General features: G+C 44.0%; 1 protein-coding gene across 1 annotated transcript; it reads right to left on the bottom strand.

The window, feature by feature from the left end:
* Nucleotides 1–20,337: 20,337 nt before the first annotated feature.
* LOC124622771 (myrosinase 1-like) lies at nucleotides 20,338–121,754 on the bottom strand. Its single transcript, XM_047148562.1, has 11 exons — nucleotides 121,629–121,754; nucleotides 96,607–96,740; nucleotides 88,541–88,675; nucleotides 77,857–77,979; nucleotides 77,591–77,771; nucleotides 64,235–64,329; nucleotides 58,396–58,543; nucleotides 38,563–38,678; nucleotides 33,618–33,770; nucleotides 33,415–33,521; nucleotides 20,338–20,464 (listed from the first exon to the last, which is right to left on the bottom strand). The coding sequence occupies exons 2-11, from the start codon at nucleotides 96,712–96,714 to the stop codon at nucleotides 20,338–20,340; spliced, it is 1,293 nt and encodes a 430-aa protein (XP_047004518.1). The 5' UTR covers nucleotides 96,715–96,740; nucleotides 121,629–121,754.
* Nucleotides 121,755–133,714: the final 11,960 nt, after the last annotated feature.

Here is a 133,714-nt window from a genome sequence, read left to right as displayed (position 1 = left end):
AGAGCATGAGAAAAGTCTTGAGAAAAGCATTATATTTATCGTCTACTGTATCAGCGCTATAAACATCTTGCCACTCTTGTTCCTTGATAAGGTTTACAAAGGTCTCTACAGCAACTGGATCAGCTTTCCTAAACAGCTGATGACTATATTTAACACGTGTTGCAGCACAAAAACCTTTTAGAGTTGAAATTTGTGCATCATGATCTGAAAGGCCATTCACTTTTTTCCTAACAGAATGCTCTTCTAGTAACGAGGAATGAACAAAAATTTTGTCTATGGTTGTTCTACCGGTCCCTTGCACTCTCGTTGGAAAGAATACGGTTTGTATAAGATTATATGAATTAAAGAGGTCTACCAGCATCCTCTTCCTGCACAATCACTTATATAATTAATATTGAAGCCACCACATATATCTAACTTTTTGTATTTCCTATAAAGTGAACCAAGAACCTCCTCTAGCTTTAGCAAAAATGTTGTGAAATCGGAGTCTGGGGATCTATAAATAACAACAGTTAGAAGTTTAGCTCTGTTAAATTTAACCACATCTGCACAACATTCAAACACCTTCTCAGTGCAGCACTTTGAAACATCAATTGACTCAAATGGGATGCAGTTTTTCACATACATGGCTACTCCCCCACACCGCAAAGAGCTCCTCGAAAAGCTGCCAGCCAACCTGTCTCCTGGTAAAGGAAGCCTCTGAATTATCTCCTTATTTAAGAAGTGTTTAGATATACCAATAATTTCAGAGTCAACATCTATAAGCAGTTCACTAACTTTATCTCTAATACCTCGTATATTTTGATGAAATATACTAATTCCCTCATTACTCGGATACCTAAGCTTTGTCAAAAGTGGTTCCTTTGTTAGAGAGACTTCCCTTAAGCAGGAATACCTATCAGCTGACTTCAATCTAAAAAAGGTGCAGCTCTAACACCCACTACTGCAGGAATTTTCCCATGAGTGATCCCACCAACCCCACCTATGCTGTCACCTATAAGCTTTGCCAACCTCCCCTTCCCATACCTGTTGAGGTGCAGGCCATGTCTAGTGAAACCCGTCCTGCTGATAGACTCCACCGACACCACTGAAATGTGACCCATGCTTTCTGTCATCAGCGCACCCCAAGTCTCATGTTATTACGCCTGACGGCTGTATTAAGATGAGGCCGATCGTGACGCTGAAACAGTTCCACGAAATGCACATTCGTGTTACCAGTCTGAGTGGCTATCTTTTCCAGGTCACCATCTATGTTATACTCCCCATCCCTATCAATACTATTACCAGCCCCACCCACAATCACTACCTGATCCTCTTTAGTAAAATCCCTACATAACCCCCCTATGTTAACAGTCACCTGAGCCAATCCTGCATTAGGCTTCACAATGCTGGTGACCTGGTACTCTCTCCCCAGCACTTCCTACAACTGCTGGCCTACACTTCTGCCATGAGAACTACCTAACAGCAGAACCTTCTTCTTCCTCTTCGACTTTGCAGCTGTTCTAGCCACCGTAACTACTGAGGTCTGCTGCATACTTCCTACATCTACAGCTACTAGAGATTCCTCTCCACTAGACTCTGACAGTTGGTCATATCTATTGTAAACACGAATAGTAAAACTATCTGAAAATCTTCTTCTCCTAGCAGATCTCTTGCCAACAGCCAGCTCCCATTCCCCAACCCCCTTCTCCCTCCTCATCCTATCTAGCTCCTCCTGTGCGTTTTTCAACTGCACCTGAAGGGCACAAATCTTACGCTTCTGCTCCTCTATCAACTTACTCTTGCTACATAACGTGCAGTTCCAGGAGAGGATCTCACCAGAATGCCCACTGGCTTCCCCACTGCATTCCCCCCAGTGAAAATACTTCGAACAAGTCTCACACCGCAATCCACTACTCTCGAACCTACGGCAAAGCCCACACTTCTCACTCATGGTAAAATTTTACTTTTTCTAAGTTCCGCTACTACAGTAAGAAGATGTTAAAAACCTGACTACAATAATCACAAACTTACTCTACAAGGGAAGTAACTACTATTATTAACAGTATTAATAAACAACAAATGTGAATATAACAAAAGACTAATGCAGAAAGAGAATCAAACGTCTAATGACACAGTAACGAAGCTGAAAACAGTTACCAAAGGTTCTTCTGAAATTATTTCACCAGAAAACACCAAGCGCACCGGTTGAAGACTACTAAAGTTCCTAAATAAACCACTATACACAAAAAATTAATTAGTACTTAGCTTTCGATGCGCCGCTGCAGCTGCAACTGGTCAGCGCGGAATGTAAACACAGGCAAGAGGTTAAGTTGCTCGATACGAAACACTCACAAATGTCAGGTCACAACACAAGAAAGGCAGAGGTGAATGAATAAACCACTAATACGTCACTTTTATAGTAAATATTATCACAAAAACCGTTAAAATATGTATCTGAAACCTAAAAATATATAAAAACTTGGAGAGCGATCTCACACGCAGCCACTCGCTTATGACGTCACACCACACTTCGAGTGGTATAATTCTTTTTCCCAAATAAGATAACACGAGTTGTCCTATAGTTGTGTAATTAAAGCAGGATAAGGTGAATTGTATAGTTAGTTTTTGCGATTTTAAGTCGTCCTTATGCAACGCTATGCATATAGTTGTGTAATTAGGGCCGATATTTGTGATTAATTATGTAATTAGGATCCATATTTGGGTCAGTTTCCTGAGCAAAATAAATAAGGTACACTAACCTAACCTTCCTCTCCTGCAACTGGGAGTTTCCATGTGTTAAGGGGGTTGCACATAGGGTTTCCATCCAGTAGAATCAGGGTTCGAGTTGTTGATAAGTTGGGCTTTTTTCTAGCAGCGAGTGTTTGTGCATTGAATTATTTTCGGCTGATTAAGCGTTGTGAGCGTGTTTGCATGCATTATTTCGGTGATCTACGAGTAATTTACACGTCTGCATGGTATGTACTGGATTATTTCAGTAAGTTAGGAGTTGGGTTGTTGGAGGGAAGAGACCAGACAGCGAGGTCATCGGTCTCATGGGATTAGGGAAGGATGGGGAAGGAAGTCAGCGGTGCCCTTTCAAAGGAACCATCCCGGCATTTGCCTGAAGCGATTTAGGGAAGTCACGGAAAGCCTAAATCAAGATGGGGCCGAACGCGGGATTGAGCCATTGTACTCCCGATTGCGAGTCCAGCACTAACCACTGCGCGACTTCGTAATTTACAAGTTGTTTGCTTCTCTGCATATCAGCGTAATGTATTATTATTATTTGGGAATAGTTTCGAGGTCTGTAAACTGTATATTGTGACTCTAAGCACGTTAGGGTGAATGTTTTGCATCAGGTAATAAATAAGCTAGGTGAAATCCGTAGCTAAATAAATTGTTCAAAAAAGTAAATAAAGCAGACTCCCTCCTCTCTCCAGCAGCCCAGAACAGGCTGATTCCGTTTTTCCCACCAATTTTACTCCCTCCAGACCGCAGGCAGAGTGAGTGTCTTGTACCAGTGTAATAAATAAACTAGGTGACATACGTCCCTCGATGTATGTAGGAAATGTGGACGTGAGTGGTTGGATGACCTTGAAAAGTAGTTGAAACTAGGTAGTTGAAAGCGTAGCGAACCCCTTTTCTTACCCATGTAAAGCTTTGTGGGACTTCAGCTTAGGCGGTTCTGAGTGTTCTTAGAGAAAAGGGGATGTTTGTGTGTCCGGCAGACGCTGGCGGGTCTGAAAGTAGGTTAGGCGGGTGTCGTTCTTATTATCAACGCTCGACACACACATGCAGCCGGACGACAACGTGACATATCCGAAGCGCTCTACTAGCGGTGAAGTAGGTCAGTTCTTCGGACGGATGCTTTTTGCCTCTTGTGTAAAACATTTATTTGCAGGACTACATTCTTCCTCTTCAAATGTTGGAGCATTACTACTTGGTTCAATGAGTGTGTGTAATAGAGCTATCGATATCTCAGCCTCTTGTGACGGTAACTCGAAACTAATGATGTATAAAATAAATTTAAACAAATTATATTCGAATTGAGTGAGCAGCGTCTAGTGCAGTCAACACAAAACTAACTCGTCTCAGCTGCAGGAGTAAGCTCTCTCGCGTCCGTCGGCCGTCTTAATTTAATATATTATTATTGTTATTATTATTTTTTAATTGTTGCAGACTTACGTGGTGGGCCTTGATAAAAATGATATTTCATTCAATTTTGATTTACGATTAAATGCTTTTGTGAAGTTCTCCTTTTTAACAATATTAATCTTAAATTATTTGTTACGTTAATGAATGTCAGACTCTCTGAATCTTAAAACATGAGCTTATAAGCTGACCAATGTAATAAACTTTTCATATTAATTTCCTCGGCCAGTCAGCTCACTTTAAAGCAAAAGATCTTTATTTATTAATTACAATTGCGGCCCACACACGCGCGAGAGTATTTTTTCTTACCTCCGTTAACCATTGCCTCGTAGTCGGAGTCCTGGCTCTGGCTGTCGGCTATGGTACTGAAAATAAGAATCTTATAGCTACGTATTTCTGCAACGTCGGGCGGCTGTGGAGAAAAATTAATATTACGTATGTCACTAGCGGGCGAGTTTTTCGCTTCCGCTAATTTTTCATAAGTTAATATCGCCACGTAATGGCGTCGTTGGCTGCATCGGCCGCTGCGATTGTTGAACTGTAAATTACTTGAATGCAGGTTAATTCAAGGAAGGCGGACATGAAATCGGGATCACCTCTTACAAATTAACAGTGCCCAATAATATTAAATCACTATATTATCTGCTTAATTCGTACAAATATGCTTACATTTGCCAGCACTCGCAAGATGTCCGTCTACACACAACCAAGACAAGAGAAGAAGTGAAGACGAGTAAAAAATTAACAAAAGAGCGTATCTTGTCGTCTCTTTAGATCATTTTGTTATATTTCTTTGCCCTCGAAACTTACACAGAGTAATTATTATAATATAGAGAAAAAAGTATGTTCGCCTGAGCGGTTAGTGTCCACTTATTATTCAAATTTTAAATGTCTCTCCTTTATAAATGCCGTTTTCTAAGTCTTTTCATAATATAGCACTGGGGACGCTACAGCTCTTAGAGCAAAATTAACGTCCATTTTGTAAGACAATGGCGAACATACTTGATGGTGGTACCGCCTCTAATATTGTTTAAATAAAGACTTATGTCCAGAGCTGAATGAGTGCATGTAATACACCGACAACCGATATCTCAGCGTCTTGTTGCGGTAACACGACACTAATGCTGTAGGTAGGTAATAAATTTAAACAAATTTAAAGAAAATTTAAGCAATTTAAAGATTTTTGTAAAAAATATATTCGAATCGAATCAGCTGTCTCTAGTGGGGGCGACACCATACTAACTCGCCTCAGCTGCAGGTGTAAGCCCCTAGAGCAAAATTAATGTCTATTTTTTTCAAGAGGATGGCGAACACACTTGATGGTGGTACTGCCGGTAATTCTTTTTGACTTATGTCCAGTTCCTAGGATGAGGTGAGTTAGGGTAGTGGAGGTAGCCCACGTACCCTTTCTTTCCCGCCATTTTCTTAGGTTAGTAGATGTAGCCCAAGTGCCCTCTCTTTCCCTGCCAAAATTCAAACTTCCGGCTAGTTCATAGGAAGAGGTGACTTTGGTTAGTGGAGTTCGCTCAAGCGCCCTTTCTTAGGTTAGCAGAGTAAGCTCTTAGAGCAAAATTCGTGAATATTTTCCAAGAGAATGGCGAACACACTTGGTGGTGGTATTGCCTCTAATTGTTTAAATAAAGACTTATGTCCAAAGCTGAATGAGTGCATGTAATACAGTTATCGATATCTCAGCGTCTTGTGGCAGTAACACGACTTTAGTGCTGTAGGTAGATAATAAATTTAAACAAATTTAAGCAAATTTAAAGAAATTTATAAAAATTATATTCGAATTGAACGACAATACCATACTAACTTACCTCAGCTGCGGGAGTAAGCTCTTAGAGCAAAATTCGAAATTCGAAGTGGATGGTGAACACACTTGGTGGTGGTACTGCCTCTAATTGTTTAAATAAAGACATATGGCCAGTTCCCAGGAGGAGGTGACTTAGGTTAGTGGAGGTAACCCTTTCTTTACCGCCATTTTCTTAGGCTAGTAGAGGTAGCGCAGTTGAGCTATCTTCCCACCAAAATTCATACTTGCCACCGGGGGGAGGGGGGGGGGCGGCGGCGTGGCACTTTCTTAGTATAGCAGAGGTAGCGCAATTGAACTATCTTCCCCCCAAAAGCCGCCATCAGCTGACGTCAATCGTATCATCAGTTGACGTCACGTACTTGCGTCACTGCCGCCATCTTGGATAATGTTACTTGGGGTGACCTACTTTGAAGTGAGGGATGCCCTTGGGGTGACAGCCGCCATCTTGGATAATGGTACTTGGGGTGACGCTCTCCTTGCCCTACTACTCACGTACCGGTGCATCTGAAGGTGCTTTGCACATTCTAGACGCATATGGCAGTGGCAGTAGTGTAAATGAGGATTCTGATCCTTTTGACAGTAATGGTGGTGAGTCTTGGTGCCCATCAAGCAACAGTACTAGCTCAGAAGATGTTTCGGTAAGTATACAAAATTATTTTTTGCTGGTGATCATTGTTCAGTGGCTAGTGACTTTGTTTCCCGTAACATTGCTCTCATAGTTGATTGTCGCCTTTTGTGTTAATGAGACACCTTTGGAGCTTAATTTTAATGACCACTGATTGTAATAATAGTATAGTTTTCACGGCTATAAACTTGTAAGAATATTTTTATTATCAAGCCTCTTCAGCGGCATCTGTGGATTTGTGTGGCTTGTGACTATATCTCACGGAAGTTCTGTGACTATTTTTCTATTCATATTGCAGCTTGAAATAAGTAGAGCAAATGAAGTATCAGTCCAGAAACCAAGCTCTTCAAGAAGAAGAACGCGTACTATTGATCAGTGGAAAAAAAATTAAGGCCAAACGTCGACATAAAGCGGGTCAGCAGTATGTGTCTTCTAAAACCAACAAGACTGTTGACGCAGAATCTTTGAGAAGTCCCTGTAGTTGTTCAAATAAGTGCTATAGGAAACTAATCGGAGAAGAAAAAAATATTTTCCACTCGTTTTGGGACATAGGAAACTTTAACGCCCAGAATACTTACCCAATGTGTTCTATGAAAATGGTACCAAAAATGCGAAGATTCGTTTCACTTTTTTTAAACATGAATGGACCAAGTGTCACAAATTCACTTTACTTTGTTCGGCTTCACATTTCTTTCTTTCACTGCTATCCAAAAAAGGCTGCAAAGCAAATTTCATCTAGTGCTGTGACATTTTCATACAATGTGAAAGTAAATGGAACGGATGTCATGATATACAAGCAAGCTTTCCTCAGGGTTCATGCTTTACAGAACCACACAATAAGAGCGAGGAATTTCAACAACAAATGAAGCTGGGTCGCGCAATTCCAAAAGAAGATGCAAGAGGTTTTTATATTACATTTATTACAAGGTATCCATTATAACCAAAGAAAATAATGTTGAAGTATAATAATAACACGAAGTAATGTTCAACTCATGCGCTCTTTTCAAGACGAAGCCGTGCAAGGTGTCAGAACTTCCTCAATGCTATACCACAATATAACAGCCACTGTAGAGGGCAGCAGAATCCCAAAAAAGTATATTTTGGATGCGATCTCACAATTGCATCTTTATTTAGGGATAAATACTCCGAATACTGCAAGGAAAAGGGTGTCCCTACTGTCTCACAAAGCAAATTCAGGGCTTTTTTTTGTGTCAAAATTTAACATAGGCTTCAAACTGCCGAAAAGCGACACATGTTCAACATGTGGTGCCTTTCTAACAGCAACGAGTAACCCAGAACTATGTACAGAAGAATTACACAAAGGAAAAAGCAACATGAGTTGCATCTAAGAAAGGCTGATAGTGGGCAAAATATGATCGTGTCTTTAACTTCTCTGGCTAAAGAGAATGTGAAAGAGAAACACGTAATAGCAATAAACATGCAACAAACGTTTCCCACGCCAAGACTAACAGCTGGCCCAGCATTCTACAAGAGAAAAATATGGAAGTATAACTACGGTATCCACGATTGTGGGTCAAATAGTCAAATAAGAGATACATGTTTCTGTGGAGTGAGAAGGACGGAGGAAGGGGTTCAGATGAAGTTGGGAGCAGTTTATTAAAATACTTAGAGATAACTAACACTCAAGCCAAAAATCTCCACATAATCAGAGATAACTGTAAGGGCCAGGCAAAGAATTGGTCTTTTATTGCCCTGGAAAGGACTCTCGTTGCCACCAAACGATTTGAATCTGTGCAGCATTATTTTCCTGGGGTAGGTCATACTAGACTAACTTGCGATCATGATTTTGGTCGCATTGAAATTTATGCGAGAAACAGACGTCCAGTAATATACACGCCAGATGAATGGGCAGAAGTAGTCAAATCTGCTAGTCCAGAAAATTTTACTGTGACGAAATGCACAGCCAAGACTTGAGAAGCTTGGGCGATCTGAAGTCAACAATCTCGATACCAGCTCTATTCAGATCTGAAGATCCAATTCGTTTTATTGAAGCGACTCAATTTAAGTTTGAGTATAAAGATCTCTTCACGTTAAGTGTGAAAGCACTGCTACTCAGATATAGGAACTGTTGTGACTGTCAAGTCGCAAATTTTCACTAACACGACTTTTATTGATGTAAGTTCACAAGGTTGATGACTGAACATACAAACGAAAGGTAACAATAACGAAAAAAGTCTGCTAATAGATGCAAACAAAAGTTCACTTCTAATTTTCCACAAAGGTTCGTGGTAACACTCTCACACACTAGTAACAGTCCAATTCCGGGATAAAGACGTAGTCTTTAACGGTCGCAGTACACGAGGTCGGCATCCGGCGTGAACTGAACTTCAGGCCTGGTTCTAGCCCCTAAATAGCTGTCTCCAGCGAATCAGGTTTTGGCGTAGTGATACTTCCTGCAGGCTGTGGCTCGAGCTCCCTGCATGAAGTAGTGCTCGGAATGTCTGTTTCCATTACCTTGTATGTAAATAGCGAGTGTTTATCATGGTGTTATTTGGGTTTCCAGCCCTCATGCGCTACCTTGGCTCTGGTATAACACCTCTCCCCTCTTGGAAAAGCTGGTGTTGCACAGGTGACAGCGGGGGAGAGAGTACCAATGTGGCCCGATGCCGTAGGCTGATCTGCAGCTAAGTCCTCCTGAAGGAGGCGGTGGAACCCGGCCACTGGAGAGTAGGGTGCCGCTTTCTGCATGAGGGGGCTGGAACGCCGCACAGTGGCGGTTGCGAGGCGACGTCGGGCTGGGAAAGTGGCATGGGGACGTCCGTGTCGTCCAACCAAGGCAGCGCCGAAGAGGGGCCGGGAAGTGGGTTCAGGGGAAGGTCCTGGAACTGTCCCGGGTCCGGAGTACGCAGTGGCGCGGGACTAGCAACTGGCATCTGGTGGCTATCTCCAGAAAGATCATCTACCAACTGAGGAGAGGGCATCAGCATAGGCCCCAAGGAAGGGACCGGCGATGGGGGAGAGAGAGGAGCCAGCGTTTGGGGCTGCGGCTGCTCGAGGAAATGAGGACGCAGTCGGTTGTGGATGACGCAAAAACATTCTGTCGTCCAGGCATACGTCGAACAGTTGTCGACCACGGGGCCGGATAACGACCCCTGGATGCGATCTGGACCGGGGCTCGAAACTGCGAGCCCACACCTTGGAGCCGGATGAATATCAGGAAGCGGCTGGCAGGGCATGAGGCTTGACCTGCAGCAGGAGGAGGTGGTGTAGGATCTGATGCTGGCAACCATGGAGCAGTTCGGCTGGACTCTTGTCACCCACTGGCGTGGCCCTGTAGGTACAGTCCTCTGTTTACTTCATCATCTGAGTTTTAAAAGTGCGAACAAGGTGCTCCGCCTCTCCATTGGATTGGGGATGGAAAGGAGGGGTAAAGACATGGTGGATACCATTATCGTGACAGAATTTGGCGATCTCTTGACTGCGAAATTGCGGGCCATTGTCTGATACCAAGGTGACGGGAAGGCCTTCAATGGAAAATATTTTTGCCAGGGCGATGATGGTATTCTCTGTGGTGATAAAAGAGCATCGGGTAATAAAGGGAAGCGGGAGTAGGCATCCGTGACGAGTAACCAGTAAGCGCCGAGGAAGGGTCCCGCAAAATCCACATGGATGATTTTCCATGGGAGGGGCTGGCCATGATTGGAAGGACCGGCGCGGTGTGGGAAGGGCCTGGGTACACTGCTGACAACCCCAAACCATGTGCTCCACATCCGCTGTCATGCCTACCCAGAAGACATGGCGACTTGCGTGGATTTTCGTGGTCCCGGCGGAGGTTCGAGTCCTCCCTCAGGCATGGGTGTTTGTCCTTAGGATAATTTAGGTTAAGTAGTGTGTAAGCTTAGGGACCGATGACTTTAGCAGTTAAGTCTCATAAAATTTCACACACATTTGAACATTTTTTTTGAGGATTTCGTCTGGGCAATACTCCAGTGGCCTTGATATGTGGAGAATCTGGGACTAGAGGGAAGTTGGTAAGATGACTAGAGGAGTGGTGTCATTTTCCACACGGAGGAGCACCCCATTGACAGCCAGCAGTTGATGGCGGATGGAGAAGAAGAATTGGAGGTCAGCCTGGGCGTGACGTGGAGGAAGCGTTGGCCAGCGGCAGAGACCATAGCGGCACACCAGTTGGAGGAGCGGATCGATGGTCGTCGCTGTGGCCACCCTCTCAGCTGTGACTGGGAATGCAGCTAACGCATCATGTATGTAATCACTGATCTGAAAAATTAGGAGGTACGATGAATTGAATGCCGAATCCTGGCTGGAGGGGAGCCGCAGTGAGGCATCAGCATCGGCATACTGAGAGGTGGGCCGGAAATGGATGGTGTACTGAAAACTCGAAAGGAATAGGGCCCATCGCTGCAGGTGGTGGGAAGTGCTCCTGGGTAACTGGGCTGATGGAGAAAATAAGGCCACGAGGGGCTTACGGTCAGTGACTAAGCGAAAAGACCTACCATAAAGGTACAAGAGAGGTACAGGCAAACACGATGGCTAGGGCCTTCTTCTCAATTTGAGAATATTTGCATTGGGCCTCAGCAAGGGATTTAGATATGTACGCCACTGGGCATTCTGATCCATTGGTTAGATGGTGTGAAAGGACAGCTCCAACACCGTAGTCTGAGGCGTCTCTAGCCAAGAGGAGAGGAAGAGAGGGTTTATACGGCATGAGACACTCCGCAGAGTGCAACCTCCACTTTAAGGTTTGGAAAGCTGATTCACAAGCCGGGGACCAATGAAAAGGCACGTTCTTCCGGTATAGGTGATGGAGGAGCGCCGCAATGTGGGCAGCAGAGGGAATGAACTTTCGATAGTAAGCAATTTTACCCAGGAAAGACCGCAATTGGTGGACGTCGCACTGACAAGGAAGGGCCATTATAGCGGCGATGTGGGAGGAGGAAGGTCATATACCACCGTGGGAAATTATGTGACCCAGGTAGGAGATAGCAGGTTGAAGAAAGGAGCGTTTAGCAAGGTTGCATTTTAGGCCTGCAGTTCGCAGGTGCAGGAACAATTGTCGCAGATGACTGAGATGTTCATCTGTGGTATGGCCGGTGACCATGATGTCATTGAGGTAGTTTATGCAACCTGGCACATCCCGCCAGAGCTGCTCCAAGTAACGGTGAAAGATGGGCAGTGCACTAGCAATGCCATACATGAGGCAGTTCAACTGGAACAGCCCAAACGGGGTGTTGACGATGGCCAAGTAAGTAGAAGGCTCATCTAAAATTATTTGGGGGTAGGCCTCGGCAAGATCAATCTTCGAAAAAAATTGTCCCCCTGCGAGCTTGGAGAACAGGTCCTCGGTATGCGGGAGGCGACAGTCTTCAACCTGTAACTGAGGGTTAAGCGTAGCCTTGAAGTCACCACAAACTCGAAGACGCATATCTGGTCTCTTGAGGACGACCAAGGGCGTCGCCCACGAACTGTAACTTGCCAGAGTGATGACTCCGTCCATGGTGATATGGTTCATTTCTTGTTGAAGAGGCTGATGGAGGGCGTGGGGAACCTGCCGGGCCTGGAAGTACTTAGGGCAAGCCGACGGTTTAAGCTGGTGCGACGCATAGAAATCTTGAGCACAGCCGACTCCGGGCAGAAGAGGGCCTGGAATTCCGTGCACAAGGTATCGACTACTGGGAACAGAACCTAGGAAGTCTCCAGATGAACAATGTCGTCGATGGCGAAGCCAAAGGCCCGGAAGGCATCCAACCAGAAGAGATCCGCCGTGGTCTCAGTGTTGACGACGAGGAAGGGAAGCTGTGAACTGACCCAAGAGGGTGATCGCTTGCTAATTATAAGTAAGGAGGCGCCGAGGTGTGGGCTCAGGGGGGCACGCCAATCTTTGCATAAGAGGAATAGTTGATCAGTGAGATCACTGCCTGCGTATCCACCTGCAATTGCAGTGGCCGACCGTGGACCTGAACGTCGATCATCAGCTTGGAAGATTCCGAAGACTGCACCTGGTTGACATCCATGGGTATAGGCCCCCGACAGTCAATGGCCGTATGAGGAGGGGGCTGCCAAGATCGGCAGACCGAGCTGGCATGTCTGTTATGGGTACACACTGTACAATATGCACACCTGTCAGGGCAGTCTTCCCGTGAAAGGTTCTTAAAGCATCCCGGCAGGATGGCAGCTGGAGGGGCTGGTGGCACTGACTAGGGCGCGGGGGCCTCCGTGCACTGACAGTCTGCGCCAGACTCGTGGAGCCCTCCGAGGGCGCAAGTTCCTGGACAGGGCGGCTGCCCTGTCGACGCTGAACAGAACAGGATGGCCCACGCCGGTCATGGGACGGATGGCGGCAACGTCTTCGACCTCCACCAGTGATGCGACGGGCTCCAAGGCGTCGTGGTCGCGGAGGGCCGCCACTTCCGCCTAGGATTCCAAGCGCTTCTCGGCCGCCATAGAGACTTCGTACTTAAATGCTAGATCAATGATCTGGTCCAGAGTTGGATCGTCGAGACCGAGTGTGTCGCGCCGGAAAGCCGCTTCAGGGGTGGCCTGGATGAGGTGGTCGCGTACCATCTCGTCCGCGTAGGATTCTTTGGAGACTTGTGTGTTGAAGTGACATTTCCGGCTGAGACCTTGCAGTTCCGCTGCCCAATGGCGATAGGATTGGCCAGACTTCTTGCGACACTGGTAAAATTCGACACGGGCAGCCAACACGTGGAACCATCGTCGGTAGTAAGCTGCGAGAACCTCACAAATCTGGGAGAAAGTCAAAGAATCCGGAGGTCGAGGTTGGATTTTCGACAGGAGAATATAAACCTTGGACTGGTTCCAGGACAAAAAGTAGGAACGACGGGCAGCCTCCTGCACAACCTGGTGGATTTTAAAATGCTGGGGTGGGATGGGGGGGGGGGGGGGGCGAAACCGGGAGGTTTTGCAGGAGTTCCTTAAATAAATGTTCCTGTGTAGCATGTGAGTTCTTGCAAGACTGCTGAAAACCTTGTAGTAAGTCATGCACACTTTGGACCAGCTGCTGAAGGACAACTTCCGCCATGAGGACGACACATGCAGGCACCAATTCGTCGCCACTTGTGTTGTGACTGACAATTCGCAATTTTTCACAAACTTTTATTGATGTAAGCTCACAAGGTTGATGACAATAACGAAAAAAGTCTCCTAATAGATGCAAACAAAAGTTCACTTCTAATTTTCCACAAAGGTCCGCCGTAACTCTCTCACACACTAGAAACAGTCCAATTGCGAGACGAAGACGTAATCTTCAACGGTCGCAGTATACGAGGTCGGCATCTGGTCTGAACTGAACTTCAGGCCTGGTTCTAGCCCCTAAATAGCTGTCTCCAGCCAATCAGGTTTTGGCGTAGTGATACTTCCTGCAGGCCGTGGCTCAAGCTCCCCCTGCAGGAAGTAGTGCTCGGAATGTCTGTTTCCGTTACCTTGTATGTAAATAGCCGGTGTTTACCATGGTTCCTTGGGGTACGCCTTGGGCATAGACAATCTCGTCGTCTGTGGTGTTATATGAGTTGCCGACCCTCATGGGCTACCTTTGCTCCTGTATAACCGGAACCTTCACGTCAGTGGATCTACGTAGCAAGAGGAAAGGAAGACCTGCTGAATCAGATCTATTTCAGATGCCAATAAAATATTGAAAGCCACTTCAAATTAATCAGAAAAAGATTGATGACGTACTGCCTCTAATGGCTTACATACCTCCAGCATGTCAAAGCTTTTTCCGGTCATGTACTGGAAATAATGTGAACGATGATGAAGTAGAAGAACTTCCTTGTTTTCACATTTACAGCGTATAATAAAGTATAAGATTAACTTATTTATTATGTATGTGTGTTTGTGAAAGTGCAAAAATTGTTGAAAATTACTAATTGTTACATAATTTTCAAAATAAAACCTTTAAAACGTATTTTGTGTTGTAAATTATTTTCAGGGAGACACAGTCATAAGCCATTTTCGACCACATCGTAATTAAAATGATTCTCAAATTGTTACATAACAGAAAGAAGATCATGTATTTTACACAAGGCTTGTAATGTATGACAGTGTAATTAAAAGCAAGATGGAAGTGTCTATTTTGTCTTGAACATTTTTAACTTCCATGAAACTTTAAACTCGCTATATCTCAAAACTAGCTGTATGTGGCTTATGACTATATCTCTCCGACTCCTTCAGTTACGAAATTAACACATGCAAATTGCTTTAACTTCGAACTGTGTAAACCGTAGCGAAATATGTAAGTTTATTTAATACTATAATGGGTTACTTATTCTGAGTAATGAAAAATAACATACACACACACACACAAACACATACACACTCACACACACACACACACACACACACACACACACACACACACACACACACACATACACAAAGGCAGCGCATAGGGCCTTACGTCAGAATACTTTAAGCGCATCTACGATATGAGGGATACTAATTGCAAGTACACAAAGACATTAATTGGGTTTAATTATAATCTTTAGAAACTGATTTTACTAACCTTTTCGCTTAGGTATGACTCAAATGAAATGCCCCTCTGTTGTGCTGTCTGTATTAACAAACAGATGTACCACCTGTTTTATTAATGTATTTAATTGATAGGACAATATCTTAAACAGTCAGTCTGAATGCGGTTAACTACTTCTTGATGTCATAGCAGATAATTCGCTGGCAAGTTCTGGTTTCATTCACCTTTTTAAAACTGGTCCTTTCCTGCATCCTGTATCTATAATGATCAAAAGACGCGTTGCCTGCTTCTGATCTTTACAGTATAACCACTGGAACTGCTCCAAAAACTGAATCGCATCTGATGGATTGTGTTGTATTGTATGTTAACCGGGGACCTAGAAACGAAGGAGAGGTTCCGCGCCGCCGCAGCCGCAGTGGTCCGCAACCCCACGACGACTATCTCAGTCCACTTCACCCCTCCGCCACCCCACAACGAACCCACGATTGTTGTGCGGTTCGGCCCCCGGTGGACCCCCCAGGGAACGTCTCACACCAGACGGGTGTAACTCCGATGTTTGCGTGGTAATGATGGTGTACGCGTACGTGGAGAAATTGTTTGCGCAGCAATCGCCGACATAGTGTAACTGAGGCGGAATAAGGGGAACCAGCCCGCATTCGCCGAGGCAGATAGAAAACCGCCTAAAAACCATCCACAGACTGACCGGTTCACCTGACCTCGACACGAATCCACCGGGCGGATTCGTGCTGGGGACCAGGCTCTTCTTCCCGCCCCGAAAGCCGTGCGTTAGACCACACGGCCAACCGGGTGGGCATCTGATGAATAAGCTTCTCAGTTTTCTGTATGCCTCAAGAAGAAAACAAAAATTGTTGCAATGTTGTTGATTTACGATATTTGGTTTGTAGTGGATGTTTCTAAGTATTCATAGTAACTACACACTAGACTCTAAATCTAATTACACCATGGGGAGCAAACTCACTGGCTTATACTTTTGGTGTTATGGCCCAGGCATCTTTATTTATTTAGTCATTTTACCTGGCAATAATGCGACCATCCAGCCGTCTCGTGCACCTAGCCAGGCATTCTTCATATTTTACATTACATAGACTGTGGTAAGCACCTTGTAACGCATTTAGAAATTAAAAATTACAATAGTGCAGATACGAAAACACACACCGTTTATATTTATTAACGATACGTACTACAATAAATAGAAATTAAGAGAAGGTAGGTCTTAATTACAAGCGTTAGTACATTGGGCATGATAGGAAGGGGTTGAAGAGAGGGGGAAACAGGAACGTGAAACTCACAATTAAGAAATGTCAGCGAAAACAAAGTGGCGTGACCCATCGCAAAGCTAAAAGAGAAATAAATATAACTAAGAGGAACATAGGCTTTATTGTTTGACAGAGAGGCAACTGGCCACTTACGTTAATTTTTGAGGAATCCTAATGAGGGTGAGAGAAGGAAGTCCATTAACTTCTCCTTAAAAGAAACACGGCATTGAATTGTGTGCTGAATGCAGGGTAGCTCCATCCAGAGGATGAAAGCAGCAACAGCGGAGGAATGTGCGAATGTTTTTGTTTTATGAACGGGCACGGTAGGACTTGTGTTTCAGTTATGATGCGACACAGCTGTTCTATCTCTTGCGTGAGGTGCGGGGCTAGGGTGTTTTTGCTCTGAGGAACAGATGAAGTACACATAGCGAGTAGGAGCCACATAACTTGCCCGAAAGTCGGCGTATGAAGTACTGCCGTGTTCATACAGAGGAATGTTGGAGGTGTGACACAGATGAAGCATTCACATTTAGTTCCAACCGTCTAGCGTTTTCGTTACTGATGCCACGACGAATTACATCTGACAAGCACTTGTCGAAATCATAGGACGTAGAATCGCTACTGTATGGAGTGTTTGTGTGTGTGTGTTTGTAGAACTACGTGCAGCGTGAAAATATAACTACATGATGAAGTTTACATACTTACTTAACAGACACATCTGCTGTAACAAAAATCCCAATTTTAAAGAGAGGCTTCAAGGAGGTAAAATACAATCGGACATTATTTTATACACTGATCAGCCGTAATAGTATGACCACCAACCTACTGTCGATATAAACACGTCCAGGCGATAGCAGCGTCGTCTGGCGAGGAATGACTGCTAGTCAGACACACGCACTTTGCATGTAGTATCAGAGAGCGTGCTGTCCGTGTGTAGAATAGGGAAGGGGGGCGATCGCTCAGTTTGGCCGAGAGCAGTTTGGTGGCCTGGAGGTTCGGCACGAGCATTTCGGAAACTGCGAGACTTGTTGGGTGTTCGAGGAGTGCCTGTGGTTCAAATTCAAATGGCTCCGAGCACTTTGCGACTTAACTTCTGAGGTCATCAGTCGCCTAGAACTAATTAAACTTAATTAACCTAAGGATATCACACACATCCATGCCCGAGGCAGGATTCAAACCTGTCACCGTAGCGGTCGCTCGGCTCCAGACTGTAGCGCCAGAACCGCACGGCCACTCCGGCCTGTGGTGAGTGCCTTCAACACGTAACGAAATAAAAGTGAAACCACATCCAAACGCTGTGGAACTGGGCGTTCACCTCTCGGACGTCGTAGGCTAGGCTACGTAATTGGCCGAGAGGCCCCTTGCGGGGCAGGTCTTATTACATTCGACGCCACATGGGGCGACCTGCGCGCCGGATGGGGATGAAATGATGATGAAGACACCACAACACCCAGTCCCTGAGTGGAGAAAATCCCCGACCCAGCCGGGAATCGAACCCGGGCCCGTAGGCCGGAAATCCGTCACGCTCACCACTCAGCTATAGGGGCGGACTGGCAGACTGGTGAAATAGTACAGGTGGCAAACAGTGGCGGAACTAACATCAGACCTTAATGTCGGAAAGACTGTAGATGTGTGAACACACACGCCGGCCGGAGTGGCCGAGTGGTTCTAGGCGCTACAGTGTTGAGCCGCGCGACCGCTACGGTCGCAGGTTCGAATCCTGCCTCGGGCATGGATGTGCGTGATGTCCTTAGGTTAGTTAGGTTTAAGTAGTTCTAAGTTCTAGGGGACTGATGACCTTAGCAGTTAAGTCCCATAGTGCTCAGAGCCATTTGAACCATTTTTGTGCACTATTCTCAACATTCCTAACGATGGGCCTCCACAGCTGACGAACCATCCCTGTGTCAATGTTGACACAACGACATCGACAACTAGGGGGGACTGAAATGGGCGTGTGACCATCGGGACTGGATGTTGGCGCAGTGGCAGAGTGTTGTATGAAAGGGGGAATCATCAAGATATGACCATGCTGATGGGAGGGCGCGAATCCGTCGCCTTCTAGGGTACACCTCCTTGACACCTGTACTGCGGGAAAAAGACAAGACGGTGGCGGATCCATTATGTTCTGGGAAGCACTTATGTGGGCGTCCATGAGTCCAGTGGAGCTCGTGCAAGGCACCATCACGGCCAAGGTGTATCACGCACTGGCTGCAGACTGCGTGCACCCCTTCGTGCGATCATGTTTCCCCACGGCAGTGGCATTTTTCAACAAGCTAATGCGCCATGTCACAAGGCTAGGAGTGTGATGGAATGGTTCGAGAAATACAGTGACGAATTGCAACTGATGTGCTGACCCCCCAACTCACGAGATCTGAACTCGATCGAAAACATGCGGTATGTGACTGAATGTGGCGTCAGAGCTCATCGCCCCTCTCCCCAGAATTTGCGGGCGTTAGATGACTTACGTGTGCAGATGTGGTGCCAGCTCCCTCCAGCGAAATACCAAGGCCTCATTTCTTCTATGCTACGGCGTTTCGCCACTGCTATACGTGCCAAAAGTGGACATTCCGACTAATAGGTAGGTGGTCATAATGTTCAACCTGAGCAGTGTATTTTTTATAGGAACAATGAAGATATTTCTTGTGTAGCGTAATTTATGAAAACTACTCGTGTATGTTCTCTTTCTTTGCGTTTCTTGTCCAAATGGATTTTTCTCACCGTCAACTTCGTTGCATAACCAAAGAGTGGAGTGGGACGATCTGATTCAGGATCTGATTCACCTTCAACCTCTCCACGTGTGCATCACAGACGGTACTGTATATCTGCGTCAGATCAAAAACGTATATTTTTTGCAATTCATTAAACAGGTATAAGTTAATATGCAGCAAAAAGCTTCATAAAGAGAATCAAGGACACATTGATTTCATTTATGTAAGTTTACAATTTACAGATGTCTTTTTTCAGGCTAAATATAGTGCTTGCAAATGCATAATTTTGCTCTCTTTTATTTAAAAAGAGATATTCCAACAACGTAAATATTAGAAAAATCAAAAGCAAAATGAGTTGTATTCACAAGAACAGGCAAAATGTCAAAATCATTAAAGAATAAGTACTGTTACTCTTCAACATACTTCTCATCGTAATGAGACTTCCTGAAGAACTGTAAGTGAGATTCTCTCTCTAGAACGTACCACTGCTTGTTCAAGGTGTTGCTCAGGTAACTGAAGTAATAAAAGAAAAAAAGCACAGTGTGGTAGTAGCATAACGGCTTTGCCCCGGTAGTGTCACCAGTTCCCATCAGATCACCGAAGTGAAGCGCTGTTGGACTGGGCTAGCACTTGGATAGGTGACAATCCGGTCTGCCGAGCGCTGTTGGGGGGTGCACTCAGTCCTTTTTAAGCAAACTGAAGAGCTACTTGTTTGAGAAGTAGCGGCTCCGGGGAGCGGTGTGCTGACTTCATGCCCCTCCATATCTGCATCCAGTGACGCCTGGGGGCCTGATGATGACACGGCGGCCGATCGGTCCCGTTGGACCTCCGTGGCCTGTTCGGCCGGAGATTAGTTTGATTTTGTGTTTCAGGACTGCACTGTATTTCTGCTTCAGATCAAAAACATGTAATTGTTTTCCACTCATTAAATAGGTGTAAGTTAATAAGCAAAAAAACTTCATAAAGAAAATCATGGGCACATTAATTTCGTTTATCTAATTTTAGAATTTGCAGATGTCTTTAATCAAAACACACAGCAGGTACAGCCTAGAAGCAGATGTATTAAAAACAGCGCATAAAAAGATGTCATAAGAACAAATTACGAATTTATCGGTAGCTATTCATTGTGACACAGATATAAGAAATGCATTAACTGATTTGTGGAGTACGTCATAATAATAACATCAATAATGAATACCAAAAGCTGCGTGACGGGTAATAAACTAGGACGTGTTACACATTAAAAGAAAAGTTTAGTAATTAGTATTTTATTTTACTGAAGTACATGGAGTGACACTGTCTCAGCATCTCTAGCGAAAGAATTCTTCTGGAACTCGTCTGGTCCCATAGATTGTGGACATGAAATGTGCAGACTCCTTTGGTGTTCTCGTTCGATCTGGACTATCGAAATCCACTTGGTACAAGCCATATTTCATCCTGCAAATTATAAAATGTAGGTGCGTAAATTATACTTGAATATTGCTTCTACATAAGTGAACATTAAAAGTTTATGATTGTCAGTAATGGGATAGCAATGAAATAATGTCGTCGTACGAAATAGAAAGCAAATAATGACTAATGCAGACTGTAGCTATCAAAACACTCATTAAGCATTAATCTAAAAGATTTGATAAATTCACATATGTTTGTAAGCTGTATATGAGTATCCTGGATTTAACTTGTGGCAGTGTTATGAACTTTCAGTTTGCTCTGTCACATTACTTTGTAACAAACTTACACGAATCAGACACTTTTTTTTTTGTTTGGCGTCAATAACACTTTATCAGTCCGCAATTCGCGGTCTCGCGGTACCGTTCTTGCCTCTCGAGCACGGGGTGCCAGGTTCGATTCTCGGCGGGGTCAGGGATTTTCACCTGACCCGAGATGACTGGGCCTCGTGTCGTCTTCATCATCAATCATCCCCATTACGGTCGGAGGAAGGTAACGGCAAACCACCTCCATTAGGACCTTGCCTAGTACGGCTGTGCGGGTCTCCCGCATCGTTCCTCTATGCTCTGTCAAGAAGCATGGGACTTCATTTCCCTTACCAACACTATCAGATAGTATTATTTGAATCGTATGGAGCCTAGGAACTGTCACATTCTCCGTTATTGTAACTCAGAACCAAACGGTCTGATTAAAAACAACACTTATGGAATTGTGGAACTGCGAAGAATTTCGCAGTAGCGCCTTGTCTGGTCTTGTCGTGATTGCTAAGATGAATTGATCCTATTTCTTATTTAATGGAATTTTCAAACTGAATTTCGACCATATTTTTAACAGAGGAGTACCAGCAAAATGGTGCCCTGTGCGGTCACGACACGCCAAACCTCACTGTGCAAATAGCCAGGGATGCGGCAACGGCATCAGACACGAACACGATGCAAGAGACGACCGGATTACGCCTGAAATCTGAGGAAGTGTTTGGCTGAATACGGTAAAATGTCTGGCGACGTAAAGAACAGACTGTCCACGGTCAGCAGCGAATTAGAGCAGTACCACAGAGGTAGCAGCTTCTTACTCGACTCCGTTGTCAGCGATGTTAATGAGCGACTGGCTACTAGTGTAGTACAAAGGAACAGCAATAATTTTGTATCTCGCCCGGTAGGCGGCGCGTGGGTCTGCTCCTGAAGGGTGGGCCGAATGTAGGAAGCGAGTAGGAGCAGGAAAAGGTGAAGTACTGCGGTATTGCGTGTAAGTTAAAATTCTTTTACTGGTGTATGAACGTGTACAAATTATAATATTACTTTCCCTGAGATGAGGACGTACGTGCGAAGCGTACAGGTATCAACGCTAAGAGCTACTAGCAGTGAGACAAACTATCATTGAAGTAACTGAAGTAACAAAGTCTGTAACGACTAGCCCCCTATGAAGTAAAAGCTAAGTTGCTAGGTCGTCTGCTCGGAATCAAATGGGCAGAATCTGGAGCGGCGCTCTTAGAGCTGCACAGCGCCGGCTAGGGGGCGCTGTCGTCGGTGTCGTAGTGTCAGCCTAGCAGAGCGCACCTACGTTGTGACTTCATAGCTATCGATACCACAAACAAGAGACTAACTAAATGGAGTGACATATTTAGAAAGGAGAAGTAATATTTGCACAAAGTATACAGGGACAATGGAAGACTGAACGACAATCAGGAAACGGCGCAATATGATGAATCCGCAAGTACAGAAGAGGAGGTTGCATAAACGTTGAAAGAAACTGCTGGTATAAGAGATCCGCGGATTGATGGTTTCTAAAACCCAGGCGATCATTGTAGGCAAAACCACCCCTTCCTTCCGCCTCCTCGATTTCTATCTCACCATCTATGGCCGTCCTATCGCCCTCACTCCCACCCTTAAGTACCTTGGTGTCACCCTCGACCGTCGCCTCTCCTGGACTCCCCACCTCCAGACAATCCAAGCCAAGGCACGCTCCCGACTCAGTCTCCTTAAGCTCCTCTCCGGCCGTATGTGGGGTCTGGACCCCTCCACCATCCTCCACACCTATAAATCCCTCATCCGCCCTATCCTTTGTTATGCCCATCCGGCTTGGATCTCCGCCCCCCCTACCTTTTATAAATCCCTCCAAATCCTTGAACGCCATGCGCCTCGCCTATCGCATCCGTCTCCCCTCCCCTACGCGGATCCTGTACAATCTTCTCCCCTTCCCCCACCTCCTCCTTTTCCTTGAAAGGATACGGATCCCGTACACCTCCCATAAACTCGATCCTCCTCACCCGCTCGTCTCCCCGGTCCTCTCCCACCACCGCCCACTGCCGCGCCTGTATTCCCACGTCCCACCGGTCTCCATCTCTCCACCCTCCTTACCTTCTCCCAAGGTGGCTTCCGCCAGCTCCCCCTCCCTGATGATGTCCTCCTCCCCTCCATCTACCCCTCCTCCCAACTTTGATCCTCCCTCCCTCTTCCTGTATCTGTTCCTTTGGGCACCCTCCATCCCTCCCCCCCTTCTCCCCACTTCTCCCCCGGGCCTCCCCTCCCCTGTCCTTCTACTCCTCCTCCCCTCTCCTCAGCCATTGGCATCACTGTTCTCCCCTCTCCACCCTCTCCACCCGCCCTCACCCTTCTTCCCCTCTTGAAAGGTCCCCGGACTCGCACACGCTACGTGGACTTTCGCGCGCCGGAGATCATCGCTATCTGTGTCTCGTGTGTGTGACGTCGTTTAGTGTTTTCAGTGTCTGCCGTCATGCTTCTCCGTTCACTTGTGCCATCGGATTCATCAGTGTTATGTGCGCCGTGTCAACGTGTTTTCAGTGTCTTTCTCGTCGAGTGTGAACGGCTCCGTGTTTTTTGTGTGACTGTGACCACTATTTTTTGCCTCTAACTATGTTCATTTTCATTCTCCATTCTTGTACTGTGATTGTCAACTTTATGGCTGAAGAGCGGCGTAGCATGCCGCTGCCAGCCTACCTGATTGTTCAGGTGTTAAAATAACAATAAAGTAAAAAAAAAAGGTTTCTAACTCGAATAATCAAAAATGGAGGAAATGAAGCAATTTAGTTAGTAACGGTATAACACCAAAACATTTCACCCACATGCATTTGGTCTACAGAATGGAAAAAGCCATTTCCATTATAATCCTAACAAAAGAGAACCAAAACTGGGTGAAAATTACAGTACAGTAAGAACAGTAGCTCTGGTACCAAATGCTTGCAAAACATAAACATGAGAATTATCGACAAGACTAATTTATGTCCTTCATATACTACAGCAAAGAATTTGACTGTGTAAACCACTCAAAAATGTGGGACGCGCTATTCTTTATGGGAATACCACATCACATTATTCAACTAGTTAGAAATCTGTACTACATGAAGAAGTGAAAAGAAAGTGAAAAACTTGGCCTACGGCTAAATTTGAAAAAAAAAAGTTACTACAGATGGAAAAATCATTCTGCAAATCGATACATACGTATATATTTTTCGGATATACGATAGCGAAAAGTAGCTCCTGCAGTGAGGAAATAAGAGAAATTGTACATCTTGAAAAAGCTGCTGCAATTAAGTTGCAAAAGGAAAGGAAAGGAAACTGTTACAACTGGCCAATTAAAAATGGCTAAAACTTTAATCTTTCCAGTTGTTTTGTACGGGTGTGATTTCAGGACAATGAAATATTATGATTCGAAAGAAAATCGATTTCTTTAAATGTGGGTTTGGAGAAGGATTCTGAAAACTGCATGGACTGAAAATTGAAAAAAGAAAGACAAAAAAGAAATTCTTTGGAGGCCAGAATAGTGCAGATGAAATTAAGATGCTTTGGGCATATCATTATTGCAGGCCGGCCGGTGTGGCCGAGCGGTTGTAGGCTTTTCAGCCTGGAGCCGCGCGACCGCTACGGTCGCAGGTTCGAATCCTGCCTGGGGCATGGATGTGTCTGATGTCCTTAGGTTAGTTAGGTTTAAGTAGTTCTAATTTCTGACGACCTCAGATGTTAAGTCCCATAGTGCTCAGAGCCATTTTGAACAAACTGAGTTTTTTTTTTTTTTTGGAACTGTAATTCTGCAATATTGATGTGCACAACGTGAACGTATATGCGGTACAACTGGACCGTAACGTGATTTTCTTGAAAACAAAGTTACAGAGAACTACAGTTATGTTACACATTTTTACATAATGTTTATATACTTTGCATTTAGTACATGATGCATTACAACATGCATGTTACATGTATTCAGTTGAAAAAGACGTACCACGTCTTTTACAAACAGCTTTGACACTTATCGTACAGATGTTGTACAGTTCACAGTCCAATAGCCCACCATGAACGTCAATGGACTTTTGCGCTCTAGCAATAACTTGTTGTGTTGCTTGTTCAATTGCCTGTGGATGGTTGCTAATCAATTCAGCAGCGTCCACGATGCGACGAAGCAGTTCATCTCGTGTAAATACACCTTCACTTTGTACACCTCTGATTTCATCCAACCCCATAAACAGAAATCTAAAGGTTTAAGGTCAGGTGATCTTAGGGGCCAGTTAATAGCACCGCCACGGCCAATCCAGCGATTAGGGTAGGTACGGTTGAGATGGTCCCTCACAGGTAAGGTAACATGTGGAGGGGCACCGTCATGCTGGAAGTACATTCCAGTTCGCTTGGCTAAAGGAACGTCTTTCAATAGTTCCACAAATGAATTTTCCAAAACATGCAGGTACCTCTCTCCCGTCAATCGCTGATTGATAGTAAATTGACTTATCAAAAGATTACCGCTCATTCCGCACCAAACATTCATGGCAAAACGAACTTGGAAATTGCTACCCACTGAAGCGTATTTTCCCGTGACCATCGATAATTATTCCATATCGTGAAAACGACTTCGTCAGTGAATAGTAAGTGTGGAAGCAAATGACTATTGTCAGTTACCCAGTGATAGAACTGAAGTCGTTGGGCATTGTAGCCAACATGGAGATTTTGGACACGATGTATGTGAAAGGGATACAGGTTTTTCGCTTGTAATGTTTCCCATGCACGTGTCTGTGGGACATTCATACGTAGGGACATTCTTCGTATGCTTGTACTGGGACTTCGCTCAACACTTGCGATAATTTCTCCCCGTTCCTGCAAAGTTTGTTGACGTGCACGCTCGGGCGAAAAATGTCTACTTGTGAGAGAGCCTGTTGCACGCAAAGTGATAAACACTTTGGTTATCAACCTGCGATAAGGTAATCGTCGAGTCGGAAAGCGCCTGTGCTATTATTCTCTTGCAACGGTAACACTACCGTCGCAGAAGCCATAAACACACCATATCTGCGTATTCCTCATTACTGTAGACGTGTCGCATTGTTAGCAACGCTTGTACGAACACAGTTAAGACCATACACTACACAGCTAACGGAGCAGTTGGCGCTACACTACGCAATGCGGCTTACACGGCACAACTGCGCAAACAACGGGCAATTGTACTACGTACGTAACATGATCATAATACGTGGTAGGTTGCATAGCGTAAACATGGCATGCACCCGTGCATTGTTTGCAAGAAAATCGCGTTACGGTCCGTTCTAGGCGCTTCAGTCTGGAACCGCGCGACCGCAACGGTCGCAGGTTTGAATCCTGCCTCGGGCATGGATGTGTGTGATGTCCTTAGGTTAGTTAGGTTTAAGTAGTTCTAAGTTCTAGGGGACTGATGACCTCAGATGTTGAGTCCCATAGTGTTCAGAGCCATTTGAACCATTTGAACCACGTTACGGTCCAGCTGTATTGTGTATAAGTTCACGCTGTGCACATCAATTTTGTAGAATTAAAGTTCCTTTCAATACCCATACCTCCCTAAAGGAGCATTTGCGGACCTACGTTCATGTAGCAGTTTTTGTTCTGTATTACTTATACTATCACTGTTTAAAATATTGACCTTTCCTCCCAAAACACCCTGTATATTTTGTTTCTATCGTAAATTACGTGAGAAGTGAAGTAACAATTTTCTTACATGTTCCAGAGCTACTAAGGTTCGTTATGTTTATTCCTGACCTCAAAAGTTGATAGATACGTGTGTTTGATTGAAAAAGAGGTTAAAATACAATACATCAACTCTAACGATTCGTTGAATGATCGGACCCTGAGGTGTGACACTCAGATCGTTAGAGTGAAACAGTCTCCTTAAATCGCCAGTAGTGTGAACATTTAGCTTCAGGTTTTTTACCTGTATCTCCCATGACAATCAAATGCTCTTACTACGTGACTTGAGTGCGGACTAGGATGACAGTACCACTGCGCCGATTTTGGGTGATTTACAGTTTACTCCGATTAAAAATTTCTGATTAGGCACATTTATTTGCAGAAGCAGGAACTCTGCTTCTCTTACATCTTTACCATCTGAAGTACTCAACATGGTAAGGCTGAGATCAGAGCGGCCACATGCACCCACAACGTACCCAGTATTAGCTTCGCAAACAACCCACGGCAGCATGTCACCAGTGATTGGAACAGAATCCGAGAAGGTGCAGTGTGAACGTAGCAGCCAATGTTTCCTTCACATAAAACTTTGGGACTGACACTCCGTGACTGATGTATAAAACTATTCATCCCCATCTGTTGGAGTATCTTCAGACTCAAACTGGGAATTGTATATAAAGCTGTAGTGCATCCTGAAATCGTAAGCGCATTATGAGCCGTATACATGGCACTACTGTTTGTCACATGATGATGATTGTGTTACAATTTCTGACTGGTCACATAGTTCTTGATTAGAAGTAATCGGTCGTATTCTCCTGGCGCAAAGGTGGCGTGCATGTTTTATTCACTTCACCTCCAAAGTTTTTTCTCTTGTAATTATAATGGTGCTTAACAATTTCCTTAGGCTGTCTATACGATCAATTGCTTTTAATTGAGAACAGTATGACTAGCCAGAAATAATCAACCAAGTAGCATCACGTGACGGATACTGGTGTCACTTATACAGCTCGTAATACAGATAGATCCTTTAGAGCTTTCCATGTGGCTACGATTTATCTCCGAATATCTCTCCCGCCAATGGAGAAGAAACGTCAGTTAATAGTTTCATACACTGATGTCCCACTTCACATTACGAGACTGAATAACGTCTGGTGCCATTGCAGGCGCGCGACGGGATGAGGGAAGTATGTACGCGGCGCCGAGGCGGGTCACAACTGGGGAAACCCATTGATATCGCGTGGTCTGAATCAAGGGAAACACGTCTAGGACGCTATCGGGGTTAGCTCCGCGCCCACAGACCACCGGCTCGTAATTTACGGGAATTGCGCTGCCAGTGAGCAGACATCCGATGCTATACGCTTACTGAAACCTACCGAGGACTTCTAGAATCCATGTCACGCAGAATCGCTGTTGTATCGTGTTCCGATCCGTCATTCATCAGGTGGTCTAATTTCGTATTTATTTGCACTGAGCAAAGGACTTTCAATTAAAATGTCTCCCATGTACGAATATATACAGTAGGTAATAGATGTACGAGTGCAGGTTGTAGACACGTGATTGACACGTGGGTTGTGCCGTGAGCTGTGCTCGGATAGTCCAACGATAAGGCAACCGCTTGGGATAAGCGGCAAATACGGTTTCGAGTCTCGGTCCGGCACAGTTTCATTGTCCTTATTCCATTATATAGCTGAAGGGTTTTTCGTATTCGCAACTGCGAATACATTTCGTGCATGCAACTAATTGTTACAGGAGGCACGAATATAGATCTGATGCTACAAATCTCACTCTACCCACAATTTTTGAGGGCTGTCCCACTCTACATCTACATCTACATCTATACTCCGCGAGCCACCTTACGGTGTGTGGCGGAGGGTACTTATTGTACCACTATCTGATCCCCCCTTCCCTGTTCCATTCACGAATTGTGCGTGGGAAGAACGACTGCTTGTAAGTCTCCGTATTTGCTCTAATTTCTCGGATCTTTTCGTTGTGATCATTACGCGAGATATATGTGGGCGGTAGTAATATGTTGCCCATCTCTTCCCGGAATGTGCTCTCTCGTAATTTCGATAATAAACCTCTCCGTATTGCGTAACGCCTTTCTTGAAGTGTCCGCCACTGGAGCTTGTTCAGCATCTCCGTAACGCTCTCGCGCTGACTAAATGTCCCCATGACGAATCGCGCTGCTTTTCGCTGGATCATGTCTATCTCTTCTATTAATCCAACCTGGTAAGGGTCCCATACTGATGAGCAATACTCAAGAATCGGACGAACAAGTGTTTTGTAAGCTACTTCTTTCGTCGATGAGTCACATTTTCTTAGAATTCTTCCTATGAATCTCAACCTGGCGCCTGCTTTTCCCACTATTTGTTTTATGTGATCATTCCACTTCAGATCGCTCCGGATAGTAACTCCTAAGTATTTTACGGTCGTTACCGCTTCCAATGATTTACCACCTATGGCATAATCGTACTGGAATGGATTTCTGACCCTATGTATGCGCATTATATTACATTTATCTACGTTTAGGGAAAGCTGCCAGCTGTCGCACCATGCATTAATCCTCTGCAGGTCCTCCTGGAGTACGTACGAGTCTTCTGATGTTGCTACTTTCTTGTAGACAACCGTGTCATCTGCAAATAGCCTCACGGAGCTACCGATGTTGTCAACTAAGTCATTTATGTATATTGTAAACAATAAAGGTCCTATCACGCTTCCCTGCGGTACTCCCGAAATTACCTCTACATCTGCAGATTTTGAACCGTTAAGAATGACATGTTGTGTTCTTTCTTCTAGGAAATCCTGAATCCAATCACAAACCTGGTCCGATATTCCGTAAGCTCGTATTTTTTTCACTAAACGTAAGTGCGGAACCGTATCAAATGCCTTCCTGAAGTCCAGGAATACGGCATCAATCTGCTCGCCAGTGTCTACGGCACTGTGAATTTCTTGGGCAAATAGGGCGAGCTGAGTTTCACATGATCTCTGTTTGCGGAATCCATGTTGGTTATGATGAAGGAGATTTGTATTATCTAAGAACGTCATAATACGAGAACACAAAACATGTTCCATTATTCTACAACAGATTGACGTAAGCGAAATAGGCCTATAATTATTCGCATCTGATTTATGACCCTTCTTGAAAATGGGAACGACCTGCGCTTTCTTCCAGTCGCTAGGTACTTTACGTTCTTCCAGCGATCTACGATAAATTGCTGATAGAAAGGGGGCAAGTTCTTTAGCATAATCACTGTAGAATCTTAAGGGTATCTCGTCTGGTCCGGATGCTTTTCCGCTACTAAGTGATAGCAGTTGTTTTTCAATTCCGATATCGTTTATTTCAATATTTTCCATTTTGGCGTCCGTGCGACGGCTGAAGTCAGGGACCGTGTTACGATTTTCCGCAGTGAAACAGTTTCGGAACACTGAATTCAGTATTTCTGCCTTTCTTCGGTCGTCCTCTGTTTCGGTGCCATCGTGGTCAACGAGTGACTGAATAGGGGATTTAGATCCGCTTACCGATTTTACATATGACCAAAACTTTTTAGGGTTCTTGTTTAGATTGTTTGCCAATGTTTTATGTTCGAATTCGTTGAATGCTTCTCTCATTGCTCTCTTTACGCTCTTTTTCGCTTCGTTCAGCTTTTCCTTATCAGCTATGATTCGACTACTCTTAAACCTATGATGAAGCTTTCTTTGTTTCCGTAGTACCTTTCGTACATGATTGTTATACCACGGTGGATCTTTCCCCTCGCTTTGGACCTTAGTCGGTACGAACTTATCTAAGGCGTACTGGACGATGTTTCTGAATTTTTTCCATTTTTGTTCCACATCCTCTTCCTCAGAAATGAACGTTTGATGGTGGTCACTCAGATATTCTGCGATTTGTGCCCTATCACTCTTGTTAAGCAAATATATTTTCCTTCCTTTCTTGGCATTTCTTATTACACTTGTAGTCATTGATGCAACCACTGACTTATGATCACTGATACCCTCTTCTACATTCACGGAGTCGAAAAGTTCCGGTCTATTTGTTGCTATGAGGTCTAAAACGTTAGCTTCACGATTTGGTTCTCTAACTATCTGCTCGAAGTAATTCTCGGACGAGGCAGTCAGGATAATGTCACAAGAGTCTCTGTCCCTGGCTCCAGTTCTGATTGTGTGACTATCCCATTCTATACCTGGTAGATTGAAGTCTCCCCCTATTACAATAGTATGATCACGAAACTTCTTCACGACGTTCTGCAGGTTCTCTCTGAGGCGCTCAACTAAAATGGCTCTGAGCACTATGGGACTCAACTGCTGAGGTCATTAGTCCCCTAGAACTTAGAACTAGTTAAACCTAACTAACCTAAGGACATCACAAACATCCATGCCCGAGGCAGGATTCGAACCTGCGACCGTAGCGGTCTTGCGGTTCCAGACTGCAGCCCGCGCTCAACTACTACGGTTGCTGATGCAGGTGGTCTATAGAAGCATCCGACTATCATATCTGACCCACCTTTGATACTTAACTTAACCCAGATTATTTCACATTCGCATTCGCTAATAACTTCACTGGATATTATTGAATTCTTTACTGCTATAAATACTCCTCCACCATTGGCGTTTATCCTATCCTTGCGGTATATATTCCACTCTGTGTCTAGGATTTCGTTACTGTTCACTTCCGGTTTTAACCAACTTTCCGTTCCTAATACTATATGCGCACTATTTCCTTCAATAAGAGATACTAATTCAGGAACCTTGCCCTGGATACTCCTGCAGTTTACCAATATTACGTTAACTTTTCCTGTTTTTGGTCTCTGAGGACGGACGTTCTTTATCAACGATGATAATGTCCTCTCTGGTAAGCCGTCAGGTATTTTATCGTTTCGCCCAAGGGGGGGTCCTTCTAACCTAAAAAACCCCCGTGTGCACGCCACACGTACTCTGCTACCCTACTAGCTGCATCCGGTGTGTAGTGCACGCCTGACCTGTCTAGGGGGGCCCTACAGTTCTCCACCCAATAACGGAGGTCGATGAATTTGCAACCATTATAGTCGCAGAGTCGTCTGAGCCTCTGGTTTAGACCCTCCACACGGCTCCAAACCAGAGGATCGCGATCGACTCTGGGCACTATGCTGCAGATATTAAGCTCAGCTTGCACTCCGCGTGCGATGCTGGTTGTCTTCACTAAGTTCTAGCGATATAAGTTTTATTACTCTGGACGCTATGCATCATTGGTCACAAAGTCACACTTAATAGATATAATGGCAATGAAGAGGACAGACAAAGTCAGTAAGGTAATCTGGTACGACTCATTACAGCGTATACACTATATTTTACACAATTTTATAGCCATCCGGATGCATGTATTAACTTTAAAGGTCAGAAATACAAAGTCTGTAAACATTAGCTTTGGAATGTGTGAGATAATTGCAGCTTCACTTAAGATGTACTTTCCGATAGAAAAAGAACAATATAAACCAACACACTAGTAGGTAACATGGTGAATGTCACTCTGAGTCATTGCATCAGTGAACATAAAACTGATTCTTCTACAGGTATAAAGGCGAAAAAAGAGGTACAAATCGCAGAACGAAAGACAGTTGCACCATTCAAAATGCAATCAGTAAAAATGTTATACTGCCGAAGATAAAGAAATGTTTCGCCACATGAAGATGGGTAAAAGCGCACATCGTGTCAATACAAAAAGCGAATGGCTACTGCATGTCTTCAGGACTATCTTTACCAAATGATCGAGAGTACTGACAATAATGAATTGCACTATTTTTACCGCCATGATAACAGGATTTTTCACTTTGTGAGAACAAGTGAGAACGCTAATTCACACAGAGCAGTTAGATTAATGTGACCGCCTGTCGAGAGCCTGAATAACCACCTTTTTCAGTGTGGACGTGCAGAAAGACAGTGAGGTTCTAGAAGGTGCCGACAAGGATGCGTTGCCATATCGATCCTGGCACCGTGGCCACCTACGCTAGGTTTCTTAGTTGAGGATCCACGCTGCAGACAGTGCAATTGAGGTGCTCCCGTAGATTTTCGATTCGGTTTAAATTCGGGAAGACTGCTGGCCAAGGTAGTGCAGTGAACTCGTGCTGGTCCTCTTCGAGCCATCCGTGTACTCTGCGAATCGTGTGACACGATGCAGTGTCCTGCGGGTAGACGGCATCGTGTCACGGAAAAGGAAACTGCGTGTAGGGGTGGACACGGTCCCCAAGGATAGATTCATACTTGTGTTGATCCATTGTGCCCTCCAGAATGACGAGATCAGTCAAGAAATGCCACGAAATGATTCCCCAGACCGTAACACTTCTACCTTCGGCCTGGAGCCTTCCAATGATTGATGCAGGGCCGCACACGCCAACAGCCATGCGTCCGAAGCAGTATAAAACGTGATTCAGCGGACGTCCAGTTGCGACACTGGCATGCAAATTCCAGCCTTTGTCGCCTATGGATAGCAGTCAGCGTGGCTGCGTGAACCAGATACGTGCTGCTGAGGCCCATGTGCACCAATGTTCGCTGAACCGTCGTCATTGAGATACTGTTGGTAGTCGCTTATTCATTTGGGCGGCCAGTTGCTCAACAGTTGCACGTCTTTCACCCCTGTCATCTATTGATCCACGCTGCATAGCAGTTGCCTCGGCAGTAGTTCTGTACAACTCCATTTGCCATGTAAGATATACTTTAACCACGGTGGCACCCAAACAGTTTACAGCCTTAACCGTTTCGGAAATGCTTCCACTCGTGGCCCGAAGGCCGATGACCATGCCCTCTTGCACGTCAGGTGAATCGCTCCATTTCCATAACGGCGACATTGCACGCTTTTCCGCGCCACCCTTTCTCGCTTTATATAGTCTCCACCGCTAGTGCAGCCACCTACCATATGTGACTGGTTTTTGCGCGTCGACGTCGAATGGAGGTGGTCGTCAGATTAATGTGACTGCATTGTGTATTAATTTATCGCAACAATCATTAAGGTAAATCATAGCTGGGATAACTCACGAGTATCCCAGTTGCCACTCCAGATTATCCATGAGACTCCAGCACGTGTAGCCGACCACGGGAACGTTGTCTAGGTTCACAGCTTGCAAAAGGGCAGGAAGGAAAGCCTGGAAGAGACAACAATTTAGGTAGGCTATTAGCGGCTCTTCAAAATAAGTGATACAATAATTGGACGCAGATCTCGTTAGCACTCGTGTACTCACCGCAAAATACTCTACTCTGTCCGTGTCGTTCAGACCGACGCTACCGTCGTTGCCTAGGCCATTTTCCGACACGAAAATGGGGTATCCAGGGTATTCGGCAACCAACCAGTTCAGTATCTTTCTGAACCCTGCGGCTGACTGATCGAGTGGAATCTGAAGCAAGAGAAATACGTGTCTGAGTCATGCATATGAGATATATTGACAAATAAGTAGACTTTGTATATACATCCAGCGTCATTCATAGTATGCTTTTGTCAGCAATAATTACGAATATTTCTGCATCTCGTTGGGCGTATCTGTCAGAAAAGAACTGCGTAAGGAGAGCATACTGAACCACTCACCTATTGCGTGAGACAGTGTAAGGAACGTCACATGCACTAAATAACAATGACGTGCGTTGGGAACTCAGATGAGTTGGAGAAGACGCAGTGTTAATACCGATATTCGGCGACGTTATTTCTTTATTTTCCTTAATCACTGAGGAAATCATAGCGTCAAGTGAAAAACTAGGTAACCCAACAGGCATTTGTAGTATGGCTGTGAACCTGCCCGTGTACTTTAGGAGTACTTTTCGAGTTACCGCGAGGAGTTGATTGAGGTGAGCCATAGCGTCCAGAGGGAGAGAACTAGTGGCAGAAGTTGAGCTGTGAGGGCAGGTCATGCATGGGAGCACGTCATGTAGTGTGATGGCTTTTTCGCTGGCTGTCGTGTTGCGAGTCACCCGTTCAAAACCTACCGCCTGCTAGTATTTATTAATTAGTCTACGTTTGGACGTCGTTGCGAGCAGAAGTGCGCTGCGGCCGTGCTAGAGCTTAGCGTTACTCCGAAGTAGGTGAGCAATCGGCAGCCTAGAATCAGTACAAGGTAAGGCGACCGCTCCAGGAGAGCGACGTGCGTCAGCACAGGACTGGGGACTGGGTGTGGGGGAAGTCCCGAAGCTGGGGAATTTGGGCGGCTGTTACCCGCATGTCCTTCGTGTAGGAGATCGTCCAGGAAATGGCGGTGTCAGAAAATCGTAAAGGAGGCTATGTTACAGCTCTCTGAGATTCCACAATAACTAACAGATATTAGCGCAAACCTGAATACATCTGCGATTTCCGAGAAATGAGGAACATCCAAAGACCCAATAATACCCCAATATCTTTAAAACATCGAAGTTAATCTCTAACAGAGAATAAACTTTTTCACAACGAACCTCTGAATTAGCAACTTTCAATCGCTTCATGCGATTTTAACAAACGGTTTCTTAGGTGACAGCATTGCACTCGTGGTAGCTGTCATCCCTGAAAGCTACCTCGGCCCGTGTGGCCGAGCGGTTCTAGGCGCTTAAGTCTGGAACCGCGCGACCGCTACGGTCGCAGGTCCGAATCCTGCCTCGGGCATGGATCTGTGTGAAGTCCTTAGGTTAGTTAGGTTTAAGTAGTTCTAAGTTCTAGGGACTGATGACCTCAGATGTTAAGTCTCATAGTGCTCAGAGCCATTTTTTGTCTCATGCAGCTGCTTCTTCTAGCCTTGTTAAACAGATCGTTTTGTGTTACAGTGTAGTCCATTTGCACCTGGAGCAAAGACAATAAAGAGCGAAAGAATGAAAGTTGTAGAGGACACGACAGACTCAAAAAGAAACCACGGTGAAGAGGTCACGAATAACCGACTAAAATTCTCCAGCTCATCCATGGAAAACGAATTTCAGAGAATTTTTAGTGTTGCCAGCACTATGGTTGACTTGGAATTGAAATCAATGTGTTGGGGCTGAGAGAGCTGAGATACATTGAAAGATAAAACTGAATAAAAATGCTGCAGCTTACACACTTTTCATCTAATGGGGCATACATAAATATCAAAACAAATTCAGAAAACAATATAATTAAGCTATCAATATCGCAGTATATTTTGCCAGCGGATATTTCTCCGCCGTGGTATATTTAAGCCATGGCGCACTCTTCAGTAGCCAGTCGATTACGTCACGACCTAATTCACGATCCAGATCACGAGAAACTCATGGTATTGCTACGTTGATAATAGTCAAGGTCGATAATTTCTGTTATCGTTTTGTTACGTGTAACATTACTTTTCGATGGTGTGACTGCAATAAATATTAAATATCAAACTAATTGTGGAATCATCAGTCATTGGGTGCAATACAGACTACCGTCCAAACCTACGGACATGAAAGTGATTCTCAGATTTGCAATAATCTATGAGACATTTCTCTAACCAGTACCGGTACCGCCGCGGTGGAGCATATAAGACCGCGCTTGGTATCTTGTCGTCAATTTTGTGACTCACTCTGAGGATGGCCGGACGATACGCGGAGGAAATATCAGTGGAGGAAATTTTATTTGCGCGGCTGTATGACCGAAATTTAATGAACTATTCATTACGCCGCGATAAGTTGAAAATGCACATTTCTCTAACCAGTTTGGCTTGCTTGCAACCTCTTTGCTTGATCACTGTGACAAACCTAAGGCGTATCTGTTTTGTTCTCGGTCAATACTTTACCTTCACAGGTGTGGAACATACGGTCTCTCTCGTTTGAAAATGTTTTGCCGTTACTGTTGGCCACTTCTTTTCTGGACTTTGAACACTAGAGTCGAAAAGGCACCTTGTGCTGTGTTTATAATATTGAGAAGAGAGCTGCTTTTGTCTGGCAGAAATCTCGCTGTTGAGCAGACGTTGCTGTGCATGAGGAAGCGTATGAGACCAAATCAATTTATTTACTATGATGAAGGATAGTTTTGTGAAGAGAGATAATTTTGGATGGTTGGTTGTACCACTCTGCAAGTAGGTATATGATTGCGTTATTTCGGCTCAGTGCAATAGATGCTCAAAGGTTGCTTTCACTAACTGCCTGGAAGAAGGTTACTGTTTCACTGACTGCTTTATTTACTTCTGTGCTATTCGAAACATAAAAATAACTTTTCCTGAGGTGTAATATTTATTTTACCAGGTATCAGTCATGTATTTCAGACGACTTTACTTTGGTTTGTAAAGCTGAATGTAGGTTGGAAAATTCCTACGGCACTGTAAAGCTTTTCTCTTGACTTTAAAGCCAATATAGATTACTTGATGTACTCACGTCTTCCAAATTCATTTGGCAGAACCACATCATTCTTGCTATTTGAGCTGTTTGCATGCACCGCGCTTATGTACTGCCATCTCGTTGTCTTACGAAATTTAAGTGACAGCCACTCTGATGAACGGTCACTCAACTACGGAGTTGGGTCTCAGAATTATAAATAATAATAAACAGAATCTCTCTGTGGTGTGCGTACCGTAAGACCTTCGGCACACACACCATCAGATTATTTGACTTGTCGCTCTAACTAAGTAGGCAAGTGTCAGCAATATGTCTCGTGGTCTTATCGTGGCGTGTTTATCTTCTGCCGTTAGGTCAGACGATAGAAACGCCACTTGCATGCTTAGAGTAGCAGATTGACGGTGACTAACTTTAAACAGAACTTGATTAATTTTCACACACAAGCATAAAAATAACTTAACTTGGTTCTGGATGCTATTGACAACGGACATCTATATTTCCTTTGGTCTTGGTATGTTAATCTTATTCTCACATATCTCTGATAGTTGACAAAGCGTCTATACATTTCTCTTCATGGCGATGTACACGAATATGGTAATCTTATTAGGCGCAGACTGAAACTTGACTATAGAGTAATGCAGACTAATGCAGATTGACTAATCGGAGGTCTGTACACTCGTTATAATACCTCGCGCGTTCAGGTATCACTGCGCGAGTGTGATCCGCGAGGAGAAAAGGTTCTACGTTAGCAGCAATCTCATTGGCTGCGTTACATATTAATATGCGGATTGGCGGAAGCAGAATTTGGTCCGTCTCAAAGACAGCGCCATTTCGTAGTGCGGAAACGGATGAGCGCTGCGTCTGCGCTGTTGTGCTTAGTGGGGCGCGCTCTAATGGGAAAGTTGTATATGCGCTGACTACGCGGAACTATGTACACAACACTCTCTGCATGCTAGTTAGGTATCAGGTGATGATAAAATTTATGTCGACGTACACTTGGCTGGTGGCTGCTCTTATGAGACACTGTGTTGTTTCGCTTAAATTATCTAATACAATGTTATGTACGTAGCGAATTAGGATTATAACTGATCAGTTGGATTACTCGCTATCTTCTGAATTTTGATTTTATGTGTACACAATAGGGCAGATAGCACTATTGCTCATCTGCACGCTATATGTACTTAGGCTGCACACGTTCGAAGTAGACTATTACATTCAGGAAACTATTCATTAATGTGCTAATCACATGTATTAGCTCGTGGGTTCTCATTTCCTTTCGTTGGGCTGAATTTATGAAAGTGTGTGCTGTAAGATTATTTTCTGCTTATTTTCGAATCAGATTGCATTACTAAATTTGTTGTCTTGGGCATTATAAATTTACATTCTGCATATCTTCAAACTATCAGAGTTTCTTTGTTACTAACAACTAATGTAGTCTTTGTTCTTCATCCCTTCCCCCCCCCCCCCTTATCTACCCTCACCCCTCTCTCTCTCTCTCTCTCTCTCTCTCTCTCTCTCTCTCTCTCTCACACACACACACACACACACACACACACACACACACACACACACACCTTTCAATTGGAAACGCCAGTAAACTGCAGATGACACTCCAAGTCGTTCACTGAACTAATATAGAGATCACCCTACTCGACAACGGAAATTAATCATCGATGCCTTAAAAACGAGAGAAGTCACGTCTGGTGTGCGTTGTATCCAGGAGATAGGATTTCATTTCGGGCCCACTCGTAGTCGAAGAAGTCTAGTTCACTCCCCTTACAAAGTCGAGGACATTATAGCTTTTGAATCGACACATAAATGTTTGACTAACATTTAAAACGTCTGAAGTCAGTCCATTACCCCTTCCTTGAAAATGGAGACTAGTAATGAAAATTTTTGTGACATCACCTCATCATCCTTTACGATGACACCGGAATCGTGTCTGCGAGACGGTGCAATGGGGAAGTCTCCTGCCGCTACGTACTTTGAACCGTATGTGTTGAAACCGAAGAAATCAGCAGAACCTGAAACAAAATTAGTTGTTGGAAGCTCTCAAAATATTGACCTCGAGCTGAGTGATCATAAACAAAATAATAATAAGAATCAAATAAATTGTTACTAAAAGTACCGCATTGAGTACAAGAAGAATACGTAACTCCCTCTCGGATGTCTCACCCCACAATCGACAGAATCATTCCAGTCAAAGGAAACTGCATTGTAAGGCTTTTCAAGAACACGCAGAATTACAAAGTGAACGATTGTATAATACAGGTGCATGACCAGCATCGTTGGAATAAAAGTCAAGTGGAGCAGGTGATTGTGGTACCATAGAAAGGGGCCATGTTTGGTTGATTTGAGGGAGGGGACCAAACACCGGGGTCATTGGTCCCATCGGATTAGGGAAGGATGAGGTAGGAAGTCTGTCGTGCCCTTTCAGAGGAACTATCCCGTGGCAGATGCCTGAAGCGATTTTGGGAAATCACAGAAAATCTAAATCAGAATGGCCGGACGCAGGTTTGAGCCATCGTCCTCCCGAATGCGAGTCTAGTGTGGTAACCACCGCGCCACTTCGGTTAGTCGAGGCCATGGTATTACTGGTTGTGTTGAAAGCTGCCTATTCATTCGGCACTCCCATTTCTTACCATTAGATATTTCTTCTAGCCCATCGCTACATTTATCTTTGGATTAGGGCCTACGATACTCATGTCTGCTGTAATCAGTTTCGATTAATCGATAAAAGTACTGCAGCAACCTCTCTGCTTGTCACTGAAACAGTTTTACTTTTTTGCGGAGTCAGTTTTGTGGTGTCACCGCGACGCCACACTTGCTAGGTGGTAGCCTTCAAATCGGCCGCGGTTCGTTAGTATACGTCGGACCCGCGTGTCGCCACTATCAGTGATTGCACACCGAGCGCCGCCACATGGCAGGTCTGGTCTACAGAGACTCCCTAGCACTCGACCCAGTTGGACAGCCGACTTTGCTAGCGATGGTTCACTGTCCACATACGCTCTCATTTGCAGAGACGACAGTTTAGCATAGCCTTTGTAGGGAAGCAGCCTACTCACGCCATATAAAATTCACATCAATCTTTCCATTGTGTGCCAGCCAGTCCGCTGTAACTAGCTCTGACGTCATAAATGTTGCGCAATACTTTAAAAATTAAGTAAATAACCTGAAACGTTTCTAGCATGTCAGGAGTAATATTAAATTAATGTGTGTTGAATATCAGTTCAATAACTTTAACCATTTTCGAAATTTGGATGTTTTTCTGTAAAAATCATTGGCGCAACAGAAAAGAGTTAGAAACTTAAAAATTTATATTTAGATTCCTTTTGCATAATAATTTAGTAGAAACAGTATTCTGGATCTCACAAATTAAAATTTTAGTTGAAAATCATTATTTTCTGGTTTTTGTCTTAAAAATTAAGGAAGCCAGATAGATTAAGTAGGTGAATAAATAAAGCTAGAATGTTTAAATTTGAGTAGAAGGGAGATCCGCTATAATCATAAAGATGTGAGAAGTTTCAACTGAATAACTATAAAACTATAGCGATAGCATATCTCCAAAGGGCAAGTTCAGAGCTCGTCTACTGCGTGTAGTGTAATTAAATTAATTCTCTCGCCCAAAATATTTGACTTAGCCACGTTAGACTTTTATTATGATTACTTACTTGTGTGCTGATTGCACATTTAAATTAAAGCTTCATCGGCCATCAGCAAAGGAAGCAATGATTTATTCGATAACTTAAAGTGGTGCATTACTAGTCTAGCGGCTCGTCGGGAGAGCGGATGTGGTCAGGCTTTCTCTTAGCCGTCCGCACCGCGGCTCTATATATAAGAACAATGCACGAGAGAGGAAGGCCCCAGTTCTCTCCAGATGTTGATTACTGGAACACCTGTGCCGGGAGTCGCGTCGCGTCGGTATAATTGCTATAAACAGCCTCGGATGCCGTAATAAGTTACTCGGGATGCGCGTAACCATGAAATCGTTTTCGAGTGAAGTGTTAATTCTGGGATGACTTTAATGATCTATCTTCAGTTGGCGTATGTCGTATTTTCACGTGCCGCCGCGGGACAGACGTTCTACCATTATTTAGCATGGCGTTTGATGAACATCATCATCAAATTATGGCGAGCATTCACTTAAACATTTAATTTGAACAGTTACAGTTGCATCAGCGCATTAGACTCTGAACTGCTCTGGTAGTTGGATTGTGTGGATTCTTTTTGGTCTGTGACTTTCAGAATATAGTGAACTTTTTAGAGAGAATGGTTTTTGATTATGAATCCCAGACAATCTCCTAATTCCTCAGAGCTATAAGCTGTAGCTATAAATGTATTTCTCAGATGAAGTGGGCATTAGGAATTCTAATTACAGGCTTCACGTTTTGCTAATCACTTTCTGGTTGCCAATATTGTAGATAGAGAGCCAGTGTTGAGAACGGCAAACAACAGCATAAATACAAAATATTTATTCTACTAATTTCCACCCACCGCCCCACATATGGTGCATCGGCCAGGAAATGCATCTTTTCTTTATTACATTGAACATTTAATATAACATTAATTACACCCGCCGCCCCACATATGTTGCTAAGCGGCCAGGAAACAAACTGAGTAAAAGTGAAAATGATTTTTAAATATTAGGATTCGTAAGTGAAATGCGACACGCAACTGAGCAATGGAACAGTGATAGACAGTGTTACGTGTGCATGTGGACGGCGCAATTGGATTAACAACGCAGCTGTATTGACGGAGCTGGCACTGAGTCTAGCAGCACTGCCGGCATCGCGAGAAGCCAGTTTCGCCTCACCGCAATCATCCTCTGGAGCAACCAGAGCCGCGCCTGCAGTTGCGGGTCACGCAAACACACAGTGGCCATTGAAGTGTCGTCTGCAGTATAACGCGCCGCGTCGCATCAGTAATCCTCGTACGCCGCGCCGGCAACGCCATACGTCGTGCAGAGGGGAACTAAGTTAAGTGAAAAGCTGTTAAAAATTTTACTAACCTGCACTAAAAGACTGTCAGCGATGGAACCGCCAGAGGAAACTGAGGTTAAACTTAAATCAGAACCTATGTCTGTTGAGGGAACTGTAAATCTAGACAATGGTTCAAGTGTAAATATGCTTGACAATAGTAATGTTAAAGTGAAATATGAAGTATTGTCTCCTGACAGTAGTGTGAAAGGGGGTGATGATTCAATAATAGAGACCCCTGTAGTAAAGCAGAAATCAGAAATTGTTAATTTGTTGGATGATAGTTTAACTAATGAGTTAAAAACGAAACAGTCGTCAGAGGTGGTAGAGTTTAAACAGGAGAAGTTAGATATGATTGATCAATCAGAAGTTTCATTTATTTTTGATGATTCTGGTGTTGGAGCTAGTTTTTCGTCACCTGAGGGTGATAAAAAGCCAGCTAGTGAGCAACCCAAAGATACTGGGGCTATTGATTTAAATGTTATATTACAAGCAGTAGCTACCAGTAATGCTGAATTAAAGTCTGAAATAACTGAGGTCAAAAGCAGTAATGCAAAAATGTCAGCCAGTAATGCTAAAATGACAGCTGAATTAAAGTATGAGATTGTGGCCAGCCAAACTAATTTGAATAAACGATTGGAGGTAATGGACAATACCTTCAAGGCTGGTTGCAATAAGTTGAAAGAGGATCTGGACAGTTTGAATTATAAAACTGATTACAATCATGAGAATATTAAGAAAAAGGTTGCTCAACAATTTTCTGAAATGTATAAAGCAGTAAAATCCGAAGTTGCTGAGGTTCGCAAAGACTTCCAAATGGAAGATGCGAAGCTGGAACACAAGTTAACAGAAAAGATCGAAGCGGAATCTGAACTGTGCTCAGATAGGTTTAAAGATGTTAATATAAAAGTAAATAATTGTCAAGCAGAAGTAGACGCAATCAAAACTGATACTACTCATATTGTGCAAAGATTAGATGATATTGAAATGAGAGTAGAAAATATCAGTACTAACATTGCTAACATTGAGAGTAAAGTAGCTTCAGTAACTTCTGGTAATGGTAGTATGCAACAAGTTGTAGCTGCAAACGCCGCTTTCATCGGGTGTCGGCAGTTCTTGCGGTTCGATCCAGATAAAAATATCCACCCGCTAGATTTCTGGAACGATTTTGAAGATGTGATTCCACCAACTTGGTCTGAACGAGAGAAAATCCCATTTATTAGAAGCCATTTAGCAGATGACGCCATACGTTTGTCAGCTGATGTTATGTTGAAGTGTAAAACATTAGCGGAATTTAAAACAGCTTTCATTAATGAGTATTGGTCTAGCAATAAGCAAAATGAAGTGTTGAGAGAATTTTTGAGTGGAAAACGCTTCAATGCAGGCAAGGCATCTATTAAAGAGTTTGCTAGGTCATGGATCTCACGTTTGTCACATTTGGCCGAAAAGCTAAAACCTGAAAAGATAATACTAGGTCTTGAAGCCAAACTGCCATGGTATTGGCAAACTAGAATTATATCTGCCCCTAGAGACAGTCTGGATCGTTTCATTGAATATTTGGAATGTGTAGAGCATGTGGCTGCCATTGAGGAGCAAGCATGTAATAACAGAAATGCTAATAACACTAGTAGTAATTTTAAGAACGAGCAGAATGGCAATGTAAACATCAGAACAGTAGGTGTTCGCCATCCTAACACAGGTAGGAATTGGAGAAATAATTATCAGAACCAACAATGGCATCCAAATGATAGTAATTTTGTTCCGAACAAAATTATGCAGGTAAACAACAGTACGGAAAGCAATGCTGTGCCAGTTAGCTATAATGGAAATAAAGGAAACGGTTGTAGGCCGAGGCAGGAAAACTAGTTCCCGTCTATGAGGACACTGGCGCTCACCAGGCGGTTACTTTTCCTAAGCCAGTAATTGGTAAGACAGATCAGAATACTCAGACTGAACATGTGGATGAGGGGTCGGTAGCATCTAAGGATACAGCAGAAATATTAGATCACTCACAGTATTTGATAGATACCGTGTTAGAGAAGCTTTCTAAGTGGGAAGAGAAAGAGAAGGCGCAACAGTGCAATGGTAGGGAAGAGCTACAAAATACTGAATTGTCAGGTGAAGAAGCAGAAGAAATTCATGCTTATATTTACGATGAGGATGATGTGCTCTTATCTAAAGTGCCTGTGCAGGATGTTGATACTGTACTAATAGATTTAGGACAGGAGGTAAGTGAGAATGTAGAGGATAGCCTGTTGGGGGTCGATGAACCCAGTAGCTGTGACCAGTTGTCACTTGAGAAGAAACCCGACGATAATAATGAAAGTGGTTTAGATGTAACTAGTGTTATGCCCGGTCTGGAGGCGCAGAATCGCTCAGACTACAGTAATTTGGGTCATGTTCAGCAAACTAAATGTAATGAAGTCGTGCGGTGTTTCGATTTGAAATTAATAGACCGACTGGAAAAGGCAGCTGAAAATGTAATTCAGGGAACCCCTACACACTTTGACCTACATGTAATGACGACAGATGTCGATCACTTTAGTAGGAGACAAATCCAAAAGAAGCTATTGGATGAGTTTGAGGAACCACCTGTACCAACTAGAATAAGCCACCCTATAATACTAGTGAATATGTTGGGTATCAATGTACGTTATCTCTTAGACAGTGGAAGTGAGGTGAGTGCGATATCTCAGTCCTTCTTTGATGCATTACCCAGTAAAGACAAGCTTACCGTAATGAGGGTATCAGGACTAAGAATAATTGGTGCTACTGGAAAGGTGTCAAAAACGGTAAAACAAGAAGCTTTGCTGCCCTTTAAGATTAATGGTAATTTAATTGATCATCCATGCTTAATTGTAAATAATTTTAGTATTGAGGTTTTAATTGGCATAGATTTCTTGTCAAAATATCAGAGTGTTGTTGACTTTGAAAGAAGTCAGTTAAAAATGGTCTTGCCGATAACCGGAGTAATTATGGTACCTTTTATTGATAAACATGTAGTAACTAATGATGAAACTTGGGAGCTGCCTATACGAGTTCTGAAAAATAGGAGATGTTGGGACGAAGGTGTTAATCCTAGTAAAAGTAAGCTAAACACAGAAGAAGAAGAAGCAATTATTTTGGACAAGAGTAAAAAGCTATTCGGTCTGAGGAACGTGATCGACCTAAAGAAGTTCATAGGTAGTGAATAAATTCTGTAGGGTGGAGGTTGTTCTGTAACCTCTACACAGTGTGGCAGCTGTGCAGTCCCAGCTGTGTGAGATCTTCTTTCCCTTTCAGGTCTCACTCATTCTTCATCTTTCCTATCTACAAAAATTTCGACTCCTTCTTTCCAATACGAAAATTTTCTGAAACCAATGAATTCTGTAGGGAGGAGGTTGTTCTGTAACCTCCACACAGTGTGGCAACTGTGCAGTCCCAGCTGTGTGAGATCTTTCCTTTTCAGGTCTCACTCACTCTTCATTTTCTCTGTCCACCTAAAATTTCGACCTCTTCTTTCCAACACATTAAATTTTCCGTTATGGTTATCAAGCCAATAATAAACTAATGAATTCTGTAGGGAGGAGGTTGTTCTGTAATCTCTACACAGTGTGGCAGCTGTGCAGTCGCAGCTGTGTGAGATCTTCTTTCCCATTTCAGATTTCACTCAATCTTCATCTTTCCTATCCACCAAAGTTTCGACTCCTTCTTTGCAATGCAAAAATTTTCCATCATGGCTATCAAGCCATGAGTTCTGTAACCATTCTATCCACCGATTAGTGAAGAAAATACCTAATGTGACAAACCTAACAGAGACATACGCAACAGGGAAGTATGACATAATTAAGATACAAATGTATTTGAGTAACAAGTATGTATAGAACCCTGGTAATATTATAAGTACAAAGTTGTTGTTTTATTGGTCCCACAATAATATTTAAAAAAGATATACAAATTTGTGTACAAGCAGGATGTGAAGTGGCAGTGAAACCTATTGTATGCTGTAGAGCTAAATAATTAATAGTAAAAGAGATTGCTAAGTGTTATGAAAAATATGCAGATAAGTTTTAAGAGTGAACTCACCTTGTGTAGCAAGGAATGGCAGTGTAATAGAATTGAACAGTGTTTGTGGTTGAGACGTGAAGGACACGTCCTTGAAATATTTATTAGGTTGGAGCTGGCCGTTATTTGGTGTAGTGTGTGACAGGACACACCTACGCGTATTGAGGTCATGAGTTGGAGGCGTGAATGCGACCATAGGTACCCTTATGTCAGATGAGACAGAGCAGCTCATGGTGTCCTATAGGTTTAAGGAATTTAGCATTACGCTCGTCCATAATTACTTAATGCACTTTAGTGGTAGGACGAGATAGACTACCTGTGGTTTCAGCGTCAGATCGAGTGGAAATGGATTGCCATGTGAGCAAACTGATCAGCTGCAATACACTATAGATATGAAACAAATGTGCTATCCTATGCTTTAAATGTTAATAGAGTGAGTGTTAAATAAGTACATACACTAGCAACATAATTGAGTAACATAATGGCAGACATGAAACATTATTTATAGCTCAGCATAAATACACTTCGATGAATTAAGTACATAATTGCAGATGTGGAACTAACACAGCAGCAGAGGACCAATAAGTGGATTTAGTAGTCAACTAAACGTAGTGTGTTTTAAACACTCAGAACTGTACTATTACCATAAGTTACTCACATGTACAAAGAAGCTGAGAAGACAACTACTAACCAAATATACTCATACTATCTCTAAGAATAAGGTAATCGAAGATGAGTCAGCTAAGTAAATAAAATACAAATGTATCAGGAATGTACCGAGGATTTGTTCAGTGTTGCGGCCCAGAAATAATAAATTGAAATTAAATAGGATTTATGATTGTATGCCTTGAGCATAAATTTTATCTAGTACGTGACTAACGGCGTTTGGAGCCATTTGTTTACCGATTTTATGACAGTTAAGTAGCCGGAAAAGTTCTGTTAACTTTGTTCCAGTAACATATTGAAAGATAAAATGTATGTATATCCCCATTTCATTGTGACCCACGCTTAGATATTAAGTGAACAGAGTCTGAGGCACTCTTTTTGTTTGTTCTACAGGACAAACCAGATAATGGCAGCCTGATAGCTGCGTGAAAGCGTGGAGTGACTTGGACACAACTCACAGTGACCCCTCCCCTTTCCCCATGTAATTTAGAGTGGACGTGAAGGACGCACTCCATAGCAACTTCCCCTCCTCTACCCTTGTGAATGGAAGTGTAGAACGCCAGCCAAAGCGGCTACAACCACGTATGTAAAAATGAAATTGTCATGATTTGTGAAATTTTCTTTCAGGTTTAGAAAAAACTGATAAGATATAATTATCTGTTTATGTATCATGGATTACTGTGTTATGTTCTTTGAATTTGTGTATGTAAAAAATATATTTAATGGATTTAAGATTTTCATAATTTTACGAGGTGCATTCAAGTTCTAAGGCCTAAAATTTTTTTTCTCCGGACTGGAAAGAGATAGAAACACGCGCATTGTTTTAAAACGAGGCCGTGTTCATTGTCAATATGTCCCAGAGATGGCAGCACCATATGGCAAATGGAATTTTACCACCAGCGGCGAGAATGAGAACTGTTTTAAATACTTAAAATGGCGACGTTTTCCTTACTTGAACAGCGTGCAATCATTCGTTTTCTGAATTTGCGTGGTGTGAAACCAATTGAAATTCATCGACAGTTGATGGAGACATGTGGTGATGGAGTTATGGATGTGTCGAAAGTGCGTTCGTGGGTGCGACAGTTTAATGAAGGCAGAACATCGTGTGACAACAAACCGAAACAACCTCGGGCTCGCACAAGCCGGTCTGACGACATGATCGAGAAAGTGGAAAGAATTGTTTTGTGGGATCGCCGAATGACTGTTGAGCAGATCGCCTCCAGAGTTGGTATTTCTGGGGGTTCTGTGCACACAATCCTGCATGACGACCTGAAAATGCGAAAAGTGTCATCCAGGTGGGTGCCACGAATGCTGCCCGTGTGGCATGTTGCTAAGCAATGTTGACACGCAACGACAGCCTGAATGGGACTTTCTTTTCGTCGGTTGTGACAATGGATGAGACGTGGATGCCTTTTTTCAATCCAGAAACAAAGCGCCAGTCAGCTCAATGGAAGCACACAGATTCACCGCCACCAAAAAATTTTCGGGTAACCGCCAGTGCTGAAAAAATGATGGTGTCCATGTTCTGGGACAGCGAGGGCGTAATCCTTACCCATTGCGTTCCAAAGGGCACTACGGTAACAGGTGCATCCTACGAAAATGTTTTGAAGAACAAATTCCTTCCTGCACTGCAACAAAAAGGTCCGGGAAGGGCTGCGCGTGTGCTGTTTCACCAAGACAACACACCCGCACATCGAGCTAACGTTACGCAACAGTTTCGTCATGATAACAACTTTGAAGTGATTCCTCATGCTCCCTACTCACCTGACCTGGCACCTAGTGACTTTTGGCTTTTTCCAACAATGAAAGACACTCTCCGTGGCCGCACATTCACCAGCCGTGCTGCTATTGCCTCAGCGATTTTTCAGTGGTCAAAACAGACTCCTAAAGAAGCCTTCGCCGCTGCCATGGAATCATGGCGTCAGTGTTGTGAAAAATGTGTACGTCTGCAGGGTGATTACATCGAGAAGTAACGCCAGTTTCATCGATTTCGGGTGAGTAGTCAATTCGAAAAAAAAAAATCGGAGGCCTTAGAACATGAATGCATCTCATACATATTTTATGTGTTTGTCTGTCTAAGGCAATATGTATGCCAAAGTGTTTGATTGATTTTGCTTAAATTTTGAGTGATAATGTTGCTTAAGAGGCAGTGAACATGCCAGCAATTTAAATAATTGAAGTAGGTAATAAGTTTTCTTTTAATATTTCTATATGTTTACATTTCAATTTTAATCTTCATTGGGAGTTAAGCTGTACTCTTGCTTCCCTTTTTGTAATTAATTTTTTCCCATTTACAAAAAAAAAAGTAAGTAGAGGGTGATGTAGGGAAGCAACCTACTCACGCCGTATATAATTCACATCAGTCTTTTCATTGTGTGCCAGCCAGTCCACTGTAACCAGCTCTGACGTCATAAATGTTGCGCAATACTTTAAAAATCAAGTAAATAACCTAAAATGATTCTAGCATGTCAGGAGTAATACTAAATTAATATGTGTTGAATATCAGTTCAATAACTTTAACCATTTTCGAAATTTGGATGTTTTTCTGTAAAAATCATTGGCGCAATAGAAAAGAGCTAGAAACTTAAAAATTTATATTTAGATTACTTTTGCATAATAATTTAGTAGAAACAGTATTCTGGATCGCACAAATTAAAATTTTAGTTGAAATTCATTATTTTCTGGTTTTTGTCTTAAAAATTAAGGAAGCCAGATAGATTAAGTAGGCGAATAAATAAAGCTAGGATGTTTAAATTTAAGTAGAAGGGAGATCCGCTATAATCATAAAGATGTGAGAAGTTTCAACTGAATAACTAAAACTATAGCGATAGCATATCTCCAAAGGGCTAGTTCAGAGCTCGTCTACTGCGTGTAGTGTAATTAAATTAATTCTCTCGCCCAAAATATTTGACTTAGCCACGTTAGACTTTTATTATGATTACTTACTTGTGTGCTGATTGCACATTTAAATTAAAGCTTCATCGGCCATCAGCAAAGGAAGCAATGATTTATTCGATAACTTAAAGTGGTGTATTACTAGCCTAGCGGCTAGTCGGGAGAGCGGATTTGATCAGGCTTTCTCTTAGCCGTCCGCACCCCGGCTTTATACACTCCTGGAAATGGAAAAAAGAACACATTGACACCGGTGTGTCAGACCCACCATACTTGCTCCGGACACTGTGAGAGGGCTGCACAAGCAATGATCACACGCACGGCACAGCGGACACACCAGGAACCGCGGTGTTGGCCGTCCAATGGCGCCAGCTGCGCAGCATTTGTGCACCGCCGCCGTCAGTGTCAGCCAGTTTGCCGTGGCATACGGAGCTCCATCGCAGTCTTTAACACTGGTAGCATGCCGCGACAGCGTGGACGTGAACCGTATGTGCAGTTGACGGACTTTGAGCGAGGGCGTATAGTGGGCATGCGGGAGGCCGGGTGGACGTACCGCCGAATTGCTCAAAACGTGGGGCGTGAGGTCTCCACAGTACATGGATGTTGTCGCCAGTGGTCGGCGGAAGGTGCACGTGCCCGTCGACCTGAGACCGGACCGCAGCGACGCACGGATGCACGCCAAGACCGTAGGATCCTACGCAGTGCCGTAGGGGACCGCACTGCCACTTCCCAGCAAATTAGGGACACTGTTGCTCCTGGGGTATCGGCGAGGACCATTTCAACCGTCTCCATGAAGCTGGGCTACGGTCCCGCACACCGTTAGGCCGTCTTCCGCTCACGCCCCAACATCGTGCAGCCCGCCTCCAGTGGTGTCGCGACAGGCGTGAATGGAGGGACGAATGGAGACGTGTCGTCTTCAGCGATGAGAGTCGCTTCTGCCTTGGTGCCAATGATGGTCGTATGCGTGTTTGGCGCCGTGCAGGCGAGCGCCACAATCAGGACTGCATACGACCGAGGCACACAGGGCCAACACCCGGCATCATGGTGTGGGGAGCGATCTCCTACACTGGCCGTACACCACTGGTGATCGTCGAGGGGACACTGAATAGTGCACGGTACATCCAAACCGTCATCGAACCCATCGTTCTACCATTCCAAGACCGGTAAGGGAACTTGCTGTTCCAACAGGACAATGCACGTCCGCATGTATCCCGTGCCACTCAACGTGCTCTAGAAGGTGTAAGTCAACTACCCTGGCCAGCAAGATCTCCGGATCTGTCCCCCATTGAGCATGTTTGAGACTGGATGAAGCGTCGTCTCACGCGGTCTGCACGTCCAGCACGAACGCTGGTCCAACTGAGGCGCCAGGTGGAAATGGCATGGCAAGCCGTTCCACAGGACTACATCCAGCATCTCTACGATCGTCTCCATGGGAGAATAGCAGCCTGCATTGCTGCGAAAGGTGGATATACACTGTACTAGTGCCGACATTGTGCATGCTCTGTTGCCTGTGTCTATGTGCCTGTGGTTCTGTCAGTGTGATCATGTGATGTATCTGACCCCAGGAATGTGTCAATAAAGTGTCCCCTTCCTGGGACAATGAATTCACGGTGTTCTTATTTCAATTTCCAGGAGTGTATATAAGAACGATGCACGAGAGAGGAAGGCCCCAGTTCTCTCCAGACGTTGATTACTGCACCACCTGCGCCGGGAGTCACGTCGCATCGGTATCATTGCTATAAACAGCCTCGGATGCCGTAATAAGTTACTCGGGATACGCGTAACCATGAAATCGTTTTCGAGTGAAGTGTTAATTCTGGGATGACTTTAATGATCTATCTTCAGTTGGCGTATGTCGTATTTTCACGTGCCGCCGCGGGACAGACGTTCTACCATTATTTAGCATGGCGTTTGATGAACATCATCATCAAATTATGGCGAGCATTCACTTAAACATTTAATTTGAACAGTTACAGTTGCATCAGCGCATTAGACTCTGAATTGCTCTGGTAATTGGATTGTGTGGATTCTTTTTGGTCTGTGACTTTCAGAATATAGTGAACATTTTAGAGAGAATGGTTTTTGATTATGAATCCCAGACAATCTCCTAATTCCTCAGAGCTATAAGCTGTAGCTGTAAATGTATTTCTCAGATGAAGTGGGCATTAGGAATTCTAATTACAGGCTTCACGTTTTGCTAATCACTTTCTGGTTGCCAATATTGTAGATAGAGAGCCAGTGTTGAGAACGGCAAACAACAGCATAAATACAAAATATTTATTCTACTAATTTCCACCCACCGCCCCACATATGGTGCATCGGCCGGGAAATGCATCTATTCTACATTACATTCTACATTATATAACCAATTATTTCACCCGCTGCCCCACACCTTCAGCTACGTCATTTGCTACGACTTAGCAAGGCGCCATATTCAATTACTATAAGAATGTATTCTGAGCAGATATTGTGATTCATGTACCGTCAAGAGCGACGTTCATCATTAATGGATTAAAGTTAAGTATCAAACTAATTACGTCTGTTTTCTGAATTCTAATTCCTTGTCATGTTCCAGATCTCACGTCAGTATAGTCCTTCCCTCCTCATGCCAGCCTGCGTGAGCTAAAACGCGTGCATTTGGGCCTCCATTAGTTACACGGTGTTGGCTCTTATGCCAACACAACAAGTTTGTTTTTGGTCGACGGGAATTTTTGACGGGTTGCAGCCCATTAGCTCCTTGTCTCAAAGAGAGCTTATCAGAGAGCTGAATATTATATTACGATGTATGGTCTGCTCCAGCTTCGCTTGGGTGGTTATTTGTGAAGGCATGTTTTTGGAGAGAAGACTGCCTTTGTCTGGTGGAAGTCTGTGCTGTTATGGTGATTCTACCACAAATGAAGGATTGAATGGGACCATTTCAGTTCACATGTCGTGGTGAAGCTTAATTATTGAGACGAGATTATATTGGCATCACTTGTTGCCATCATTCCGCAAGTAGTAATCTGGGCGTGTGCCTGCACGTAGAAAACGGAAGCTCATAAGTTACTTACACTTAGTTGAATAGATGTTGATCACGGCGATGTACGTTATATTTTCCCTTCGTTATGATTGCAAATTCAATTATGTTACCCTTTCATCTCGTATAAAACTGCAGGCATGGGCGCCATCATGTTGAACATCGTAGCATAGCTTACGGTGCACGACCACTGAGTTGTTGTTGTTGTGGTCTTCAGTCCTGATTCTGGTTTGATGCAGCTCTCCATGCTACTCTATCCTGTGCAAGCTTCTTCATCTCCCAGTACTTACTGCAGCCTACATCCTTCTGAATCTGCTTAGTGTATTCATCTCTTGATATCCATCTACGATTTTTACCCTCCACGCTGCCCTCCAGTACCAAATTGGTGATCCCTGGATGCCTCAGAACATGTCCTACCAACCGATCCCTTCTTCTAGTCCAGTTGTGCCACAAACTCCTCTTCTCCCCAATTCTATTCAATACCTCCTCATTAGTTATGTGATCTACCTATCTAATCTTCAGCATTCTTATGTAACACCACATTTCGAAATATTCTATTCACTTCTTGTCTAAACTATATATCGTCCATTTTTCACTTCCATACATGGCTACACTCCACAGAAATACTTTCAGAACGACTTCCTGACACTTAAATCAATACTCGATGTTAACAAATTTCTCTAGTTCAGAAACGCTTTCTTTGCCATTGCCAGTCTACACTGAGGGTGCGTCGGAAATTAGTTACTGCATTCCAGTCTCACAGCACATTGATAGCAAGCGAGTTTCCTTTGCAGATGATTAGATTTCAGGTCCGGTCAAGGGAGGTGAACGGATCTGTTTCGGCAATTGCTGTTGGTTACATATCGCGTGGACAGATTTAGCACGTTATTGGGCTGTGATAAAGATGTATTCATGAATTACATTTTGAGTCACGTACTTTACAGGTTCTTTAGGCTCTCAGGAAACAATTACAGAAACGAGGAAACGTCCTAATTGCAGCGCTGGATGCTATAACCAGAAAGCTAACACATGCCCAATTTAATTCGTGGTCCTTTACGAATCAATACTCACTAGCTGAGTACGTGGCGTTGCTGGTGTATGTATTTATTCCAGTCTTCTATTAGTCAACCTCCTCCTCATCCATCTTTCTGTTCAACTCCTGCACCCCCCTCTCCTAGTTCTTTTCTCTATCCATCTCTTCTCGCTGTCCATCTCCTCCTCTTCCCATCCATTTCCTCCTCCTCCTCTGTTCATCTCACCCACCCCCCCCCCCCCCCCCGCTCTGTCTGCCTGTGTCTTCGGTAACCTGTCTCTGTCTACACGCTCTTTCCTCTCTCTGTCCAGCTCCTCCTCTCCTCTCTCTCTTTCTCTCTGCTCATTTCTCTCTGTCCAGCTCCTGTTTCCCCCTATTCGTGCCCTTCTCCGCCTTTCCCACAGCTACCTGTCACTTCCTCCTCCTCCTTATGTCTCCACGTTATCACGTTCACCCTAATAGTGGTTGGTGGTTCTCATCCTAACAGTATGTCATTCCAGACTGTACATTTACCGCTACATGGGTATCCTGCAAATCACTCTTAAGAGACTGGCACCTACACAATAATTCCCTTATTTTATTATGACTAGCATTTCTCCCTATATAGGCCGGCGTCAACAAAATATTTTCGCATTCAGAGGACAAATTTAATGTTTGAAATTTCGTGAGAAAATTTTGCCGCAACGAAAAACGCCTTTGTTTTAATGATGCCCACCCCAAATCCTGTATCATATCTCAGACACTCTCTCCGCTATTTTTCGATAATACATAATATGCTGCTCTTCTTTGTACTTACTCGATGTACACCGGTAATCCTATCTGGTATGGACTTTACACTGCGCAGCAGTACCTCAAAAGAGGGCGGACATGCGTAGTGTAGGCAGTCTCTTTAATAGGTCTGTTGCATCCTCTAAGCGTGCTTCCAATAAAGCGCAGACTTTGGTTCGCCTTCCCCATAACATTTTCTATTTATTCTTTCAATTTCAGTTGTTCGTAATTGTAATGCCCAGGTATTCAGCTGAATTTACGGCCTTTATATTTGACTGATTTATCGTGTAACCGAAGTTTAACGGTTTCCTTATAGCACTCGTTTGGATGACCTCCCACTTTACGTTGTTTAGGGTAAAATGCCAATTTCCAAATCATACAGGTATCTTTTCTAAATCGTTTTGCAGTCTGTTCTGATCAACTGATGACTTTACTAGACGATAAACGACAGCATCATCTGCAAACAAGACTGCTGCTGAGATTGCATCCTAAATCGTTTTTATTGATAAGGAACAACAGAGGCCCTGTTACACTACCTCTACGAACTGTGATCTCTCTTACAGGAAATCAGGAAGCCAGTCACGTAACTAAGACAATATTCCATAGCATGCAATTTGACCAATAATACGTATGTGTACCAAATACACAAATTTAGTTGAAATCGTTCCAGTGGTGCGTAGGCACATGTCAGATATATTGCACATATATTTAACATATTTCACACCTGTTTGTGCACATGTTTCACTTGTATCTCCAGCGAATTTCACCCTGCAGTTTCAGTTTCACGCAGCTTGATGTTTGAGATGTCATGTCTCCTGAACTGTATGCTGCACAATGATGTAACTTCACAGGTACATCGTGTGGTATATGTGGCTACTGTCTGTGAAATGTGTTGTAAATGTAGTTGCTAGTACACAAGCAATAAACTAAAATGTCATGCATGATGCAGCAGTTTCTCAAGCATCTCAGTGTTTATGACGTCATTCATACCTTCTGAACTACGTCTCGTACGTTGAAATACACTACTGGCCATTAAAATTACTACACCAAGAAGAAATGCACATGACAAACGGGTATTCATTGGACAAATATATTATACTAGAACTGACATGTGATTACATTTTCATGCGCTTTGGGTGGATAGATCCTGAGAAATCAGTTCGCAGAACAACCACCTCTGGCCGTAATAACGACCTTGATACGCCTGCCCATTGAGTCAAACAGAGCTTGGATGGCGTGTACATGTACAGCTGCCCATGCTGCTTCAACACGATACCACAGTTCATCAAAAGTAGTGACTGGCGTATTGTGACGAGCCAGTTGCTCGGCCACCATTGACCAGACGTTTTAAATTGGTGGGAGATCTGGAGAATGTGCCGAGCAGTGCAGCTGTCGAACGTTTTCTGTATCCATAAAGGCTCTACAGGACCTGCAACATGCGGTCGTGCAATATCCTGCTGAAATGTAGGGTTTCGCAGGAATTGAATGAAGGGTAGAGCCACGGGTCGTAACACATCTGAAATGTAACGTCCACCGTTCAAAGTGCCGTCAGTGCGAACAAGAGGTGACAGAGACGTATAACCAATGGCACCCCATACCATCACGCCGGGTGATACACCAGTATGGCGATGACGAATACACGCTTCCAATCTGCGTTCACCGCGATGTAGCCAAACACGGATGCGACCATCATGATGCTGTAAACAGAACCTTCATTCATCCGAAAAAATGACGTTTTGCCATTCGTGCACCCAGGTTCGTCGTTGAGTACACCATTGCAGGCGCTCCTGTCTGTGATGCAGCGTCAAGGGTAACCGCAGTCATGGTCTCCAAGCTGATAGTCCATGCTGCTACAAACGTCGTCGAACTGTTCGTGAAGATGGTTGTTGTCTTGCAAACGTCCCCATCTGTTGACTCAGGGATCGAGACGTGGCTTCACGATCCGTTACAGCCATGCGGATAAGATGCCTGTCATCTCGACTGCTAGAGATACGAGGCCGCTGGGATCCAGCACGGCGTTCCGTATTACCCTCCTGAACCCTCCGATTCCATATTCTGCTAACAGTCATTGGATCTCCACCAACGCGAGCAGCAATGTCTTGATACGGTAAACCGCAATCGCAATAGGCTACAATCCGACTTTTATCAATGTTGGAAACGTGATGGTACGCATTTCTCCTCCTTACACGAGGCACCACAACAACGTTTCACTAGGCAACGCCGGTCAACAGCTGTTTGTGTATGAGAAACCATTTGCTTATCACAGCATCTTCTTCCTGTCGGTTAAATTTCGTGTCTGGAGCACGTCATCTTCCTGGCGTAGCAATTTTAAAGGCCACTAGTGTAGTTTTTTGGGCCCATTTTGTGGTATATTTGAAAACTGTCTGCAAAAATGCATCGTGAATACAGTTAGCCGTTCAAAAGTAAGAAATTAAAGCATCATGCTTCATGCGGCAGTTTTACTGCATTAACTGCGAAAATGTAGTAAGCGATAAACTTTTTTTCTTTCTTCTTTTTTTGGGGCTTGTCAGCGAGGAAACGTTTCTTAACCGTTTCAAATTAAGTGTAAAGTGTGTTGCAAGTGATTAAGTGCTCTCATTCTCAAATACTGGTATTCAGTGATAAACACCGGGTATTCGTGCGTTGTAGGCTACAAGGATGCAGGAGGTGTACCTCCCGAAACCAAATAGGTCCCCAGGTAACAGGCCCCACTCCTCTCGAAATAGACAAGTGGCCTGCAGGTAATATCCCCGAGGCCTCATAGCGCTTTATGGGCTCGTGTCTCAGATCTTTTCACAGTGGACATGAGCTCCGACGCGCTTGCAGTTTCATTAAGCAGAATGGGAGGGAAAATATTACTTCCGAAAGGTAACACCTTCGGGTTTCAAAAAGTTCTGAAAAGTGATAGAGCGCAATGCACATGCATGTTTAGGGGTTGCAGAAGCCTTATTAAAACTGTTTCTATTATGAAACTGGATGTCGTGGAGATTCAAGAAGACCTTGGCCACAAGGAAATTCCTTATGACAAAATTCGAAGGCAAAAAAATAATTCGTATGATGAAGAGAAAAGCCACAGAAGATTTTTGTGGGAGCCCATGAAAGCTAATTTAAAAGGAGAAGATACGCAAAAAATAACAGAAATTTCGACAGCTTTCGTAAATTTATTTACCCAGGTAGGCGGAAAATTCTGCCGAAATTGCCGACGAATGTTGAAGGGGTTCATAATGTTATCAACACACTAAATGTGGAAACTACTAAGGGGACAAATTTCTTGCTAGAAAATAATGCCAAGAAGAATGTTGTAATATTTTGTGAATCTGAAAAAGTTAAAATACTTTCTCAGTGCGACATTATACGTTGATAGAATATTCTAGTACTGCACAAAGTTTCTTTGTCAGCTGTTTACAGTAATCAGGCTAGTTAACAGACATTATATTCCATTCATCTTCTTCTTTGTTGAAGGACAGAGGAATTTTAATATTAACAATTTTTTCTCAGCGCATCCTACTCTACAACACGCTTACAAGCTTCTCAGACAGTTTCCGACCGCCCTGTAATCGGTTATCAGTAGGTTTTGGTTATTGCAGCCGGCAGGAGAGATCAGGCATTGTTCAAAGATCAGAGTGCACGGTACAGGTTCTGTAGAAGAAGAGTCTCAATTCAAGATGTTGGAGCGGTTTAAAGGCTCACGTATTCTCGCATCCCAACCACAATCACTCCCCCCCTTCCCCCTCCCACCCTTCTAGCATTCAGAACGTAGTAAACCGCAATCGAACAATTCTGGCAACTGAATAATACTGTTATGAAGTAGTTAAGATCGAATGCAGACATAGTTGCTCACATAATTAATTATATTGATGACTTCAACGCACAGCTGCTTCATTTAAATGAAATAAGTATTACAAAGATGCTATCGGTAATATATCGGCAGCTCTAAGATCTTTCTCGAAATTTCCTGTACAGATACAGCAAGACAACATATAGGGTCAAGTAATGCAGCTCCTCTACACACCTGCACCTACTCAAAAAAATGTATCACTACGCGGTTCATATAAACAGAAACGTGGATTACGGATAATTATTACAACATTTAATTATAAGTCTTATTGTTAAGAGGCATGGCTATCGCGTTTGAAGAATATATTTAGATTTTTAGATGCAAATGGTGAATAAATGCAGACTAAATTCATTCACATGCCTTGTAAAATAATGAACGAAAACCTATTCTGCAAATTTTATGATCATGGATATACTTTTCTCATAATGCCCTTCTTCGAAATTTCTTTCAACCGCAATGCAGCTGCAGAGAACGCCACAATACCTCGAATAGCACAGTTATCACTCACCTCTAATGTATTCGATTTCCTCCTGCGTGAATTTTGGCAGCCTTGACCGCGCTAGTCCTTCTGCTTTGCTGTTGTTGTCCACCCTTTCCCGCACTACTGCAGGGTAGTCGCCCTCCTGACTGTAGATAGGGTGGGCGAAAATCCCAAGCTAATGAGCGAAAAATGCTACGTTTTAATTTTTTCCCACAAAAATATATCGATGTGCATACTAATTTCTACCATACATTCTAGAAATACACACATCAAAAAAAGTTTTGCCTCTCCTCGGTTCCGAGATTTCCGGAACCTGTACAGAAAATTGTAACAGAGATCTACATAAACATCATTTCCGCCCTTTTTATTGCTCATGAAAACCACACAATTCATGTTGTGCCACCATGCAGCGAGACCTTCAGAGGTGGTGGTCTAGACTGCTGTACACACCGGTTCCTCTAATATCCAGTGGCATATCATGTGCATTAATGTATGCCTGTATTTGTGGTGGTATACTATCCACAAGTTCATCAAGGCACTGTTGGTCCAGATTGTTCCACCCCTCAAGGGCGATTCGGTGTAGATCCCTCAGAGTGGTTGGTGGGTCACCTCGTCCATAAGCAGCCCTTTTCAAGCTATCCCAGGCATGTTCAATAATGTTTATGCCTGGATAACATGCTGGCTACTCTGGTCGAGGGATGTCGTTATCCTGAAAGATGTCATTCACGAGATGTTCACGATGGATCGCCAATTGTCGTCCATGAAGACGAATGTCTCGCCAATATGCTGCCGATATGCTTGCACTATCGGTCGGAGGATGGCATTCACGTATCGTACAGCCGTTACGACGGCTTCCATGACCACCAGCAGCGTACGCGACCCCACATAATGCCACCCCAAAACAGCAGGGGACCTCTACCTTGCTGCACTCACTGGACAGTGTGTGTAAGGCGTTCAGCCTGACCGGGTTGGCTCCAAACACGTCTCTGACGATTGTCGGGTTGAAGGCATATGCGACACTCATCGGTGAAGAGAACGTGATGCCAATCCTGAGCGGTTGATTCGGCATGTCGTTAGGCCCATCTGTACCGCGCTGCATGGAGTCGTGGTTGCAAAGATGGACCTCGCCATGGACGTCGGGAGTGAAGCAACATGCAGCCTATTGCGCATTGTTTGAGTTGGAACACGGCGTCCTGTGGCTGCACGAATATCATTATTCAACATGGTGGCGTTGCTGTCGGGGTTTCTTCGAGCCATAATCCGTAGGTATCGGTCATCCACTGCAGTAGTAGCTCTTCGGCGGCCTGAGCGAGGCATGTCATCGACAGTTTCTGTCTCTCTGATCTCCTCCATGTCCGAACAACATAGCTTTGGTTCACTCCGAGACGCCTGGACACTTCCCTTGTTGAGAGCCCGTCCTTGCACAAAGTAGCAATACGGACACGATCGAACGGCGGTATTGACCGTCTAGGCAGGTTGAACTGCAGACAATACGAGCCGCGTACCTCCTTCCTGGTGGAATGACTGGAACTGATTGGCTGTCGGACCCACTCATGTATGGTTTTTTTACATCTTTGGGCGGGTTTAGTGACATCTCTGAAAATTCAAGGGACTGTGTCTGTGATACAATATCCAGTCAAAGTCTACCTTCTGGAGTTCTGGAAACCGGGGCGAGGCAAATCTTTTTTTGATGTGTGTACATTGTGAAGAGTCTGTAAAATGTCGACCAGTTAGAATACAGGATTTCCAGATCAGTGGTCAATTTTGACAAAGAACCGAAAGATCTGATCATAGATATGCAACTGGATTCCATTAGAACTCTTTAGAGTTAATAAAATGAGTTGCACCTTAAATATGGAAGAGTTTCACTTCGTGGCCAAAATTTATATGAAAAGGGATGTTCCAACAGACATTCTAAAGCCATTATAATCATATCGTTGACTATAGTATTCGTAGATAGGTGGCAGGCTATGGCACATTTAAATCAAAGTCCCTCAGTTTAATACTGAAGAATAAGCAACAAAATGCAACTGAGTGTAGCGTGTAAGTAACCACATCGGAAGGACATCTGCGGAGACGACGAACTAACCTGCGGTTCCTGAAGAGAGGCAGCAACCTTTTCATAGTTGCAGGGGCAACAGTCTAGATGATTGGCTGACGTGGTCTTATGGAAGGAAAGGTACACAACAATCAGTCGCAATGCCATTAGTTTTTATTAGCCTGCAAATCTAGATTTCGGCAATAAATAGACATGTGTCTATACACCAGCAAGAACATATGGTGCCATGAACTGCCAAGAGTCTGTTGAATTGTAATGAAAATGCACCGAAGATGGCTGTTTACAGCCGAAATCTAGATCTGAAAGCATAATAAAAACTAATGGAATTGTGACTGACTGCTGTGTGCCTCTTCTTCCATATAATCTACAGTCGCTGTGCACAACGGTTACTAATGGAATCAAAATTTATGTAGCCTTGTAACATTATCCTACGTAGTCTTCCTATATTGGTGCTGCGAACAGCTGAAAAGAAGGGGAAACTAGAGCTATTATGTTTTCCGAGATTATTCGGCTCTACATTAATGGTTCTGTGATGATAACATTGCTCTTGGTTAAAAAATTTCGGAGATAGGAATGTCCTTCATTCGTATTTGTAGGAGGGGCCTTCTCAGGAGGATGTCATCTGGATAAAACAAGTCTGGTATTCTGAAGGTCGAAGTGTTGAATTTTAGATTCCTTGATCGTGAGGACTGGTTGGAGAAGTTGAAAATAGAAACTAATATGTCGCAGTTATGAAACTTCCTGCGAGATTAAAACTGCCAAGAGTCTGTTGAATTGTAACGAAAATGCACCGAAGATGGCTATTTACAGCCGAGCACTTGCCCGCGAAAGGCAAAGGTCCCGAGTTCGAGTCACGGTCTGCACACAGCTTTAGTCTGCCAGGAAGTTTCATATCAGCGCACACTCCGCTGCACAGTGAAAATCTCATTGTGGATGTCGCAGCTAGATATAATGGGATCTAATGAAGTGTGGTGGCAAGAACAGGATTCGTGTCCAGGTGGGTGGAAGGTTGTTAACAAGAGATCTAGGTGTAACGGAGTTTTAGGTCAAATAATCAAGAAAAAAGTTGTAATGTCGGTAAAGGCTGTGAAAGGAATGACGAATGCATAGCCAAGATAGATAAAACCCAAGACCCATCACATTGGTACAGGTGTGTCTACTAGCACCATAGATATTAAAGAGACTTAACGAGTGTATTATGGGATTAAAGAAATAGTTGATTTCGTTAAGTGAGACGAAAATTTAACTGTGATGGGCGCTGGAATTTGACAACGGAAAAACGGTTGAACATAAAACATGAAATTATGAGATCTTAGGAAGTTGCTGGTGTGTTGAACATCCCGCCATCTCAGTTTACTCTATAGAAGTTTCTAACAGGTGAAACGTGGCAAACTATACTGTTTTTGTGACTTAGGCTAACCTGGAATCTTTGTGTCCATTAGCATTCCTAATCCCAGAAAGCAACGTAAATTTTAATTTGAGTTTAAGATCAATAGATGAGTCTTTCAATACGCCTGAATGAAATGCGATATTTTCCGTGCTAGGGGGGGGGGGGGGGGGGTCGGGGTCGGATGTACAATTATTGTGGTTAAAAATGAATAAGTAATCTGTACATTGATTATATTCAATACAGCATATGTCATATTCAGAGGGACGCCCCCAGAAGGTAACAGCATTCAGAGTCGCATCAGGAGAAGACTTAAGAGGCGCATTGTTGGTGTAGTTGGCGACACTTAGTCGGAGCGTCACCGGAAAGAGTCCCTGTGAGAGCACTGTGCAGGGCGCCGTGAATGTTGTAGAACATGGGCGTGGATGGACTTGGGATTTCCAAAAAATGCGATGTGCACTATGTGCGAAGACATCCAACAAGCGGAGAGAAAGGGAAGAAAAACAGTGAGATGACAATTAATAGTTTTTATGGGGAAACAAATCTACAGTAAATCCCATGGGACAGTTATGTTTAAATTTTACATCTGGCAGTATTAGTATCGCCTAATTTTGTGTCAATCGCAGTGTGTGCAGTAACGATGGACATCACAAGTGCCGGCCTGATGTAACAGTTGCGAGTGACGGTCGCCTGTGCGGATTCTCGCCTAGCTGAGGGCGTAGAGGCAAAATCGGTGGATTTGGGGAGAGGGGAGGGGGAGGGGAGCTAGGGTGGGGGGAAGGGGGGGGAGAAGATTGACACGCAGGTGCAGCGTTAGCGTCCAGTAGTCACTGTAGAATAAACAGCCAGTTAGAATTAAGACAGTTTCGAGAAGTTTATTTTGTATGAGTGTGAACATTAAACAGTTAAATATGAATTCAGGGGCTGATTTGCTCATTCAGGATTTTGCTTCTATCCAGACCAAGTAAATTCGCCTACGCCGTGTGCTCCTCTTGCGTCGTTTCCGAGAGTGAGTCCTTGAACTACTGAGGATCATATTGCTGCGACACAATACGGTTAGTGAATGGATAATATTGTTCTAACTTTGTGAAGTGGGTTTTTCGCATGCCAGTTGCAGTGCTCTGCATGTTGAACTATTTCTTTGAAAGACCCAATTGCCAGAGGAGTTTTTTTACTGCGCTCTATCTTCATGTGTGAGTATTTATGCTCGAGTCTGTAAGGATTATGTTTACCACGGGCTCCGTAACGCCGCACAGAACTGGTAGGGAAGCCGTCTTCTGACTTCTCGTTTTTTTTTCATGAGTATTTGTGATGCGGTGCTAGGCACAGACTATGTCGAAATAGTAACATTCTCTCAAGCAAGAGTACTAGAAGCTACCGCATCTCAGTCGTAGTCTATATAGACGGTGTGTGGCGGAGGGTACCTTGAGTACCTCTATCGGTTCTCCCTTCTATTCCAGTCCTGTATTGTTCGTGGAAAGAAGGATTGTCGGTATGCCTCTGTGTGGGCTCCAATCTCTTTGATTTTATCCTCATGGTCTCTTCGCGAGATATACGTAGGAGGGAGCAATATACTGCTTGACTCCTCGGTGAAGGTATGTTCTCAAAACTTCAACAAAAGCCCGTACCGAGCTACTGAGCGTCTCTCCCACTGCGGTTTATCTGTCATCTCCGTAACGCTTTCGCGATTGCTAAATGAACCTGTAACGAAGCGCGCTGCTCTCCGTTGGATCTTCTCTATCTCTTCTATCAACTCTATCTGGTACGGATCCCACACTGCTGAGCAGTATTCCAGCAGTGGGCGAACAAGCATACTGTAACATACTTCCTTTGTTTTTGGATTGCATTTCCTTAGGACAGACTCTCAGTCTGTCATCTGCTTTACCGACGATCAAATTTATATGATCATTCCATTTCAAATCACTCCTAATGCGTACTCCCAGATAATTTATGGAATTAACTGCTTCCAGTTGCTGACCTGCTATATTTTTAGCTAAATGATAAGGGATCTTTCTTTCTATGTATTCGCAGCACATTACACTACACATGTTGTTTTGTAGTTGATGGTAGATTCAACAGATTTCTTCTCTGGCTGATTTCTCCCGAGGTTTCTTGACGTGCCGTAAATATGTCAAACAGAGAATGCTCTATAAAGGGTGTTAAAGCGGACCCTACTTTTACACGAATTCGAAAGCTGACTTCTGGGCCCAGTAAGAAAGGTAGGTAAGCATAATTTTAGTGTAGTGTAGCACCAAGTTCACTGGAATTTAGATCCAGTCTATAGCCACAATTTTCTATTTCTTGTTTTTCGTTAATAGAAGGATATTGAAGAACATCGTCATAAAATGAAAACACGTATAATTACAATTTGACTGGTAGCTAATAACTTTGTAGCTCTCTCAAACACTTCGCTGACTCACCTTAAACTGTCTTTGTCTCTCAGTTGCTTCTATGTCTTCAGTAGAGTTTGTATACGGTTCGTAATTTAGGCTGCTAAATGTCATTCCCACAGAACCTGAAACAAATTTGAGATAAAACTGTTAAATATCTCATTACCTGTGGGTGAATTCCTTTAGCTTCGCATCAGAAAATAATACCAGTTATTGTACATCATTTATGCTACGTTTAAGTTGCTGAATGTGCAATACCAACAATAGATCACACAAAGTTGATACTGAAACGATTGAGGAACTGTCTAAACTACATTTGGTTCCTGATTTACATTTAAAGAAACACTTATAATAATTTTCATGGTAATTTCTTCATACTTAGCGCCATTAGATTACTATTTCTCTTATTATTGAAAGAGGCGGAAGCCCGCATCTCGTGGTCGTGCGGTAGCGTTCTCGCTTCCCACGCCCGGGTTCCCGGGTTCGATTCCCGGCGGGGTCAGGGATTTTCTCTGCCTCGTGATGGCTGGGTGTTGTGTGCTGTCCTTAGGTTAGTTAGGTTTAAGTAGTTCTAAGTTCTAGGGGACTTATGACCACAGCAGTTGAGTCCCATAGTGCTCAGAGCCATTTGAACCATTTGAACCAAAGAGGCGGAAGTACTTAATATAACCGTGAATAACTCAGTAGAATGAAATTTTTTCTGAAACTAGCAACATCTACTGAACGGATTTCTCAAATATATTTACAATTTATGTATTAGTTTTAAACGTGTCTGATTCGGGGAGATGTCCCTATTTGAGAGGCACAACTGGTAAAATTAAAGTTGTTTTTGTTTTATGTTCATAATAACAAATCTAGCTATGCAACAATTTTTATATGTATAAGCATACTTGTAAATTACTTGAATTTAAAAAAAAACGAACGTAAAGCCCTTAGGCTCCTTGCTTAATAGTTTAGAGATACCTGAAGACTTCTGTGTACATCATCCAATCTAATACCAGTGTGTATATGTGCTGCATCTGTTAAAATTCACCACAAACCTAAAATATTTCCAAGGATCCCAATAAACACTGGTACGATGGCGTTTATAATGATCTGCTTGGAGCACGACTCCAAATTTTGCTACATATTGTTCAATTTATTTTTCCTCTCAGAACAACTGTTTCTAATTTTCACTTAGTTCATTATTTAAAACGTTACATATTTTGTCAAACTAAATATTTTTACATTACAAACGAGTTACAGTTAGACAGTCCGCACACTGTGTGCAATTGACCAAAAAGTTACTTTGAAGAATGAGTACTTCATTCGTTATGTTTTATTGCATGATTTAAGATTCATCATTCCTCTGAACTCTGAAACGTGTCTAAAAAAAAAAGGAAGATTAAAGATGGTGTTGATGATGAGACAGTTACAGGTAGGGCCCAGGATCCGATTGAGGAACGATAGGAACCATCCCAGCATCCACCTTAAGTGATTTATCGAAATCACAAAGGAGCTAAATCTGAATTGGTACATAGGTAATTGAAATCCATTGTCATACCGCTGCACCACATCCAATGATGGTTTGGTTTTTGAATATCATTTTTGAAAAGAAATGCGAAGAAACAATTTTTCAAGTTTACTGGTTGGTTGTGCAACTAACCTTGCTTACACCAATCTTGACTTCAATGGGTATAAACTGCTGGCATTAGTCTAGCCCCAGAAAACTATTAGAAGCTGCTGAGAACAATTAAAATCCTAAAATGATGAAATTTATGCTTCTGGCGGATTCCTGGGCGCCATCAATTATGTATGTCCCTAGTTTGTTTTGCGACCAATTTCGAGGTCTTAGGCGTCGTCAAAAAAATGTTATTACAATGAATAAGAGTGTTAAAATATGGTAGCCAAAATGACGAAATCAGGAAACCGCTTCATATGTGGTATATATCCATCGAGACTATTTTCTAAATTACCCCTCGTACTGAAATGCTGAATTTTTTCCTTTATTTTACGGTAGTTTCACTTGCTCTATTAAAAATTGCTTCATTTACCTGTTTAGTCCCACATATTGCGCTGTACCTGTTTGCAAAATTGGACCTTTTTAGGACAAGATTACCTGGTTCAGTCATCAGCTTGGAGCACGTCTACAAAGTTTACTACATATTATTCAATTTATTTTTCCTCTTAGAACAACTATTTCAAGTTTTCGCGTAGTTCATTATTTAATAAGTTACATATTTTGTCAAACTAAATATTTTCACATCACAGTTTTAATGAAGTAATCCCTCTTGTTTTAATACAAAACCAAACATTAACATTTTCCATCTTTGGAAATCATCTGAGATACTCTGTAGTTCCACTATTTTAAAATCTTTATCTCCACAAAACTTTTACTGCTCACGTATTTATGTTTGTATCTGACACTGGCATAACAGTCAAAAAGTAGTTAGGAAAATAATAAATATCGCGGAATATTACTCCAGTACAACGTGTTTTTTCATTTATAAAATTTGTAACCTTCATACAGAAAACACTATTAAACACAATATGTAGAACAAAATTAATCTTTCCTTAAGTCTTACCTGTAAAACTATTATTCTTTATCTACTACTTCGATCTCCAAATTTATAAAATTTAGCTGTTCGAGCTAGAAAGGAATTCAGAGGTCAAGAAATCTGAAATGCTTGTAAGAGTGTTGTAGGGTAGGCTGTGCCGAGAAATAGTAGTTAAGAAAAAATTCTATACGTTGCACCATTTCCGAGTTTATTAACATTGAAATTAGACAATCAGGCCGTTCGCGAGCAATTTCATGCGGCCCGCCAGAGACGGTGCCGCAAAACGTATTCGCCGTTTGTTTTCGTAAAATCGAACGACACAAGAACTGAACTTGGTACGGTAACAAGGATCGAACCCAAGGCAAAGGCTGAGCAGTTTTGCGCGCTATCATCTACGCTAATTGTATATGACACTACTTGTATCTGGCGCTCCGCTTGAATTTTCGTGCCCAACAACCTGATTGACTAATTTCAACTCAAAGTACTGTAGCTCGGAAAAGTGCAACGTATAAACTTTTTTCCTTAACAAGTATTTATCAGTAGAAGCCTATCCTGCAATACCCTTACAAGCTTTTCAGACTGTTTCTGCAACCCTCTATAGGAAACACAGGTCAAATGGGAAAGCGCCTGTATTAGAAATATTTCGTAAACAATTGAGCAGTGTCATAATTTAGACTTTCTCGGCGAATCTTCTCGCGTTATCAGCTCAGTCAAAGCGTCATTCTGCAACAACGTTTCAAGAAATTTTCTACTTGTCATCTTCAGGCGAAGTGCCGCGTTCGTGTCATTTCCTGCCGAAAATCTGTATCTCCACGACTGAATGCAGGGCGATACGCGACCTGCGAGAAGACGAAGATACGGTCGTCCTGGCGGCAGACAAAGGCAATGTGACGGTAGTGCTACGATCAGTTGACTACTGGCAGAAGACTGAGATCGTTCTACAGAATCCAGCTTACAAACAAGTGAAAAAAGATGTAAGAGGTCCATGACTAAGGAATTTATTGCTAGCACACTCGAGCAGATGTAATTTCGATGGATTTCTCACGCGCTGCCTGCGATATGTAAGCTATAAGAGAATCTCAGACCAGAGGGCAGTGTTGGCTGCAGTAGGAACTGTGTTAGTATTAGTTGTAGTAGCAGTAGCTAGCAGTCTGGTGTATGGAGTTGGCTGGGACGGTCGTGTGCAGCGATGGCGGTGCCTGAGCGTTGTAGTATAAGGTAAAAGCAGCCTCGCGCATGTGTACTATTGTTATATCAAGTCCCATGTAAATGTTTTTAAAAAAATCTCTTAGTAATAATCTTTCTTATAAAAATAAACCTTTGACAGTCGTTCATCTCAATTTAAAGAATTTACTAATTTCTCCAATCCATGGTCATCCCGATTATTGTAAGGAAAAATCAGTCGTTTCTTTTTATACATGGCAAATCTATCGGCCAGCATTGCACTGGGCTGTGCCAGAAAAATTTCTATAGGAGCAGATGTATACACGTTATCCGGCATCCTTATTGAGGTACGAATTTTCAATTTATTCAGAATGGCCATGACGCAGCACTGCTGACGTCCAAAATTTACCAGTTTAAATTCACAGTCAATTATTGAAAGGTTATAAGTGAGCCACAATTTTATTGAGAGGTTAGTCACGTTATTATTGTGAGGTTACGGAGTAGTAAACTGTTGGAAGATTACGCTAAATGTAAATGTTATACCTATTTTTTCCGTTGGGAGGTTACAAAGGGTCCTACATCAGCTGTGACAGAGAAGACTATCTCACTGCTAAACAACTCAGGCATGGGCAAGGATATGGTTAGAAGGCTGTATCCCAGAGCTACGATATCGTCACGCTTGTAGATATATACAAGAAGAGAGTTCCACTACGTCCAATAGCAGACACAATAAATTCAGCAACTTATGGAATTGCCAAACACATGGCGCAGTTATTGAAGCCTCTCGTGTGTCATTGTCCCCACCATGTCGAAAACTCGACAGATTTTGTGAAGATACTTCGAGGGACGTCTGGACAAAGATGACATCGTGGTCAGAGGCACATTCTTCCAACAGTTAGACGGAGTAGCCATGGGTTCCCCCCTGCCGCCATGTATCGCAAATCTATTCATGGAATACTTCGAAAAAACGGCTCTTGAAACGACGTGTCTGAAACCGAAAGTGTTCTACCGCTATGTGGACGAATCGTTCATGATTTTGCCGCATGGGGAAGAAAGTCTACAAGAATTTCTTAACTGCCTCAACGGCATACATTAAAATATTAAACTCACCATGGAGGTGGAACAAAACGGATGTGTTTCCTCGGCATTATGATAAAGAAGGAGACTGATGGCACGTTAGCCCATTCTGTTTAGAGGAAGAAGACAAACCGACCTGTACCTTAACGCGGATAGCTGCCACCATCCCACATGACACAAATCCGTGCTCACCACACTGGTGCAAAAAGCACGAGACATATGCGACAAGGAGAATCTAGTTTCCGAAGTGCAGAACTTGACGAAAAATGTTTCGCAGGAACGGCTATGCTGAGACGCAGATAAGATGCGCTTTCCAGCTGAGCAAGAACAACGAGAGAAGTAAGCGACGAAGACAGTACGCGTCTGGCGTTCCTTCCGTATGCTGAGCCGCCCACGGCAAAGATTGCCAGGATATTAGAAAAGAGCACATTAAAACCATCTGTCGCTCATCAGTCAAAGTCAAGAATACGCTGGGCCCAGTGAAGAACATATTAGGAATACAGACAGCTGGAGTCTACAGCATCAGCTGCGAGTGTGGCAAACAGCACTTCGGTCAGACTCAGTGTTGTGAATCGCAGTGCTGCTCAGGACACGTTAGGTGCATTCACCTAGGCCAAACGGAGAAACCTGCAGTGGCGGAATACAGTCTCAACGAAAACCATATGTTTGATCTCGAACAAACAAATATGGTATGCAGGGCGAGCGGGTTCTGGGATTCGGTTTTTAAAGAGGCTGTGTAAAAACGAGTCCATTATAATATCTTGTCAACCGAGATAGCGGTTTCCAACTTCGCACAGCGTGGTATGAGTCGATAACAGAAATACCACAAGAACGCTCGAATGCGAAACCGGCGAAGACAGGGCCAGGACGCAGGAAACCCCCACCATCACCGGCCGTGACGTCCACCCCCCCCCCCCCCACCCCCCCACCTCCCTCAATCCCGCCCCGTGGACCGCAATTCCCCTTCCGGAGGCGCGTGATAGCCGCTGCCGTCGAAGACGAGGCAAAGAAGCCTGCGATCCAGCATCTATAAAACACGGAGAGGACACAAACCCGACACTCTGCTTGAAGTTGACAGGTAGGAAACTATCTGGAAAACGTTGCAGCAGAACGACGGCTTGACTCAGCTAAATTCAGCAGTGCTTTAACTAAAAGTATCCATAACGAGAAATGTACCTTTTGAAAGACAAATCTGGGTCATTATACTGTGTGTGCTTGAATGTATAACGAGGTATAAGCCAGAGAGATAAGAGATATATAAAATATGGTTTAAAAATAATAGGTATAATGTAAAGAAAAAACTTATATTTAATTGAAACGTATACGAAAAAATTGTGAGAGGAAAGGTAAATCTATTTTAGATACAAATAGAAAATGGAAATGAAATGATTGTGAAAACAAACATCCATTGTTTGGTCTCCTGGATGGAGGGATCAGCAGAACTTGGGATCAGAGCTCAAAAAAGAACTGCAGGGGAAGGATATTGGAAAACAAAAAATTTTCTTTTGTGACCAAAAGAACAAAATTGGCAGAAACAGAAAAATAATGTGTGAAACAACATAGATAGTAGAAACAAAACAATAAAAAAAAATAAAAAAAGGGAGGGCTGCTATGAAACCAGTTAAGTAAGATAATATGAATATTAAATATCATAATTTTGACAAAGTTCTGTTAAAATTACATATCCCACTATAGATAATTCAATATAAACTAATAAAAACATGGCTATATAAGTAAATATAGTAGTGTTCAGATAACAATTAATATTGGGGCATCAATTAGTTGTGGTTATTAAGAAGAGAAATAAATAGTCAGTGGACGAGTAAATATTGATAGAAGTTTGGAGAGAGCATAGCAACCACGAGATGAAAGAGAGAAACAAGTTAAAAAAAGCCCAGCCGAGAGAACTATTGAGAATAAGACTGAGATGCTGTTTACCTGGATATTGCTGACATTTGAACAGCGATATTTCTCCAAACTGGAGAAAAGCGTTGAGTGCCGATGTGGCCAAGTTTGCTAGCATATCAGGCTATCAGGAAGATTGTCTTAAGTAAATGTATCTGCAAATGGTTCAAATGGCTCTGAGCACTATGGGACTTAACATCTGTGGTCATCAGTCACCTAGAGCTTAGAACTACTTAAACCTAACTAACCTAAGGACATCGCACACATCCATGCCCAAGGCGGGATTCGAACCTGCGGCCGTAGCGGTCACACGGTTCCAGACTGAAGTGCCTAGAACCGCACGGACAGACGGGCTGACTGTATCTGCAACGGCATCAATTATTTTGAATGAAGTTGCATATTTGAGACACCGCACAAACCCTGGCGCAAATTCGAATTGTTTGCAGCAGGTGCTCACAGTATATCGTAAATTTAATCGAATAAAACATTCAAATCTGAGATGTGTGGTAGAGAAAATGAGTCCAAAAAATCAAGTGTGATCGAGAGAAACAAGAAACGCTGATGTGGGAGTTACACGTATTTACAGTCAAGAAAGTGAGTAAAAAGAAGTGTAAGAATGCACTCACAGGGAGACACGAGGTGAGTTGTGTTATATCCTAGCCAGTAATGCCACCCGAGCCCGCTGCCAAAAGGTTGGCAGCATCAAAGTCCGGACGCCGTCCGCATAAGCAGCGCCAGCGAGACAGGAAATCGCCGCAAGTCTGCGCGCGCCACCGCTGGCTTCTGGTTTCTTAAGCGCTGGAGTCGCGAGCGCTAGGACAGTCCTGTATTCGCCGCTCAGTTGTATACTCGCCACCGAATTGTGTACTTGCTAGTCAGTTGTGTGTTCATCGCAGCAGAGTTGTTGTTTGTCGTCAGCCGACGCTGACCTAGCCGCTCCGACTCGAACTAGACAGATCTCTGTAGACACGGAGATCACTACTGTGTTTCTGTATCTTCGTTAATAAAGATAAGTACCGACTTTTATTTAATCAGAGTGTTTGGGTTTTCACCTTTCTGTTCACTGTTCCAGCGGACCGGTCGGTCCGCTATTAAAAGTGTGGCGGTGACTTCGTAGGCCGTTTCTACAGCGAATTGTTTGTCCCTACGAACGGCGCCACAAAACTGGCGACGAGGACTTCCGAACTCGTGTGCAGGGCTGGTTCAACTTGTTCTTGTTCTACTAATTATAGAGATAAAATTTTGGGGCTGGTTTAATTTGTGTTCACTATGTCTGCCGAATTACAACAGTTGATCTTGTTACAGAGTCAGCAAATACAAAGTCTGGTGGAAGCAATCGCCAAACAAGCGGCTAATCCTCCAACACAAAAGGAACAAGCACAGGCAGCACCACCTTTCCGTGCTTTTGATGCATCAAGAGAAGAATGGCGAGAATATTTCGCGCAGTTGCAGGCGCACATGACAGTCTACAAAATCACAGGTAATGAGCGGCAGCTTTATTTAATTTCCACTGCAGGCGTGGAAGTCTATCGACTACTTTGTAAGTTGTTCCCGGAATCCAAGCCAGAAGCTTTAGACTATGACGTTGTTGTTAACAAGCTTGCTGAGTATTTCGAGTCGCGAGTTCATGTGGCAGCAGCCAGATTCAAGTTCTTCAGATTAAAGAAACTGCCACATCAATCTAATAAACAGTGGTTAACAGATTTACGGGGCCTCACCCGTCAGTGCCGATTTAATTGTGTGTGTGGAGCTTCCTACAGTGATGTCATGTTACGAGACGCTATTACTCAAAACATTGCAGATTCTCGTATTCGTGCTGCTATCTTAAAGTTGCCTGACCCGTCATTAGAGACTGTGATGAACATCATTGAAGCCCAAGATACTTTTGACTATGCTGAGTGTGAGTTAGATCAGCCATGTATTTCTCAAATTGCCTGTGCTAAGCAAGTTATGTCCCGCCCGCGGCCCCACCGGCAGAGTCAGACTGTAAAAACTAGCCGGCCGCGTCATGTTAAACACATTCGTCAGCCGCGTGTGCAAAATGATAGAGTTAAGTCTTGCCCTAAGTGTGTTCTTGCTCATCCTCGTGAACGTTGCCCGTTGAGAAACGCGGTTTGTCACTTTTGTCAAAGGAAAGGACACATCCAGACTGTTTGTTTGCGTAAACGCAAGAACAATTCTAGTGCTGCCCAGCCCATGGATATTCATGTTCTTCAAAGCCAGCCCGCCCAGAAGGTAGCGTTTAAAGACTCTTCCACGGTTCGTGTGGGTAATAAACTTGTTCGCAATAAGCCACCCACCCAGCCCTCTGCTATGCGACCCAAGCGTAATTCAAACGCTGTAAAAAGTAATGTACAGACTGCAAGTGAAGCGGGAGTTGTTGTTCCACCCGCCCAACCCACGAGTTGTCGTAAGCAGCGAACACGCGCTAAACGCGCTGATTTTGTGTCTTCCGCCCCCACTGCACCGATCCAGAGACAGTGTAATAAACTATTTGTGAAGCTACGCATCCAGGATAAGACCTTCAATTTTCAATTAGACACTGGTGCGTCTGTGACTCTCATAAATAGTGCTACGTATGCGGCTATCGGCCGCCCTAAACTTTCAGCGGCAAAACATTCTTTGGCTACTTATAGTGGAGAACAAATTCCTGTGTTAGGTGTATGTAGCGTGCCAGCCACATTCCGTGGCAATACAAAAACAGTTTCATTCACAGTGCTCCGCGCTACAGACAGTGTAAACATTTTCGGATTAGACTGTTTTGACTTGTTTGGCCTGTCTATCCAAGACAATGTGTTGCAAATTAATTCTGTTGTTGTTCCTCAAGACAGCATAACCGATTTGTGTAAACAATACAGTGACATATTTAAAGACGAACTAGGTTGTGCTGCGAACTTTGCCGCTCATATTACGTTAAAAGACAATGCTCAGCCTCGATTTTGTCGTGCTCGTCCAGTGCCTCACGCCCTCCGGGCACCTGTAGAAGATGAACTTCGTCGTTGGCAAAACAACGGTGTTATTCAACCCGTTTCAGCGAGCCAGTGGGCTTCTCCCTTAGTTATTATAAAGAAACCGTCTGGCAAGTTACGTTTGTGTGCTGATTTTAAGTCGACAGTTAATCCTCAGACTGTCATTGATTCTTTTCCTTTGCCTAGACCGGACGAGCTGATGGATAAGTTAGGGGAAGCTCGTTTCTTTTCCAGAATTGATCTCCGTGAAGCATATTTGCAATTGCCCCTCGACGAGCAATCACAACAGTATTTTGTCATAAACACGTCGTTGGGGTTGTTCCGTTTTCTGCGTTTGCCTTTTGGTTGTGCGTCAGCTCCAGCTGTTTTTCAGAGTTTTTTGTCACAACTTCTGGCTAATGTGCCATCGTGTTGCAACTATTTAGACGATATTGTTGTGTCCGGTCGGACGCCTGCTGAACATTTCCGTAATTTGGAGTGTTTGTTTAAAGTGTTGTCTCAGGCAGGCCTACGTTGCAACATCGATAAATGTTCATTTTTCCTTACGGAGATGGAGTATCTGGGACATGTTATTAATGCTCAAGGCATTCATCCCTCCCAGTCACATTTAGCAGCTATTCGTGCTTTGCCCGCCCCTCGCAATCTGCAGGAATTGCAAGCAGTTCTTGGCAAATTGACATATTATATTAGGTTTATACCTAATGCATCACAGATTGCTGCACCGTTGCATCGTCTCCGCCGTAAGAATGTTCCGTTTGTGTGGTCAGCTGATTGCCAATCAGCCTTTCAGCAGCTTAAGGAGGCTTTATTGAATGATCGTTGTCTGGTCCATTACGACCCTAACAAGCCTCTGGTGTTAGCTTGTGATGCCTCTTCTTTCGGCCTCGGTGCTGTGTTGTCTCACCGAGTCGGTAACGCCGAACGTCCTATTGCGTTTGCATCTAAATTGCTAAACAAAGCTCAGTGTAATTATAGCCAATTGGACAAGGAAGCGTTGGCTATTGTGTTCGGCGTCACAAAATTCCATCACTACCTCTATGGTAGACCATTCTATTTAGTAACAGATCACAAGCCCCTGACGTCACTGTTTCATCCGTCTAAACCAGTTCCTCAGCGGACAGCTCAGAGACTACAACGTTGGGCTCTTTTGTTATCACAATACCAGTATGAGATACTGTATCGCCCTACAGCTCAGCATGCAAACGCTGATGCGCTTTCTAGATTGCCGATTGCTGCGGATGATGTCTTCGATTCCTCTGACGACTCTTGCCATCAGATTGACGCCGATGAGCATCAATCCCTCCGGGATTTTCCGATTGATTATCGTCAGGTGGCACGTGAGACAGCTACGGATCCTCATCTGAGTTTACTATTACGTTTTGTTCAACGTGGTTGGCCGTCCAAGGCAAAGGAAATATCGGATCCTGTGGTTCGTCGCTATTATCCGCAACGTCATCTGTTGTCTGTTTCGCACGGAGTTTTGCTGTTACGCACCGAGATTGACCAGCTTCGTGTAGTGGTTTCCCAAGTGCTCCAATCCAAGGTCCTCGACTTGTTGCATCAAGGTCATTGGGGAGTGGTCCGCACCAAGCAGCTTGCCCGCCGTCATTGTACATGGATCGGCATTGATAAGCAGATTACGCAGATGTCTACAGATTGTTCGACGTGTGCCGAACACCAAGCTGCTCCGCCTCAACGCTATTTTGAGTGGGCACGCCCTGCCGGTCCCTGGCAGCGAGTACATATTGATTTCGCTGGTCCATATTGGAATTCTCGTTGGCTCATCGTGATAGATGCATTTAGTAATTTTCCGTTTGTTGTGCCCATGCAGTCTACAACGTCTGCACAAACTATACAGGCGTTGACTTCAATTTTTTGTATTGAGGGTCTTCCAGAAGTTTTAGTGTCTGACAATGGTCCACAATTTACCTGTGCTGAATTTGAAAGTTTTTGTTCTGCCAATGGCATTCGCCATGTTCTTACTCCGCCGTTCCACCCTCAATCGAATGGTGCAGCGGAACGTTTTGTACGCACATTCAAGGATCATATGGACCGCCTTCGTGCTACGCACTCTCGTCAGCAGGCCCTCATCACGTTCCTGTCGTCGTACCGGACCACGCTACGCGACGGCCCTTCGTCTGCGGAGCTTCTCCACGGCCGTCGTCATCGCACCCTACTACGGTTGTTGCACCCCCCGGATCGACCCGCCGCTTCTGAGCATCGCACGCGTTTTCAGCGCAACGACGCGTTTATCACGGTCGCCATCGTTGGGAACGTGGTACCGTGATAAGTGTCCAGGGTCGCGGTTTTTATACTGTTCAAGGTGCTACTGGGGTGCACAGGAGGCATCAGAACCAGTTGCGCCGCGCTGGCCGCCCGGATTCTGCCGCTCGTTCTTTGTCCACAGATTTGGTCCGCGGCGGGTTCCAGCCGCGCCTTCCGACTTCGCTGCCGCCCCCAGGGCAGCAGCAGCAGCCGTCGCCGCTACCACGCCGACAGCCCGTCCCGTTGATGCCTCCCGCGCAGCTTCATCCGGGAGCGCCCCAGGTGGTCGTTCCGGCGCCTGCGGTCCCTCTTCAGTCGCCACCGTCTTCGGAGCTGATGGACGTCGACCCCTCAGCCGGGCCGCCTTCCCAAGCGGTGGCTGTGCAGCCTGTCCTGCAGCCGCTTTCCTTGGGCACCCCAAGGAGTCTGACACCGCAGCGCCTTGTCCGGCGCCCACTCAGCAGCCGTCGACGCAGCGTCAGGAGACGCTGCCTCTCTTCGTGGGTCCCGACGCCCCGTCGCGTCCAGTACCAGAAGCTGCGCCCGTGGTCACAGGCGTGCACCCTGACCTCGGTTTTCAGTCGGTGTTTCCCGAGGCCCCGCGCAGCCAATGCTGGGGTGCGGACCCGGGACTGCCACCGACAACAGTCTCCGCCCCGGTCTCTTCTGCTACGCCTGCGGCCAGACCCCTCCCCCGCCGTCGACGCTCGCCACGTCAATATTCAACGACAGTGCGGCGATTTGGGGGGGACGAGTGTTATATCCTAGCCAGTAATGCCACCCGAGCCCGCTGCCAAAAGGTTGGCAGCATCAAAGTCCGGACGCCGTCCGCATAAGCAGCGCCAGCGAGACAGGAAATCGCCGCAAGTCTGCGCGCGCCACCGCTGGCTTCTGGTTTCTTAAGCGCTGGAGTCGCGAGCGCTAGGACAGTCCTGTATTCGCCGCTCAGTTGTATATTCGCCACCGAATTGTGTACTTGCTAGTCAGTTGTGTGTTCATCGCAGCAGAGTTGTTGTTTCTCGTCAGCCGACGCTGACCTAGCCGCTCCGACTCGAACTAGACAGATCTCTGTAGACACGGAGATCACTACTGTGTTTCTGTATCTTCGTTAATAAAGATAAGTACCGACTTTTATTTAATCAGAGTGTTTGGGTTTTCATCTTTCTGTTCACTGTTCCAGCGGACCGGTCGGCCCGCTATTAAAAGTGTGGCGGTGACTTCGTAGGCCGTTTCTACAGCGAATTGTTTGTCCCTACGAACGCCGCCACAAAAAGTTGACCGATCCTTCTTCCACACACTCACAAACTGACTTGCACACATATGTAGATATATAGACACATGTACACAGAGCATTCAGCATGCCGGATTTGATCAAGAAGGAACAAACTATCAGTATCAGTTTTGTTTGCAGTCACTCCACAGACACCCATGTGGAAACCGAAGACAGGTTTAAAGCAAAGTGGACGAACCGTTCTGTGTCGCCCTGTACTGCTCGTCGTAGAGGTGCCAGACGCGCGCGTGCGCCTTCACCAGCGTGTGCGTCGCCAGGTAGTCGCCGACGCCCGTCGCCGGAAGGCCGGGCGGCACGCCGGCTATGGCGTAGCCCCAGACGATCATGACGGGCTCGTTGAACGTGATCCACCACTTCACCTGCCCACCCAGAGACACTCGTGAGCTGAGGGCGCCACAGATGAGGTCGGCGGCCAGTTACGAGCGCTGCCTCACTGGAACTTACCCTGTCTCCGTAATTGTCGAAGAGCAGCTTGGCGTAGTCCGCGAAGTAGTCGACCATGATCTCGTTAACCCACCCACCGAGGTACTGCAGCGCTTGGGGTAGGTCCCAGTGGTACATCGTCACCTGTAGCAAAAGTACGTTTCTCCATGTATCAGGCAGAAAGCTCCCTTCACAGTTCTTTGTCAGTTATTTTAATGTAATTTCATTTCTGAGATGTTAACAATGTCTCTGTTCTGCATTAACGATCACGTCCAATCCCGTAATTTAGGAACACCGTTAATATATCAGTTATTCTCTCTCTCTGTATTGGGATGCATCTATGCCAGAGACTCCTGCAATGGGCAGACATGCACAATACATAAATGTCTCAAATACCATTTTCAAAGCAAAATTACGTTTTTTTTAAAGGGCACAAGTATACCTCTGAGGAAATGAAGAGGTGCAGGTAGTGATGATGGACTTGTTTCCACTGTTCGAAACCTCGTACCTCCTGAAATACATAGACTTTAAAGGATTGTAATGGCACATCAGTTTCTGCCGTGATATGCAGACCAAGTATGGGCCTACACAAGGCCCCGGGACAGTCCAGGCAACAGCATTACTGCATTACAGCATCACGACAGAAACAGTGGCATCGCTTCCATTATTTAAAGTATTTTACAAGATATAAGGTTTAGAGCACTGAAACCAAGTTTGAAATGCCTACTACCTGTACCTCTGATTTTCATTTCGGTAGAAAAAATGAACATGTACCATTTAAAAAAGCATAACTTTTGTGTTGAAAATGATATTTGTTTACTTGTAGAGATTGTGTATTCCTGACGACTGTAAGAGTCCCTAACATGGTTGCATCCCTGACCAACTGCATTTTTCACATTTATTTCATTTCAGAAATATACTATGACGTGGCAAATTTAGGTGATACACCCTATATATTTGATGTCTCACATAAAACTTGTACCGCAGATATTACGGATTTGGAAAGTGCTATTGATATATCGTTATCACAAATGGAAATTGGAAATTTGTGGTAAGTTTCCATGGGAGCAAACTGCTGAAGTCATCGGTCCGTAGGCTTACAAACTAGTTAATCTAACTGAAACTAACTTACGCTAAGGACAACACATACACCCAAGCCCGAAGGGGGACTCGAACCTTCGAAGGAGGCCAAGGCGCCTCACAGAATAGATTGGTAGTCAGGGGCGCTATCTGTCTGAGGTTCACCGAGGACATACCGTGATGGAAAGACCTTTCGGGTGTTCGAGGAGTGCTGTGGTGAATGTCTTCAACACGTGGCAAAACCAAGGTGAAACCATATCTAGAGGTTGGGCGGCTACTACTCATTACAGATTAAATGAGTCAGGTGCCGAACTGTGGCGGAACTAACACTGGACTTTAATTCTGGGCAGAGTACAAGAGTGTCTGAACGCACAGTGCAGCGACACACCTGACGGTAGGGCTCCGCAGCCGACGATCGATGCATGTGCCAATGTTAACACCACGACATCAGTAACTACGACTGAAATGTGCACGTGATCATCGAGACTGGTCTCGGCACAGTGGCAAGTGCTCATAGCTCGTAAAGTATGCGTTCTAGACCCGATGTTTACTAGACATTTCCTGTCTTGTTTTGGTCAATACTTGCTGCTCCAAAATATGGAAAGAAAAGACCTTGATATGGAAAAAGGAGTCGGTAATACACCCTTTTCATATTTTTTATGGTACTTGTTACAGGTTCCTCGTATCCTGATCTATTCTCTTGTGTTGAACTCAAGACAGTTGTTTCTGTTAGAACGCAGACTTCATCTGGTGCAGTGGACTTTATTTGAACACATACCCTTCCCATCAACGTAAGTCATAAAGAAAGATATGTGTATAGCTGACTGTACGGGTTGTACAAATATAAAGAACAGTGTTACAAATTCAATTATCTCTGCAGTGACATACAATGCTGATAACTGAATGTATTTCGTTTTACGAAGGGCAGTCATAGGGTTTTACTTATCACTGCGAAAAAGTCAAGCTATGAGAGTGAAACTTGGTGGTACGCATTATCTACAAACTCATCCTTCCAGGTGTGACATTTTTCCCAAGGACGGAGGCGTTGGCTGTTGAAGTTTGCATTTTGATTGTTCAAGAAAATAAAAAATCGCTTCGTTATCATTTTGGATATGCCTGCCACGCAACAGTTTCTTCATCCGAGGAAAGAGGAAGAAAGTATTCTGTACCATTCTTGGGAATACGGACAATGAAGAAAACTTTGCTAGCCCCCAGAACCAGCATGTGCAGAATGCGCCGGAGCGCTTTTGTGGATCACAGGCAGCCCAGCGAGTGAGGTGCAGTGGTTAGCTTACTGGACTCGCATTCGCGTCCGACCATACTGAGTTAGGTTTCCCGCGATGTCGGGATGGTTCCTTTGAAAGGGCACGGCTGAGTTCCTTTCCCATCTTTCCCTAATCGAATGGGATCGGTGACATCACCGTTCTGTCCCCTCCCCCTGTCTGACCAACCAACCAACCAACAAACACCCCCTTAGAGAGCTTCCTGCGACGTTTGGTGTTAACAGCTTCACGTACCCTCGTCAGGAGATTTAGATAGTACGCGCCTATCACTGTTTGGTATTTACAAGCAAAATCTGTTAGCATCACTCCACGACAGTCCCGAAAGACGCTCAACAGCACCTTGCCGATGATGGTCGGGCATTCACTGCAATGGTGACTCGACTCGAAATGCTTTTACTGTTTGCTTTGTTCGTTGTCCTGAGGATGACAGCAATACAAGCAGGATTCATCCACGGTGATTAGCTGGATAGATAAGCCAACTGCACTGTCCTGACACAACTGCCACATTTCCGGTGCTGTGTCGGGTCTTTTGGCTCTTTGGATAAGTATCTGCGTTTCCCTATTTCACGAGGGCGCGCTCGTAAGTAATGGCTCCCAATCTTTTATTCTGTTCTCAGTACCGGCCGAGGTATTACGTCTCATGCATATTTATCGGTCCGGTCGACTTTCTCGCTTCGCTGACACAAGTTGCAACCCTCCGCCGCAAGAGGACTCCGGATTATAGTGTGTTATATAGCGGTGTGTAATGTAACTGCGTCACTGCATCAGAGACAACGTGCTGTAATCGAGCTTCTGAGAGCGGGAAACGTGGCTCGAATGGAAATCTGTAGAAGAATGAAAACTGTGTTCGGTGATGATTGTGTCGACATCAATAGCGTGCGACGTTGGTTTTTTTTGTTCGTAATGAAGGGAACGACTGTGCTGACCTCAACGTGTGTGATACTGTTCGGAGTGGACGACCGGCTTACGGCAACCGACAAGACTCATCGGAATCGGGTTGATGAATACATCAGAGAAAATCGTCGGACAACACAGACGCGGCTCTCAGGCATCACTGCAGAACTGCGGCACAGGTAGCTGTGTGCGCAGTGGCTGCCCCGCATACCCAATACAAAACGTGCGAGATCCGACATGTGTCGACAAATAATTATTCGCTTTGAGAGTGAGCATTAAGGGCACCTTTTCAACATCGTGATGAAAGCTGGGTTCACCATTTTCACACCAAAAACAAAAGAGCAGCAATGGAGTTCCCTCACAAAGGATCACCGAGGCCAAAAAACGAAAAAGAAACAAAAAAAAAATAAATCATGACGCCATCAGCAGGCAGTCGTGCTCCAAGGATGTTCAAGGTGTGCCGTATTTGACATTCGTGCCTGCAGCATAAACTCTGCAAGGTACTACGAGACCCCCAGGAAACAAAGCACGAAGTTCGAAGAGTTCGTCCATACACGCAGAACGCTCTCCTTCACCACGACAATGCTAGACCCCACACGAGCGGTGCGACAACTGCAACAATGCAGTGCTTTGGGTTCACTGTCATCGGTCGCCCTACATACGGTCCTGATCTGGCCGTATCCTATTTTCATCCGCTTACAAAACTTAAACGAACACCTTCGAGGACATCACTTTGATAGTGATGAAGCGGTGTAAGCAGAGGTGAGGTTCCGGCTCCGTCAACTGTGTGAAACATTCTGCAGTGACGGTATTAACAAACTGGTACCCCATTGGGAGTAATGTGCTCCTCGTCAGGATGACTATTCTGAGAAATAAATATGCAGACGTGAAGAATAAAGACTTAGAACGTTAATAACATTTGTTTTACAAACAACCGCGTTGGAGGAACATCTGAAACTGAGCATTATACCAGATGTTGAAAATACCGCTACAGTTGTGAAGTTCTTTTATTATCACACGACCGGTTTCGGGCTCTTATACGCCCATCTTCAGCCATTGTACGCTGTGCTCTTAGATAGCATACCGTGCCTTGTACACGTCCACCGCGGAGCTCGGGGGTCACAGCACCAAGTTACGACACCTGAAGATGGGCTTATAAGGGCCCGAAACCGGTCGTGTGATAATAAAAGAACTTCACAACTGTAGCGGCTGAGCCGTGGCGCTCGTTACTGCCGCGCCAGTCTCTTGGAAGTCCATTATCGATCCTCCGATGTTTCTCATCTTTGCTTGCCTTGTTGTTTTCCGCATTCGCGGGGCGAGGGGCAGTTGACGTTTGCTCGGGCTACCTGCTGAGACGCCGCGAGGTACGAGGTGGAAGCGACCACGTATAAGTGGAGTTGGCTGTGCGCGGTCTGCTGGTTCAGCATGGAGGATATGTGTTGGCTGCCTGCCTGTCTGCTCTCCTGATTTTGCTCGCCGTGCCTTGCGACCGCCTAGCTTGAGTTGGTGCCTGGTGTATCCTACACGAGCCATACCGGACGTCGAGCAGAAGCCAGAAGTTAAGCAGCCTTGTGTTTCTTTAAAGAAAAGGAGCGAATGTATAAGACCTTATGTAACCAATTTTGGCGGCCTCCTAAGTGTGGCCTTCGCGTTTACACTGCCTTTGTGGAGAGCTAATTCTTTTAAATTTAAATAGTTGGGGTCACCTGTCCTTTATAATCTTTTGGGGTTTTTATTTGAATTTTCTCTTTGGGGTTCCTTCCTTGTGCTTGGTTAAATGTTTACTTGTATAGCGGGAAGTGACTCCTGGTTAAAACTCGGAGAAGGTGTTTGATGTTACTGCCGTTCCCACCATTTGTCCTTTCAATTAAGTGTTGTCATCCCTTCGAGTGACCTGGTGTCACTCCTCGTTAATTAATGCTGGTTTATGAGTACTTAATTTTGAATTGGCCATTTGAATTAATATTTTGGAGCGCAGTGTAGCACTAAGGCAACCTCATTGTACACCACCTTGTGCCCCGGTCTAGTACCTTAATTTTCAGTGGCACGAGTTACCTCCACTACCGGTTTTACTGATGTGCTCTCTTCAAAATCTTGTCTTGTATAAGTTTGCCCCATGTGTGTCTGGGAACACAGAGATGAGCTTTCTACATCTACATCTACATTGATACTCCGCAAGCCACCCAACGGTGTGTGACGGAGGGCACTTTACGTGCCACTGTCATTACCTCCCTTTCCTGTTCCAGTCGCGTATGGCTCGCGGGAAGAACGACTGTCTGAAAGCCTCCGTGCGCGCTCTAATCTCTCTAATTTTACATTCGTGATCTCCTCGGGAAGTATAAGTAGGGGGAAGCAATATATTCGATACCTCATCCAGAAACGCACCCTCTCGAAACCTGGCGAGCAAGCTACACCGCGATGCAGAGCGCCTCTCTTGCAGAGTCTGCCACTTGAGTTTATTAAACATCTCCGTAACGCTATCACGATTACCAAATAACCCAGTGACGAAACGCGCCGCTCTTCTTTGGATCTTCTCTATCTCCTCCGTCAACCCGACCTGGTACGGATCCCACACTGATGAGCAATACTCAAGTATAGGTCGAACGAGTGTTTTGTAAGCCACCTCCTTTGTTGATGGACTACATTTTCTAAGCACTCTCCCAATGAATCTCAACCTGGTACCCGCCTTACCAACAATTAGTTTTATATGATCATTCCACTTCAAATCGTTCCGTACGCATACTCCCAGATATTTTACAGAAGTAACTGCTACCAGTGTTTGTTCCGCTATCATATAATCATACAATAAAGGATCCTTCTTTCTATGTATTCGCAATACATTACATTTGTCTATGTTAAGGGTCAGTTGCCAGTCCCTGCACCAAGTGCCTATCCGCTGCAGATCTTCCTGTATTTCGCTACAATTTTCTAATGCAGCAACTTCTCTGTATACTACAGCATCATCCGCGAAAAGCCGCATGGAACTTCCGACACTATCTACTAAGTCATTTATATATATTGTGAAAAGCAATGGTCCCATAACACTCCCCTGTGGCACGCCAGAGGTTACTTTAACGTCTGTAGACGTCTCTCCATTGATAACAACATGCTGTGTTCTGTTTGCTAAAAACTCTTCAATCCAGCCACACAGCTGGTCTGATATTCCGTAGGCTCTTACTTTGTTTATCAGGCGACAGTGCGGAACTGTATCGAACGCCTTCCGGAAGTCAAGAAAAATAGCATCTACCTGGGAGCCTGTATCTAATATTTTCTGGGTCTCATGAACAAATAAGGCGAGTTGGGTCTCACACGATCGCTGTTTCCGGAATCCATGTTGATTCCTACATAGTAGATTCTGGGTTTCCAGAAATGACATGATATGCGAGCAAAAAACATGTTCTAAAATTCTACAAGAGATCGACGTAAGAGATATAGGTCTATAGTTTTGCGCATCTGCTCGACGACCCTTCTTGAAGACTGGGACTATCTGTGCTCTTTTCCAATCATTTGGAACCCTCCGTTCCTCTAGAGACTTGCGGTACACGGCTGTTAGAAGGGGGGCAAGTTCTTTCGCGTACTCTGTGTAGAATCGAATTGGTATCCCGTCAGGTCCAGTGGACTTTCCTCTATTGAGTGATTCCAGTTGCTTTTCTATTCCTTGGACACTTATTTCGATGTCAGCCAATTTTTTCGTTTGTGCGAGGATTTAGAGAAGGAACTGCAGTGCGGTCTTCCTCTGTGAAACAGCTTTGGAAAAAGGTGTTTAGTATTTCAGCTTTACGCGTGTCATCCTCTGTTTCAATGCCATCATCATCCCGTAGTGTCTGGATATGCTGTTTCGAGCCACTTACTGATTTAACGTAAGACCAGAACTTCCTAGGATTTTCTGTCAAGTCGGTACATAGACTTTTACTTTCGAATTCAATGAACGCTTCACGCATAGCCCTCCTTACGCTAACTTTGACATCGTTTAGCTTCTGTTTGTCTGAGAGGTTTTGGCTGCGTTTAAACTTGGAGTGGAGCTCTCTTTGCTTTCGCAGTAGTTTCCTAACTTTGTTGTTGTACCACGGTGGGTTTTTCCCGTCCCTCACAGTTTTACTCGGCACGTACCTGTCTAAAACGCATTTTACGATTGCCTTGAACTTTTTCCATAAACACTCAACATTGTCAGTGTCGGAACAGAAATTTTCGTTTTGATCTGTTAGGTAGTCTGAAATCTGCCTTCTATTACTCTTGCTAAACAGATAAACCTTCCTCCCTTTTTTTATATTCCTATTAACTTCCATATTCAGGGATGCTGCAACGGCCTTATGATCACTGATTCCCTGTTCTGTACATACAGATTCGAAAAGTTCGGGTCTGTTTGTTATCAGTAGGTCCAATATGTTATCTCCACGAGTCGGTTCTCTGTTTAATTGCTCGAGGTAATTTTCGGATAGTGCACTCAGTATAATGTCACTCGATGCTCTGTCCCTACCACCCGTCCTAAACATCTGAGTGTCCCAGTCTCTATCTGGTAAATTGAAATCTCCACGTAAGACTATAACATGCTGAGAAAATTTATGTGAAATGTATTCCAAATTTTCTCTCAGTTGTTCTGCCACTAATGCTGCTGAGTCGGGAGGTCGGTAAAAGGAGCCAATTTTTAACCTAGTTCGGTTGTTTAGTGTAACCTCCACCCATAATAATTCACAGGAACTATCCACTTCTACTTCACTACAGGATAAACTACTACTAACAGCGATGAACACTCCACCACCGGTTGCATGCAATCTATCCTTTCTAAACACCGTCTGTACCTTTGTAAAAATTTCGGCAGAATTTATCTCTGGCTTAAGCCAGCTTTCTGTACCTATAACGATTTCAGCTTCGGTGCTTTCTATCAGCGCTTGAAGTTCCGGTACTTTACCAACGCAGCTTCGACAGTTGACAATTACAATACCGATTGCTGCTTGGTCCCCGCATGTCCTGACTTTGCCCCGCACCCGTTGAGGCTGTTGCCCTTTCTGTACTTGCCCAAGGCCATCTAACCTAAAAAACCGCCCAGCCCACGCCACACAACCCCTGCTACCCGTGTAGCCGCTTGTTGCGTGTAGTGGACTCCTGACCTATCCAGCGGAACCCGAAACCCCACCACCCTATGGCGCAAGTCGAGGAATCTGCAGCCCACACGGTCGCAGAACCGTCTCAGCCTCTGATTCAGACCCTCCACTCGGCTCTGTACCAAAGGTCCGCAGTCAGTCCTGTCGACGATGCTGCAGATGGTGAGCTCTGCTTTCATCCCGCTAGCGAGACTGGCAGTCTTCACCAAATGAGATAGTGTGACTTCAGTGCTAGTCAGTTAATGGAATCTTCGTTTTGGCTTGGCCTCCACTGAAGAGTTTGAGTGGAGCGTAATGTGTTTGATTTGTTATTCATTTAATTACTGGAAGTTTGTTTATTTAATGGGGAGCAAGACATTTAAAGACTGTTGGTATTAACTCCCCTAGTTGCGGGGTGTTGCTAATTCGTTCCAAATGGCCTACTACTTATTCAATGGCAAGGCTGTTGATTAGTTGGTTACTGTGAGTATAAATTCACACTATTTATTTGTTACCGAAATTGTTGAAGTGTCTGTGTCGTGATTCAATCACTAGCTACGTGTTTGAGCTAAATTGATATAAACCTTACATTGCCTCCTTAAAATTTGTTGCCAGCAGAAACCCTTACGACAACTAAGTTTTGTTACTGCTTATGTTAACCTTTACTGGGAGCAATATTTATGTAGTTAAATTTTGTCTAAAAATGTGTACTTCTCTGATGTAATAAACGAGTGATAAAAGAAAAAAGCAAAGGGACCTGGTCCTTCCAATTGTGTCCGGTTTGTAACACGTATCAGCGGTTTTTTCAACATCTGGTAATATTTGTTTTATTGAAAAAGCTTCAAGGGTTTTCGCATGAAAAATTAGGAGTCATTGCTTTTCAGCATGTCCTCGCAGCAGACGGCGACCTATTTAATGAACAAAATGTCGGGAAAGATACTGAAAACTGGTTCATAACTATTTTACGCTTTTCCCAGACTCGCCTAGACTATGATGTACCAGTCTTCGAGCAACAGTGTGTCTTGTGATTTTCGGTTTTCCACACAGACATGATTTGTCACTCCGGCATCGTCATCCACATCGACCACAGTCGAAACATCAGCGCAACCTTAAGATTCCAGAATGAAATTTTCGCTCTGTAGCGGTGTGTGCGCTGACATGAAACTTGCGCAGCAGCTCTTCTGCGAAACGTGCAGCACTAGTTCTTCTGGAAGAAAGAATATTGCGGAGAAATGGTTTAGCCACAGCCTGGGGGATGTTTCCAGAACGAAATTTTCACTCTGCAGCGGAGAGTGCGCTGACACGAAAATCCCTGGCAGATTAAAACGGTGTAGATGTTTCCAGAATGAAATTTTCACTTCGCAGCGCAGTGTGCGCTGATGTGAAACTCCGTGGCATATTGAAACTTGCTGCTGGACCGATGCTGGAAATTCGGGACCTATGCCTTTCGCCGGCAAACGCTCTACCAACTGAACTACCTATGCACGACTCACGAACCGTACTGACAGCTTCACTTCCTCCAGCACCTCGTACCCTACCTTCTAATCTTCACTTGTCCGCGAAAGGCAAAGGTCCCGAGTTCGAGTCTCGGTCCGACACTTAGTTTTATTGTACCAGAAAGGTTGAACTTAACACTTGTCTGATACGATGATACACCACGTCAGCACGAATTGTTAGAGCGGCTTTCCTCTATTTCAAATGCAGAAAGTGCATTAACTATTGCAGACTGCTGCACTGTATCAATAGATTGCACAACTTCGCTTTGGCTCGTAAACCGACGTGATGCGGTACCGCGGCAAGGGGTTTCACTGTGTACCACGACTGCAGACATCCACCTGACTGCAAACACACACGTATTAATTCTACATCTTTATTTACCGTGGTGATAAATACAATTTTATGAGTACTACTCCTAGCGCCATTCAGTTTTCCAAACAGAAATGAAAATGATAATTTCTGCACAATTTCCAAACGGGTTAAACTATTGGACAAGCATACTAAAAACTGTTGCTCTTAGTGACGTACAGCACTTGAATATAACTAATTTATGACAGTAGGATTCGGGGCTATTCTGACGACTTTTATTATGTCTGCCATCGAAGAATATTGTGCAGACGAATGTTGTGCGCATCAACATCACATAATGCATTTGAATACTTCACGGCTTATGGAGGACCGATATCAGTTCCAAAAGAGTACTGGATGAAAATTGTCTTACTTGGTGTATATACTTGTTTATATTTATTAAAATATTCGACGAGGGCAGAACGTACAGTGAAATAATAACTAGCAATAGTGTGGTACATTTCGGAACTCGACAGTCATTCAGGAGTGATCCATTATGAGAAAAAAGTGACTGTTCCTTACCACAGGTTGAATTCCGTTGGCGAGCAGCTCGTTGATGAGGTTGTTGTAGTAATCAATGCCTGGCTGGTTGATGACGCTGAGGTCGCCCTTGGGTAGCACGCGTGACCACGAGATGGAGAACCGGTACGCAGTAGCCTGGAGAATGAGATATGAAAAAAAGAAAAAGAGAAATTTTAACAGACAAATAAAGTACGTCGCCTGCCTCTTTCGACGTGTTTTGCCCTAGGAGGCGGAGAGACGTCATATACTTTCTGAGTATTATGCTGTGATATAGAACAGCTAGAAAATAGTTTATTTATTTCTTCTATTTTGTATTTAACGAGACTAGGGCCTTCACACCACCTTTTACATCGCACACGGTAGTCTTTATATTAGAGTTACAAAGAAAAGTAAAATTATTTTAATATCATAAATGGTAATAAGCTGGTAGTAATAGAACTAAAAAAGGTTTGAAACATAATAGATATATGTATCTAATGATAAGATGAAAACAGTATTAAGAGCTGACAGCTTTAATTCAAGCGCTAATGGTACTGCTGCTGCTAATAGTAATAGTAATAGTAATAGTAACAATGGTAGTGGTAGTAGCAGGTACACAGTACACTTATGGTTGTACAAAACTGATATTTATCTGATAGGGAGAATTCAAAGGGGCAGAAATTTAGATGGATCACTCAAGGGCTCTGGGAAATAGCAAATATTTTTTTGGGAAAGAATGGCACTCAGTGCTATGGGGTAAGAGGAGCGTACAGGGCAAAGCCAGACATTATTGCTGATTCAGTACGTATGTTATTAATCGACTGTTGAAGCAGATGTCATATAGTTTTCTAATATAGTGAGGGAGATAGTTCAAGTGTCGGGGTTCTGTTATTGAGAGGGAATTGTTGTAAAAGCCGGCTGAATGAAGGAGCCAGGTGGAAGAGATGTTGCTTTGATGTGAACAATTGTTCCTGCTGTTTTGTTCAGGCAACAGAATTAAGGTTGAGAAAGGATTTGAGGGTTTTTTTACGTTGGCAAAACGCTAGAGCAGACGGAGCCAGGATAGCTGTGTATGATGTGTCGTACGGCGCTTGCCACGTATCTCTCGCCTTTGGGCTCGGACCGTCTAGGGGCTTGTTTGAAAGTCCCCTGGTTCGATCTGCCGCACGCTGAGTAAGCAGGCAACGTGGTCTTGCGTAGGCCAGGGGAAGTGGAGCACTGGGGGCGGCAGGGAGGAGGAATGTTTGTGAGCAAGTGCTCTGCGGTGGGCTCTGCTGCGACTCTCCTCCAGGGATCGAGCTTCTGTTACAGAATGAGATCAAAAAGTCGACCCTTACAGACCTCTCACACACAGGCGTTCAGCGTCAATTCTAAGTGCCCTTAGTTTTCCTGAGAAAGACCTCGCAGGATACTACAGCTGTAATCAACAGCTGAAGTACCAGCATTTCCATTTACACTGACGTGCAGAACTTTTTCATGCCGTGTCACTGCAAAGTAACTTAGCTCTATGAAACTTGGACCATACACAGGAACAGCTGCTACAGTATAGTACTGGAGGAAACTGAAAGAAACACACAAAGAGACGAAGAGAAATGATGGTTTCACTTATAGAAAATAGTTTCACTGAAGTCACCATCTCTCATGATGGGCTCTTCGACATTACGAAATGTTATACAGTGTTCTTAATAGCGTGTGCGGCCACCACTGACTGCATTGCGTACTCTGCAACGTGGTCCCATGTATACCACAAGGCTGGTGACGAGTTCTTCTGAACAGCGCGGTTAACTGCCGGATGGTTGTTGGAACATGTGGAACGTGCTGAAATACGTCTTCCACAGCGAATCACACATGTCCTTTAAGGGATTTAACTCGGGGGAATGGGTAGGCCAGTACATTCGTCATGTCATTCTCAATGGAGAGAAGTCTTCCGAAGTAAGAGTGATTTCAGGTGTGCCGCAGGGGAGTGTCGTAGGACCGTTGCTATTAGCATTATATGTAAATGACCTTGTGGATAACATCAGAAGTTCACTGAGGCTTTTTGCGGATGATGCTGTGGTATATCGAGAGATTATAACAATGGAAAATTGTACTGAAATGCAGGATGATCTGCAGCGAATTGACGCATGGTAAGCAGGGAATGGCAATTGAATCTCAATGTAGACAAGTGTAATGAGCTACGAATACATAGAAAGATCCCTTATCATTTAGCTACAATATAGCAGGTCAGCAACTGGATGCAGTTAATGCCATAAATTATCTGGGAGTAGGCATTAAGAGTGATTTAAAATTGATCGTCGGTAAAGCAGATGCCAGACTGAGATTCATTGGAAGAATCCTAAGGAAATGCAATCCGAAAACAAAGGAAGTAGGTTACAGTACACTTGTTCGTCCACTGCTTGAATACTGCTCGCCAGTGTGGGATCGGTGCCAGATAGGGTTCATAGAGGAGATAGAGAAGATCCAACGGAGAGCAGTGCACTTCGTTACAGGATTATTTCGTAATCGCGAAAGCGTTACGGAGATGACAGATCAACTCCAGTGGAAGACTCTGCAAGAGAGACGCTCAGTAGCTCGGTACGGGCTTTTGTTTCGAGAACATACCTTCACTGCGGAGTCAAGCAATATATTGCTCCCTCCTACGTACATCTCGCGAAGAGACCATGACGATAAAATCAGAGAGATTAGAGCCCACACAGAGGCCTACCAACAATCTTTCTTTCCAGGAACAATAGGAGACTGGAATAGGGTTGTTTTGGGGGAAGAGACCATACAGCTAGGTCATCGGTCTCATCGGATTAGGGAAGGATGGGGAAGGAAGGCGGCCGTGCCCTTTCAAAGGAACCATCCCAGCATTTGCCTGAAGCGATTTAGGGAAATCACGGAAAACCTAAATCAGGATGGCCGGACGCTGGATTGAACCGTCGTCCTCCCGAATGCGAGTCCAGTGTGCTACCACTGCGCCATCTCGCTCGGTGGGACTGGAATAGAAGGGAGAACCGATAGAGGTATCAAAGTACCCTCCGCCACACACCGTCGGGTGGCTTGCGGAGTGTGGATGTAGATGTAGATATCCTCTCATTCCAAGTGATTTTCCATCTACAGTTTTCGACGCGGCTGAGCATTGTCATCTATGAAAATTAAGTGAGGGCCGAATACACCCCTGAAAAGACGCACATGGGTGAGGGATACAGGGTCACAATACCGTTGAGTGTACCGTGTTCAAGGCTATGGAGGTCAATACGCCCTCGTAACATTATACCTTCCCACACTTTAACACCTGGGCCACCAAAACGATCATGTCAGACAACGTTGCTGAGTGCATTACGAGTTCCCACCTGACGCTTAATGAGGGTACAGCCAGCATTGTCCAGCACGACCAGTTTGGTGGTCCAGATGGGATCATGTGCGGATGCATAATATCGCGAGGGCGTACTGACCCCCAAGTATTTGAACACGGTACGTTCACCTGTCTGCGTTATTACGACACTGTATTCCTTTCCCATTTGCGTCTTTGGAGAGATGTATTCGTCACCGACTTCGTTTCTAGGGACAAAAATACGCGACCGAATCGAGTGGCACGGGTGGAAGATATTCGACGAATGGACTGTCTTGTTTGTTTCCCCAACTTGTATCCCACCGACCACGTGTGGGGGATGTTGGGGAGATGTGCTGAAGCACGCTACTTGCACGAATGGACATCCAGCAGTTGTCTACGACGCTGGTGGAGGAATGCTACTCCCTATCATAAGAACTGCTCACCAACCTTGAGGCGGACGTGGGACCTCCTTGCATAGCTAGCTTCGCCACCCCTGGCAATCACGCACTCAATTAAGAATCGTATCCAACCTTTTCTGATGTCCAGGGGACCATCACTAATCACGGCGACTTCAGTGTAGTTACAGTCTTAGAATAAAAGTGTCATTTCTGTTCGTCTCATTGTGTATTTCTTCCAGTTACCTTCTGAACTGTACTGTACTATACTAGTTCATTCTATGTATGGTCCAAGTTTTATCGAGCTATTTTACTTGCCTTAGGTTTTACACGCTTTGTAGGTTGAAAGGGGAGGTTCTTTTAAGTTTTTATAGGGCATGCAGTGATGCTGGCACCTTCTTGCACATTGTAGCTGTGTGCTCAGCCCAATTTAGATTTTCATCTGCTATTGTTCATAGAGTTTTGCTGAGTGAGAAGAATTTATATTTATCCGATTTAAGTTTAAAGATAGTAGGGATTCCAGATACTTCAAGTTCATGAGCCTAGAATGAGCAAGCAGGTCCGCTAGGATTTTGAATGGATTGAGTCTTAACCCTATATTCTATACTAATACTCGTTATACACACAGGTCAGTACTGACATTGTCTGTAGCTGGCTTCAAATTGATCTGCGCAGAAACTGGGCATTGTTGGCAAGACGTCAGGTACGAGTGAAATCATTACAGTAATAGTAGAGAAAAATGTCGGCTCCTAGGTTTCCCAAGTGAAATATCTAAGTCGACATGGTCAGAGCATGTTCTAAATCTAAAATAACCTGACTGTCGGTTCTGATCTATCCATGGTTATTTTCAGACCGGCTGTTGTTTTTATTTGAGCAGATGCTGTGCTGCTGTAGTTTTGGAAATTGGTATTCGTCTGATAGTTTATCTGTACTGAAATAGTGGTTTTCGGGTCGTGGGCCATACATTCTCCGGTCATGGATGGCGCCGGAAGAACACAAATGGGGAGTTAGAGGTTGCTGTAGCAGCGTCCATCTCGTGTATTGGCTTCGCAGTTCTATGTTTCTACGACTCAAGGAAAACGGTTACGACCAAGGAGATGTTGAAGGTATCTCTTAATACAGGCAGAGTTAGCCAATAATAAACTTGATCATTTGGACTGTGATGCCAGTGTATGCAGCAGATGCTGTTTTGATGTTCATAAAGAATTTTTTGGAGCTATTGGCAGTATCGTGCTTGAGACGTAGTTTTTCTAGCTACCACCATTTATCTCCACCGTATCTGAAATCGTGCCATTATCTCTCGATGCAGAGGGCCTTATTTTTACTGAAGTACGAAACATTATCGAGCTCATGGACTCACTGCAATATCACTAAACCTGGATTGAAATATGAGCAGTGCGACGTATGTGTTCTTTTGTTATAATGACCGAATTACAAAGTGAGATAGAAAAGCCACTGGATTGTAAAAGTACAAGCTTTTAAGTTTATGTTACGCTGCCTTCTGGCGACATTGGTTTTCGGCCGTGATGGAACTTAATAAGCGGGTACCAGATACGAATGGCCGAGGGCGAAGAGATATGGAACGCAAGGCGGAGTGCAAGTTGCTCGATGATTTGGAAGGAGTGGTAAAACGTAGGACGGAGATCTATGTAACGTTTGTATAGGCGAGTACTGGACGGCTCAGGGTCTGTTAGGTAGCCGGGGAGTTTACACGTCTTATTCGGCTCGTTAGTAGATTTAGTAGATCTGCTCAATTGTGGGCTTTCTTTTGGACGGTTGGTAGGTGGGAGTTCGAGGGTAGCTTTCGATTGGGCTTTGATGCAAGTTATTGTATTGTTTTAGTTGGGTGAACAGGACGTCTGCGGGTGGTGAGGTATAAGTATCGAGGACTGAAAACTCGGGTGAAATGTCCTGCGTTTCTACAGGCTGGATGGAAGGTACCACTGGTTGCACGAAGAGATGAACTCACGGGATTTCCGTTGGAGTGACTGTTGGGACGCATCACCTAGTAGAGGTTTGAAGGCTGCTCGTACATTTCCTCTAACCGCAGCGGACTGGCAGCGGCTAAATTATCGCTCTTCAGCCATTGGAGTTCGTCTTCATAGTAGGCTTTCAGGTTTCCCCAGGATGGCGTTGTTATCTCGGAGAAACGGGTTTTCTGCCGGTAATCTGTGTCGTACTTGCATGATATTTCGATCGTGTAAGTCGCAATCTTCATCAGGTGCTATCCCAGTGATGACCTGATGAAGACTATCGTGTAAGTATGGCGCGGATTACCGGCAGAAAACCCGATGCACAATTTATGATTAAATGAGTGATGAGGTTAACATTCGCTCATCGTGAGGACAGTGGAACATAGGCCCCTGAAAACTGTGGGCATGGACTGGGATGTGGTAAGAATTAGCGAGGACGTTTTATGGAAAAATGACACTGGACGTCTATTTGGGAAGAAACTGATGAGATGCAGGTGGGAGCCTTCTATGGAATGGGATGGATAGGGTAGGCTATGGGTGGAAGAAGGCTGGATTTCGGCGATGAGAGAAATGTCTGGAAGGCTATTTCAATATCGATGAAAAAGAATGTGAAGTGTTTAGTAATGGTGTGTATGGGCAAGGGGGAGGGGGGGAAAGTGAGTGAGCCGTGATGATAGAGGAGCGGTAGCGGACGAAGATTCTCAAGGGTAGGGACCACTGTATGATTTAGGTACTCAAGTTTAAGTGAGATGAGTTATTTTGTGTTGTGTACGACTTTTTGTGGTAAGGGGAGGTGAGCTACACAGTCGTGTGGCAAATATTGTAGGAAAGCTGGACAGGAGCAGAAATGATTAGCGAGCAACTTTTAACACAGTAAACAGAAGATATACTTAACTTGCATTTCTCCAAGCATACAGGGACTCATTATAAATAATGCAGCAAGAAACAGAGTCCAGTTCTCTGTCAACAGGAAGAAATTCTCTGAACTGAAGGACGAACGATGGTGGCAACTGCATTGCTTCACGTATCAAAGAAACTCCAAGTGTTACTGAACTGTCTGGCTGCCGCTCGCCACAATAAATCGCGGCGGCAGAGAGCGCTCGTAGTTCAGAGCCATTGTAGGCATGACTCAGCAGCGCATTGGGACCGCCAGATCCCGTATGACTGCTATCGGCGTCTGATGGAAACTTACAATTCCGTTGTCAGCTTTTACGCCCGTGGGGTAGTACTCATACGTTATACTGCATTTTGCAAGTGTTTGAGGAGTTGTGGGACCTTAGTTGGCTGTACTGGATACGAGAGGGAGAAGGCAGAAAAAGTATAGTTCCTGATTTCGGAGGGAATGATGGAATTTGGGAGATGTCTTAGCAGACGACACATCCAAAAAGTAACATACACCATTTGATCAAAAGTCTCCAGACACCTGTTAGTACACAATGATAGGAGGTGTGTCCACCCTTCGTCTAAATGACGGCTTCAGCTCTATTGGGGACACATTCAATGCGCCGTCTTTAAGTCTGTGGAGGAATGGGGGCCCTTTTCTTCGTCAAGAGCCGAAACTGGAGAAGGCAGTGTAGTTCAATACTGGGGCCTGGAGCAAAATCGACGTTATTACCCATCTCATAGTTGTTCAGGTAGGGACTCTGGGCAGGCCAGATGTCCGTATGCCTTTCAAATTTTTTTAAGCACAATAAAGGAATCGAAAGAAACTCGCACATCTGTAACATTACGTCCCCGCTTCACCACTTTTCGCACTAGACAAGATAGCAGGTAACGTTCTCCAGCTATTCACCAAGCCGAAATCCTTCCATCAGATTGCCAGAGGGTGTAGCGAGATTCATCACTCAGAATTGCTCGTTTCCAGTTATTCACTTCCGTCCTCTTTACATAACAAGTACAGGCATGTGTGGCTCATGAGCTGCTGGACGATGGCAGCCCATTCTTTTTGTCTGTCCGGTCTTGACTTACCTGTGATTATTCCGTCGCGTTTCCACATGACAGTCACATAACCAACAATCCACTCGGGCAGCCTTAGAAGGGTTGAAATATTCGTAATGGATTTGTCACTCAGGTGATACTGAATGACTAGTCCACGCTCAAGTCACTGAGCTGTCCTGATCGACCCACCTTACCGATATTGCTTCTGTACTGAGAACACAGTGCTCCCCACCTCCTTTTAGACTGGCAGGTCCGCTTCTGTAGACCTTTAGTGTTCACATCCACGTTAAATAAAGGGTGTCGAGATGCATTTGATCAGATAGCGTATTAGTTTGGCAGATCTGCAGGCGATTAGTAAAGAGAAAGCCATTTCAGGTAACTAAGCGAACTCATCTTAATCCCACACTGTAATCTCATCAGCTAGGATCGCAATGTTGGAAGTGTGCGCTGGCGGGCGGTACTCACGTTGATGGCCTTCAGCATCTGCACGTCCTCCTTATACTTGTGGTAGCTGTCGCAGGCGACGTCGCCGTTGGCGTCGTCCGTCGTGTAAATAGGCTGTTCATGGAACATGTAGTCCCAGATGCTCTCTCCTTTTCCTTCACAGGCAAACAAACATTTAAGCTTGGTCAACGTCATTTCAATAAAAGCGTGTTTTTCAAGATCTATATCAAAGTGTTTGTTTATTTTGACCAAACTCATGCATCTACATCTACATCTACATCTATATGATTACTCTGCAATTCACATTTAAGTGCTTGGCAGAGGGTTCATCGAACCACAATCATACTATCTCCCTACCATTCCATTCCCGAACAGCGCGCGGGAAAAACGAACACCTAAACCTTTCTGTTCGAGCTCTGATTTCTCTTATTTTATTTTGATGATCATTCCTACCTATGTAGGTTGGGCTCAACAAAATATTTTCGCATTCGGAAGAGAAAGTTGGTGACTGAAATTTCGTAAATAGATCTCGCCGCGACGAAAAACGTCTTTGCTTTAGTGACTTCCATCCCAATTTACGTATCATATCTGCCACACTCTCTCCCCTATTAAGTGATAATACAAAACGAGCTGCCCTTTTTTGCACCCTTTCGATGTCCTCCGTCAATCCCACGTGGTAAGGATCCCACACCGCGCAGCAATATTCTAACAGAGGACGAACGAGTGTAGTGTAAGCTGTCTCTTTAGTGGACTTGTTGCATCTTCTAAGTGTCCTGGCAATAAAACGCAACCTTTGGCTCGCCTGCCCCTCAATATTATCTATATGGTCTTTCCAACTGAAGTTGTTCGTAATTTTAACGCCCAGGTACTCAGTTGAATTGACAGCCTTGAGAATTGTACTATTTATCGAGTAATCGAATTCCAACGGATTTCTTTTGGAACTCATGTGGATCGCCTCACACTTTTCGTTATTTAGCGTCAACTGCCACCTGCCACACCATACAGCAATCTTTTCTAAATCGCTTTGCAACTGATACTGGTCTTCGGATGACCTTACTAGTCGGTGAACTACAGCATCAACTGAGAAAAACCTAAGAGAACTGCTCAGATTGTCACCCAGGTCATTTATATAGATCAGGAACAGCAGAGGTCCCAGGACGCTTCCCTGGGGAACACCTGATATCACTTCAGTTTTACTCGATGATTTGCCGTCTATTACTACGAACTGCGACCTTCCTGACAGGAAATCACGAATCCAGTCGCACAACTGAGACGATACCCCATAGACCCGCTGCTTGATTAGAAGTCGCTTGTGAGGAACGGTGTCAAAAGCTTTCCGGAAATCTAGAAATACGGAATCAACTTGTGATCCCCTGTCGATAGCGGCCATTACTTCGTGCGAATAAAGAGCTAGCTGCGTTGCACAAGAACGATGTTTTCTGAAACCATGCTGATTACGCATCAATAGATCGTTCCCTTCGAGGTGATTCATAATGTTTGAATACAGTATATGCTCCAAAACCCTACTGCAAACCGACGTCAATGATATAGGTCTGTAGTTCGATGGATTACTCCTGCTACCCTTCTTAAACACTGGTGCGACCTGCGCAATTTTCCAATCTGTAGGTACAGATCTATCGGTGAGCGAGCGGTTGTATATGATTGCTAAGTAGGGAGCCATTGTATCAGTGTAATCTGAAACGAACCTGATCGGTATACAATCTGGACCTGAAGACTTGCCCGTATCAAGCGATTTGAGTTGCTTTGCAGCCCCTAAGTTAGCTACTTCTAACAAACTCATGCTAGCAGCTGTTCGTGTTTCAAATTCTGGAACATTCCATTCGTCTTCCCTGGTGAAGGAATTTCGTAAAACTGCATTCAATAACTCCGCTTTAGCGGCACATTCGTCGGTAACAGTACCATCGGCACTGCGCAGTGAAGGTATTGACTGCGTCTTGCCGCTTGTGTACTTTACATATGACCGGAATTTCTTCGGATTTTCTACCAAATTTCGAGACAATGTTTCGTTGTGGAACCTATTAAAGGCATCTCGCATTGAAGTCCGTGCCAAATTTCGCGCGTCTGTTAATTTTAGCCAATCTTCGGGATTTCGCGTTCTTCACGGAGACGAAAAAAGTTAAGGGATAGCCAAATGCACACACATGGATGTTGGTAGTCTTGTGTACACAAGGTGTAAAAGGACAGTGCATTGACTGAGCTGCAATTTGTACTCGGGTGATTCATGTGAAAAGCTTTCCGAAATCTAGTGTTAATGAGGTATTGTAGCAGACGACTGACGTGAGAGTCTCTGCAAACAGCATGACGCCGTCTGCAGTTTACTTCCTGGGCTCGTGACTGGGCGGTCCTAAAGCACCGACTGCTAACCGAACAGTGCAGCACCGCGAAGCGGCATCGAGAAGTCAGTGGGAAGGCGAGAGTTCAGCGCCCCCTGTCAACACTGACCTGACCAGTCGCCTGTCCCTGGTCGGGCCACACTCCGATCGCAGTCTTCGAGAGCATCAGTACTGAGTAACAGGAAGACGATGCCTAGCCCGCGTTCTGAAAGTAGTAATTGCGTGTACCAGGCGAAGGAAGTCATTTCATAATGAGAAGTTACGTTTCTTTTCTTTTTAAAAATAAAATGTCCCATTAATTTGAAAGCGCCGAGTACAGATCATTTTTGATTCCTGCCACCGGCCATCGCGACTTCTCTCCTCGCTCGTCTACGTTGGTGCTGACTCCCACAGTAGCCAACACAGCATCTGGTACCACGGATTACAGAACCAACGCAGCCTTGACGGCGCATTGCTCCATCACAGCCCGTCACTAATATTTATCCCTTTTCTTTCAGAGGAGTATTGCTACTGGTTGTGTTCTTTCTTGCAGACTAGCCACAAAGCTTTCGCAATTTGTATATTTGAATTGCTTACAACAATCTTTTGCGGCGCTCCTCTCGTACAAATGACCTCTAACCTGCCTCCTACACCACCTGCGCCTACGCCTCTTGCTGCTGACTTTGACCTAATGCAGCTTGTTCAGTTTCACCACCAAATGTCGCAGTTGATGACATCAATCGACAAGCTCATTAAGGGGATGTTTACTATCTTTTGGTTCGAAAAATAGATTTTTTTAAATTGCATTTTTGGATGCATAAAAGTAGAATTAGAATCCCCTCCCCCCCCCCTCCCCCCCTCCCCCCCGGCTTGAAACGGTTTTTCCGAATACGGAACGGAAATGTTTATTATTCGCTGCTGAACCAAAAAAAAAATGCACTTGCCTGAAATCGGCCTTTTTCCCGCACCAGTTTTTTTCTTTCGGAGGACGAGTTATTGTACCGGTGCTTGGGAGGAAACACACAAAATTGGAATGAAAGTTTGAACGCGTGTGTTTGGAAGTTAGCCCCCAAGCATTTGCATTCTGGTGCGAAGACTGTGGAGATTGCAACTTTTCCGGCTCTGAGCAGCTGCAACGAAGGGTATTCAGCATTTCTGAAGACCATGACAACGATGGACGTCACCCTGGTACTCATGCTAAGCAGCTCGCCAAGCATTCGGATCACCACCGGATTCAAACGGCCGAAAACCAGAGCAGCGCAGGACGGCCCAAATCGAGCAGAACGCCCTCTATGAGGAAGAGGAAGGACTATTTTGTGGCCTCGGAATAGCAGAGTGAACGTAAGTTGCAAAATATTGTATTTATATGAAGTCAAAACTTCAAACGCGTTTTTCTCGAAATGACTTTTTTTTATCGCGCGGTATGGTAACTTCAAATCTACTGAACCGATTGCCATGATTCTTTTTTCGGACGAAGCTAACCAAATTTCCTAGGATTAGTACTATTTTTATTCCTATCCATCAACTATAAATATTTTTATTTGTCCGACGAAGTCGAAAAATCGATGAAAAAAACATTTTTTTCAAATTGCCACCATTTTTTTTCCTATGGTCCAAATAAGTTAAGCGAGGTAAAACTCCTAAAGAATATTATATACTTCGCTAACGTCAACTCAGATTTGATTCCAGACTAGCCGGCTGACCTGTGACATACCGCGTGTGGAGGTCTACATCGAAATTTTGTTTCGTTCCGACGGCACTTCCGGCTTTGCTCTTCGACATTTCCGGTCGAAAAAATTCCAGTTTGAAGAGGAAATATCAATAAGTAGTTTGACCAAATTTGACATTGATATGTGTAACACATCCTGAGAAAAAAATTGTCAAAGAATATGCTTTTTTCGGACCAAATATAGTAAACCTCCCGTTAACGCACAAGCCGCTGATGCATCACAATAGGCAGCCACATGCATGCCACCGTCTCGTTTCATTCCACCTTTCCGAGCTTTCAGTGAACTACAAGAGGAATGGAGCAAGTGGTACGCCCAGTTCAGCGCTATTATGCTACAGATGAACTGCAAGGTCCTGTGAAACGTTCTTATTTCTTGTCAATGGCTGGCGTACGAGCTTTACCACATCGCTCAGAAATTATTCCTGACTAGTTGGCCGGAGTTTCTAGTTTTTGAAGATTTAGTTTCCGCCCTCACTAAATATTATGATCAGGTTACTGCAGCTCGTTACGAATTCTTTCGACTGCGGAAAAAGCTAGAACAGACATACCTTCAGTGAGTCAGTCACTGAACTTCAGGGTTTGACGCGACAGCATCGTTTCCAATGTAGCTGTGGACAGTACTATAGTGACTTAATTATTCGAGATGCAGTTACGTACAGTGTGCCAGACAGAAGGTATCGTGTATAAATTCTCAAACATTTTGATCCTACTTTTGAACAAGTGTTACAAATTATTGAACATCAGGGCTCGTGTGATAGTGTCGGGGAAAACTTTGTGGTAGCTCCCATGTGAAGAAGAGGTGTGGCCTTGCGACCGATCACAGCATGCAAACAGGCCACCGCACTGTGGACAGGATAAACAAGAGTCAACACGTGTGTGTCTGCTGCGAAATCATGTCCCCACTCCTTTTGCACGTATAAAAGACAGAATTCCTCTTTGGGAGATGTGACTTTCTTTGCTTGTGGGAAGCGATGTTATGTACAGTCTGCGTGCTTGCAACAGAGAAAGAACTCCACCACCGTTCCCTCTCGTAGGTGCTTAGCACCTCTGACTCAGTGAATGTAGTGTTTTCTAACCCAGCTACCAGTTCTAGTAGTGACCAAATTCAGGACGTGCCTTCACCCCACCCAAGTGCTGTGCAACCACAGTCAAAGAAACTGTTTGTGAAGTTAGTCATTGCCAGACGCTGTGTGCGACTTCAGTTACACCCTGGCGCTTCCGTTACATTGCTTAATCCTGCCACTTACGAAGAGTTGGGCTCGACACAGTCGACAACATCTTGCATGCAATGTACTGCTTATAACGGTCAGGACATTCCAGTTCTAGGTACATGTAGCTTGTCTGCCACATTCCAGTCTCGCGTCAGAACAGTGACTTTTACAATTCTGAATTCGCGAGACTGTGAAAATGTTTTTGTGTTAGATTCATTTGATTTGTTTGGTTTTCGTATTGAGGCCAATGTAGTTTCCGTTTCTGCTATCAACCAAAAAGAAAGTGATACTCAATTGATTGAGAAGTTTCCTAAATTTTTTGGCGCACATAACTATGAAGGACAATGTGTAGCCTACGTTTTTCCGGCGCAACTCGTCCCTCATGAGTTAAGACAAAGTTGCAATTGAACTTAAAGAAAGACAAGACTGTGGTGTTATTGCTCCGGTCAAAGCTAGTCAATGGGCTTCTCCCTTAGTAATCTTACCAAAACCTTCTGGAAGACTTCGCCTTCTTGTTGACTTTAAATCCACTGTGAATCCACAAACAGTAATTATTTATCCGTTGCCTCGACGTGAGGAATTAATGGACAGGCTCACCGCAGGACACAATTTGCGTATTTGCAAAATGCGCTACATGAGGAGGCTCAGAAAGTGTCTGAGGTCAACGCACATGTCGAATTGTTCAAATTTTGTGCGTTTACCCGGGCAGCGCTTCCGCGCCTGCCATATTCCAACGCTGCTGCAAAAGTTCCATTCTGTCCAAACTACCGGGACGTACCCTTTTTTGAGTGCTATCAGCTGCAGGTTTGAAGTGCCACCTGGACAAATGTGCCTTTTTTCAGACTGAAATCCAGTTCTTCGGCCATGTTCTAAATGGCCAAGGTGATCATCCCCTTCAATCACATTTGCTGCCCATCTGGGAGCTCCCAGCCCCGCGGAACGTGACGGAATTACAGTGAATTCTCGCAAACTTGACATATTACATCCGGTTTATTCCCAATGCAGCCCAGATCCGTTGCACCGTTTGTGGCGGAAGAACGTGTCTTTTGTTTGGACCAAAGATTGTCAGAACGCATTACAGAAATTAAAAAATGCGTTACTTGAGTGACAGATGCTTTGCTCATTTCGATCCCGCTAAGCCTTCGGTTTTGGCAGTGGACGCTTCCACGTACAGAAACAGAGCTGTACTCTCGCACAGATTTGGTTCACAGGACAGGTAATCGCTTTCGCTTCCAATTTATTGACCGAAAATCTATGTAACTACTTCCAAAGCGGGAAGGAAGCGCTCACTGTTATCTATGGCGTGAGAAAGTTTCATCATTATGTGTTTGGTTGTAAGTTTTAACTAGTGGCGGACCATAAGCCACTTCAGTCTTTGTTTCATCCGTAGAAACCTGTTGCACCACACACGGCTCATAAGTCAGAACGGTGGGCTTTGTTATTGTCACAGTATCAGTACGAAATTTCGTGTTGGACCACGTCGAAGCATGAAAATTCCGACGCCCCTTGTCGCTCTCCTGTTGTTCCTGAGTCTGAGTTCGACGCTACTGCCGCATCTTGTTGTCAGATCGATGCACAGGACACTGAACTTCTATAGACTTCTCCTCTACACTGTGGGAAAATTGCACAGACCACAAAAGCAGGCTCCGACTTGAACATTTTGTTGGACTACATCTGTACTGCTTGACCCATTTCTACATCTACATCCTACATTTATACTCCGCAAGCCACCCAACGGTGTGTGGCGGAGGGCACTTTACCTCCCTTTCCTCTTCCAGTCGCGTATGGTTCGCGGGAAGAACGACTGTCTGAAAGCCTCCGTGCGCGCTCTAATCTCTCTCTAATTTTACATTCGTGATCTCCTCGGGAGGTATAAGTAGGGGGAAGTAATATATTCGATACCTCATCCAGAAACGCACCCTCTCGAAACCTGGCGAGCAAGCTACACCGCGATGCAGAGCGCCTCTCTTGCAGAGTCTGCCACTTGAGTTTGTTAAACATCTCCGTAACGCTATCACGGTTACCAAATAACCCTGTGACGAAACGCGCCGCTCTTCTTTGGATCTTCTCTATCTCCTCCGTCAACCCGATCTGGTACGGATCCCACACTGATGAGCGATACTCAAGTATAGGTCGAACGAGTGTTTTGTAAGCCACCTCCTTTGTTGATGGACTACATTTTCTAAGGACTCTCCCAATGAATCTCAACCTGGCACCCGCCTTACCAACAATTAATTTTATATGATCATTCCACTTCAAATCGTTCCGCACGCATACGCCCAGATATTTTACAGAAGTAACTGCTACCAGTGTTTGTTCCGCTATCATATAATCATACAATAAAAGACCCTTCTTTCTATGTATTCGCAATACGTTACATTTGTCTGTGCTAAGGGTCAGTTGCCACTCCCTGCACCAAGTGCCTATCCGCTGCAGATCTTCCTGCATTTCGCTACAATTTTTTAATGCTGCAACTTCTCTGTATACTACAGCATCATCCGCGAAAAGCCGCATGGAACTTCCGACACTATCTTCTAGGTCATTTTTATATATATATATATATATATATATATATATATATATATATATATATATATATATATATATATATTGTGAAAAGCAACGGTCCCATAACACTCCCCTGTGGCACGCCAGGGGTTACTTTAACGTCTATAGACGTCTCTCCATTGATAACAACATGCTGTGTTCTGTTTGCTAAAAACTCTTCAATCCAGCCACACAGCTGGTCTGATATTCCGTAGGCTCTTACTTTGTTTATCAGGCGACAGTGCGGAATTGTATCGAACGCCTTCCGGAAGTCAAGTTCAGGGAGAAACATTCATAACTGTTTTGTGCGCCGACATTCCGCTCGCCGGCATAGCCTCTCCGTCCAGCACAGTGTGATTTTATTGCAAAATGACTGTACATTCACGTGTGATTATGCCTAAAGTGTTGCAAAAAATGTGTTGCGATTGCTCCACCAACGACACTGGGGAAGTGTACGCACAAAACAATTAACGCGTAGCCACTGTCCTAGGCTGGGCATGGACGCACATACTGAACAAATGACGTCACAGTGTCGCGCTTGTGCTGAAACACTATCGGACCCTTGCAAACGTTTTCAACTTGACCCAAGCCTCAACCGACGTGGCAACGAGCACATATTGACTTTGCTAGTTCCTTTTGGAACCCTCGTTGGCCTACTGTTGTGGATTCTTTTAACAAATATCCGTTTGCAGTACACGTGAACTGGACTAGATGCGTAGTACGATTGAGACTCTGTCATGTCTTTTTCTCCTTGGAAGGTTTGCGTGAAGTGTTGTGTTGCGGCCAAATGTAGTTAGCGTTGCTTCACGCAGTGGAGAATGGCAAAAAGAGGCAGCCGGCGACTGTGGCGTTGCGAAGTCATCGCGGCACAGATAGCCTTGCTGACAGTAGCAGACTACCAACAGGCTGACACAAGGACGCACACAGACTGAGCGCCGAGCGAAACCTGCAAAGTGCTGAGTAAGGAGAAGTGAGGCCAGCACGCTAAGTTACACTGCAATATACTGCAGAAGTAATAACAAAAAGCTACCACCGAAGGTAAAAAGCGTCCTCCTGCCGGATATAAATAGTGGAGCGCAGGCAGCAATAGACAGAAGCCATTAGGAAGCAGTTCGGATCTGAGGACGGACGTGGTCCGTCTATGAATGTTCAATCTTCGTAGGTGACGATTCCGGAAGTCTGTTCCAGCTCGCAGGAGTCATCCGTTCGTCGCCAGATGTCGACTTCAGCTCTGGAGGTCGGCCCGAGTTCGGTCGGCACCATGGCTGACTAACTACAGCGAGAACTTCCTGCAGGACCTGCCGCAGCGCGGTCTCGGTCACAGGCGCCGCTGGGGACTGACGCCCGGACTTCACGGCAACGGTCCATGACGGGACCTCGAGGACATTGCGACTAACGGCTTCCCAGCCGCCGCTGCAGCAGGCGTCGGCAGCTGACCTCACGGCAACGTGGCTCCGTGAGCAACACGTACTGAGGCGCCGAGCGGCTATGAGCTCATCTCAACCACAGGGCATCCTGGCTTCAGCGGAGCACTGGTGGCCTTCGGCTACCGAGAACGATCAGCGGCGTGCGTTGTGCGCATTGTCGGAGAATCTACACAGCGGCAGCCAGGCGGAGGGATCTGCCGGGCTGGGCAGTGACGACGAGGGAGAAATTGTAAAGAAAGTCCAATAAATAATTGTAAAACTCCACACCGTCTCAGTCTTTGGCGCAGCTAACAAGTGGTGCAAAAGTCGTAACAAGTGGCCATCTGCCGTAACAGTTGGTTCCAGACAACAGACCACAGTTTGCGGCTCAGGACTGTTTTATACAGCAAATGGTATCACTCACTTTACCAATACGTTTCATACATAGCGGAACGGAGAAGCTGAGCGATTTGTGCGTGTATTCGAGCAACAGAAGAACTAACTACGTGCAGCTCACACACGTGAGCAAGCGCTGCTGCTCTTCCTCGCTACGTACCGCCCCCAACCCCGCGACTATACGCCGCCGGTGGAGCTCCTGCATGGCCGGCGCCGCCGCACGCAGCTCCACTTGCTGCCCCCACCGCAGCGCACGACCCCTCCCACGCTTCCCAAGTATCACTTTGCGCGTAATGATTCTATTCTTTCCAGAGCTTTTGGTCGCACCAGGCGCCTGGAGCGAGGAGCGATTCCTCGAGATTTAGCCGTTTGCATGTACGAGGATTGCCCAGAAAGTAATGCACAGCACTTTCTTTTCTCACCTGAACACAATACTATGAATGCAAAATGTTACTATCTATTATTTAAAGTCTCTTGAGTGAGCGCGCCAAGTTTCCGGCGCTTCCAACAGATAGCGTAGCTTCAGGACAGTTTCGAAACGGCGTCTGTGTGTGATGTACGTTACAAGCAACGTGTCGTCATTGAATTTCTCACTCCAGAAAAAACAAACTGTGGGGGATACTCATGTCCGGCCGGTGTGGCCGAGTGGTTCTAGGCGCTTGTGTCTGAAACCGCGCGACCGCTACGGTAGCAGGTTCGAATCCTGCCTCGGGCGTGGATGTGTGTGATGTCCTTCGGTTAGTTACGTTTAGGTAGTTCTAAGTTCTAGGGCACTGATGACATCAGATGTTAGGTCCCACAGTGCTCAGAGCCATTTGAACCATTTTGGAATATTCACAAACGCTTGTGTAAAGCATTTGCTGTCGACAGAAGTACGTTAGTCGCTGGGCATGGAGGGTGAGGTCATAAGAAGTCCGTTCGGCGGATTCAAGTGGTTCAAATGGCTCTGAGCACTATGGGACTGAACATCTCACGTCATCAGTCCCCTAGTCTTAGAACTACTTAAACCCAACTAACCTAAAGACATCACACACACCCATGCCCGAGGCACGATTCGAACCTGCGACCGTAGCAGCAGCAGCGCCTAGAACCGCTCGGTCACAACGGCCGGCCGTTCGCCGGAGCTCCACAATTTACAGCGGTCAGGGAGACCAACCACGGCTGTCACAGCTGACATGTTGCAGCGAGCTGAAGTCATTGGCCAGGCCAGACGCATTACGACTCGAGTAGACATTTTGAGGTCAATGAGGAGGTGAGTCCACAATGAAGCACTGGCTCCGCCACCAGGACCAGGATTGGGTAGCGACAGGGCATACACGCCCTCATTTCGCGCTGGAGTAAGGCCACAGAACGGGATGCAGATAACGTGGTACAATAGGATGTGAAGATAAAACAACATTCTTTCGCGTGTATAATTGTTACAGAAAAAAAGGCGGTGCATTACTTTCTTGGCAACCCTCGTATTCAATTCGAGGTCCTGCTGGGTTGCTGCGCCGCAATCAGAACGTGATTCGTCCTTGCGAGACTTTTCCGCACATTTTCTGTCCCCAGATTTACATTGCAGCGGCATCTTGCTCCCGGCGCGGCCATCCCATTGGGCCTCTTCGGCACCGCCTGCGTAATTGACAGAGATGGACCAATCGCCATTGCCACGGCAGCAGCTCAACTTGATGGCGCTCCTTCCGTCGCACGCTGTGGACTCGACGGCGCCGTGGCCGTCGTAGTCGCCCTCCCCGTTTTTCATTGGACCGGCTTAGGACGAGGGCGGGCGCAATTTTCTGATGTGTTCTCACTGAGCGATCTCCTCGAAACGCAGGACAGACGTCGGGGCGCGGCTGGCGGCTCGGTGTCGGTCCCAATTGCGGCTCCCAATGGTCGAAGCCGAGTTCGGTCGCAGTCTTCGAGAACATCATTACTAAATAATAGGCAGACCATACTTACCTTGCATTTTGCGACTAGTAATTACATGTAGGAGGCACAGGAAGCCACTTCATGTTTCTTTTCGTTTTAGAAATAAAACGTCTTATTAATCTGAAAGCGTTTTGAACACATCATTTTGGAATCTTGCCATCGCAACTTCTTCCTTGTTTGTATCAGTCGCGACTCCCACTCGATGGTGACTCCCCTAGTAGCCAGCAGAAGAGTGACCATATGGGTCGGACCCTAGACAACTGCAAAACTGTGGCCTGTTCAGAACAGTCCCGTGTTCAGTTGGTAAAGCCGCGTGGGGTAGCCGCGCGGTCTAAGGCGTCTTGTCAGGATCAGAGGTTCGAGTCTTCCCTCGGGCATGAGTGTGTGTGTGTGTGTGTGTGTGTGTCGTCCTTAGCGAAAGTTTAAGTTAGATTAAGTAGTGCATAAGCTTAAGGACCGATGACCTCAGCAGTTCGGTCCCATAAGACCTTACCACAAATTTCCAAAATTTCAGTTAGTAAGAGCTGATGGGAGGGATCGCATTGGAGTAGACCTCACGAACCCATGGACTCAGGTTGTCAACAAGGCACTGCAAAAACTGGTGGTGGCACTATATTGCGGTCCGCTGTGTTTACATGGAATGGACGGGGTCCTCTGGTCCAACTCAAACTATCACTGACAGGAAATGGTTATGTTCGGCTACTTGGAGTCCACTTGCAGCCACTCGTGGACTTCTTACTTCCAAACTTGTCACCCGGCCACAACTGTTTTCGATTGGTTTGAAGAACATTCTGAACAGTTCGAACGAATGACTTGGCCAACCAGATCTCCCGAGTTGAATTCCATCGAACATTTATAGGACCTAATCGAGAGGTCAGTTCGTGCACAAAACCCTCGACCGATAAATCTTTCGCAATTATGGACGTCCATAGAGGCAGCATAGCTCAATATTTCTGCAGGGGACTTCCAACGATTGATGAGTCCATGCCATGTCGAGTTGATGGTATACGCCGGGCAAAACGAGGTTCGACAAGATATTAGGAGGTATTCCCTGACTTTTGTCACCTCGGTGTATAAGATAGATGTGTAGATGAATAATGCCCGTCGATAGCATCTTCCGGAAAGTCATCCGAAGAGAAAGGAGTAATTTACATTAATCATACAAACTTAGTAAATGAAATGAGCGTATGGCAATGATTACCGGCAGTTCCTAACTGAGGAAGTTCGTCCACTGAGTCGCTAGTCTTTACAGCTGAAGTCACATTGGGAGACTTCCTTGTCGATGATGATGAAATGACGAAGAGGACAGCATAACTCCCATTCCCTGAGCAGAGAAAATCTTCGACATGGCCGAGATTCGAACCCGTGACCGCTGCGTGGCAGTCAGGCGCGCTGACCACTCAGTTACGGGGGCGGACAAAGAATAACAAAGGCAGAAATGAGGAACGGCGCGTTCTGTGCGAGAGTGGAGGCCAACAGGCTTCCGGAAGACACGTGCCATTCGCTGCAAAGGCGACAGTCACGTAACTCACGGGGAAAAGCCTTCGTACCGCTAGCGTTACTCTGTATTGTCCTCAGGGAAGACTTCCCCTAAGGTTTCGGTGCGATGAAAGGGTAAGTTGCTACCCGAAAATAAATTTTTGATCTTCGTAAATCTCGGCCACAGAATAGAAATTCCCCGCTACAGAAAAGCAAATGCGGAAATTTTTCCACCTGAAATGGCTATCACCCAGCATGCGTCAGGAGTGGAAGCAGAACTGAATACATTCCCAAGCATGTGTTTTACTGCACCCTTCATTTAGTCTACTTTTACTAGTCCTGAAATTAGAGAGACAAAGCATAGTGAAGGCGTTGTTAAATTATCTCGAAGGCGCATTTAGTAGTTCATGTTTACTTAGGGTTTTTTAGCCGAATATTTCTATTGAAAAATTTCAGCGAGATGAATGTGGACCACGTACGTGGCATTGACGCATTTGGTAATCCGTACGTAAGCACGTGATTCGATTTCCAGCAGTCAATCGATAATTGTCTCAATGTTCGTTTGTGATGTCGCAGAAATGGGCCACAAGCACACGGCTTCTGTTTGAAGGACGTTTTCCTGAGGTAAATCACCTGGCTTCTCCAATTTTCATCAATGTTGCTCATAAACGCACGCAGGCACCCCACAAAAGTGTTTACGAATTAAGCGTGATACATATTAAGCATCACAGGTAGCGGTTTCTGCAGCCATTACTCTAAAAGTGTGACTTCTATAAACGCAACGTTGAAAAGCAGGCTAGCATCCGTGAAACGCGTGTGCATCGATTTCCCATAGTCGCAACTAACATACTTTGTTCTTGTTGCTGAAGGAAAATCTTCCTTGCAAAGATATATAACACTGCATGGGACACAGCCAGTGTGTCCTAAATGATGCCTGTACATTTATGATAAGATAACTGATTCTTATTATGCATTGAACATAAATCTACATAGTTTCCTTTTTGGTCACAAGAAAACACATACTAGGTTCTTCCACTTGATATAATAATAAAATGTAACAGTCGAGATCTGAAATTTATTTTATGTATAATGTTTGTAAGCGGTCTCGATCGTTATAACCATCTTCAGACCAAGGCTCTCAAATATACACGACTAATTGAGTATTCCGGCTTTGCGCGAGTCAGAATATATGCCATGGGAGAAGTACCGTTTTAGATATGACATGTTTACAGACTGATGTCTCGTTAAGGATATTGTGAATCCACTTATCGTGTTAGAAAGGTGGTCTAGTCGCGGTGCGTGACAATGGGTGAATGTGCTGGGCAAGAAAACCGCGAAATTGAGTACTAAATACTCTTAGGTACAGTTAAATAATACCGCTTACAAACCTTACCGTCTACGTGAAAACGTTTTCATTCAGGATGCAACATAATGAGGATAGTCTCGAATTCGTTTCTTCCATAGTGTGGTGTGTGGAAGTGGATGATTAGGTTGGTAGACGTGTCAATATAATGCGCGATGTGAAACACTTAGTTCTCTCATAGAAAGCTGTATTCTGTGTGCCTTTTGAACTTTACCGTATTAGTGAATATATTCTCTTATACAATGCTCACCCTGTTCCATCCATAGTGGCTTTAACATTCAACCAACATCATGGGGCCAATTAGTTTAGTAATATTGTCTTAACATAATAGTATTGAAATGAAGCTGGACAGGAATGGAAGTTACATTAGTTCACTAGGCGTTTACTTTTCGTTTGATATACATAAGTTCAAATGGTTCAAATGGCTCTGAGCACTATGGAACTTAACATCTGAGGTCATCAGTTCCCCAGAATTTAGAACTACGTAAACCTAACTAACCTAAGGACACACATCCATGCCCGAGGCAGGATTCGAACCTCCGGACTGAAGCGACTAGAACCGCTCGGCCACCGCGGCTGGCTATACATAACTATAATGTCTCGTTTTCACAATACTTTCTTATAGTCTATATTTGCAGTGTTTGACGAAAGCGTACAAAATTATGAATAGGATTATATTCACGAAAAATAGGCGAAATGTTTATCCTAAATCACTGACGTGTACCGTTCCAATATTCATTTGTTATTTTCCAGTATTTTTGTTTGAACCTGTTTCGATTTCTTTCCTTGTGTCTCTGTTGATCGTCGGTAAAGTGCAATTGACGAAAACGCGCTGAGAGATTAAAAACTAATCTATTTGATATTAAACGTTGTTGTGTGTGTCTGTTGCTAGCGGCATAGTGCGCTCATAACGTCCGCCGTGGGTTCCAAGTGTGTTCCGAGAAAAGGAACACTGAGACAGTAAGTTTTAGTTTCGACAAATCCAAGCGTTTCGTGTAGCACGGATCTTTGGAGGTTCATGGCTGGCTCGTTGATACCATTCATGTAACATCTTATCAGATTGATAGTGCCTTTTTTTATTCTGATAGCCATGTCTTTTTCGCTAAGTTTTGGGATCCACTACACGTAGACAGGTAACTTTTGCCTCATGGTTCTCAAATTCCCTTTCAGCCTCGTGATGGTTGAAAAAGTACGGTGCTTCTTACAAATGCGGAACGGGATTATATCAATGTCCGAGTATTCAGTCCCCCCTGCAAGCTGTCGACAGTTCACCTAAGGAAGTATTGCTCCCTTATGGTGACGAAAGCTGGTCTACTCAGCACCGATTGCACTGTCAAGCGGAATCCGTTCTTTCGAGATGGGAATCAAATGTAGCATTCCTATCCATCTATAGGTCTGTGGCTACAGAATTCACATAACGTATAATGGGGAAGTGGGATATGCTTTCTCTGCAGTGACAGTGGCCACCTTAGGTCTAATTTGCAGGTATTTGTTTTGAAGTCTCACTCGAACAGCGTCGTTACCAGGTCTCGTTTCTACTGCTTACAAGGTTGGTGCCACCCATTCTCCCGGTGCAATGGAAGCAGAGGGTCGCGCACCTTTACCCTCGCAGCACGGTCCTGAAATTGTTGCCAACCCAGTAGCGTCCGCAGTGCAGCATAAGAGAGTGCATCTCACCACTGAACTTAGTTTTTCGACTCATGTGTCTTGTAGTGGTGAGTCCGGTATTCTTGATGGTGTTACGAAAAAATCTGCTAATGTCTCTATTGTTTCTCCTAGAACTCTTTCACCGGTTGAGGGAGCTCCTCGAGAACCACCCGAAGGCGGGGAAGTCGTTGAGCCTTCTGATGTTCCAATGATTCAACAGCAGCAAATTGAGCGCCGCTAAAATAATCTGTTCCCTTGATGTCACCCATTCAGACGACGCCGGTATGACCAACCATTCTTACTCCATTGGAGGCGATTGCTGGCCATGGAATCCTATCTGTCGACCCAGATGTTGTGGTGCGTGACGCATCTCTTCAGCGATATGAATTGCAGGTATCCAAGAGTGCGGAGTGGGCCTTTGAGGCTCCTTGTTTGTCAACTGCTTTGATTGATGTTCAAGAAGCGTCTAGGTCCCCAACTGCCGTTGCGATATTGCCTCGTAATCGCTGTCAACAATGCATCCAACCTGAGCGCCCGGTGGCTCGTAAAAAGAAGAAACGTAAAGATTCTAGAGGCGGGGATGTTTAGACCCTGACCCTCTGACTCGTCAGTGGACCTTGACCCATATTAATGACGTAATTAATTTGGTCAGCAGATAGAAATTGGTTTCTTGTCGTTAAAGTATGCAGGCTTATCATTTCTTTCTTTGAATGTTAATAGAGTGGAATGGGACACGTGGCTCGATTCATTGCGCCAATCTATCTATGACTCTTGTGCGTATCACGTATTCCTAAAACAACTTTTTGTGGCGGCGTTCGTAGCGACAAACAATTCGCTGTAGAAACGGCTTACGAAGTCACCGCCACACTTTTAATAGCGGGCCGACCGGTCCGCTGGAACAGTGAACAGAAAGATGAAAACCCAAACACTCTGATTAAATAAAAGTCGGTACCTATCTTTATTAACGAAGATACAGCAACACAGTAGTGAACTCCGTGTCTACAGAAATCTGTCTAGTTCGAGTCGGAGCGGCTAGGTCAGCGTCGGCTGACGACAAACAACAACTCTGCTGCGATGAACACACGACTGACTAGCAAGTACACAATTCGGTGGCGAGTATACAACTGAGCGGCGAATACAGAACTGTCCTAGCGCTCGCGACTCCAGCGCTTAAGAACCCAGAAGCCAGCGGTGGCGCGCGCAGACTTGCGGCGATTTGCTGTCTCGCTGGCGCTGCTTATGCGGACGGCGTCCGGACTGTGATGCTGCCAACCTTATGGCAGCGGGCTCGGGTGGCATTACTGGCTAGGATATAACACAACTGCAATTTACTCGCTTTCCCTAGTTTTTACATTAAGTTTAATATTTTTTTAAAGAGGGAATTCCCTATGAAGGGATTATATTCTTGATAATGGTAAAGGAATGGTGTGTACTTTTTCTTCACCTGACCTTCTGTCTCCTTTATGCAGCGTCGGATACCGGACGCACTTTGGAGTGTCCCCAGTTTTATGAGAAAGAAGTGGTTTACTTGCTACGCAGAAATCCGCACATTGTTCTGAAGGGTGGTGATTTTAAATTTCAAGATTTAATTCGTTCCTTAAACCTGCAAGATGTTTGGATCTGTACAGATCCGACTCTTGCCAAATTTCCCTACTTTGCTGCTACTTATAGCGATACCACAAATTTTATTTATCTGACTGCGTGATAGGATTTTGACTGTCGGTGTCATCCCCGCCAGCTTCATGGAGCACTGTGCAGTAACTGTTATCTTAAATGACGCGTGACAGTCGTGAAACTGTTTCGATCGCCTTGGATTTTGAATGAGGCGCACGTGGAAGCTGAATGTGGCGCACGTGGTAGACCCTCTCTACATAAAGTGATTCTGGAAGTATGGGACCGTAGTCTCTGTCGAAATGCGCTGTATGCCTTCCTTTTAGATTGGTGGGTCAAGTGGCAAAGCCAAGGCTCCAACAAACACTGATTCGATTCTTCACTGATAGAGAGTTGAATGATGTCTTCTGTGACAATTTTATCACGTGTTATTGAATTACACGATACACTTCGGAATCTGTCGGTCAATCACCACTTGTAAATCGTGTTAACACATTGCTCACTTCTACTCTTGAGGGAGGTGATGCGAAATGTACCAGTATGTTCCTGTTACGGGAAATTTTGTTAGGTTTAGTGTTTCACGAATCAAATGGAGGACAACATAACGAAAAACAGTGAAAAGCAATGATAAACTTACCGAAAAATCAAGGAACAACATTTTTAACGATTAAATGCCAGCAGACATTGTTTTATCCTTAATGTAACGTGATGTGTTTTTACATAAAGGATAAACCAGTCTATGCTAGCATTAAAATGTCGAAAATGTTCTTACCCGCTTGTCCGGTAAGTTTGTCACTGTCACCGTCATTTAATTCGCGAAATACAAAACCTTACGTCTAACCTTCTCATAACAGGAATATGCATTTCACATCACCTCACTCAAGAGCACAAGAAAATAACATACCAAGACGATTTACACCTGACTATAGACCCATAGGCTCCGAAATCCATGGTGAAATTCAAGAAAGCAAAACTGTGAATGAAGGCGCTATTGTTCATACTTCCTGTGTTGCATACGATCGCGTTCATAGCTACAAAATATGGATTAAATTAAATACTACAGTAGGTCTCGATTATCTGATCTTCGATTATCCGACCCTCTGTGTTATCCAATCCTTTCACCGCGCCCGCCGGTCGTGCGCCAGCCGACGACTAACGTGTTGTTTGTTGGCACTCAGTTCATTGTCGCCGTCTGCTACTCCTCACTCCTCAGTGCTAACTTAGATCTGGAGCGGAGTGGACGTGTTGCACTATGTTTATTGTAAAAATTTGTGGTGATGGCTTCAAACCGGAAAAAGCTGGTCGTTTCAATGGAAGAAAAACTTAGAGCTTTAAAAAGAATTGACAATGGTGAAACTTTATTAAAAGTGGCGCAAGATTATAACGTCGGGATAACAACAGTTGGAGACTGGAAAAGGAACCGCAACGAAATTGAGAAGTGGTGTTCTCAGCCAGCAACCTCGGCTGTTTTGGAAGATCGAAAAGCCGTGAAAAAATGTGATTATAAAAAAGTAAGTGAAGCTGTGTTCTTATGGTTTACTCAACATAGAGATAATGGTGTACCCATGTCGGGACCAATTTTGCAGGAAAAAGCCTTAAAGTTTCGTAAAGAACTAAACGAAGGTGAACCTGATTTCACAGCTGGTGCAGCCTAGCTCGATAGATGGAAGAAAAGATACGGAATTCGGCAACTTAATGTCTGTGGTGAAAAGCTTTCAGCAAATTTTGAAGCTGTTCAATTGTTCAGGAATAAACTTCACAAGGTATTGGACGAGGAAAACTTAACAGGCGATCAGATTTTTAACTGCGACGAGACTGGTCTCAATTACAAAATGTTACCGGAAAAAAACATTAGCATCAAAGGCCGAAGAGGCAGCACCAGGCTACAAACGTAGCAAAGAAAGAGTGACAATTCTTGCATGCAGTAACGCCACAGCAAATTTGAAAATGAAACTATCTATGATAGGTAAGCCAAAAAACCGAGAGCATTTAAAAATGTAGCTAAAAATGCTTCACCGGTGAAATATTACAAGCAAAAAAATACTTGGATGAGCTCAGTCATTTTTAAAGAATGGTTTTATAACGAGTTCTTGCCACAAACTCAAAAGTTTTTGAAACCCAACAACTTGCCCCGCAAAGCACTGTTGCTTCTAGACAATGCCACTTGTCATCCTAATGAAGATGAACTTCAAGATCAAGACATAAAGGCTATGTTTTTGCATCCCAATGTCACATCCTTAGGTCAGCCTATGGACCAAGGGACCTTAGAGACACTGAAGAGAAACTGCCACAGAAACTTGCTTTCCTCTTTCTACATCTACATCTACATCCATACTCCGCAACCACCTGACGGTGTGTGGCGGAGGGTACCTTGAGTACCTCTATCGGTTCTCCCTTCTATTCCAGTCTCGCATTGTTCGTGGAAAGAAGGATTGTCGGTATGCCTCTGTGTGGGCTCTAATCTCTCTGATTTTATCCTCATGGTCTCTTCGTGAGATATACGTAGGAGGGAGCAATATACTGCTTGACTCCTCGGTGAACGTATGTTCTCGAAACTCCAACAAAAGCCCGTACCGAGCTACTGAGCATCTCTCCTGCACTGTCTTCCACTGGAGTTTATCTATCATCTCTGTAACGCTCTCGCGATTACTAAATCATCCTGTAACGAAGCGCGCTGCTCTCCGTTGGATCTACTCTATCTCTTCTATCAACCCTATCTGGTACGGAGCCCACAATGCTGAGCAGTATTCAAGCAGTGGGCGAACAAGCGTAATGTAACCTACTTCCTTTGTTTTCGGATTGCATTTCCTTAGGATTCTTCTAATGAATCTCAGTCTGGGATCTTATTTACCGACGATCAGCTTTGTATGGTCATTCCATTTTAAATCACTCCTAATGCGTACTCCCAGATAATTTATGGAATTGACTGCTTCCAGTTGCTGACCTGCTATATTGTAGCTAAATGATAAGGGATCTTTCTTTCTATGTATTCGCAGCACATTACACTTGTCTACATTGAGATTCAATTGCCATTCCCTGCACCATGCGTCAATTCCTTTCAGATCCTCCTGCATTTCAGTACGATTTTCCATTGTTGCAACCTCTCGATATACTACAGCATCATCCGCAAAAAGCCTCAGTGAACTTCCGATGTCATCCACAAGGCCATTTATGTATATTGTGAACAGCACCTGTCCTACGACACTCCCCTGCGGCACACCTGAAATCACTCTTACTTCGGAAGATTTCTCTCCATTGAGAATGACATGCTGCGTTCTGTTATCTAGGAACTCTTCAATCCAATCACACAATTGATCTGATAGTCCATACGCTCTTACTTTCTTCATTAAACGACTGTGGGGAACTGTATCAAACGCCTTGCGGAAGTCAAGAAACACAGCATCTACCTGGGAACCCGTGTCTATGGCCCTCTGAGTCTCGTGGACGAATAGCGCGAGCTGTGTTTCACGCGATCGTCTTCTTCGAAACCCATTCTGATTCCTACAGAGTAGATTTCTAGTCTCCAGAAAAGTCATTATACTACAACATAATACGTGTTCCAAAATTGTACAACTGATAGACGTTAGAGATATAGGTCTACAGTTCTGCACATCTGTTCGACGTCCCTTCTTGAAAACGGGGATGATCTGTGCCCTTTTCCAATCCTTTGGAACGCTACGCTCTTCTAGAGACCTACGCTACACCGCTGCAAGAAGGGGGGCAAGTTCCTTCGCGTACTCTGTGTAAAATCGAACTGGTATCCCATCAGGTCCAGCGGCCTTTCCTCTTTTGAGCGATTTGAATTGTTTCTCTATCCCTCTGTCGTCTATTTCGATATCTACCATTCTGTCATCCGTGCGACAATCTAGAGAAGGAACTACGGTGCAGTCTTCCTCTGTGAAACAGCTTAGGAAAAAGACATTTAGTATTTCGGCCTTTAGTCTGTCATCCCCTATTTCAGTACCATTTTGGTCACAGAGTGTTTGGACATTTTGTTTTGATCCACCTACCGCTTTGACATAAGACCAAAATTTCTTAGGATTTTCTGCCAAGTCAGTACATAGAACTTTACTTTAGAATTCATTGAACGCCTCTCGCATAGCCCTCCTTACACTACATTTCGCTTCGCGTAATTTTTGTTTGTCTGCAAGGCTTTGGCTATGGACAAGGGAGAAGACATGCTAGAGCACTTTCGCCGTATTAATTTTAAAGACGTAGCTTATGCTGTGGCCCAGTCTTGGGAGAGTGTTGGAGCAAATACAATTGCAAAATCCTGGAAAATTTTGCTACAGGAATATCAAGTAAATTCTCCAGATGATGAAAAACTGCAGCAGCAGACCGAACCAGAAAATACTACGCTGATTTCAGTGTTACGAAAAGTTCCGGGATGTGCTGACGCCACAGAAGGTGACATAAATGAATGGATTGTCCAAGATGAAGAATTTGAAGTGACAGATGCATAAATAGTCGATAAAGGAAATAGAAGAAGACGAAGAAGCGGATGTAGTGGAGGAAAGTGCGCCCAACATTTCTCACAACGAAAGACTCAAGGACTTAGAAACTGCTTTAAAATATGTAGAGCAACTGGAGGAAACATCGTATACCGAGGTTTTACATCTTAAGAGACTACGAGATTTAGCGGCAAAAAAACGGCAAACAACAGGCAAACAAAAAACAATTACTAACTTCTTCACACAGTACATATCTATTCAGTCTAATTTGATTTGTATTGTATTAAATGTTTAACTCATTTGGCCCACTTTAGTTTAATTTTTGTATTTTTTTGTATTATTTTCCGTGTTATCCGACCTTCCCGCTTATCCGACCTTGCCGCGGCCGGTTTAGATCGGATAATCGAGACTCTACTGTGTTTCGTAGATCTTTCATATGTTAACAGTGACAGTGTTACGCAGAATTGTATCTACAAAAAAACTGTTTTAACGTTTAGAAGTTATATGCAGATGGCGCGCAATTGTAGCCCTATGACCACAGAGAGAAGCTATGTCACCTATACATGTGCATAACCTTCAACTTTTAATTAGTATGGCAACGTATCTTACGTAAATTACAGGTACCACTTAATGATCCACGAGTATCGACCATATTTTATTTCAAAGCATGCTTTGTCAAGAAGAAGAGGTACAGTTTCTAAATTCTGTGCTGATAATTTCGTTTTTATATTTTCCACTGTAATTTCTGAAGATCCAGTTATAAAAACGGAAGATAGGATAACTTATGATAAATTCCGATTTTAAAATCTTACGCATTACATTTGATGTTCGAGCATCTCCAGCACTCTTCATCAGTGCCATTCACATGGGCCACGCTGGTCACTCACCAGCTGTAAGTTTCGGTTGTACCCGATAGCACCCCACGTCATAAGGCCTTAAGCTGGTGCTGTATATCTTGTGCGAATGCAGGCACTCTGATGCCACTCCCCATGTCGGTCACAAACCAAAATGCTGCAATCATTTTCAAACAAGGAGATCCTGAATTCGTCCGAAAACACTGTCTGATGCCATTCCTGTCCCCAGTGGCGTCGTTCCATACAGCATTGCTGTCTAGCATGTTTCTGCACATCCGCCAAAGGCAGTCTGAGAAGTGGACATGAGCACGTAACCCATGCCTTAATGAAAAGCGACGGACTTTCGTCCCTGGTAGTGTACAATGTGTTAAACTGTTTGACTGTTGCACTAGAGCCGAGGAGGACGCAGATCTGTCCTGTAATGCCATTCGTACGAGGTGTGCGCCGGCCGCTGTGGTAGAGCGGTTCTAGGCGCTTCATTCCGGAACCACGCGGCTGCTACGGTCGCTGGTTCGAATCCTGCCTCGAGCATGGATGTGTGTGATGTCCTTAGGTTAGTTAGGTTTATGTAATTCTAAGTCTAGAGGACTGATGACCTCAGATGTTAATTCCCATAGTGCTTAGAGCCATTGTTTTTCGTACGAGGTGTCAATCTTTTCGGGAGGTGGTCTGGATGGTGCGACCTGACCCATCTCGTCGTGTTCTGCGACCTTCCGTGAACCAATCTGCACACACTCGTTGCACTGTCTAAATACTTCTTCCCACACGAGTAGAGCAACTTTCCAGATGGATGCATCACATTCTCTCATGCCAATAATGCGCCCTGTTTCAAACTCAATGACTTGACGGTACGATTCGCGCATACGTCTGCGAGGCGTCCAGCACGTCTACTCAAATAAAACTGATCCGTTACCTTCGGTTTATAGCGACAACGAGAGCCGAAGACTTACTTTACCGATAGGTGGTGTTGCGCAACGATATCAATGTTGAACTTGAACCCGCTGCCCAACTTGATTCAAATGTTAATCATTTTTTCAGAACATACTAATGTACATTTCCTATAAATATGAACATCCTATCTCTAGCCGTTCAAGGTACTCTGTTTGTTTGCTGAACATTGAGTGTGTATGTTACTTTTAGTTCCACTTGCAAGACAAACATTAAACTTACAGTGCTGTCAGTGTGACGATATAAGATTAGCTGTACGCACTGAATATCTCACACCAGGGCTTCTTCAAGTGCGCTGACGTATCCTCTGACTGTTTTCTGCAACATACTCGAAATCTATGTTACAGCCAAGCTACCTCCTTGTTTTCTGTTTTTGTTAACTTGAGAATGTTTTGGTATTGTGATGCTTATCGTTATAAAGATTGATTTTAAAATCTGTTAAACGCATCCAGACATTTGTTAGCTGTATATTTAGAATCAACGTTCTCTATTTCTTTGTTACCAACTAACGCTATGTTCATGTCTTGCCAAATCTAGGTAATTGGGCCAAAGGTAGACGAACTGTAATACAAAAAAATTCCCTTTTTACTATAGCGTTAAATATCGTTGATAAAATAGGAAATCAGTGATAAATGTTTTGGAAGAATTTTGTTCATTTTTTCGTGACAAGTAGTTCCAAGCAGAAGTTCATCATTAAATGCTTTACATTTTTATTTGCATTGCTCTTCGTAGTGTTTTAATTATTTCAAACCAATTCAATAAACCTAATAAATTCCAATCTGAAGTTCCTTTCCTTCTGTTAACTCATATTCTTTAAAACAAAGTACACAGTGGGTCAGTGTTTTATAGGTGCAGTGTACATAAGCGTCTTCACATTTTCATGAGAAAATATTTTCTTCATTACTGAGCATTAGGAAACGAACAGTAATACCATTCTGTGGAGTACAGTTATACCACTGGCTACGCAACATTTGTCTGTGGCAAATGAGCTGGAATTGTACTATCTGCTACTCAACACTCTAGCGAAATTCTTTTCTCGTTTTGCTTTATGTACTGAGTAATTTGCTGGCCTAAGACGATGACGCGGTTCCTTCTCTCAAGTGTAATTAGCGTGTTGATACAAACTACTTTGATGATGGTAAGTGCAGTTTACTCACCACTCTCGTTCCAGGCGCCTTCTATCTGATAGGCAGAGGTGGCAGCTCCCAGGAGGAAACCATCAGGGAACTGGTTGACAGCTGTTTGCGCAAGGCTAACAGCTAACAGGGCTGCAAAAAATGCTGGTAACATCATTTTCACAGGCTGCGGAAACACATGGAACTGCTAGTATATATACGTCTTTAATCTCAGTACTGTAAGCGTAACATCCGTTCTCTTATCAGATAAGAAAGACATGAAAGGGGTACTTTAACCGATATTTATCGAAACAAATGGAGTGTCATTACGAGGACCGTCTTCCGTAGCTAAAGATGCTTCCGCTTTTAGAGAGGTAAGTTACTGATAGGTTTAACACGTGACGCTCAGTCACTTGGTTTTTACCCGCAGCCAGATCACCCTCTTCTGGAATGATCTTCACTGAGCCTCGCCTATACCACTTGTCTGCGTTTTCAAATCAAATATTCTTAAGTAGTCCACTTGCCACAGTTTCCAAATAAATTTCACCAAGTATGGTAAAACTGAAGACGCGCTTCAGAATCGCGAGTAGTTAACTGAATAACAACAGTCCTTTTGTAAGTAAAATTTCCTGTATTTTAATGCGGGATACTTATTTTTAATATTTCAGTTCATGTAAGATGGATAAAGAATTTTTAAAGCTTTTCACGTGCTTTGAAAATAACAATAATGCAGTCAAATTTACTTTCTGTGAGAACAGGACCAGGTTCTTCCCGACAAAGAAGGTAAATGTTACTGGCACATCACTGTCGCTTCAGAAGTATTCGCCAGTCCCCGGCCTGAGGACCGCCGCTTCTCCCTTTTTCTGGAAACAGAAAAATTTGAAAATTGGAAAGCACATATGTTGTGGTGGAACGAAATGCATAAAAAATATGTTTCTTGAGCATTGTACCACCTTTTTCGTAATCCGGCTAAATGTGGTAGTTTGAAATTGAAAGCTTAAAGGAGAAAAGATTAATAGTCTACTATTAACAATAATTTATCTGAGAATTAGGATATGTATGAGTTGATTGTTAATGTTAAGTACTAATCTGCATGTTTTGTTTGTTTCATCATGTGCTGAGCGAATGGTCTTTCTGACACCCATAATATGACGCGCACCTGCTGAGGTAATTCTACACTGCCTGCAAAAAACAAATGAGTACTCAGTAGACGTAGTCTGATGTCAGTGTGAATAAGTACATATACACATCACCGTCATGTATAACTGACTAGAATTGCAGTTCTCTGTGATAAAGACAATGACAACCAGAACGCGTTAGTTTCCCTCGATAAGTGACGTTGTCAGGTATGGTAGGCTAGATAAGGATGACACGCCCGCTAAACACGCTGGGCAGAACAGGTAATAGGATTGTGGAATGGGCCAAGGGTTGAGGTCAGTTTCTGCTTCTAATTGTCATTTATTTTAATTTAATAACCTTTACAACCAAAGCGGCACATAGCCGAACTTTTATCGACTGCAACTCTCTCACGGCTGAAGGCCTCCAACAAGAAATCTTAACAAGATAAAATCCAATTAAGATAGCAATAAATTAATTCAAAAAAACAACATACACTAAGTGCAATACAAATGGCTGAGGGCCACAATTAAATTCCAAAACTTTAGAATATATTACCATAGACCTTTAAAGGCAGAAGGCCAACAAGAAATCTTAAAAAAAATCAAAATTCAATTAAGATAGCAATAAAATAATTTTAAACCTCCAAAAAAGCAACATATGCAAGGTGCAACACAAATGGCTGAGGGCCACAATTAAATTTCAAAATTTTAAAATATATTACCATAACGTTTAAAGCAGAAGGCCACAATGTTTAAGCTTGAAAGATAAATTTAGAAATTAATTTGCAAAATTTTAAGAAAACAAACAAATAACCATAAGCCTAAAATTTAAAATAGCTGACAACAGATAATTAAAAACCTGTGGCACTCAGAAGGCCTCCAGGGAGGTCGGTCTGCCCTCGTTCACTTAGGTGAGACAGGTGGTGAGCCCAACTACACTTGATCCGTTGGAACCCAACCAGGCGACAGCCACGAACCGACCAACACGACGACTTGTTTCCCATCAATCAGTACATGAGAACTCGAACTGGCAATGTTACAAACGTGATAATCCACAATGGAGTATGTATTAGCTGTCAAAATTACACACCATGTTGGATAGTCACAACAGGTGAGGAAAGGACGCAGCCTGAAATTACATTAGTGGCCAGGGCAGATTACCGGAATACCAACGGCCACTAGGCAGAAAATTCCACTGGTGCACTCAAATCGTAGTCGACTGAACAGTTAATTGCACCGCATGGCGGCTAAATCTCAGCAGTGGAACCACTCGTTGTTGCTCACCAGAAAACCTCCCCAACAGCAAACCACCGAAGCGAACCACCACAACGTGAATAGACCTGGCTTGGGTAGTTCAAACCACTACTCAACTGTGACGTCCTGGGTAGGTGGACCACGAAGCTCGTAGCGATCGGACAGCTCCACACACGCTCAGACACTGCACAGGGACTGCCAGCAGCCCCAGCCGACTGCACCGTGCGGAGATAACTTCCCTCGTCCGCAACAACCAACCGACTCCCTTGCCGGAAACTATATGCACCAAACCAAAAATGGTACACGGCGCAAATATCGATACACATCACTGCTGCCACACGTAGAAGGAAGAAGAACCATGAAGTAACTGCGACAGAGGCGGGAAACCAAACACAGATAGACAGGCAAGTTCACGAAAACGCTTGGTTGGGAGAGAGCACGGCTCAAAGGGGGATCAACAGTTTCAGATCTTGAGCGATCATGTGAAAAATACTAGAGGTGTCTTGCACTGATGTGAGACAGCGTTAACAGCACGTGACGGTTTGAAAGGGGCCTCATTGTGGTTCTCTATTCGGCCAGCCAGACGAGCTGTGCAACATCCAGTCTTGTGGAGTATTCGGATGTGACAGCAGCCCGTTATTGGACTGCGTGGGGGACGTGAAGGCAGACACAGTCGTTTCCACGGTTTTGTCGCTGTATTGTGCACCACGAACATCATAACCCGTTCATATCAGTGCCTGCTATCTGAAAACAAAGCCCTACAACATTCTGCGTAATTCCGCATCATTGGTCGGGGACTACCGGCGGGACTAAGGAGTTACCCTCCCACGCACATCCTGGCGCAGACACCGCAGCACAGCTGGCTATGCTTGTAGCAGAGCCACGACCGGCAAGTATGGAATCGCAGTTCTGTTCTCCCCCTATAATAATCGTCGGAGAGTATAGTGGGGATCAGGTAAGAGGTCCCATTCTCTCAGTGTTTTGGAGAGGCGCAGCGGTTTTACTCCTGGGCCCACGGTGTGGAGGGCTGTCAGGTATGAGTTGAGATCAAAATAGCGCACGAGCCACCCTTCAAACGACGTTTTGGGTCGTATTACAGATGAGTTTTCAATTGCAGTGCTCAGGCAGTGTGCTTGTCATATTTCGCCGACGTCAGCATCAGCACTTTATTATCTTCAAGATTATTCCAGGAAATACGGCATCCAGCCACGTTGCATCGCTGCACTTCTGCAAATTTTGCATGAAGCACCCTCATCCACCATCTCCACGCTCCCCCTTCTGCGATCCACGCTGCTGTACTTCGCACTCCGCGATTCCGCTCTTTACCCTTGCTTGCGTTATTGACTTCCAAAAGTTCGTTAAAGGACTGGCTCACCAGTCCTCACATTGGCAACTTTCACTTGAAGCTACATGTAATCACCACGGGATATTGGAACGAGCAGATAGCATATTTCGTTATAAATAATTAAAATCCAACATTTCCTTATTTGTACCATTCTCAACGTTACCAACAGATGGCTCTACAGTATAAAACACATCTGATCGTGAGTCATACACTAATTGTTTTCCACAGCTAAGATGTAGCAATATTCTAAAATGTCTGCAAAATAGTCGGCAGGCAATAAGTGCAATACTTTGAGGTTACTGCATGGTAAACCGCTGCGAGATTCAATCAGTTGATGAGATGTCACAAAACTACAATTAGAAAACACTACAGGGTTGTAAATTAATTATTTTCTCCATTTAAGACGTTGCAAAAATTATAAAATGTGTAAAAAAATACCTCTGCAGCGCGAAAAAGTGCGACGTTTACATTCTTAGTAGAGGTTAATACATGAAAAAACGGTGTTTGATGTCACAATATTGCAAAAAAACTTCTGCAATGCAAAAAGGTAATTTCTGTATATACATATTTTCGTCAGATTACTGCTTCCAAACGTCTTAAGTATGTGTCCCAACATTTTACAAGGTAGGCCTAACAAATTGATGTAAAACTACCCTGAAAACACTTGTAACAGCAGAAAAAATACGTCCTACCTAAACATGCAAATAGACTGACTGAATTTAACTCATTAGGCCTACATACAAGACACCCTCAAAGTACATTCTCCAGCAGTTAAAATTCTCAAGTACTATTTTAGGAGGAGCAAAGATAAAGCATCGTGATATTCACTGGAAACATTATAAACGAAGTTACTCATTCTCAATTATTACTATAATTGCGTATGACACAAACCCATCGTAAGCCATTTAAATAATAGCAGTTGTCAGTCAAAAGTTTCCCTAAAGCTTTATAGACTGCATTTGACCAATCTTATTGCTCAAAATATTGTAAAAAATACGTCAGCGGAGTTGGTCATATTATTAAATATATAAAATGAGTATTCCGTCTGTGTATTGGCATTTCCGCAAAGTATGGCTCCCGTAAATAAAAAGGACAGGCGCGGACAGGCACGCAAAGCATTTGTGTTATTAGAAAAGAAAGGAAACAATAAGATGTTTTTTTATTAGTAAAATACTACTTACAGAAGCGAAGAACGTGTGCAGCTTGTAAACACAACGACCAAAGACGGAAGGGAGAGGTGTGAAGTCTCACACTTTGCAAAAAAAAATGTTCAAATGTTTGTGAAATCTTATGGGACTTAACTGCTAAGGTCATCAGTCCCTAAGCTTACACACTACTTAACCTAAATTATACTAAGGACAAACAGACACACACCCATGCCCGAGGGAGGACTCGAACCTCCGCCGGGACCAGCCGCTCACACTTTGCATTCACGATTTACATATTGCCGAATCTAAAACGTTCGTATAATTCTTTAAAATACAGGTTTATCGTTATTATAAGCTAAATCGCTACGAAAATTCGAATTCGTACGCCTTGCAGACACAAAGAATCATCATGATGCGCCTATCGCCTAACCCAAGGCTTTGTGTGATATCTTCCATTGCTATAAATGGTAAACAAATGCCCCAGAATTTGTTAAAGTGATGATATCTCCATGACGCATAGTTATATAGACGTAGATGTGGAAGTCGTCGTGTTCTACAGAAAAATTAGTGGATGACAGCCGGAAAAGGCAGAGATTCCGCAACCCCACGAGACTGTCCCAGCTGGAATATGCGCTTAATATCAAGCCCTCGACCACATTGTCCATTTTAGGTATTCCAACAAGCAAGGCTTAAACAAAATTGTTCTAAACATTATATGGTGTGGCACCTCAGCATTGCAGTGTCACTGCGTGGCGGGGTCGGATTGCAGAAACGAAGGTATCGATTTCATGATAAACTGAAAATAACGTGACTACGGCAGCAGTAGCGGCGAGGCATTACCGATTATTGCCGAAGTGACGTAATCATATTCCATAACAAAGTAGCTGGAAAGAAAGACGCAAGTCACCAGGTAATAATCAGCCTTGCACAAGGAACAAACACGTGATCTATTCTGTAGAGATATCCAACCAGGTGATATCATGGTCAATCACGTGTCTGGTCGCTTTATAAAATCTATAAGTTGGTTACTTATAATGGTTCCCGCTACTGGGCTTGTGATTTTAAATATATAATGTATTGCGTAGGCATTACTCTAAAATTGAAGGTCACACAAGTTAAATACTCAACCCCAACTGTCTTGTCGTGTAGTATAACCCTAGATGTCGCTGTATATATGAAATGTCACCTCCAACTCAATACCACGCTCCACATAGAAAAAAACTTTAGAGGGCTACCGAAGCAGACTGGCTTCGTAAATGTGGACTTATGACGTAGTTTTGTGAGGTAAAATGGTATGTGAATCCCACGTGCGCTGTGTATAAATTAATGGCGTCTAGCATAGTCAGCAAAGAAAAAATAAGTTTAATGGTAAATACCGCGATTTGTGCGACAGAGTAGCAAGCAGTGACGGACTGACCGTACCGCAGACGGTATAGTGGAGAAACAAACAGCACAGGGGATTGCGACCAAGTGCTGACAGAACTGACAGTGGCCCACCTTACAAGTGTAGGAGACACGAAAGTCGTCATCTGTCGTCCCAGCCTCACGTCCTGTAAATGATTTGACTGCAGCAGGAAGGTGTTAGGGATCAACAAGAGACCGATATTGCTGAATAGTGCTCTCAAACCACGTCACTCTGCGTATCACAAAGTTCGCGTACTTAGCACTTCAGCAAACCTAAGAGCTTACGTAACAATAAAAGTGTATACAAGTGGCGATGCAAATACTGCTTACTAATGCGGATTTGCAAATAAGATCTATACATCACAGTCGGAACGTTGCTGTACATGATTCAGACACTCCATATAGCACTCTTTAATAGTTATATACAGGGTGAATCACCTAAGACTTGCACCGCAAATATATGGAAATGGAAAGTGATATTGATGTGCAGTTTTCACAGAATGGATTGGTGGTCAGGGGCTCGTATTGTTAGCCAATAAACAGACTGTAATAATACTTAAAAAGTGTATTTTTTTGCAAACTTATACTTTTCAAATGGGATAATACCTATTGACATTAAAAAACTAAAAGTGGGGTAAGTCAGAATGGCAGTGGTGTCTTTGGAGGATTCTAGTACGAGTCATTTAAGAGATATCGTATTTTGAAAAGTTTCCACACCGACTATTGTTTGTGTCTTTCGACCTGCGTATTTCCTAAATACTAAGTTGTTATTTTCGCTTAAGTGCGCTTGTGTGTCGCTTGAGTGCACTGCAAGTTGCTAGGCAGTGTGTGACAGTCCTAGCAGTAGTTCGTGAGTGGACGATTTGATTCAGCAATACAGAAAAAGCCGACATGCTCATGGTTTATGGAGAGTGTAGGAAGAATTCAGCTGGTTCTTGTATGGGGTACGCAGCAAGATAGCCCAATAGACGTCAACCATCAAACTCTTCAACCACTTACGTGAAAGTTGTATTTTAACACTCATACAACGTAACAGAAGGCAACAAGTGACAACAGAAGAGAGGGACACTAATGTTCTTGCTACTGTTGCAGTTGATTTGCACGTTAGCTCCCACGCAATCCACAAGAGGCAGTTTGTGCACAAGGAAGAGGCGTGAGTCAGGCTAGTGTCCCACGCGTACTCCATCGTCATATGTGTCATCCCTATCATATCAGTCTCTATCAAAAGGTGCATGGAAACGATTATGCGAATCGTGTTAGCTTCTGTACATGGGCATTAAAACAGGTTACTTCAGATGTATCGTCTGTCTTGGTCATTGAGGAAGCCACATATATCAATCTTGGCCAGGTAAACCGCCAAACATGCGTTATCGATCTGTTGGTAATCCTCGTTGGGTTTGTCAGGTGGAACGTCAGCATCCAAGGAGTGTAAACGTGTGGTATGCGATGGTGAACCATCGACTCATAGGCCCGTATTCCATAGAGGGAACACTGAAAGCAAACGAGTATCGCAGCCTTCTAACAGACCACTTTCCACAGATGCTAGAAAACGGTCTTCACCTTTGGCACCAACAAGATGGCTGTCCACCCCATAGCGCACGAAATACTGCAGCATGTCTTCACGCCTTGTTTCCATATCGTGGAACTGGACGCAGAGAACCTGTAACTTGCCCCCCCCCCCCCCCCCCCCCCCACCGTTCTCCGGATTTGACGCCTGTAGACTTTTTTCAGCATGGAAAGCTGAAAGACACTGTCTACAAGGACATACCAACTACACCCGATGACATGCAACGACGTATTACTGCAGCCTGCTCGGACATCCGAAGTGAAATGCTTGCACATATACAGCAGACGGGTTGCACAGCAGATTCGAAGTGTGTATTGCCGCTGCAGGAGGTCATTCTGAACACCACCTGTGACTGTCAGTTGTCTTGTTACTCGTCAGAATCCACATAAGCAGTGCATGCAGTTGTGATGTTCTTTAGTGTGTGCTGCTACAGGTATTCCACAAGCGCTGGGGTGGGAACTTTTCAATATACGATATCCTGTAAACGCAGGAAGGCACGCAGGAAGCTCATGCTTTGTGGTTCTCCAAAAGTGCGTTTCTGATTCAGGTAATGTGCAGTAACTGTGGATACTATATGTCGAACGAAAATTGCAATAATTGCAGCAAACAGTGTGTTAAATATTAAACTAGAGGCATATATTCTGAACAGTACAGGGTCATCTGAACAGTGTGTGGTAGAAGGTACTCTTCTGCATATAATTTGCTTCTAGGACGAGATAGGTACAATTTTCCGTCCATGTGGACACATCACCACCTCCGTTAAATGTGGATTCTCCATTGTCCCATGTGTTCATGTTGGGAGCATATAGCATCTACAGTTTGAGTATTCATTCAACGTAATTAAAATAGCATCCCCAAATGGTGTGTTTTTTGACTTTGCAACATGTTAAACTCAAAGGTCCACAAATGAATATCTATTTGTTGCACAATAACTGTCTTTTTTGTAAGCAAGTTCAGATATGTAATTTGTAAGCTTATCCGTGAACCTTATGACGTGATTTATATATTAAAAAGTGCTATAAAAATGTCTGCATAATAGACAGAAATGATCTAGAGACCTTATTCGGGAATCCGCACTAGCAAGCAGTATTTACATCGCCAGTAGTATATGCTATTATTGTTACATAAGCTGGTATGTTTGCTAAAGTGCTACATACGTGAACTTTTTGATGTATTGTACATAGAGTGACATTGTTTGAGAACACTACGTCAGCAGTATCGGCTTGTTGCTGATCACTCACACCGCTGCAGCTCCACCTTCCTGCTGCAGTCATATCGTTTACAGCACATAGGAACTGGATGGCAGATGAAAACTTACTACCAGTCATAGCAGGTCCCACTCGTTGTGTTCGAACACACAATCCCGTAATATGTACCCTATACTTGTATGGTGTAACTCCTTCAGTTATGCTAACAATGGATCGAAATCCGGCGTACACATAGTCCGGTAACTACAGCTGTATATTCCATCTGCATACGGCTGTAGTAGGGTGCCCTGACAGGGGCAGGGGAACCTTTGTCCTCCACAAACAGTCTACTACGCAGTCTGTCGGTCGCTGCACGATATTCTGTCAAATTTTAGCTTCATATAACTCCTAAAATGGATGATGTAGTTGAAGGCTTGATATTGAGAGTATATTCCAGCTGGGGAAGTATCATGGGCTGGTAGAATCTCCAACGTCATTTCCGGTTGTGATCCACCAATTGTTTTGGTACACAACGACTTCCACATCTACGTCTATACAAAGATGCGTTATGGGGAATAGCATGACTTTAATACGTGTTATGAGGTTTGTTTAACATTTACAGCGATTGGGGGATAGTCATATGAGTGTTAGGCGCATTACGATGTCTCTTTGTGTCTACAAGGCTTACGAATTCGAATTTTCGTAGCCATTTAGCTTGTATTAACGATAAACATGTATTTTAAACAATTGTACTGACATTTTGGACGTGGAAATGTTTAACTTGTGCTTGTAAAGTGTGAGAAGTTTAGCAATATATTATGCTAAGCTTTTTTCCTCAGATATCGACTCTGACATTATCTTCGGAATATTCTGAGCAGTAATGTCTGACAAACACTATCTCTAGAGCTTTTAGGGAGTCTTCTGACTGCAAACTGCTATTATTTACATGGCTTTCGGTAGATCTACGTCATTTATAATAATAGCAATAATTGGCAATGAATAACTTGCTTTATAATGTTTCTTGTGAACAACACGATGCTTTATCTTCGTCCCTCCTAGATAGGAGGTTGTGAACTTTTTTAAATGCTGGAATATATATTTTGAGGCTGCTTTTAGGTAATGTAACACCAATATCGATTAGAAATAGATTTATTCTATGTAACTATGTATCTGTAATTATGAAGTGTTTGTTCTTTGTTAGTTAAGGTCATTGATTTGTGACAGGAAAATTAAAGTTTGTAATAAATATATATGAAAAATTTGTATATTGGATGCTGGTTTATGCGTAGGGAACTTGTATTGTGCGAGGTAAAAGCCGTGGGGAAGTCCCTCCGCAACGGAAGTGGCTTGGCGCGATGTAAACGGTGGTTTTGGCGGTCGAACTGGGCGGCCCCTTGATGGGAACGGTAGGCAGCCAGTGGTTAGCCGTTGCACGGTACATATCGAAGGTGCCAAGGGAGGCATTTGGAAGCCGTTGTGCATGGAAATTTGCCCCGGATGTGGATTTGGCTGTTGCATGGTGCTCTTGGCAATAAGGAATGGCTCTAATACGATAACAATCCGTCGCCAAAAAGAAATTGTAAGGAGAATTCAATATCAAGAGCCATGAGTACAGTTAGCCGCCATGTCGCTTGCTACCACTGCTTCGCCACTGCTCCACCAACTTCAGGAACACAGGTATGTATTATAGCATAGACCAGTTAATTTTTGTGAGTAATTTCAATAATAATCCAACTGCTTGCTATAAACTTGTGTTTTGAACTTTAACTTTGTTCTAAACTTGAACCAATGCAGGATCATCTCAAAAGTGTGCAGAAAACCGAGAATCCTGTTCTAACAAACTAGGGATTTGATTCCGTGTATTAAATGTACAAAAATTCAGTGTCAGAGTGTATAAATGTTGCTGTCTAAAATACCTGCTTCACAGATGATGAAAAAGGCACACAAATTAAACTTATTTGTAACGTAATTTAGCCTTGATTGCTATCAAGAACTATTATTTTTTGGTGTTAATCGATCTCAGTTTGAGTAATTTGCTTTAAAGGATGAAAACATAAATTATTCCAAGTGGACATAAGCATTAATTTTGGTTGAATTGAACCTTGCTTCCGAAATAATCATAGAGTTTCCTATTGAGACAGTATCAGGTTATGGGTCCCCACCATATTCTTTTCATATTAGAAAGATATTTGAAATATTATCGCTACTAAAGAAATCTGATGCTTTTCCATAAATGGGAATGTAAACAATGTAATTGTAGTATTATTTAAATTTTATTTGTGGTATTTATATATCAGTTAAGACAGAAATCTTTTCATGCCCTACTTTGATTCAGGGTTTCCTGCAGTAATATCTCAGTACTGAATCAAAAATGGATAGTAATGGTAACTGTTATTACTTAGTCACACGACACTTCCATGAGAGAGATATATCTTGCTTTCTATGTTACTGGTTTGTGCATTAATGGTAACTACTCCAACCAACAACTTTGATTGTCCTGTGATCGTGTGTGTCCAGTGCGCTATTCAAAGGGAATCATAATGAAAGTCACTACAACAACTCATATTCACTATTCTTAACCATAATGTTTCAAATTAATATGCCTAATAAGGCTAGCGACCGTTTATTGTTTCATTTGTATAAACTTTTATACTTTCATTATCCATAAAGTAAAGGCTGGTATAGTTTTTCTATTAATTGAATTACATTCGAAATTACTGTCCGATAGCCCTTATCCATTAGACAAACACGCGGTCAAAACTAAAAATCCTCCCAGAGAGTAACACTAGGTTGTGTTAGTGTTATAGTAAGCCTAATTTGTTAAATCCCGTCTGTCTATTTGCCTGCTTAGCTAAAAAGTGTCTTTCTGCAGTTACAAGTGTTGTCAGGGGAGTTTTACGACATCAGATTATTAGGTCTAACTTCTAAAATGTAAACTGTTATTTTACATTGAAAGCTACCATCTTTAAGACTTTTGGGGGTATTAATTTGACGAATATGTGTATATGTGGGAATTAAGTCACTCTTTACTTTACCTTGCAGACATATGTGATATACTTTAATTAATTTGGGTCTTACAGTTTTTTTCCGTGTATTAACCTCAAG

The sequence above is a fragment of the Schistocerca americana genome, chromosome 7 (assembly GCF_021461395.2).
Source record: "Schistocerca americana isolate TAMUIC-IGC-003095 chromosome 7, iqSchAmer2.1, whole genome shotgun sequence".
Classification (NCBI taxonomy): Eukaryota; Metazoa; Arthropoda; class Insecta; order Orthoptera; family Acrididae; genus Schistocerca; species Schistocerca americana.
This window is presented reverse-complemented; position numbering and strand designations above follow the sequence as displayed.

Excerpts from the sequence above, each read along its gene's own strand:
- LOC124622771 (XM_047148562.1), bottom strand. The coding sequence starts at position 96,714 with ATGTTCCATGAACAGCCTATTTACACGACGGACGACGCCAACGGCGAC. Across the intron at positions 77,772-77,856 it reads TCGACAATTACGGAGACAGG|GTGAAGTGGTGGATCACGTT; the intron begins GTAAGTTCCAGT and ends CTGGGTGGGCAG. Across the intron at positions 33,771-38,562 it reads TCATCGTAAAGGATGATGAG|ATTCCACTCGATCAGTCAGC; the intron begins GTGATGTCACAA and ends CTCTTGCTTCAG.